Source organism: Callospermophilus lateralis, chromosome 7, assembly GCF_048772815.1.
Source record: "Callospermophilus lateralis isolate mCalLat2 chromosome 7, mCalLat2.hap1, whole genome shotgun sequence".
NCBI classification, from domain to species: Eukaryota; Metazoa; Chordata; class Mammalia; order Rodentia; family Sciuridae; genus Callospermophilus; species Callospermophilus lateralis.
The window spans coordinates 91,941,737-92,085,915 of NC_135311.1; the positions used below are offsets into that span (position 1 = coordinate 91,941,737).

A 144,179-nucleotide genomic window follows, 5' to 3' on the forward strand; every position below is an offset into this window, starting at 1 on the left:
TAATGCAACAGGATAAGGAACCCAGAAATACAGTCTGAGAAATATGTCCAACTAATTTTTGACAAAGGTTTCAAAACAATTCAATAGAAGAAAATTAGCTTTTTCAACAAATGATCCTAGTATATTGGACATCCAAAGGCAAAATAAATAAATAATCCCAACCTAAATCTCACACCTTATACAAAAATCAAGTCAAAATGGATTGTGGACTTAACTATAAAGGGTAAAACTACAAAAGTTTCAGAAAGAAATAGAAGAAATCTTCTAGAAGTATACAAAGAGTTCTTAGACTTCTTGCCAAAAGCACAGTCCACAAGGAGAAAAATAGATATGTTAGACCTTATCAAAATTGTATCTGTTCTGTGAAAGGCCCTGTCAAGAGGACAAAGAAACAAGTTACAAGTTACAGATTGTGCAAAAAACTTAGAAACCACATATCCAACAAAGAACTAGTATTTAGAATATATGTCTCTACATATGTATATGTATGTATATTTATATATATATACATATATATGTGTGTATATATATATACACACACACTATGTAATAAAAACTCCAATTAGAAAATGTGCAAAAGACATGAGCAGATATTTCACTGAAGAGGATACACAAATAGCACAAAAGCATATGAAAAAAATTCAGCATCATTAGCCATTAGGGAAATACAAATTAGAACCTCAATTAGATATACACCTATCAGAATGACTAAACTGAAAAACAGTAATAGCCCCCAAAAGCTGGCAAACTTTCAGAGACAGAAACTGGATCACTCATACATTACTGGTAGGAACTGAAATAGTGTAGCCAGTCTGAAAAAAGAGTCTCTAATAAAAGCTGAGCACACAACTACCACAGGATTCAGCAACTGCACCCTTGGGAACTTATCCCAGAAAAATGAAAACACATTCACATAAAAAACCTATACATGAATGTTTATAGCAGCTTTATTTGTGATAGTTAAAAACTAGAAACAATATAGAATTATTAAATGGGTGAACTATTGTATTACTACAATTTCTGTGGCTAAGAACACAAAACTCAGAGATAAGCTGAATTTTCTTCTACTACCTACCATTGTTCTCTATGGCATCCAGAGTAAAATAATAGGCCTTTAGAACAAATTATTTCCTTAACAAAGCTACTCAAGATTAGTGGTTATAGACAGGCATGGTGGTGCGATGTAATCCCATGTCTCAGGAGGCTGAGTCAAGAGGATTGAAAGTTCAAAGCCAGCCTCTGCAACTTAATAAGGTCCTAAGCAACTTATCTTTTTTTTTGGGGGGTGGGGTGGGGTGGGTGGGTAATGGGGATTAAACTCAGGGGAACTCAACCACTGAGCCATATCCCCAGCCCTATTTCTAGTTTATTTAGAGACAGGGTCTCATTGAGTTGCTTGCTTTTTGCTGAGCCTCAGCCTCCCGAGCAGTTGGGATTGCAGGTGTGTGCCACCATGCCTGGAAAGACCCTATCTTAAAAAAAAAAAAAAAAAAAGTTAAAAAGAAAAATGGGCTGGGGGTGTGGCTCACTAGTTAAATATCCCTTTGTTCAATTCCTGGTACCAAAAGAAAAAGAAGAAGAAGAATAGTAGTGATATACCACCAACTAATACCCTAGACAAGCATTTTCCTCTGATTTTGTGGTTAAGCTTCAAGGTAAGGGGTAAAAATACTTGGTATCTAGTGTTGATTATCCAAACTACATGTGAAATTGGTTATGTCCCTTCTCCTCTTGACTTACTATTTTAACCACCACCCCCACCTGCATTTCCAAAAACAAAGAGGACTTCACCAGATGGCTTAGAAATTCCCTTCCAGCTTCTCCTACCATATTTCCTTGCGTGTCCTCACTAACTTATTTTAAAATACAGCCGAGTGTTAATAGCTCCAGGAGGCCTGGCTTAGACTTACCTTGACTTCCATTTTCTTAGCACATCCAGAGGATTTGATCTGCTCCTACCGGGACCCAGCTGCTGGGTTAGGAAAAGATGAGAGGGACATTCTTTGGCTTGCCCTTTTTGTCCAAACATCATGTGACTTCATGGCATTCCTCCAACTCAGAGCTGAAACAAGGCCGGGAGCCTTTGGCTCCCACAGTTACAGTATGCTCCAGGCAGATCCAGTGGAGAGCCAATCCCTAGAGCCATGGGAAAAGAATGCAGCCGGAGAGAAGATCTTCCAATGAGTGGAAATGCTCAAGGACCCTGAGGCACATTCATGAGCATTAGCAGTGTGGAATTTCTTTTCAAATGTCAAAAATTCAAATCAAATAAACCTACTTATTTGTACATCTGACTCACTGGGCAAGGAGAAAAAAAGAAGGAAAAAATATTAATTCTGCTCATGTCATTATTTTTACAAACCTAAGTACAAAATGATGCAAAGGACATTCCTCAAAATCAATGAGACATAGTATTTGTGTGTGTGTATATGTACAGGGTGTATGTGGTGTGACAGGAGGGAAGCCTAGACTTCCCTGCAAGGCAGAGCCAGGAAAATCGTGGTTCTGCTGCTTAGTAACTGTGCAACCTCAACCAACTTGCTTACTTTCTCTGTCTTCAGTTTCTCCATCTGTAAAATGAAAATGGTAAACAGTACTACCTCATAATTGTGATAAGTTTTACTATCGCACATAAAGGATCAAATGGGCTCAATAAGTAGTAGCTTGTTATAATATTATGTCCATTTACAGAGAAAGTGACAGATTAAAAGCATATTTTTCTCAATGAATAAATAAAATTGGTGTATGCCTCTAAAAAGAGAAATGAAAAGGTTTGAATCTTTAACAAAGATCACATTCTTCAAACTTCATGATTTAAATGTGACTCTCCTAGTATACCTGAGTGGCCCTGTTACTTCCACACCCTTACAGAAAATTCCAGAATATAATCTAAACTGGATAATCTAAAGGCATCCCAAACTCCTCTGGAGTCACTGGAATAGTGTTGCTTCACGTTTCCGTTGTCCCATTGTGGGTGCCAACAGGACGATTAGCAATGCTGGGAATGATGAAGAGTAGTCTCCATGTTAAGTGGATTTTTCAAGCTGAAGTTCTCCAGGTTCGCTAAATTAAAGAGCAATACCTCCTAAAGCTCCCCAGTCATAACAAGTGGCAGTACTGGGTGTGAGAAGAGGGATAACTGCTCCAGTAAAATGTCTCAGGGCTTCCAAACAACTTGTTTCAATCGCCTACTGCTGCCCAATAAACCAAAGCTTAAGAGCTTAAAATAACCACAATCACAAATTTGTTGACAGTTTTGCAATTTGGGCATGGCTTAGAGGAGGCAGCTCATTTCCATGTAGTGTCAGATGAGGTTACTGGGGGCTGGGAGTTCTGCTTCTAGGAACTTCAAGGAACTTTGAGGAACGTCACCCATACACTTAACAAGATGGTCTGCCTGTCAAGTGGGAGCTGAGCCAAGAGTCTTGATTCTTCTCCACGCGGTGGCATGAACTTCCTGACAACATGGTGACAGGTTCCAGAAGGAGGAAGCCAAAGCCCCCAGGCTTTCTTAAAGCCTTAGCTCAAAGATCTCCTTAAACTACTTCCTGCACATTCCATAAGTCAAATCAGTCGTAGACTCAGCTCTTTAAGAAAGAGAAGTCCAAGACTGTACTTCTTGCTCTGAGGAGCAGTAGGCACACACAATGGGCACATGTTGGTAGGTCATCTCCAGATACTAGCTGGGACAAGACTGCACCTATCCAGATTCTTATAATTAGCTACAATATACAGTGTGCTAAACTCCACATCTTCAGAGAAAAAGGGGTTCTGGAAGGGACCCATTCAATAGGGAAACAGACAAGGAAGGGGACCATCCTTCCAACACAAAATAATATCTCAATCTAAACCATCAGAAGCTGAGCACAGTGGCTCACATCAATAATCCCAAGGACTCAGGAGGCTGAGGCAGGAGGATCGCAAGTTTGGGAATCCTTTTGGACAGAGTTGGGAGAAGCTGTGATGTGCATTAAGTCAATACACTCTCCTAGAATTCCACAGTCTTCATGCTTTCTATTTCCTTCACATAACCTTTTGAGCCCAGGGATCCATAACCACTGGGTGACTAGGGAGGTGGTCCTGCCCAGCTGGCAGTTCACTCAGCCCCTCAGCCACAAGTTTTCCCCTAAGGAGCTTTGCAGTTAGTTGCCTTCTGGTTGACCTGTTGTCCTACCAATGAGTTACAGTTCCTCACTCTCTGTGAATCTGCTGATGTTGCCTTACAATATGATGTTGCCTCATCCAGCCTGGTGCACCTCCCAGATGAGCCCTGACTATAGCTAACTCCAATGTCTCTAATATTACCCTTGTGTAATAAACTTTTCACACATTTTATAGGGCCTGGTCCCTTTCTGCAGTCATGTGCAAAATATGTGAGAGAAATCAAAACTTCTAGAGCTATATAGTTCAATACACTATACACTAGACACATGTGACCATTGCAAGGTAAAATTAATAAATAAAAATTAATTTGAATCATTAAATATCGAGTACCTCAGCTGAAATAGCCACATTTCAAGAGCTCGATAGCTACGTGGAAGCTACTTTTTGGACAAGACAGTTATAGAACATTGCAGAAAGTTCTATTGGACAAGTCTGTTCTAGAAACATGCTTTATACCCCATTTCAAGATCTATTGTCACAGCAGATCTATAGTCAAGGTTTATTTTATTCCAAAGTCCTTATTTTACTATGGTTTATTCTCATTCATAGAGTATTATTTTTTTGTTATACTAGTAGATACGGAACATCTACCATGTGTTAGAACTTATGATGGATATTCAAATAGGTTGAACTGTCATTTTACTAAAAAGTCTTAGATAGCTAGAGCAAAAGTGTTTGAAATAATATGCTGTGTAATGTAAAGTTCTACTTATTTTATAGATCTGAGTTACAAAATTATTATATACACACATACACACACAATATTTTTTACATAAATTGTACTATAATGTACACATTGCTTATATTTTTCACTATATTGTACATCTGGAAACAATTACAGTGTGTAGTATTACTTATATGGTTGGACTGTGGTTAATTATTAATTACTTAACCATATCCTTATCATCAGATACTTAGATTGCTTCCAGTTCTTGCTGTTTTACCAAGACTTCAAGTGATATCCTTATGTATACAAGGATAGGGTATGTAGGAAAAATTCCTTGAAGTGAAATTATAGGATCAAAGGACCTGGGATTTTTAAAATTTTTGCTACATACTGGTACTTGGCCCTCCAAAATGACTTTATCAAGTGACCTGTCCTGTCCCAGTAAATGACATTCTTCCTTTGCTTCATAATCTCACAATTATGGATATATTAGTCTTTAATTTTTGAGACTCTGATAGTTAAAATGATTTTTTAGTTCTTCATTTTATTTATACTTCCCTAAATAGAAGGTTTAGTAATTTCTCACTTACCATTTGTGTTTCTTTTGTGAATTATCTGTCTTGGATCGTATCTTTTACCTACTTTTTCCATTGAATTTCTCTTTTATTGATTCGTAGGAACTCTTTGCAAGTTATAGATATCAGTATTCTATTACATATACATTGATATTCTCTTCTAAGTCAATCACTGTTCTTTTAACTCCTTAGATATATAAAATACATAAAACTTAGGTCTATATAGTAAAAGATGTTGATGTTGTGTTTTATTAATATCTTAATTTTAATTCAAGGAAGATGGAATAAATGGGACATAAAAATTCAATAGCCAACTTTCAGTCAGCCACATGCGACTGGTCTTTAAGACGACAAGGAGATAGCACCAGCTTAGTCACCAGGCCACTAAGCACACTACTGAACTAGCAATTTTTGTTGTTGTTTTTCTAGGGATTGAACCCAGGGGTGCTTAACCACTGAGCAACCTCCCCAACCCTTTTAAATTTTTTTTTTTTTTTTTTTTGAGACAGGGTCTCACTAAGTTGCTTAGGGCCTCACTAAATTTCTGAGGCTTGCTTTGAACCGATGATCCTCCTGCCTCAGTTTTTTGAACTGTTGGGATTACAGGCTTGCACCACTGTGCCCAGTCACTAGCAATTTTTTTAAACAGGTAGACTCCCTGATTTCTTAAGAATGCAATGAATTGGTTCATATCCGGGATGGGGAGTAGCACCAGGATAAAGCAAATGACAAATATATTAATGTTAACGGGAAAGAAGATTTTAAGTCATGTGTCTATCTACAACTTAAAATTTCTTTTTTAAGAAAGTGATTTCATTTATAATAGCATGAAAAGGATAAAATACTTAGAAATGCATTTTTAAAAAGTATTTCGACTTTCACACTGAAAAATTCAAAATGAAAGTTAGTAAATGGGATGATAGCACATGTCATGGATTGGAAGGCTTAATATTGTTAAAATGTTCACACACCCCAAATGGGCCTATATGTTTAATATCATTCCTATCAAAATCTTAGGTGTCTATTTTGCAGAAATTTACAATTGTATCCTAAAATTCATATGGAAATGGAAGGGACCTGAAAGAGCCAAAACAGTCTTGCCTAAGTGCCTATAAGAACTCTTCAACAATTGAAAGACAATGCAATTTAAGAATGGACATAGAGTTGAAATAGACATTTGCTCAAAATTCGGTCAATAATGACACATGAAAAGATGTCCAATATCATTAGGGCAATGGAAATCAACATTATGAGACACCACTTCATATCTGCTGACATGGCTATAATAAAAAAGATGGACAATAACAAGTGTTGGCAAGTATTGAACCCCTCTTTCCTTGCCAGTGAGATTGTAAAATGGCATAGGTGCTTTGAAAAACAGTTTGGTAGTTCCTCAAAAAGTTAAATTTAGGGTTATCATGTGGACCCAGCATTTCTACTGTTAGAGATATTCCTGAGAGAAACTAGAACATATGTCCACACAAAAACTGTACACTAATTATTCATAGCAACAGAATGAAAAAGTGGAAACAACTCAAGTGTTTATTAATTAATGATTGGGTGGTCAAAATGTGGTAGGACCATACAATAAAATGTTATTCAACCATTAACATAAAAAAATACTGATTCATGCTACAACACGAATGAACCTGGAAAATATTGTATAAAGTTAAAAAGAGCCACTCACAAAAGGTCACTTATCCGGGGCTGTGATTGTGGCTCAGCGGTAGAGCACTCACCTGGCATGTGCAAGGCCCTGGGTTTGATTCTCAGCACCACATAAAAACAAATAAATAGAATAAAATTTGATATTAAAAAACAAAAACAAAAAAAACAAAAGGTCACTTATGACATGTATATGAAATGTCCACAACAGAAAAATCCATAGACAGAAAAAAGATTCATGGTTACCATTGGATGGGGACAGGAAAGAGAGGTTGAGAGTAACAGATAAATAGGTACAGAGTTTCTTTTTGGGTCATGAAAATGTTCTAAAATTAATTAGTAGTGATGATTGCATCCTCTTGTGAACATACTAAAGACCACGGAATGGTGCACTTTAATAAGCGGAATTTCAGGATAAATGAATTATATCTAAGCAAAAAAGAATAGTGATATAAATGGATTATGACACACTAAAAACTGAAAATCAATTATTCCATAGTGACACCAGTTCTCAGCCCTGCAAGTGGAGGAAGGGAAGCTCTTCTTTATAGAAGGATATCTAATCAATGTAGAAGAAATTGTATAGTTAGAAAAAGACCATTTCGCAACTCTCCACTTAATCATTCAGGCAATCATTAGCAGACACCAAAACCTTTGAATGAAGGCTATTGGGGGAATAGGATATTCATAACTTCTCAACATATCACCTGACAGCTCACTTGTTTTTCAATTATAAAAGGCAAAATGACTTCTAGGGCAGATGTGTTTTTATATGTACACATGTAGGAGTAGTCGGAATATATTTTGAGACAATTAGGAAAATGTAAATATGACCTGGTTGGATGATAATATGTAATTATTTTATGCTCATTTTTCTTGACTGAGAAAATGGCATTGTTATTATATAAAGAATTAATAAGAAATGCATATAAAATATTTAGAAGTGCAATCTTAATTTTGTCTGGGACTGCAGAATTCCTTGGACTCTGGATTTTCCTGGCTAAAATTATAATGTTGAGCAGAGACTTCGACACTCTATAGAAAGTGTCACGGTGTTTGTAACTTTTTGGGGGGAGAGTGAGTACCAGGGATTGAACTCAGGGTCACTCAATCACTGAACCACATCCCCCAGCCCAATTTTGTATTTTATTAGAGACAGGGTCTCACTTAGTTGCTTAGAGCCTCGCAGTTGCCAAAGCTGGCTTTGAACTCGCAATCCTCTTGTCTCAGCCTCCCCAGCTGCTGGGATTACAGGTAAGGGCCATGGCGCCCACCTTGGTGTTTGTAACTTTGGTTGAAAAGTTTTGCTCATAAAAGAGAAGGAAAGGATGTAGAGAGAACGAAAATGCAGGGGGAAAAAAATAGCAGTATCCTGGTTGAAAAGCCCTAGGTGTCGTACTCTTTCAAATGTTCTATCGATGAAAAGAATTCTAAATATTAAGTTGGGAAAAAAGATGTCTAAGTCTAAAACTAAAAAATATTGACCATTTGAGTCTTTATTAATCTCTTAAAAACATGATAATTTCTGTATCTAGATAAAATGAGGGCATGAATTCATAGAAAGAGGCCTACAGTTTTAAGTTTGACACTGGACAGATATTTGTGCTAGTGTATAGATATTTATATTTGTTATATTCTCATTTTGGATTGTGCAAAGCATGCTGCTTTATGTCAGCACTTTGGGGACCTGAAATATACTTTCATATCAGGTTGACAACCTTCGTTTTCTTACTGTTTACATTTTCTTTGTATACTTTGCTTATTTTTCAGAATTATTTGTAGATGTGACTGTAGATATTGATCTTGTTTTGAAAGACAATCTGAAAAAGTTTTCTTTTAATAGGTGATCCAAGCCCATTCACATTAATTGATAGAGCTGAGGTGCTTGGTCTTAACTCTGTTACACTGTTTTATTTTATATTTATTGTACACATTGCATTTGGTACATTTATGTATCACTTTTTAATTGATTTTGATATTAAGGAAGTTATATATTTTTATTAATATTATATACAATGCCCCTATATGCTTGTTTTTACTTAGGTTTCCAGTTGGTTTGTCAGCCCTGAATAACATCCCTCAATTTCTATTTATTCCCTATAAATAGAAATAAGAGCAGCTTATTCTGCTCTCCTTTGTCTCTCTCTCTTCTCCAATGTTTTAATTGTGTTATTTCTACTTTTGGACATACAACATTTGTGTACTGTTCTCACAATTCTTATTACTACCTGCATTTTAGTCTCTTCAATTAAGCAAAGTACATACTCACCACAGTTCCTTGCTGTGTTTTCTCCATTGTTCTGTTATTTGGATAAGACTGGTCATCAGTATTGACAGATTCCTAAGTAAGGACTATTAATTAAAAGATACTTGACCAGACATGATGGCATATATCTGTCATCCCAGCTACTGGGAGGCTGAGGCAGGAAGATCACAAGTTTCAGGCCAGCCAGGGCAACTTAGTGAGAGTGTCTCAAAATTTAAAAAAAAAAAAAAAATTAAAAAAGACTGCAGACAGAACTCAGTGGTATAGTGTGGATTAAATTTCCAATAACCCTCCCCACAAAAAGGAACACACCTCAAATCTTGCATTTTAAGATTATTTATCTGTATCTTTGAAAATTGAGGACCAACTTAGCTGGATATAAAATCCTTTGCCCACACTGCCTGTTCTTGAAAGTACTGCTCCATTGATGTTTTGATTTGTATATTCAATCACTTGGTCCTTTTGCCTGGAGGGCCAAGGAATTTTCCTGCACATACAAGAGTATCTTATAGTTGATCATTCTAAGTTAATTTTCAGAGTTCCATAATATACTCTTTCAATATTTAGGTTCAGGATTTTTAAATATATCTTTTGTAAGCCGTACTGAATCATAGATTTGAATGTTAGTCTTGATTTATTTATTTTGCCATATTGAAGATGGAACCCAAGGCCTTGTGCATGCTAGGCAAGTACTCTACCCATGAACTCGTCCTTTTCTCTTTACTTTGAGCACAGCCTAGCTAAGTTGCCCAGACTGGCCTTGAACTTACCATCCTCCTGCCTCAGCCCCTAAGCAGATGAGATTATAGGCATGCATCCCTATATTTTGCTTTTCTTATTTAGGGAATTTTATTGTAACTTTGTTAGATCAGAATAGTTGTCTTCTATAGTTATTGTTTTCTGAGATTTTCACTTTTTCTTCATTTTATCTTAACTCTCTGGGAAATTTTCATTCCATTTTCCATGTTTCCTTTGCACATTCTATTGAATCTGTACTGTTTATCTTACAATTGAATTTTCAGGATCATTGTCTTCCTTCACTTTCCTGTGCTCAGCGAACTCTCATTTCACATCTTGAGTGTTTTTTATCAGCTGAAGAATTTTGGTTCTCAATTTTTCTCCTTTTTAAAGTAATTTTTTTGTGGATTTAGGCCTGTTGTGTTCATTTTCAAAGGGTTGAATTATCCAGAACCAAGTATTTCTACAGAGGAGGTTGGAAGAAGGATCAAGTAGCTCACTAGATCTCTTAGGTCAAGAGCACCCTCTTCATTTGATCCACTGAAATGCATTTCTTAACAAATAGCATCTTTTTCTAGGCAGTGGAGGGAGGGGAATGAAGGAGAGTTTAATGTATGTCAGTTTTCATGAAACTTATTTCTATAGGACTCTTTAATTTATACTAAATTCTTCTTCCCTCTTAATCAACAAATCTCCAAGAGATTACTATTCCTTTCAAGTTACCTTGTTCTCTCCCCAAAGCAGTGACCTCTCAAGACTTACCTGTTAGTCAGGTGTGGTAATTCATACATGTAATCCCAGTGACTCAGGAGGCTGAGGCAGGAGGAAGTTCAAGCCCAGCCTCAGCAATTTAATGAGGCCCTCAGAAACTTGGCAAGAACCTGTCTCAAAAGGACTGGCAATGTAGCTTCGTGGTAAAGAACCCCTGAGTTCATCTCCAGTACCAAAAACAACAACAACAACAACAACAACAAAGAAAGAAAGAAAAAGAAAAAAGAAAAAACATCAACAATAAAAAAAACTATTTAAAATAGATGAATTCTAGATAGGGAAGAAGGGTGGGAGGGAAAGAGAGGAGGCAGGGGATTAGCATGGATGATGGAATGTGATGGACCTCATTATCCAAAGTATATGTATGAAGACACGAATTGGGTGTCAACCTACTTATATACAAACAGAGGTATGAAAATTGTGGTATATATGTGTAATACAAATTGTAAGGCAAAAAAGAGTACATGTATAAAGACATGAATTGGCATGAACATACTTTATATACAAAGATATGAAAAACTGTGCTCTATATATCAATAAGAATTGTAATGCATTCCAGTGTCATGTGTTTTAAAAAAAAATAAAATCAATTAAATTTAAAAAAAAAAAAAGAAAAACTATTTAAACAGATATTTGAAACTCCTTTGCTTCCACAGTAGCAAGTGACTCTAAGTCACCATGGCAGAAATACTGTTCTTAGTATTTTTCCATTTAGGGTATTACTCTCTGGGACCTACTATATTCTCTTTTTCCCAAATAATTCCTGTCTTACTCTCCACTTCTATATGGGTTCCACAGCTAGTACTACTGGTTTCAGGCATTTTTTCCCCCCACTCAAATGAAATGGGAGTTTGCAGTATTTTATTTCCTGGTACTGTGGTAGATATATTTTATTTGCTCTTTGTTGATCTGCTTGGTTTTTAGGAGAAGCATATTAAGATTCAAATTAAAGCATCCATCATTGTCTTCAGAATGCTCATTATCTACTCTGAATTTATAAATACCAACATTATAAACTTTTATATAAGACTTTCACAAGAACACTAGATAATTGGTCTTTTTTATTGGCATCATGGAAAAACAGAGTTTGTTATACAGATCAAATATGGTTCTTTTAGTCTCTAGGCAACTTCAGCCAACCTCCCTCTCTAATTCTGTTGAACTGATAAGCCTCCATATTGTGGTGGACGCATATAACAAATGAGTCCAAGGTGGTCAGTATGTTCTGAGATGGTCAGTGTGGCAGGATGGTTGATATACATGACAGTGGTCAGTGCATGTGGGCCATTACTGTTAAGGTAGTGGTGAGTCTGTCCTCACTAATCTGGATATGGACTATTCCTTTCTGCATCCCTGATTTTCTTTTGTTAAGGAAATCATATTCTTTCTCAAGGTACATGACTCTTAATGGAGAAATGCAGGGTATTAACTCCTGATGGAATAAGAGACTGAATATTTCCATGGGATTCTTCTCAGGCTTGTTAAAAGGACTGGCCCCAGATAATGGCTAGGAGAACAGCTAGCCACAATACTGCTCAATTCCTACTCACCTCCAAGTGGCAAGGCTCCCCACCCCACTCCTTACAGTCCTGACCAAGGGCTTCCAAACGTCAAAGCTGCTTCAATTATGATCCTTTTGGGTCTTAGAACAGCAGGCCAATCATGAGTGAGCAGAGGAGTTAAGTCTTCATTCTACCACTTATTGGGTAGGCAGTCTACAGAAAATAATTTCTCTGAGTCTTGGGTTTATCATAGATAGCTCCTACACAATGATTAGCCTATTGTCTGGCTTGAGTAAACCGTCAATAATTGTAACTATTATCTTTCATTATATATGCATATATGTGTATGTGTATGGTTTTCACTTCATCATTGGATGCGACTATTCAGTGACTGATGTTAATATGGGAATTACCACCGCCATTTGAACACAGGGTTGGGGGAAACTCAAGTGATTTAAATAGGCAGTGCTGATAAATTACATAGAATTATAAAATAGCTCTGCATTCCTTTGTTTTTGTCAGAGTTGGAAAATCTTCCCATCTGTTAACTCTAGATATCCTAACCCTGCATCTCATAGAGATCTAGTCACCAAAATCCTAGTTGCTACTTCCTGCTTATTGAATCTGGAAGTCACAAATGGATCTATAACAATCTACCAGCTTGCCAGGTGCACCAGCTTGGGAGACTGAAGCAGGAAAATTACAAGTTCAACACCAACTTCAGCAACTTAGTGAGGCCCTAAGCAATTTAGGGAGACCCTATCTTAAAAAATAAATAAACAGGCTGGGGATGTGGCTCTGGGTTCAATCCCTGGTACCTCCCTCCCCCACCCCCAAAAGAATTTGCAAGCTTAAAGTTTAAATTACAAAATAAGTTTTCTGCTTAGAAGTGACACAATTTCAGTGCATATTTCAATGGCCAAAGCAAATTACATGTCCAAGCATGAAGCCAACAGTGCAGGAGTGTAAAATCCTCCCAAAACAGGAGGGAATGAATGTGTGCATTTTAATACAACAGCCACGCTGCCATCATATCTAGCTCCCCTTTTCAGGGGTGTGGAAGTCTAGAACTTGTTTCTCAGACTCCCCTGTCAGCTGGCTTCTGGCTTCAGCTAATGGGAAGATGTGCCAGGGTGGGGAAAAGTTCAGTGCATTTCTCACCCCTACCCTCCCTAACTTAGCCTCCTTCAGCAGATCTTTGCTATTCTTCTGTTGACTCCAGCTCCCCCACTGAACAAACCTGCTCTGATATCCCTTCTACCGAGTAGCCCCAGAGGCTCTGACCTGAAGGCATAATCTGATCCAGTCTCCTAAAAGGGTTAGAATCTGCTCACATCGTGCAATTGCTTTAAGAATAAAACTGAATATAGACACTAAAATTTGTAATGAATAAAGTGCTGGACGAACAAGGAACTTATATATGGTGTAGTAAGAAAAACAAATGGGACTGGGGATTATAGCTCTTGGTTCAGGACCTTGCTTGCCACCAACTATGTTCCTTAATTTCCTCATCAGCAAATTGAAGATTACTGTTGATAATATGTAGTGGTTGCAGAGTGGCATAAAGAAAGCCATTTGTGAAAACCAATATTGTCAAGTGTGAACAGCTATACGAATATTAAAGGAACTGACCAGTTATAAGCAGAAAAAAAAAAACTTTATTTCTATCAAATTAAAAAGTATGAATCAATCTTCAAGCAAGATAACAACAACAACAAAAAATCAATAGTACAATCAACAGTTAGGAGAGCATATACGGAACAGAACACAGGGTTAGCTGCTCTGAACTGAGCACATACACCAACATCCAGGGGGAACAGCTGTCACACCAAGGAGAAGCACTCTCATCGTAAACACACAACTTCTGGGAAACTCCGAGCTGACATTTCACAGGACGGTAAACGGAAGAGACAGGTGGTTGTCGCCGGGTTAAAAACAGGCTTGAGCTTGAGAGGGATCACAGTGAAATGCCATTGTAACTCAACAGTCTCCCCAGAGATCTGTTCATCTCAAAAACAGGAATATATAAAAATCAGTAGTACAAATTCTCATAAAACTAGAAAATTCCTCTGAGCCCTAATATTCCTTGGAGCATAAATAAAGACAGAGTTCATTTTTCATTCCTCTACTCTTTTCTAAGTTAAATACAAAATAGTTCGTTCCCCAGGGAGAATCTTCAAGGTGGGCTGCTCCTTTGCAAAGTTTTAAACAGGAAACCTTTCATTTAAAGAATGACACTGAACTTCCTCGAAGAGCCTAATTGTTACCAGAGGAAGGAGTTCGTATGCAGGACGGTGCCTTTTTGGAAGTGTTTTCTCCTATCTCTCTCCCACACACCACACACATACACACAACGATCAAATTGAGGAATATCCTGAAGCATACTGATAATGGCATTTATTCTGGCAAGAATTGTGCAATTTGGTACAAGAAAGATAAGGTATGGCATTTATGAGCAATTTACTTTTAGTATGTCTCAAATACAGAAAGCAGATTTTCTTTCATAATTAAAATACAGCCTCATGGTTTCCCGACTCTCACGTTGCACGCTTCATCTGGAAACCAGGCTGGGTCTATTATATATGGAAAAGAATGACAACTTATGACCAGACCATATCGAAAGAATGTGTCCATATTGGGTTCTTCTCTGGAGACACCAAATAGACCAGGAGTTACTAAAACTGGAGGGAAAAAAGAAAGCAACTCCTAACTATGAACAGGACTTGACCTTATGAATTGCCTCTCTGGCATATACCTGCAGCAAGAAAAGACACGGTCAGTTAAATGAAAGGTAAACAAATGAAATTCATCTGGTGGATATGAATGCCTCCTGAGATCCTATAACCCAGCAGAGTACAGAGACATATGCCCTCTGCATATACAGTGTGCAACTACCGCCATAACCCACTGAGTACAATTTTCCTGTCTCAGCATGAGAGCACCAGAAGAGAACAAAGTTTCTAGGCGAGGGCATATGCATTGGTTTACCTACTCAAGAGAATGGGGAATTTAAATTACGGAGATGTACAGAAAAGATCCTTCGGAATTTCCCAATAAATCCCTGTAAGTACAGGTAAGCACAGGTCTCACTCTTTAAGTACAACAAGACAAAATAATCAAGATAACATCTGTCACATTGGGTAACTGTTGAGGATTTCCTTAGATATTGCATGTAATGCACTTAGCACGGAGGAACTACCAAGAGTGCCTATACCAACACACTTGGAAATACACAAGTCTTTTATGATTAGCAAAAGTCTCCAGGGGCTTAAACTCTTCAGACAAATAACTAAAGTCAAATATTGAACTTTGGTTCTGGTGAACTAAATTTTACAAAAAAAAAAAAAAACAAAACCCTATGTATGGGTTTGTGCAGGCATCTTTTCTACCTGAAATTACACTGTCTGAATACTACATAGCACCTCTAAGAAGTCACCCTCTCCCACCGCTATTTTTACCTTTTCCGCTCCCTACCAAACATAGGGGTAGGCCTTGCATGACACATGGGCTCATTTGAGCTACAGTGCTGAGGGAGTGATCTCCAGGAAAGGAGGACAGGACAGGATGTAAATCTCCCCTGGTTACTGCCACAGTCACTGCATGAGAAGTGGATGGCAGGCAAAGGTGAGAATTTGCATTTGGAGCAACACAGGGATGATGGTACAAAAAAGTCAAGAGTTGCCCTGTGTTGGGTGCTGGATCACTATTGTTTCCTTAAAGCACTTTCAGAATGATTATTTACTATCAAGGCCTTGTTTGAGGGCAGGAACGAAGAAAGGATTTGTTTTGATTAAGAAGAGCATGTCTGGAGCTGGGGATGTGGCTCAAGCGGTAGCACGCTCGCCTGGCATGCGTGCGGCCCGGGTTCGATCCTCAGCACCACATACAAAACAAAGATGCTGTGTCCGCTGATAACTAAAAAATAAATATTAAAATTCTCTCTCTCTCTCTCTCTCCCCCCCTCCACTTTCTCTCTTAAAAAAAAAAAAAAAAAAAAAAAAAAAAGAGCATGTCTGGAGAGCCCAAGGAGCTCAGGCCTGTGTGTAGGAACCGTGGCCAGGGAGATCTCAGGGGGTAAAGGCTCCTTAAGGTCACAACACATTGGACACCAAAAGCCAGGATGAGGACCATGAGGCTGCCTCCTCTGCCCATCGGCCTGCTTTAACCACCTTTTATTTGTAGAACAGAATTCAGAGGGGAGGCCCAAGGGCTCGGACACTCCTCCAGCATGCAGTTACTGTAATGAATTCTACAGCTTCTGATATAAGGCCACAAGCAGAACAAAGCAGGCTCAAGGCTCTGGGTTGCTTGCAGGCAAGACATAGGTAGCTAACATCCAGGGAAAACGTCAGACTTTGAAGTCAGGAAAACCTGGGTTTGAGTCCCGGTTACACAGTTCAATGGCAGGGGAACCTGGGCAAGATGCTTCAATTCCTTGATGCTTATGTTCTTTGTTTATAAAAGAGGGATCAGATCTAGCTCAAAGAATGCTAGAAAGATTCATGAGATGTTTGTAAACGTCCTATAAAATGCACATTTCACTCAGCAGAACTTCAACAAATGGTACCTACAATAAGTATGCCTTTGTGTTGGAAAATAAACACAACAGCAGTTTTAGTTTCCCAGTAAGTGGGAAGTCAATTGGGACGGTGGAAAGCAAACTGAACTTAGAGCTGGGTAGAACCACAGAATGTGGGGTCAGGTCAGAATCTGAAAGACCACCCAAACTTATCTCATCTCCAATGTGAAGGAACTACAGGTATGACATTGGAAGGAAAACCAAGAAAGATGCCCCTTTAATTTTACTGTTGTCAAAAGAGTAAATCATAAGAAAACTAGTGCATTTATTGAAGAAAACCAGAAATGAATTCGTTGTTTTATGTTTAAAAGGCCACTGAACACGAAACAAGCTTTGTCTTTTCCAAGTCTGTGGAAAATGTGTTAATGTCTTATAAATCTCATCTAGCAAAAGGACCCGCAGGTACTGGGCAAGCACTGTGGAGGCTTACTGGGAGACTGGATAACAGCTACAACTGCATATTTAGCTGGGAGGGAGGAAAGAGAGAAGGATAGAGGAGCAGAGTACACAATCAGGGATCTCACCATTTCCACTACCCTAAAATTCTAAAGGCAATGACGACATTAGGGAGGAAGTGAAAAAAGGAGTCAAAAATGCACACACTTTCCTCTTTTGAATTATCCATAACAACCTGAACTCTACTTTTCCTTTTCCTAGTTTGTAGAAACCATCTCCATGGAAACACCAGTTTAAATTGTGCAGTTTTCTCCATATTGGATGTGTTTTTCTCTATACCTGGTTCCCCAGGAAACCTGAGCTTTATCTACCATGTCTGATTTTCACCCCTTCCCCATCATCAGCCCCAAATGCAACTCTTATAAAGTGCTCAGAGTCAACATAATAACGCACTCAACATTTCACAGACCTGAACTAGGCAATTGCATTGGAGAGAAAGTAAACAATCTTGTTTTTTCTGTGATGGAGAGGATGAGGACACTGGCCTGTATTTCCACTAAGATAGCCAAGGAATATTCATATGAAGGGATGAAGGGAAATATGTAAGGAAGATGGGTTTATTAGCACATAGGTAGTGAGCTGACTGGGGATTCACGGGATACCTTTAGAAAGTAAATGATGTGTTTCAACACCAGTAAAGTGCTGGAATTGGCTTCTTTTTTCTCCTCACCAGTATGAAAGTTTAGCCAGAAGTCATTCCCAGGAATAGTAAAGGACACTCCCTGGGGACAGGCATGATGCATGAAGGAAGGATACATATTTTTAAGGCAGCAGGAATAAACTTCATTGTTCTTTCCAAAAAAGAGCAAGAATTATACAAGGTGGCCACCAAGTCTGGAAACCAGGAAAGTCTTTTAACAAAGGACTTATTGATACATGGAATAGCAAAACATTAAGATCTTTATTTCTAGGCTATATGGCCACCCCATAGACTGTATCTTTGGAATGGGGGGATGGGGGGGTTGTAAATCAAACTTAATCTAGATACAGCTAGTGCAATATTTTCCTCAACCCCACAAGGCTCTGTTCCCTTTAAAGACTATTTATAAATCGGCTTGGATCACTCACAGAAGAAAAAACACTGTCACCATCAATATTTAGCAGCATATTCAAAATTCATTTTGTTGTCTTGAATAAAAAGCTTAACTATTCTATTAGTCCAGTAATTCCATATGGTCTTATTTCCTCTATACACAAAATATGATCTTCCAACATTTCTATAGATTAATTTTTGAGGATTCCAAAAGATTCAGCAGGGGAGGTTCTAATTTTTTTTTTTTTTTTTTCAAAATAAAATGAGCAGAACAAGCCCATGAGAATCAGACCAGCATTTAAATAAGACCCTCTGCATGGCTCAGTTCATGATGCATGAAGAGATTCGATGTAACCCCTAGCTCTCAGTTCATAAAAAAACAAATTTGAGAGGGATAAATGCAGCAACTATCTGTATTATTTAATAGCCTCTATTTAATATCCTAAGATGAGAGAAAACAGATGTAAGAAAACAAATCCTTTCATTCCAGGATGTCTGCAAAGGAGGGACACCATGGAGCATGGATGAAAGGCGTTACTCTTAGCAGGAAAAAAAAAATGAATTGTGAACACAGTCACTCAAGATAAGCAACCACTGAGAGCAATTAGCTTCAATTCCACTGTTACAAGGGGGCACAAAGCAGAGAACTGTGGCAAAGCCAAGACTAGAGTCCTCTGCATTCTCGTGTTTACTGGTTCTGTGTTTCAATGCAGCCTTGAAAGGGTAGGGAGAACCAGAGACCACCGTCATCACATGCAAAAAGAGGCTATTAAAGCAACAACTTGGCTGTCCAAACCCAACTAGAGTGTAGGTTAGACACCTGAAATCCAGCCTGCACTGGCTTGCTTGTGAAGAGCTTGACAGGTCCAGAATTGCCTTCTCTTGAAAGACAGAGGAGGGCCTCTTCATGAGCCCTTTCTATTTCCTAGTTTTCCTATCAGTTCACCATTTACACAGAAAAGATACTGTAAGCTATCTCAGCTGACTTCTAATTTGGACATGGCATCAATGCTACACACAGGATTGATTGAATGAACGACCACATCTTCTTGGTTCTTCCATGGGACAGGCTCAGTAGGCTTCTTTGGACTGAATAGGTGTGATCTTGTTGGAGAACAGTGTGTAAACATAAGGCCAGATTTTGTTTGTCTCCGTCCCAGAGAATTGATGGAGCACTCCTCGACTCCTGAAAAACAAAGTCCAACAGACACAAAGGCATTTTTGGTTTCCTTTTAACACAGCATTAGCACAGATAAAGTCGGAGATACAAAAAAAAAACCATGATTTTGTGGTCTCTGTCACACGTCACACTGCCAAAACTTCCCAGCTTCAAATTTGGGAGGCCTCTCTTGGGCACAGCTAAACAAGGCCACTGGTTTTTGCAATTCTAGCCCGCTTGCATGATGCCACCTTGTGTTTTGCCCTAAAAAAAGAATAATGTGACAGGCACAATCCCAAATTTGCCTCAAATATACTTTTCAAAAGCAGATCACTGACAATCATTGATATTCTAAAACCCGTGATACTTATAAAAATCAGACATGGACCACAATATGAATCTTAAAATGATCAGAATATCAAATCTAAAGGTTTGCTAAATGGGGAACTGGGGGAATCTACAAGGTGAGAAGTTGGTTATAGCAGAAGCTGTAAACTGCTATCCCCCAAATGGCCAGCATATCTGTTTGTCTTGCATGTAGCTTAAAATTTTTTAATTTGTTGAAAGATTAAAGCTGAGATGTTTTTCTTCCACACAGAGTCATATTTCTGCTTCTCCTCAAAAATGTCACACTGTGCTTGTGTGTCCCCATGGTGATGATAATCAGCCTAGGTGCTGTACAGTTCAACTACATGATTTAGCACATCTCTCCAGTGCTCAGGATAGAACTGAGGCCCTCACCCACAAGGCAAGCAATCTATCAGTGAGCTACCTCCTCATCCTTAACACTCATACATAAAACCTGTCTGGACCTGGTGGCCATTTGAATTTGCAATCCCAAATTCCTGGTTTTGACTTTTCTTTGTTAAGTACCTTACAAACACATCTATGCTTAGTCTTCTGTCCAGATCACATACTTATGTGGAGGGATTCTTATTTTATAAACAGTTCCAAGATTTAAAAAAAAAAAAAAAAGTACTAGACTCCTGGACTCCCAGGTACAATTCCAGCATTTCATCCACTTTCAAGGGAGACAATGGACCTTTATCCAGCTCAGGAAACATTTCCCTGCCTCGGTCCAATGTCCTTCCCAGTAGTCTCCAAATAGTTTTTAGTTGATCCTTTGCCATGAAAATAAAGCACACTCACTTGTATAGTTCGATGACTGGTTTGGCTGCATCTTTATACCGTCTTAGCTTGGCAGCAACCGCTTCAGGCTTATCATCCTCCTGCTGGAAGAGTGGCTCACCAGTGATGTCATCAATTCCCTGAAACCACCAGAGAAACCAGTTCGTACGATGAACCACTGGACCAATCCACAGGTCAGAACTTTCCTGTGCAAACCCATGTACTCGCCTATGACTCTACAAGACAATAAGTACAGCTGGGAGACAGTGGGCACTGTGAAGGGAGTTGAATAAGAGCTAGTGGTTGCACGGTGTGTTGACATTATTTTCTGAGAGTTGGCATTGAATCTTTTTTAATTGTCATATCCTTCCAAATATGGTCCACTATTGTTGATAAATGAGACTTCCAATTCAATTTAAATTCCAAGCAACCTCCCCAACAAAAAAACCTTTGGACAATGTCACTCTGGCCTTTTAAATATTTAAATATTCCTAAAACTGCCTTATTTTCTGAAGCCTGAGTTCTTTTTTTTTTTTTTAAGTTGTCAATGGACCTTTATTTTATTTATTTATATGTGGTGCTGAGAATTGAACCCAGTGCCTCACACATGCTAAGTAAGTAAGTGCTCTTCCACTAAGCTGCATCTGCAGTCCCTAAAGCTTGAGTTCTTAATCTGGAAAATAAAACGTTTTAAATAACCAACTTGATTGTTTAGGAAAAATTCTAATCTCTAAGATGACATCTCCGCCAGCTTTCAAATTACTATGGAGCCTCTCTGAAATTTATCTTGGGTTATTTTACAAGATCAAATAATGACATATCTAAAAGTATATTAAAATAATCATGACCCAAATCAGGGACAACATTCTTAGAACTGAAAAATTGTAATTTAAACAAACACTGATTTTTCGTATCTTTTAATCTCCCTAGGAGGCACACCTATTTACACAAATATGGACACATTGGAATGTTGCCTCTCATGTCTGAAGCTACCATTCATCAGGGGAAAGTCACAGGAAATAAATCTGTCAAAGGCAGCTGGAGCAGAACCAAAAGGCTCAGGCAACTCAAATGAATAATCAGAAACTGGCCATAAATTTGAAACACACTAAAATTCCATTCCAGCTCAGGGTCTCGGGGACATGACATACACGTGTGATTTATTGGTGAACCACATAATTATCACACGTGTATTCCATGGTAGTTAACTGACATGACAGGAGAGCTGGGGATGGGACCAGTCTGTGCATCACTTAGATTTCTCTGTTCTTTATTTTACGTGTGACCACAATGTTCAAAATGCATAGAAGGGTTCCAGTAAGTACAGCACTACTCCCAGAAAGACCAGGATGACACTAGGGCAACAGCATCCCTCCTTCCTGGGAAGAGGGTTGGTAGAGGTGGCCAGGTTAGCACTTTGTTACCTTTGGGAATACCACTATAATAGTCTGGGAAAGTAACTCAGTAATAAAGCTTCTCATTTTTTATAGAATCTGCACTAGTAGATCTGGACAAAGTTAAGATGTCAGGTGTTGTGGTGGACTTCAGTGGACTTCCTATCTATGTCAGAACTCCTTTTTTCTCTTCCCACTGTTTATTTTCCTAATTGTAGCCTGTTAGAGTTAAAACGAAAAAAGGATCTAGCCTGGTGAGGCAGCACATGCCTGCAGTCCAGGTTACTTGGGAGACTGGGAATAGCCTGGGCTACATAGCTAGACAGTGTCTCTAAAATGAATGAATGAGTGAATAAATAAAAAGGGGCTCTAAGGAAGGTATTACAGAACTATTTACACTTTTTGAAGAAAACTTCAAAAGGAGTTTATTGCTTAACCTAAACGAACAGATTTCAGTTGGGATATTACTGTCACATTACCAGCCAGAAGTGGGGGCGGCATCATTAACCCTGGAAGTGATTTTCTGTAGTAATTACTGTTTCCATTTATATTCAAGTCAAGGCTTTTCCACAAAAATTAACCCAGTGAGACATAATGCTGTTTTTTCCACCTTTGGAGAATACTTTGGATAATGACAAGAAATACTACCTACCAACCAAGAACAGGAGTTCAGTGTTATTAGACTGGATTAATGCATTAGTTCAATCTGTATCAGGAAGTCAGTTTTAACATAAAGATAAGTTAGAAATAGTTTATATCAGGGGCTGGGGGTGTAGCTCAGTGGTAATCCTTTGTCTAGCATGCATATGGCCATTGGTTCAATTCCCAGTACAGGGCAGGAAAAAAAAAAGTCTACATCAAAAAAAAGAACCATTATGCCAGGTGTGCTGGTTCACACCTGTGATCCCATAGACTCAGGGGCCTGCGAAGGGAGGATTGCAATCTCCAAGTAAAAAATTAAAAAGGACCAAGTGGAGGTGTAGCTCAGTGGTAAAGTGTCCTTGGGTTCAATTCTCAGTACAAAAAAGGGGTGGGGGGGGAGAGGAATTACTCTAAACAAATGTGTTACAGTATCATTACATCTGCCTACTTTTATACCACATAATTATTATATTGAATTTTTATGGGCAATCTTTCCATTCCTTAAACGCTTCTCCCCTACCCTCACACATATCAGCTGTGACCCCACTCCCTTATCCTGTCCACCCCAGCCTCTTTGCCAATGTAGGTTATTTCCTTCATAACTTACTCCCTGGTCTTATAAACACAGACAGCATATCTACACACTCAGATACACATAAAGATGTGGACACTGTTTTGCAAAAAAGGAGACCATTCTGTGTGATTTTCTTGTTCAATGATACTTTCAGGAAATTTCTTCCTATCAAAAAGCATTGTGCTACTAAGAACTCTTCTGTCCTTTTTTTTTTTTTTTTGGGGGGGGGCAGTCCTAGGGATCTAATTCATTATTTTTATTGATTATTCTTTATATTCTTAGATGATATGGATGTTTTCCAATTTATTGGACCAGTTCCCTATAGATGAACATTCTTTGATTTTTTTGGTCATTACAAACATTGAAATAAATTTCACTCTATATATGACTTTACCTGTTTTTTTTTTTTTTGAGAGTGTTGTTTTTCTCTGATCCCCATCAGCATAGATGCTATATTTTTTAAAATTTGCTGAGTCCAGTGGATCTAAAATGACATCCCATTTGTTCCTTAAGTTTCCCTTCTCTGCTACTGAATTTGAGTACCCCCTACCCACCATCCTGTGGTACTAGGAATTTACCCAGGGTTGTTTTACCACTGACCTGTATTCTCAGCCCTTGTTATTTTTTTTATTTTGAGACATGGTCTTACTAAGCTGCCAAGCCTAGTCTCAAACTTGCAATCCTCCTGCCTCAGCCTCCCAAGCCACTGGGATTACAGGCAGGTACCACTACAACAGATTCATGTAGTGTTTTTTTAACAGTCTATTCATGTCGTCTATTCACTTTTTAACTGGAAAATTTTGCCTTTTTCTTGCCAGATTGTGAAAGCAGTTTGTATATTCTTACAGGAACATGAGGTGGGTTGAAGTCCAAATTATAGACTCTTCCACTAGGAGGGTGAATCCAACGTCGACTGAGACGGTCTTTAAGTGTTTCAAATGGAATGTTCAAACTGATCACTAGATCCAGGTCACAGATTTTGTCGAGGGCTTCAGCCTGTACTATTGTCCTTGGAAAACCTAAATGTTGAAAATACAACAAATGCAAGACATGACCCAGTTGGTCCTTGAAACATTTTCAATGACATAACAATCAAATCTACAAATAATCCAAAAAGGAGCTTCAACCAATCTTTAAAACAACAAAAAAGAGGGCTGGGGATATAGCTCAATTGGTAGTGCCTCACATTCACAAGGCCCTGGGTTCAATCCCCAACACAACCAAAAATAAATAAATAAATCATATCTACCCCCATAAGTTTAATATTAGAAGAAAACACATCAGTTAATAACCTCATGGCTATATAAGGAGTCACATGACTGACAAAAGTAGAAAGTGCACTAAACTAGAAATCATTAACAGTGATTTTACTTGATACTTTCAGGAAATTCGGTCTAGTTTGGTCAAGTCCCAGCATTGCTCTTAATTACCAGTGTGACCTCAGGCAAGTTATAGCACTCCATTCTCTCTTTGTTGAAGAAGAGAAAGGACAAGTAGTTATGTTGTGTCCTATCAGCTCTAACAGCCTACTTGTACATTATTCTTAAGTTACCACAAATAATTATATACTTATATTTTAAGGCATCAATCACTGTGCTGGCCAGGCTGGCCTCAGATTCTGGGACTCAAGTGATTCTTCTGCCATAGCCTCACAAGTATCTGGGACAACAGACATGCCACTGCACCCAGCTTATGAGAGTGAGGGTCATTTTAAATGTTCTCACCAAGCATGAAAATCATACCTACTCCAGGTTATTTATTAAGCTTCACAATGTATAAACATAGGAAAACATCCATTGTACACCTTAGATATTACTTACATTTTATTAGTCATGTATTCCTCAATAGAACTGAGAAATGTTTTTAAATAATAATACAAAATATAAGGTGTTATTTTGAAAAAAAAAAATAACCATTTGGAACTGGGAATGGAAATCAGTGGAAGAGCACTTGCCTAGCATGTGAAAGGCGCTAGGTTCAACCCCCAGTACACAGAAAAGAAAAGTTATTGGGGATACTCCCCCAAAGTTATAAATTCTTCCTAACTTTGTAAATGTTGGTAAATAAGCAACAAAACTAAAATTTGGGCTCACAGTCATGACTTCTTCAAATTCTGGGTGAGTTATGTCACATGATCCCAAATTACATTGTTGCTGCTGCCTCCTTGGGATTGAGCCGTTTCAAATGTAACTACAGATTTGCCTGGGGTAGGGCTGCTCATTAGTTATCTTTTTAAAATTATTATTATTATTATTATTTTTACTTTTTGGAGTGCCTTTACTTTATTTGTTAATTTTTATGTTGTGCCGAGGATCGAACGAACCCAGTGCCTCATGCACGCTAGGCAAGGGCTTTGCCCCAGTTCTGTAGTTATCTTTTATTACAGTTTGTCTGCCCTAGCAAAAACCTTTCTGTATCTAATGTCACTTCTTAAAAGTCTTTATATCCTAGTTAGGTAAAAGAACCAGATGGATAGAGAGCTGGAAGGAAATATAGTAAGAGGTCTGACATCTAGCCAGGCACAGTGATGCACATCTGTAATCCCAGCAATTTAGAGGCTGAGGCAGAAGCATTCCAAGTTCAAAGGCCAGCCTCAGCAACTTAGAGAGACCCCGGTCTCAAAATAAAAAAACAACTGAGGATGTAAATTCAATCCCCAGTTTTAAAAAAAAGAAAGAAAAAAAATCAACATCCAAAGAGGAAATTTCTTTTAATTTTATATAGAATTATTATATATTTGCATTTTTAAAAATTTGTTCTAATTAGTTATACATGACAGCAGAATGCATTTCAATTCATTGTACACAAATGGAGCACAACTTTTCATTTTTCTGGTTGTACATAATGTAGAGTTGCACTGTTTGGGCAACCCTACATGTGCCTAGAGTAATGATGTCCATCTCATTCCACCATCTTTCCTGCCCCCCACCCCTGCCCTGGGCCAATCACAGTTCCTCCATTCTCTCCATTGTAACCAAAAGCTCATCCTCTGTCCCCAATGCCAATCAATGCCAATTTAATAATAAGGACACGGTTTTGAGGGGGGAAAAAAAGGTTTGCTAGCAAAGGAGAAACACAAGGACTCCTGTCCCAAAGATTGTGACTCTCTCCATCAGGAGGGACAAGGGGTTTACACTTCAGGTATGCTCTGGTAGGGGGTCCCGGGGTGCCCAGATGGTGTTAGAATTCGCTTGTTAATTTGGGAGATCTCATTTCCCAGATCCTCAGCAGGCATCTCCTCCCTGTAATGGATGTGTTCAAGGGCAATTAATTAGGGGAAGAAAAGATATCACTGTCTCCCTAACCTTGTTAGGGAGGGGGACAGGAGAGAAGAAAGAGGAAAAAAAAAAACTTTAAAAAAAATAAGCCTTGGGCTGGGGATGTGGCTCAAGCGGTAGCGTGCTCGTCTGGCATGCGTGCGGCCTGGGTTCGATCCTCAGCACCACATACAAATAAAGATTGTGTCTGCCGAAAGCTTTAAAAAAAAAAAAAAAAAAAGCCTTAGTGGCTGGGGTTGTGGCTCAGTGGTAGAGCGCTCGCATGCTACCTAGCATGTGTGAGGCACTGGGTTTGATAATCAGCACCACATTGAAAAAAATAAAAATATAAAATAAAAAATAAAATAAAATAAAAATAAATAATATAAACTAAAACTAAAAATAAAAATAAAATAAAAATAAAGGTATGTGTCCATCTACAACTTAAAAAAAAAAAGCCTTAGAGCAATGAGGGCTACATTCAGAAGGTGAAGGGACCACTGTTAAACCTTGCCACTCCCCCATTATGGATCAGCATTCACATATCAAAGAGAACAACTGGCCTTTGGTTTGGGGAGGATTGGTTTACTTTGCTTAGCAGGATTTTCTCCAATTCCATCAATTTACCTGCAAATGCCATAATTTTATTCTCTTTTTATATTGAGTAATGCTAAATCATTTCAAATGAGGATACCATTTCCATGGATCTTTCTGTCATTGGAAAGTTATCAAGATGACTACTTAAGTCAGGCATTGTGGCGCATGCCTGTAATCCCAGCAGTTTGAGAGACTGAGACAGGAGAATGGGCTTGGGAGGCTGAGATAGGATAATTGCAAGCCAGCCTCAGCAACAAAGAGGTGTTAAGTAACTCAGTGAGACCCTGTCTAAAAACTTGGGAGCTGAGCAGGACAGCGACTCTCATCACACAAGAATAGGACAGGGGGTATGACTCAGTGGCTGAGTGCCCCTGAGTTCAATCTCTGGTAGTCAAAAAAAAAAAGGTGACAACTTAAAATGTGGTATGAATCCAAGCTGATTTCAGAGTGTTTGTTTATAGGGCTGCATGTGACAGACCCACACAAAGGCTGTCCCATGCCCCTGCTTTGGGAACCTGCTGTTTTGCCAGCTACTGCTGCAAACTCTTTCCACTGTCCCTCAGAGCCTTCCTCACTGCCTATGAGCTATCCACACTAGGTCATGCTTTCATGACGGCCAGGTCCTGTCTTTCTCCAGGTAACCCACTTACCGCTAAAACATCAAGACAACAACTGGAGCTTGAAAGATGTCCGTCAAAAACAAACAAGATCATCTCTACACTCTTCCCAAACCCTGGCCCAATCAAGGAAACACATTTCCTAAAATAAAGGTATCCAAAATTACCTCACGTATTGCAATATTTCATTCATTCATTCTATTTTGAGGGATATATTTGATAGGAAATACAACACATCTGGTGATACTGTATGTGTACATAATTTATACATAATTAGTCATGTAATAATCATTTAAGACAAACTCAACTTTTTACTGTTAAGTATATACAAAGAATTTTAAAGACGACCCTTCTCAACCTTAGTCCCAGCCCTATGTTCTGAACAAACTAGCTACTACCCTGACTTGAAAACAGTGTTCAGTCCGAGAGTGAAAATGAGGCATCAGGAAAGAATAGGGGAATTAAAAATACAGCATGAATCCCTTCAACAAATAAAAACTCAAATCGGACTGTCTTTCTTGCGTGATGAGTCGCTGTCCTGCTCAGCTCCCAATTGTCTCTGACCTCTGGGGCCCTCTGGAGGAGGAAAACACAATGAGGTACAAAATAAGCAGAACTCAACTGACCTAGAACTCAAAAATATGTTGAGTAGTGCCTACCTATTGAGCAATGACATTCAGATCTGCTACTGAACAATGGGAAATACAAAAACCTGGGCGTAGATAAAACAAGACATATCAGATCTTCAAGGGTTCTATCTGATGGGATATCAAAATCACCAAGAAGATTTAAAAGAAAAAAAAAAATGATTGTGAATGTTCAGATTCTGTCCCAGGCCTTCCTAGAGTAGAAAACTCAGACTGAGATAAAAACTTAGGTAGTTTTTTAAAAAGTTGTTTAGGCAATTTTAATAGCTACCCTGGATTAATTTAAGAACCACCAAACTTCTCAGCAAGCGTATGATATTAGTGATTGTCATCAAGCCCATTTCTGGTAGGTTTGACTCTATTTCTAAGCAGGTACAAATAACTTTGAAGAATAAGAACAGATGGTGGGAAGATGGGAACCAGAAAGGAAGGTCCCAAGCAGAGGGAGTCTCCAGATTTGCTAAGGCTCAGCTAGCTTAGTCCTGTTCAGGCCATTCCTGTCTGAAGAAACACAAGTGCTTATGAATGCATTACCTCAAAAGAAAGCAGCATGGCAGGGGAGGGGCCTTGGTAGTGAGAACAGTGGACCAGAAGTCAAAGATCAGCATGCCTGTGACTGTTTCCAAGGTAAGGGGAAGCAGCTTTACATCAGACTCCCATGGGACTTGGTATGGAATATGACTGACAGCTCTACCTAGTCCTAACAGAGAATTCAGCAAGTTTCATCCTCTCTCCGATCCTTTGTGTCCTCAGACATAAAACAAGGGTGTTTCAGTTTGCTAGAGCTACCATAATAAAGTATGCCACAGAAAGGATGGTTTGAATAGTAGAAATTTTGTTCCGCTACAATCTGGAAGCTAGAAGTCTGGGCCCAAAGTCTGGGCAGAGTTAGTTTCTTCTGAGGCCTCTCTCCTTGACTTGCAGAGAGGATGTCATTTCCTGTGTCTTTGCATGGTCCTCTTCCCTCTGTATGTATGTATCTGTGTCCAGATTTTCTCATAAGAGCACCAATCATATTGGAATGGGGTCCAACCTAATGATCTCATTTTGACTTAATTACCTCTTTAAAGATCTTATCTCTAAATACGGGTCAATGGAGGAGGAATGGGAGCAGGTGGTGGTCCACAAGGACCATAACCAATGGTAATGTTGGGGATTGACTGCGTCCTGTGAAAGGTTGACCAGCCCACAGTGAGTGCTCAGAAGTGGCTGCTCAGGACAGCAATTCTCCTAGAAGCTCCAAAAAGTGGCAGAGGGAAAGGCCCCCATCTACCAACTCACCTATTTGATTCCTTTTCTGAGATTTTCTAAGAGTTCTGGGAGTCATCAGTGCTCTGTACTCTCTGCCACAATTACAGTTCCACACCTGTAGTTACTGGTCACATGGACTCCATGTTCTGGTTCCCACCCACTTGCAAGGGAACCTGGGCATGGCATAGCTGCTACTTCCATTCGCTTCCCTCCCAGTGGTTTTCTATTAGTCCCTTTCATCCATAACTTACCAGGATTTTTAACAGGAAAGCTTCTAAATCTACTTTCTTGAGCTAGTTTCATACCTTATCACAAGGAACTTTTATTTATTTGAATCTCTAGACTGATAGATTAGTCCCACCAAGACTTAGTCCCACCCAGGAACCTTGAGGCAACAATGTGACCTAACTTCCAAGGAGCCCAGGCACATGCATGCTGTACTAACTATGATCAAACATCCAAATCAAGAAAGTTCCAGAGCTTTGCATTTTTTTTCCATTAGTAAACACTCCATGTTTAGGCACATTCACACAGACAAGTCTGCTTTGGGAGAAAGTAGACTAAATTGCCTTCAAGTCCATGATTCAATAATTTAGCAAACAGCCTTTAGTTATATTGTGACCTTCTGCTTATAAATTTATTTCTCTTACTTCATCAGTCCTGTGATTTGGGTAGAACAGAAACCACCACCTTCTATTTAACAGAAAGGTACGTTTGAAATTGTTTTAGTGTTCTTTCTATTCTAATATGCTGCTGTTGAAAATTCCTAAACTGTCTCTCTCTTCTACCAAAAGAATACAACATCCCTGTGGGATCCATATGGTCCCACTACCATTTATTGGGCATCCTTAATGTGGCATGTACCTTTTGTGAAGTGAAAGGCCTACCCATGAGGGCCCTGCCCAAGCGACTATGCTTTGTTGTCCATCTCCATATCAGCCACACTGATGTCCTACTGTTCTCAAACAGGCAAGCATGCTCCCACCTGAGATATTTATAGTTTATGCTTGCTCTGCTATCCACATGTCCTCAGCTGCTAAATCTTGGCTTAAATGGTACCTCCCCAGTGACAAGATTCTCCAACTGCCCTGTCAACTGTGCTTCTGACTCCATCTAACACCTCTACTTACCTTCTATTATTTTTCCTCTTTTCTTCATAGTATTCATTATCATTTGTCATATGATACAAAATTTACTTTGTGTTTCTACTCCCACCAGAATGTAACCTAAATGAGATCAGTTTTTATTTGCTAGTATATCCTTTGTGGCTAACAGTGCCTGACACATAGTAGGCGCTGAATGAAGAAATGAATAGATAGCTATTATCTCAAGTCATAATTCTGTAAGGTGGGCATTATCCTTATTTCAAAATTGTAAAAGTCAGGGTCAAATTTAGATTTGACAACTGCTATGGGTCTCCAGTATCATATACCATGTATTCTACCATGCTATCTTCCTCCTGAATAGAGAACCGCAGACTGTGAGAAGCAGATTCTCAGATAAGGAGAAATGGCCAATCCTGATGATTACAGTAGTTAGCTTACAAAATGGCTTGGGAAGCCCAGATCCTGCATGACTTCCAGGAACTGCCTAGTCCAGTGCTGTAGGCAACAATAGGCCAGACCTTCCCCTCGGCCCCTTCTCTCTCTTTCTCTTTCTCTCTTTCTCTCACACACACACACAAACGCACACACGCACACACATACACACACGCACGCACACGCATACACACTAGACGTTCTCACATCTAACTTGTTTCCAGTCATAATGCAATGGATGCTACAGTGCCTGACCTGGAACACATATTTAGGGAATGTAGCTGAACAGATAAGCTTAACTGCCCAGGACATGCAGCCATGCCACTTGCTCACTATGAGGACTCTAGCAACTTGACCTCTCAGTGCCTGCAAAATGAGGATGATGACACCCAAAGTTATTGTGAACAGAGGATTAATATCTAGAATATATGAAGAACTCAAAACACTTCGCATCAAAAAAATCAAATAAGTCAATTAGTAAATATGCGAACAGTCACTTCTCAAAAGAAGAAACCCCAATGTCCAACAAATGTATGAAAAAATGTTCAACATCAGCAATTAGGAAAATACAAATCAAAACAACACTGAAATTTCATTTCATACCAGTCAAAATGTCAGTCATGAAGAATACAAATAATAATAAATGCGGGAGATGATGTGAAGGAAAAGGAACATTTTTACACTGTTGGTGGGACTGGAAAATTGGTAAACCACTATGGAAATCAAGTCAGAATGAAGGTTCCCAAAAAGACTAGGCATGGAATCAACATATGACCCAGCTATCCCACTCCTCGGTACTTATCCTGAAAAATTAAAAACATCACACTATAGTGATACATGCATACCCATGTTTATAGCAGCACAATTCACAGTAGCCAAAGTATGGAAACCAGCTGGGGTATCCATCAATGATGAATGGATAAAGAAAATGTGGGATATACACACATGGAGTTTTATTCAACCATAAATAAAGACAAAAGAAATTATATCATTTGCAGGAAAATGGATGGAATTAGAGATCATCATATTAAGTGAAATAAGCCAAACTCACAAGGTTGGGGGTCGTATGTTTTCTCTTATGTGTGGAAGCTAGAAAGGAAAAAGGAAAGCTGGAGGGATCTCATGAAAATCAAAGAGAGATCAGTGGGGGAAGGAGACCGAAGGGTGGGAGGTCGGAAGGGAGGGAAGAAGCAGTGGGGAATGATATTGGCCAAAATATACTATATATTGTGCATTGTGTGCATGTACAAATAATGTAACAACAAATCCCATTCATATGCACAACTACAATGCACCAATAAAAAATGTAGCAAATAAATAAATAAATAAATGGAAAATGAAAAAAAAAGGTATTGAGAAATAAGTGCATTAGTAAGTGCCGACTGCAGAATGGTGGCTTGGGTTTGGGCAAACGACACGGGGAGGGAGAAGGCACATGGGGCAGTAAGACAATACTAGTGGAAAATGAAGGCAAAGTGGGATTAAAGGTTAAAAAAAAAAAGACAAATAAAAAATAGCAGGGCTGATAACCAAAAGAGACAGGGTGGATAGAGATAAATTTGAGCTTTTATACAAGGACAAAAAGAGGCACTGGGGAGACAAAACAGCATCATCACCACCATCAGGCAACAGGATATCTTAATGTAGCAGAATGAGCCTTCTTAGTAGCAGAAGAGACAAAAAAGAAAGAAGCTTCCTAAGGGGAGACCCAAGTCTTCTTTAGGCAGATGGTACAGAGTAGAGCACTGGAGAGCACGGGTCCCTGGAGAGGGGGTGGGGAAATATAAAGAGGATTCCAGAGGGCACAGGGAGGAGGGGAAATCAATCACTGAGGGATGCTCACCTTTTTGTTCATGACCGGGCATCAGCGTCAAAAGGCAGTTAGAAGTGACAGAATTTGAATAGCATCATTTCAGGGCAGGTGGAGTGTCCTGGACTCTGAATTGGTCACAGAGCCCTGGGAATAGGGTGCTGTTACAGGTCTGGGGTGTCACAGTTCTGGAAGTGGAGTTCCGTCACTTTGGTTGGGCATAAGGGCAAGGGCTCCAAAAATGGGCAGCAAAAATGATCTGTCTGTGAGATTCTTAAAACATAAAGAGTACTCAGCCTAGATTCTATCTTTAAAGCCTCAGGGTTTACAATATGAAAGAGTGTCCTAAATTATGGATTCTGTATGGCACGGTGGCTTTTGCATCCTTTATGTTGATATGTTGTGTTTTGAGTTGGACTCAACAAACCACCAAAGTAGTTCACAAGTGATAGTCACATCAATCAGCTGCCAAAAGCAGAAAGTCAGAAAAGATGCAGAGAAACCCACACTTTTTAAACCAGTTGAGCACAGTGTCATTATCCAGCTGCTACTCCAGCTGTGGGCATGTATTGCTCTAGACATGTTGGCTTGTAGCCCCTATGAGAAGGGGGAGCACTGGGGCAGTGCCCAGGACACAGTAAGATACCCTGTGGGCAGGGATGAATGGCCAAGTGAACCAGATGCACACTCGAATTTTGTCAACAGGTGGCAGCATTTATAATTTTTCCATTGAGAAAATTAGAAAGTCTGCCTTCCTTCCGCCCTTTAGCTGCACAGATGGGGCTGCTCCAGGGCATGCTTCATCAGGCCTCAGGCCCCCACATAAAGCTCTCCCTATCCTTCATCCCCTCATCCAGCCTAGAAACACGGTTCTGCCCCATTCATTCCAACAGCCAATTCAGGTTGAAAGCTGACATTTCACATAGTTGAAATTTCTTCTGAATCTGTCGCACAACTGCTAATTATAGGGCTTACAATTTCTGTTTTATAGATTCCCCAAAGATTTACTTGGTGCAGTAAGATGTTGCTAAATTCCCGACGGGTATTGTGTTCCCAGCAGTGCTGACCACTGGGCTTTGGCACTTGCTCCTTCCAGCAATTGCCAAAAATCTGAGGAAGGGTCACTAAAGCAGGAGGTGCCACAGCAACGAGCTCAGGCAGTGAGGGGAATGGAAGTAGGACGCATCTGTTTTTCTAATTTGAGACTGCATTCACTCCATGGGGAGGTGCAGAGCCAGAATCCATTGCCACATTCCCAGGCAGCAAAGCAGGCCATCCGCCTGGTGGAAACAAATGGAAAGTCCTGAAGGGCACCATGCAACATCCGCCTGGAGTTGGCAGCTTGTGAAAAGACCAGGCAACATCACCCCCCCCTTCCTGTCTCCATTAAGGTCTGCAGCCAAAGGGCTGTTTCCGACCACCCATCTCTTCCCAGCTGTTGTGAAAGCAAGAACCAAGTTACAAATGCAAGCCAGTGTTCATCACCATTAATCACCAAACAATGGATTAAAGTTGAAAAACAGGTGGTTATTCTTCTCCAGTCTTTTCTGGGCCAAGAGTTCAAACTATTCACACCAACCCAGAATCCTTAGTTGAAACTTGAAATTCATTGCCTCCAAAGCCTGTTCATAAGGACTTTTCTCTCTCCTATCTTACCATGACTTCATCTATTTACGTGATTATTTTCTCATCTCTGAATCTAAGACCTCCATATTCCATTTCATCCAGATTTTATGAACAAATGGTAAAAAGAATTAAGCTCCATGGTCCCCACTGTTTGGAACACTCCAGGTCTCACCTCTTGTTTGTTGAAAGCTTTATGGGACATATGAACCTACTCTAGGCTTTGAAACTTCAGGATATGTAAGAGATTTGTAATAAGTAGATCCTGCCCTCAAGGAGCTTAGAGGTTAATAGAAACCACTTTAAACCTGGCACAGTGGCATACAACTGTAATATCAGTGACTCTGCAGACTTGGGGCAAGGAGGATTGATTGTAGGTTCAAAGTCAGTCTGGGCAACTTAGTGAGACCTTATTTCAAAATATAAAATAAAAAGGGTTAGGAGCTGTAACACAGTGGTATAGTGCCCCCAGGTACAAATCCCCAATACTAGGGGTAAAAAAGAAAAAGTGACCTAAAAGCCTAGATATACAACCCTCCCCTCAAAAAAAAAAAAAAAAAAAAAAGCCACAATCACTTAGTGATTAGTTGATCAAAAACAGAAGGCAGATATCCAAGAAACTTTTGATTTTTCAAACCACAAGTTTGCCTCTTCAAAGTGGCTTTAAGAAATAAAGAATAGGGCTGGGGATGTGGCTCAAGTGGTAGCGCGCTTGCCTGGCATGTGTGCGGCCCGGGTTCGATCCTCAGCACCACATACAAAGATGTTGTGTCCACCAAATACTAAAAAAATAATAAATATTGAAATTCTCTCTCTCTCTCTCTCTCTCTCTCTCTCTCCCTCTTTCTCACTCTCTCTCACTTTCTTAAAAAAATAAAATTAAAAAAAATTGTGCTAAAAAAAAAAAAAAAAAGAAATAAAGGATAAAATCTTTTTTGGTAGGAACTCGGGATCCCCTGGCATTGCTATGAGGATTAGAGATGAAATGACCACCGTACAGTCTGTATTCTTAAGCCAGTTATACTAATGTCACTGCACTAGTTTTCCCATAAGGGAAGATGCGCAATTCACTGACGAAGGAGCTATCCTCTGCAAACACCTTGATTAAAGGCTCTGGCTTAAGAATTCTGCTTGCTTGTCCTTTGAACATAAGTCTCCACTAAAAACAAAAAACAAAAAAACCTAGGAGGCAGGGAATGGTCCCATTCTATCTCAATTAAGACAGAAGGAATTTGCAGATGATTGATACAGGCCCATATTTCTGCCCCAGTGAAAATAACAGGCCTAGTATTCCCTTCCTGGACTCTGCTATTGGCTGCAGGTGAGATCTTTCTACAAGTGGGCCTCATCCATAGGTCTTCCCATGTGCCAAGCACTGTTGCAGGTACTGGCAAGGCAGCCATGAACAAGACAGTCTCTGCCTTCCTGGGTCCACTTGAGGGGTGAGAGAATGGGGGAAGGGTGTTGATTAATGTGATGTCATAAGACTGAGACACCAGCACAAAGAGTTGCAGGGGAAGATGGAATAGTACAAGAAAGATGCTCTGAGGAAGATCTGGCTGGTGGTCTGAATTCAGCAGTCCACATGGAAATCTGAAAGCAGAGCAGATGGGAGAGGGAAGCCCACAGCAGTGTATGGCACATGTAGGCAGAGACCTTATGAAGTAATTTCAGAATATAAGCTTTGTTCTTTCCTGCTCTCAAGATAAAAGATCTCAGAGGCTCAGGAGGTCAAGGCAGGAGGATCATAAGTTCAAAGCCAGCTTCAGGAACTTCACAAGGCCCTAAGCAACTCAGTGAGACGCTGTCTCTAAGTAACATTCTTTTTTTTTAAAAGGGCTGGGGATGTGGCTCAAGTGGTTAAGTGCCCCTGGGTTCAATGCTCAGTACAAAAAAAAATTAAATTCTTGCAATATAAAAGATCTAAGCATGCCTAAAGACAAAGGAAAATGAAAAACTTGAAGTATATAAAAGACAAAGAATATTCAGTTTAGTATTGAAACTAATAATAATCAATATAACTGAGAAATAGAATAGAAAAATTGAGCAAATGGAAAACCTCCCTGAAAGCAAAGAACACACCATATACTGGAGAAAAAATAAATAAAAACAACCAACATTGTGATAGTCTATTTATATCAAGAATGAAGAAACTGGGTGTGGTGGCGTAACACCTGTAATCGCAGCAGTCTGGGAAGCTGAAGCAAGAGAATCATGAATTCAAAACCAGAATGAGCAACTTAGTGAGACCCTAAGCAGCTTAGTGAGATCCCATCTCAAAATAAAATATAAAAAGAGTTGAGAATGTGGCTCAGCAGTTAAGCATCCCTAGGTTCAACCCCCAGTATGCCCTGTCCACTCACCCCCCGCAACCAAAAAAAAAAAAAAGAACAAAGAAATAATTCTTCAGAAAGTCTATATTGGGAAGGGGACAGGGTTGAGGGGCAGAGTTCACCTTCAACATAGAGGAGTCAGACTGGCCTTGGGCCTCACACCAAGAACCCAGTCAGGAAAGCAAGCACCGGTGAGTGGCCATAAAGTTCCTACAGACTCAGGGCCACAGTCAGCTAGCTAGGCTGTTGAACAGTAAGAGACATTCCCAAACTAGAAAACTCATGAAATACAGCACCTCATGGTGCGTGGAGGGAAAGAGGAAGGGAAACAGGGAAAGTATCCAAAAAAATCCAACTAACCAAATAATGAATGGAAAAGTCATGTTAAACACAGGAAGAGGAGGTGATAGAAAGTGTAATAATCCCCTGCTATTTATTATAGATGATACCTCCTGCCTGGGTTTGAAATTATTAAACAAATATGTCACTCTTTTATGGAGATCCTAATCTTAAAGTACTCCCAGAAGAACCTCTGTGGTGATAAAGATTTATCTGAAGTTTAGTAATAATTTCTTCAGGTTCACTTAGTTTTGTCATTGTTGTTAAGTTTGAGTCAAATTAAATGCCTTTGAGTGTGTATAGTCTGATACCAATGTTTCGATGGACGGTTTTCCATTACTAACCCAGGTTATTTCTGGCTGGTGGGGTTTCAAGTGATAAATTGTCATTCTTTGCATTTTTCCATGTGGATTAAGGATTTCATTGTGATCACATATTATTTTTTATAAAAGTAACGCGGAAAATGAAGTTAAACTACCTACATGTTCCCCTATCTAATTGTCCTTTCAGCCTGAATCAAGCTGTTCATCTCTCCAATGTCTCCATATCAACTGTTAAATATTGTTTTGTATAATTTATTTTTATAGAGAAGACTTAATGGAAGATGAGTGGTTCTATTTGTAATGCATTGGTACAGAGTACTTAGTGATGGGTGAATATAATAACCCTTCATATTAGAAAAATGTTTTCAAGGGCTGGGGTTGTGGATCAGTGGTAGAGCGCATGAGGCACGGGGGTTTGATTCTCAGCACCGCATGAAAACAAATAAAGGTCCATCGACAACTAAAAACTATTAAAAAACTAATGTTTTACACTTCTGTTTATAATTGGAATTTTACCTTCTAATATCTATCAGTATCAAGCTTAAGTCAATTACAGTAAATAATAATAACACAGATCTTCCCTTTGATGATCTATGTTCCAGAACATCAAAAATAGGCCTATTTTATGGATATGGGGAAAGAACCCAAGAAAGGTAACTTGGCTTGCTCAGGACAACATAGTTAGTCCATTACAACTGACCATTTGGGCGTTCCACTAATCCATGATTCTTCTACCACATTCATGTTTTCTCAGCATTGTACTTGTGCAAAATGATTAAACTAGCAAGGTTTGCCTCTGATGCAGCTTTGCAGCTCATTAATTAATCAAATTCCCAAGATACTTGTTCCATAAATTAGGGGAGCAGGCTCTCCTAACATCTAAACTTAGGTGTGGAAGACAATTGTCATCCTGTGCCTTACTTTGTAGGCTCCTAATTAAGTAATAGGGGTTGCGAACTTCTGAAAGTGTTGGATAAGACATGGCCAGTACAGAGGAACCATGACCTAATGTCTAAAGTATATCTAAACTTAATTTTTTTTCTGAAAAAAACAGTTAATTTTTAAAATATTAATTGGAAAGAAAGTTAAAAAATAAGTTATTTATGCTGTCAAACCCATAAGTTTAAAAATTTTTAACTTCCTTCCAACTTAGTTTTTAATATTAACTTTGACACTATTCAACTGCCTGTTTTTGAATTTCGAGAAGTGTTTAACTTTGCCCTCACCAACTTTTCTAGCCTCATGCGTTCATATTTTTGGCTCCAGTATTAGCCAGTGGTTAACCTGGGGTTTCCAGAATAAGCAACGCTGTTTTAAGCCTCTGTAGTTTGTTGTGCACATTGCCTGTCTAAAATGTGCTTTATTTCCATCTTCGAAACATGGCTTAGTGTCACTTTCTCCAGGAAGCCTTCTTAATTAATAGCTGTGTTTAAAAGAGAGTTCGCTGCATACTCCCATGTCACCTTTTTTTTTTTTTTAATATTTATATGGACACAATGCCTTTCTTTCTTTCTTTTTTTTTAATGTGGTGCTGAGGATCGAACCCAGGGCCTCTCACATGCTAGGCAAGTGCTCTACCACTGAGCCACAACCCCAGCCCCCCATGTCACCTTTTAATACTTTCACTCATGTCCCCAGATTTGACACAGCACAGCCCTCCTGAACTGTGAGGACAGGAAATATGCTATTCCTACCTGGGACCAACCAATGCCTAGCTCATCAGGATGCACAAAAATGCATACTCTATTTGTTTTTTGATCCCTGAAACAAGTTCTTCTACATTCTGCATGAATGTTTTCCATATGGTCCTTAATGCCTTTTTCTTGCTTTGTTTTGCTTTCTGTGTTGTTGTCGGTGGTGTGGGGGGGGTGGTTTATTGGGAATTGCCAGGATGCTTTACCACTGAGCTATATCCCCAACTCTTTATATTTTTTTACTTTGAGACAGGGTCTCCCTAAATTGCTTAGAACCTCACTACATTGCTCAGATGACAGGCACTTACCACTGAGACTGGTCTCTTAATGCCTTTTAAGATTAAAATCTGGTTAATTCTCTGAAAAGACACAAAGTAAACCAAGTCACCACTGTCCAATACTATAGTAAGAGTGTATATAGACAGCTCAATCAGAGGAAAGCCACCAGAAATAGACATGGAGGGCAGGATCTCAGGAAAAAAATCCATACCAAACGAGAAAGAAGAGATCCAAGACTTTACTATGTTTTTCAGTCAGCTACTCTGAGCTCACCCTGCCATCAAGGGTCACAGGATAAAATATGAGTTTCTATGGTTTGGATTTAAATTTTTTAAAAAATTAAAGATTTCCTTACTGCCTAAGGCAGGACAAAGGCTGAATCACCACTAGATACTGAACTCCAGGGAACCAGGTCCTGTTCACTATCTTTATTGCTCCACTGTGGTGTCCAGACACTTCATTGCACTGAGTTGGTGCCTAGTGAATATTTTGTTGTGCAAAGAATTATGAGTACTTAGCACCAAGAGAAATTCACCCATGCTGGGAATGGTGGTATATGCCTGTAATCCCAGTGACTTGGGAGGCTAAAGCAGGAGGATTACAAATTCAAGGACAGCCTCGGAAACGGAGCAAGTCCCTGTCTCAAAATACAAAATAAAAAGGACTGGAGAGATAGCTCAGTACTAGAGAACCACTGGATTTCATTCTCAGTACCACACACAAAATGGAAATTCACATGAACACTTGCAATCATGAATAAGGGAATTACAATAGCTTCGATGGAATCAGTAGCTAGATATAAACCTTTTTAACAGTGAATACTCTTGTACATACTAGGTAAGCACTCTGCTCAACTCACAATTTTGGATGCAGAAAAAAATCATCAGATATATATTTACATTGTCTTGGAGCATGGGTGAGGTTCTTGGAAATGTGGCACTAAGACTAATCGAAACACACCGATCGTTTTTCATGTGGTCATTTTGACCAAAAATGCCACTCCTTGCTTGTAAAATCATTCCATTTACCTCCCAGAACACAGATGTCACTTCACCTAACCATGGTTGGCTGAATACACATCTTCCACCCTTCCTGTGTGTCTGGAGGAACTTAGTCAGCTTCTACTCCTTTCCAACAGATCTCTCCTTTTTCCTTCACTGTCAGTCAGTGCAAAGCCAGTCAGACCCATGCTTTATTCACTTTAAAAATATATCTGGGACAACTGGGCATGGTGTCGCCCACCTGTCCTCCCAGCAACTTGGGAGACTGAGGCAGAAGGATCACAAGTTCAAAGCCATTGTCAGCAACTTAGCAAGATCTTGTCTCAAAATTAAAATAAAAAAGGGATGGAGATGTGGCTCAGTGGTTAGACACCCATTACCCAAAGACAAATAAGACCCTGTCTAAAAATAAAAAGCATAAAAGGTCTAGAAATGCAGTTCAGTGGTAGCAATTCTTAGTACTGAAGAGAGAGAGAGAGAGAGAGAGAGAGAGAGAAAGAGAGAGAGAGAGAGAGAGAGAGAGAAATATCTAGGACCCTCATACACATACAGCAGGATGATTATTTTCTATTTATGTATGTATGTATTTGTGGTGCTGGGGATGGAAGTTAGGGCCTTGAGCATACTAAGCATACCACTGAGCTACAAAGTCCCTCTCCTTTTCTTTTCTCATTTTTTAACTTTGCAACAGGGTCTCCCAAAGGTGCTAAAGCTGACCTCAAACTTGCCATCCTCCCGTTTCAGCCTCCTGAATAGTTTGGGATTATAAACGTGCCACCATGCACAGTTCTATTTCTTTTTTTGATTGTTGCTGCTGTTTGTTTTATGCAAGGGATTGAATCCAAGGGTATTCAATCACTGAGCCACATTCCCAGCTCTTTTTAAGTTTTATTTTGAGACAGGGTCTCGCTCAGTTGCTTAGGACCTCACTAAATAGCTGAGGGTGGCCTTGAATTTGCAATCCTCCTGCCACAGTTGCCACTGGGATTACAGGCATGCACTACCACACGTGGCTCACTTTTCACTCCAAGAGAACCTTTCAGTGACCTTCCAAACACTTCTGTTATACATTTTATTCTTGAAACATAACCTGCATCCACAAGGACAACAGAAAAATATTGCCGTTGGCATTCCTAAGAGATGCAATTCAGATATATTGTTGGTTGTTTGTTTGTTTTTTTTTCCAGTAGACATATGCTGCCCAGTGGGATATGACACTCTCCAGAGGTGGGCTTCACAAAGAAAAATAGGAGGAGATAAGGTCAGAGCAGTTATGCATCAGTCTAGTATGGTAAAACACATTTGCCAGATCAGGGCAAAACTCCTAGCTCCTCATCTGTAGTTTACATTCTGGACAGACACCTCCTTCCAGGAGACAAAGAGCTCTAAGTGAGCACAAACCCTGGAATATCTGATAAGATCTTTAACTCTCAGAGGGGGAAAAAAAAACACTGCTTAAATATGCGCCACAAACATCGCACATATTTAAGCAGTGTTAACTTCTGCATTAAAATAAATAAAAAGAAAATTTAACTTCCTTCAGAAGGCATCAGCTAGTGTTCAATACTGGTCAGACAGAAGAAAAAAAAATAGACCATAGTCCAAATGATGACTCTCATTCTGAAGTTATCTTTATCTCCAATTAAAGACTTATATTCCACTTTAATTTCCCAATTTTAAAGCTGCTTTCCATGAAACCAAATGCTATGATCTGGATATGGTTATTCGTGTCCCCCAGAGGTTCACACGGATTTAAGCTTGCTTCCCCAATGTGGCAATGCGGGAGGGGATGGCGCCTTCTAAAGGTGAAACTTAGTGGGAAGTGGTTGGGAATGCTGCCCTTAGAAGAGATTAATGTGTTCTCTTCAGACTCCAGTTGATTCTCATGAGAGTGACTTGTGAAGGATCAAAGAACAAGACTGTCCCCACTCTCTGGCTCTTGGACCTTCAGAACTTCAAGCTAACTAAACCTTTTCTTTTTATAAGTTACACAGCTTAGGTATTTTGTCAGAGCAATGAAAATGTACTAATATAACAAATTTAAAATATTTTGATACCTTCACCTAAAAAATTAGGGCTAAGTGGGAGAACCTGAAAGTTCCTCTTTAAATGGAGGGGTTGACAGTCAAGTTAAGAAATGAAGACCTTTAAAATATATTTCCCCACTGACCTGACCTCAATGTCCCCACTTTTTTTTTCCCCCACAGCAATTGAACCCAGGTGTTTTACCACTGTGCTACACCTCCAGCCTTTTTTATTCTTTATTTTTGAAAGGGTCTTATCAAATTGCCTGGGGTCTTGTTACATTGCTGAGGCTATCCTTGAGCTTAAAATCCTCCTGCTCCTGCCTCCTAAGTCGCTAGTATTACAGACATGAGCCACTGAGCTCACCGATGGCACTATATAAAATAAGTGAAAACCTTTCCACACTCACATGTGTTTTACTTCATGTTACTTTTGTGTGGTGCTGACGGATGAACCCAGGGCCTCACACATGCTGGGTAAGGGTTCTACTACTGAGCTATAACTCCTGCCCAGGATTTGTTTTAAATATGGGATGGTTCCCTAGTTATCATTTTGCCTTGGGAGCCCCTAGTCAGAAGTAAACACCTTATCCATAGAAGAGGTTAAAAAAAAAAAAAAAAAAAGGCTCTTATAACAAAATTGCAAGGGTCATTTGTATATTACCATCCTCAAGAGGAAAAATCTTCTTCCTCCTTCTCCTGCTCCTTCACCTCTCCCCCATACACTCAAACAATAGAGTCTTTCTTCTCCAACTACTGTGAAGACATGGCAGTGCTGAGCTTTTTAGCAAGGCCAGAGCTGTCCAAACCCCCAGCACCCCCCACCTCCCAGGCGCGGTGTTCCCTTGGCCTGCTTCCACTCTCCTCCTCCCACCCACTGTTAGCACAATGCTTCTCCAGCCATATGGACCAGATGATGAGTCACCCACCACCCAGAATTCCTTCCTTGACCTTTCCACATTCAATCACCTTTAGCACACTCAACAGGCACGTCCTCTGCGGCACACGAGCACATGCCCTGTAACAGAAGGAGTTTCAAGCCGAATACAGGAACCAGTCATTCTTCACACTCCTCCCTTGGCCAAATGGATGGCTTCCAGAGCTTTAAAGAAAAATCACAACTGAAAGTGACCAGATGGGTTTTCAAGGAGAAAGATGCAAACTAAATCAGTTGGGAGACTGACGCACTCTACTAAAAACAGGCCTGCGACGTAAAAGAACTTCAGTTATTCACCCCGAGAGGCACGATGATGGCAAAAGCAAGCACTGAAAGGAGATGCAGAACATTCCATGGCTGTAACTTGACTTTGACTCTGACTCTGAACAGCTAAATATTTTTAGAACTGTTTGAGATTAATACTTCAAGTAGTCAACCCCCCCCCCCAAATCCCCCACCAAAATCCTGGACATGCACACCAGCCAGCACAAAAGATAAAAATGAAGAAAATTTCAAGGCACGAACTGCATGGCAAGTACTCTTCTAAGCACTGAACATATATCCACTCACTTGATCCTTATGAAAAGTCTTTCCTCATCCATTTTTCATGAGGAATCTGATGCATAGAGATGAAGTGACCTGCCCAAGGTCAAACACAACCAGGAAGAGGCAGAGCTGGGATTCAAATTGCGCAGACTGATACCAGGGCCCACCATGCTATGAAAGGGGATCATAGGTGATCCTCTCTTAACTTAGATCTTTAAATTCACTAAAACCACACAAGTTCAGTTACAAGACGAGAAGCCAAACAAAGAATTGAAACTATGGAAATGACCAGTGAGGTGATGGCAAAGATAGAATTCATCAGCTGTGCCAAATGCTCACCCAGACAGTACTGGGGAGCTTGCCTTAGTGAGTTAAAGGCACAGAATCTGCATAAATGACTTTTATGATGATAGCCAAAAGCCTCAAAAAGCCGCAGATGACAATGGAGAACGTCCCAGAGACATAGCACACTATACCACCTATGACTCCTGTCCATCCTCCTTCCTCAGTCTGTTCACCCATGTGGTGCTTCCTTTCCATCCCACTGCCATTGCTTAAATTCAGGCCTAGAACATCCATTAGTCCAGTGATTATAAGGATGTCTTCTCTGGCTTCTAGTTGTCACTCTCCCTCCTGCCCCAGCACTCCATCTCTCCTGCACTGCATGACAGGAGAGAGATCTGATAATGTTCTACTCCCTATTTAATAACTCTTCAGTAATCACTATGACGAGAAATTCCCAGTCTCACCCTTTTTGTATAGAATCAAAGGTTAGCCTCCTGACTTATTCTGCTGGTAGGTTTAGGAGAATACTAAGCATAGTCATGCCCCTCTTAAATTGTACACATTGACTCTCTGCAAAAAAAAAAAAAAAAATTAAATCTGCTTTCCCAACTCATTCAGCTACCTGAGGACATCTAGTAACTCATCCCTCTTTTCATAAAGTTATTCCATATGATTTGCTTAGGAACTAATTCTTTGTACTTCTTTATACAACTGACTCCCTTCCTGGGATATAAGCCCCGTAAGAGCAGGAACAGTTTGTTACTATTTACCAATCATGCTGAAATTAACAAGCTTGAAGATTCCTCTTTAGGAAAAAATACAGAATAGAAGTGCCAGATGGAAAAGTATACACATTGCTAAACTGCTCCCCAAAGGCTGTCCATGTACTTGTTTCCTATATACTCAGTAAAAGGTTTGCAGATGTTCTGTTAATCCACCAGGTGAAAAGTAGTGACTCATGGTTGTGATTTGTGTAGTCCCTGGTAAATGAAAGAACCTCGAATTTAAGATGAGGTATACTTAAGGTGACTGAGTCATGGAAACAGGGCACCATGGAAACTGGAACAATACCAACAATCCCATGAAAGGTTACTTCAAGTCAGGGCTCTCATGACGGTGGTCTGGAAAGGGAGAATTAAGATGATTCACCACGGTGAGTTTCTATGCTGCCAAATCCTAACACTGAATACATGACAAGAGAGTTTAGAGGGAAGAATAGCACTTTTCAATGTATTCAAAATTATACGAGTGTGCAAGGAAACCATAACCAGGAAATCCAGCTCACCCACAGCCCACTCACCATCCAGTAGCCAGTGTTGGCCGCTCCTGAGCTCCAGCTCTGACACCATTAGGCGTGTGATCACGTGATCTGGAACCAAAAGACCTTTCTCCAGGTACTGCCTTGCCATTTCGCCAACTTCTGTTAAAAGATAGTTAAAAAGACACTAAGAAGGCTTCTAGAGGAAGAAAGAACTTTTGAATTCTGACAATTTCACCTTCTCTCTCACCCGCCCTGATATGGAGGGAAAGTTGAAGGTAATTGCTATAGTTTTTTTTTTTTAAATCTTGGCTTCAATAATGGCAGTACTGTTGCTTAATTTAACCCATTTGTCTAACAAATTAGAAAAAGCAACTCTTAGAAATAGGCACAGCCAGAAAAAAGGAGAAGAAGGAAAAAATATGAATTGGCCAAGATTAAAAAAAAAAAAGAGTAGAAAACAAGGTTGGAGTAAAGAGGATGGTACAAGAAGGTTTAAAAGATGTCCGAGACTTCCCAGAGGTGAGCCACACACTGGACCTCAGGCCTCCCAACAGTTTATGATAACAAAGACAGATGATCAACCACATGGTGTACGAAGACTGAAAAAGCTGAGAAGCATAACCATTCTTAGAAAGACCAAAGGGAAAAATTTCCACCAGCCCTCAAAAAGATGCTGCACGACGTGTAACACAAACAGGTTTATTTCCTTCCATGAGCCTCAATAAGCAGATGGCACGTTGATGACGCAGTTGTAAAAGCAACTCGGCATTAGTGGGATGCCAAGCTCATAAATGGATGTGAACCTTCAAAAAACCACTTTCAGAGGAGAAATTACTTCTATCTTAATTTAAAATAACAATTCTGTATATGTAGAAACTGGCTTGACTTTGGCAGGGCAAATTATCAGTTGAAATCTGTGTATATTTCTCAGAACTGAATGTTTTTTTTAACAAAAATTAAGTCCTCCAGGGAACTGATAATGAACTTTTAAGAATCACATTCTCATAGGCTAATTAGGTTCTCATAACAACACAAAGCAGAATTATATCACTGGAAAAACAGTGATATAATAAACAGTGATATAATATATAATCACCTTGACCCTACTTTTACCTTGAATTTTGGTAGAGCCTTTACTTCCTCCAGACTGAAACTATATTCCTTACCCCAAGTTAAGCTCTGAAATATGTTCAGTAAAGGACTCCAGATCACTCAACTGCTACCACTGGACAGGCAGCTCAAAACAAAGCCATTCAGTTATGCACATTCAGTAACACGCTGCGAGAAGCGGGACCCCAAGACTGCTGCATAGGAGAAAGTAGCTGAACTGGAATGTTAAGGAGCCACCTTCATTCAAAAGTATTGTTGATTACATTCTGTGTAACAGGTAATATTCTCAAGATGTTGCTGCGAACAAAAATTCCAGCTTACTGAAATTGAGACAGTATTACTTGACTAAAAGCAACAATAACCACCATTAACTGAGCACACACTATGTCCCAGGCTCTATACTTTAGGTACTTTATAGGTGTTATTTCCTTGAATCATGATAAGATATTCACCTTCAGATAGGATGCAATATATTTGTATTTTTGACAGCTTTTTTTCACAAACCCTAACATTTCCATTTTAAAATGTACAGCTTAGTGACTTTTAATATATTCTCAATGCTGTATAACATCATTGTTCCCTAATTTCAGAACATTTTTATGCACTGGGGGAAAAAAAACCCACTACCCATTAGCAGTCACTCCCCTTTGCCCTTTCTCCAGCATGCACCTCCCTTTAAAACTACTAATCTACTTTCTACCTTTATTTGTGGATTCCTTCACTTGGCATAATATCTTCAAAGTTCATACATACCAGCCCATGTTGGGGTAGTATTAGTAGCTCATTCCTTTTTATTGCTGAATAATAGTCCAAAAGTATGGCTATGCCACACTTTTTGTTTATAGATAACATTAGTTAATGCACGTTTGGGTTGTTTTTACTCTTTTTTTCTTAATGGTACTTGGGATCAAATGAAGGGCCTCATGATGTGGGGTAAAGACGCTACCACTAAGCTACACTCTGAGCCCTTCTACTTTTTGGCTATAATGAATAATGCTCCAGTGATTGTCCATGTACAGGCTTTAATGTGAAAACAATACCTGCTAAACAATCACTAGCACAGAGGACACAGAGAATAACTGACAAATTTTGTGCTGTCCTACACTGCAACTGTCAGACCAGTCCTGTTCTTAGTCCCATCCACTCGAGTTCAAGGTGAACACACATCTGAGGTGAGCAACTAAGGTGCACTTTACACTGTTTTCTGGAACTCCAGATCTTACATTGACTATATTGGTTTATTTGTTATTGTTACTTCATTTTCTGCCTTGACCAACTAGAACAGCTCAATGAGGAAAGAATGAAGTATTTTGTTCAATGCCATGTCCTCTGTGCTTAGATTCCACCCTGGCAAGTTTGGGATGTCCATAAAAATTTGATGCATGAATGAATAAATGAACAACCCTGAAGATTATTATTATTTCTTTTTTATCCTGACAAAAATCAATCTGATCTTCCTGGACAGTTATTAAAGAGCCATTATCCAAAGATCAAATATGGTCCAACTTTGCCAGATAGCAACCTTTTCAGAGGAGATATGAACCAAAAGCAAAGTGTGATGAGGGGACTAGCTGACAGGCAGATGGTTAGGTGTTTTTTTGGGCCTCTTAGTTGTTTTTTTTTTCCCTCCTCAATCCCAATGCTGGGGATCAAACCCAGAGCCTCACGCATACTAGGCAAGTGCTGTATCACTGAGTTACACACAACTCCTGCCAGCAGCTCTGTCTTAATTCTTCAGCATTTCAAAACACAAAGAGAGATTCAGCAAGTCAAGTAAAGCAAAGGAGGAAAAGGGAATGCCATGAGTCCCTGGAACTTCAAGCAGTGACAATTGAAAAGCACACCAGTAAGAGATGGGGCTAGACAAGGTGGGATTCGGAATGTGGACTTTGAAGGACTTTAAGGCAGTTAGTTCAGTTGTAAAGTTCCCCTGGATTCAATACCAGCACCACTACTCGCCCCCCCCCCCAAAAAAAAACTCAGAAAACTAATGATTAAAGATACATCTAGAAACACTTTTTTCAGAAAGGGAAAGACTATCAGATTTAAGCCAGCAATATATTTGTGTGTGTGTGTGTGTAGGTGTGTGTACATATTCATGCATATAGTTTCATCCATTATTAAATATATTAGAAAAATCAATGTTCCATCTATTTTACAATATAAATTTTGTAACAATGCACCTTAATAACCTCTTCTATATAACCACTACCAAATATACAAATAGATATAATCTCCTTGAAAAATAAATTTTCAATTTTTAACTGGATTTTCAATTTTTAACTGGACCAGATAATATACAAATTTTCAACATTTGAGACTACCTATAAAACTGTACATTTAATAAGAATAAGACTAAAATCTTAACATAGAATGTAAGATAGTCCATCAAGTGGGTCATCTCTCCAGAATTCAAACCTCCAAGATAAGATTATTTTATTAGCTTCAATTTCTTCATGTTAAAGTTATACACTTTCACTTTAATAGGCTATAATAAATCGATATATCTGTAACAGGGTATAATAAAACACTGTCTTGTCGCCAGGCATGGTGGCACATGCCTGTAATCCCGGTAGCTTGGGAGGCTGAGGCAGGAGGATCACGAATTCAAAGCCAACCTCAGCAACTTAGCCAGGCTGTGGGCAACCTAGTAGACCCTGTCTCAAAAAATAAAAAATGGCTGGGGGGCTGGGGATGTGGCTCAGATGGTAGCGTGTTTGCCTAGCATGTGCGCGGCACTGGGTTCGATCCTCAGCACCACATAAAAATAAAGATGTTGTGTCTGCCGAAAATTAAAGAAAAATGAATATTAAAAAATTATCTCTCTCTCTCTCTCTAAAAAAAAAAAAAGGCTGGGGATGTGACTCGTGGTTAAGTGCCCTTGGGTTCAATCTCCTGTGGCAAAAAAAATAAAAATAATAATTAATTAAAAATAAAATACTGTGTCACCTGTTGAAGGGTAGGATCCTGGACACACACTTATTAAAATTATTCTCTTTCTAAATAACTGAAAGAGCCAATAAGTAGGTGGCATTTCTTTAGGAAAAGCATAAGAATTATCATGTACCCACACGCACACACTTAGGTGTCATGAAATTAATGGCTGTAGGCCATTCCTTCCAATTCCATTGAACTCCCCAGAGGACCAAATAGACACCAAATAACTTCCAAACAGAAATACAGAAGGATCCAAAATTCAAGGCTGGTTACTGTCATGAAATGGGAGTTCACTGTTCATATATGGTAAACTACATAACTAGAGAATATGGGGTATGGTTAGTTTTATGGTTTAAATACTCTCTGAATCTGCCTAAATATTCATTCAGGTGCTACCTGTTAAGTTATCAGGCCCTATACCAATGTAGTATAAGGTCTGTCCCAAAGCTTCGAGCCTAAACAATGGAACTGCCAACTAACCAAAATCTCAATAGCAAAATTTGATGGAATTTTACTGTGTTAGGTAGAAAAATAACCAGTACTTATCACAATTAAGTTGCAGAGAGGCTCTATATTGCCAGTCAAGTAATTGCAAGTCATGTAAATACCTTATGATACAGAAATATTATTAGTCACAAACTAAATGAAGACATGACCACTGAAGCATTACGTCCCTACAATATTAGTCCACAGTTACAGAAGGCCACCCAGGCTGCCTCAGTCTCTTGACCCTGATCACTCAAAGATTTGTTTTAATAAAGGTAGGGATCAAAACGTCAAGTCCATAGTAAACATTTAATCGAGGTTTTTAAATTTTGTTTGAATATTTATCTGACTTATCTCTCCCTTTATATTTTTTCAATAACTAACCCAGAAATTACTAGCACAAAGACAACAGTGATGAGTGTTTTGTGGCATAAAAAGCGAGGAATATCACAAGACAGAATCAGCTTGCAATCATCTTGCCAGCACCCGCTGGGAGTTCCCATGTCACTCCAGACCACTGTCTGTCTCCCAAGTTGCTGCCAGTCAAAACCACAGGCAAAACTCCTCCGAACGCATCACATGTCCAAATAGTTCTGTACAACCACTGTGTGCCAGGCACCATGCAAGGCACTGCAGGTGCAAATGAGAGCATCCTCAAGAAATTCACCAAGGAGTCAAATAGACCTGAGGATTAGGCACACACAAGTTCAATTTAGAAAATAAGCAGTTTCAAAAACAGGGCTCCTAATCAGGCTGTTGGAATCCTAAATGTCATTCTGCCCCTCTTATAAGTTGCAAGCAGTTTTCCCCTTTCAGGCTAAGTTCAAAAGATAAGATTTAGTATTCAGTGGCTTCCTTTTAACATAACCTTCCTTTCCCCTTCCCCCTCCCCCACATCTCAAGACCTGTTTCTACCCTGCAGTCAGAGTGGTCTCACTTGTACATCTGATTGCATCACACTCCTGCTTTAAAAGCATTCCACAGTTCATGCAGTGGCTTCCAAGTCCCTCCAAGACCTGTCCCTGAGTACATCGCAGGGCTGTTTCCTCTTGCCACAGGCCTCCACCCTCCACTCTCCAGGGCCAGAGCCATTCCTTCCTCTTCAGGTTCCCTTGAGCAAACCCTAAAGCATCTTGTCCTCCATCTGCAGCACTGCATTTTATTTTTCATGTCAGTCTCCCATCATACAGTAGGGATCGTGTCTGCTCTGTGCATTGCTGTCTCTGATGCAGGGTGAAGAGGGTCTGATACAAAGCAGATATACAATATGCATATAAAGACCAGCCATTCCTTCCAATTCTATTCAACTCCCCAGAGGACCAGGTTACTTGGGGAGTTACCACTAAGGTCGCTACTCATAACAGAAAAACTAGATCCATTTACAAACACTACAACTATTAACGTCTGAGCTAAATTAAAACGTTACATTGGAACATATCTTCCCCAGCTAGTACTTCATTTTCAGTACCACTGCAAAGAGGTATCGAAAACAATTACAAGGATGCCATCATGACAAATGAAATTCATTGGCCTTACTATTACAATTGAGTCATTGATTTTAAAAAAAATCTGCTGAGCTGGGGGTGTTGTGGCACAATCCCAGCAACTCAGGAGGATGAGGTAGGAGGATAGCAAGTTTAAAGCCAGTCTCAGCAACTTAGCAAGACCCTAAGCAACTCAGAGACACCCTGACTCACAATTTTAAAAAATGTTTTAAAAAGGGCTGGGAAGGTGGCTCAGTGGTTCAATCCTAGGTTTAAAACACACACACACATACACACACACACACATAAGCAACTACTGTATGCCCTGCTATGGCACATTTTGTTAAGGTCAGGGAACCACAAAGGGAGTATCAGAAGTTGTTATCAGTTTTTGATGGCTCTAGCAGATGCCGAAAATTGACAATCTGACCTACTTTCAGAACAAAGTCAAAATATAGTAACATTCCCCTATCCTTCACTGACCCAACCAGTTTTTTAAAAAATGAAGATTCAATTCTATTTTTTTTTTTTTTTGCCTAAAAAATATGCCCATTTGCCAGGTGAAATGGCACATGTCTATAATTCCAGCAGCTTAGGAGGCTGAGGCAGAAGGATCATGAGTTTGAGGCCAGCCTCAGCAACTTAATGAGGCCCAAAGCAACTTAGTGAGACCCTTTCTCTAAATAATATGTTAAAAAAGGGTTGGGGATGTTTCTCAGTGATTAAGCACCCCAATATACCAAAAACAAACAAAAATATAGACCCACTCATATAAAATTCTAGAATAGACAAAATTAATGTTGAGGGATACCCACATGTGACAATGTATATGGTAAAGCAAGATAACAATTACCACAAGATGCAAGATGGTTGGCCTGGGTGGGGAGATGGAGAAAGGACATGGGGCTTCAAAGGTACTGGTGATGTTCTATTTCTTGGCTGGGTGGTAGATACACAGCTGCTATCCTTTAAACCACGCACATACATACCCATATTCTCTTTTTGTTCTGATCAAGTGAGGGCAAATTGGATACAGACAACAGAGCTGGACCACTGTTCACAAAACAGCAAATTCCCAAGATGCCTAAGTCACCAGAAACAGATAATTACTCCATGTTCTTTGCATTGTTGAAGCTAGAACATGCTGAGAGTGAAAGACCCCTGTAAAAAAGCCCAATTCCCTCACAAGGCGGCCTTACTCTCAGATTTTGTGGAAGGAATAGAATTAAGAAAAACTGTTTCCTCAGTACCACCCTCCTCCAAAAATGAGTGATCATGTCAACACACACACACACACAACAAAAGGCCTGATCAACAATGAACTGCAGCTTTATGATTGTAAACTACAAGTTCTTTATTCCCCAGTATGCAAGAATAAAATTGTGCCACTGAAGAAACTGCTTGTAAAAATTTTTTTTCCAAACAAAAATTTCATCCTATAAACTGTTTACCCTTGATATCACTTTGATGAATCTCTCCTAGTAAGAAAAAAAGCTTTTAAAAATCTTGGTTAAAAAATAGATGTCAGGCTGGGCATGGTAGCGCATGTCTGTAATCCCAGCAGCTCTGGAGGCTGAGGCAGGAAGACTGCAGGTTCAAAGCCAGCCTCAGCAACAGCAACAGTGAGGCACTAAGCAACTCAATTTTGAGACTCTGTCTGTAATCAAAATACAAAATAAGGCTGGGGATGTGGCTCAGTGGTCGAGTACTCCTGAGTTCAATCCCCAGCACACATGTAAAAAAAGATGTCAGCTATGCATGTGGGTGCATGCCTATAATGACAGCAACTCAGGAGACTGAGGTAAGAGGTTCACAAGTTCAAGGTCAGTCGAAGCAACTTGGTGATTCTCTCAGCAACTTTGGGGACCCAGTCTCAAAAACGAAATAGAAAGAACTGGGGATATAGTTCAGTGGTAAAGTTCCCTTGTGTTCAATTCTCAGTACAACCACACATACACACACACACACGTCAAAGTCCTTTAGAAGTAGAAATTACATAAGAAACTTTTGAATTTACGGCATTTTGACACTTATCCAAATGAGTCATTTCAGTTGTTCAAGAGCCACACTCTAATTGGCCTTGCTCAAAGCCAGTCTCTTTTCTTCACACCAAAAAAGGCAGTTTTAAAACACTCCCTGACACTTACTACTGGTAATTATGAAGAAAATTCTAAATCTAGAGTAGTGGCCAAGAACATACATTTTGGCTGCTGTAGTGGCATACACCTGTAAACCCGGTGACCATGGAGGCTGAGGCAGGATTGCAAGTTTGAGGCCAGTCTCACCAACTTAGCAAAGCCTTCAGCAATTTTGTGAGACCCTGTCTCAAAATAAAAAATTTTAAAAGGCTAGGGGTATAGCTCTGTGGTAAAGAGTCCCTGAATTCAGTCCCTGGTATCAAACAAACAAAACCCATATATTTCAGAGCCAGACATAGATCTCAGTACTGCCACATAAAAGTTAAAGATTTGGGTCATATTGTATATTTTTTGCCTCCATGAAGACTGTACCTCAGTTTCCTTGTCTATATGGAATAATACCACCTAGGGTTGTCTCGATAGTTGTACATTATTCATATGTATCCAGGACTTGGAACGATGCTGCTTTGCAAATTCCATTCAAAGACATAGAGATAATAAGAATTTCTCCTATGTGCCAACAGTTGTTTTAGGCAGTTTATATACATGAAGTCATTTAATCCTCACAAGTATGGGTCAGGTCAATGTTACTCATTCCCCACCTCATAGAGGAAGAAATTGAAGCACACAGAGGTTAAGTAGCTTGCCCAAAGTTACTCTGTAACTGTAGAGCTGAACTTAAAGTCAAGCAGGTTGGCAGAGCATTTTTTTAATTTACTCTGCATCCCCAAGGGTATGAGTGCATCCCTGGACAGAAGCACTCCGAAGGTGCAAGTGCCTTCTAGGAGGCTGTAAAGCAAACACCTGTATGGAATGGACAGGGTGCAGTGACCAGTGAGCTTCTGTGTGAACTGATATTACTGGTGGTAATGTGCCCTGTGGGGAAATCTCCATCCTCCTCTGGGTAACCACCTCACTTCCACTCGGTGCTGATTTCTGGCTTCATAAATAAGAAACTTACAGCACATGCTCCTGGCAGCTGTGTCCTGGCAAACTAAGCACCCTGCAATCCTGCACCTCCTAGTCAGCCTCCTCTACTCCCTTCAAGAGCTTTTCCTTCCCCTAGTCCCTGTCCACATATCTCCAACCAGGGACCTTCCCAAAACACAAGTTGGCACAAAAATCACTTCTTTCCCCCAACACCAATGGGTTCCATGGCCTACAGAAGGACATACTCCTAGGCATGGCATTCAGACTCTCTTGGGATCAGCCTAGAACTATTCTCAAACCTCATCTCCCATCGGTTCCTTTATGGACAATCTTTGACCCAGTCTGTACCAAACACACAGTCAAGCCTGCTACAGACTCAGGAAAGAAAGAGAAGAAGAGAGGCAGGGCTAGATGCAAGTGTGCTCCGAGCAGGAACATGATCTGACCTCAGGCCTCAGGAAAGCTTCCAGGCCTGGAGTTGGGCTTTTAAAGAGCTGGCAAAAAAAAAAGGTGACCGAAGAACCACCCTTCAAGTAGCACATGCACCAGCCCCTCACGGGCATGCAACCTCCCACCCACCCACATCCACTCAGTCTCCTATTTCCCATTGCACAGTGTCACTTGTTCTCTAAGCCAAGGCTGAAAAACATCCAAGAAGCTTTCCCTGATGATTACCCTAGGGCAGAGAAGGCCTAGGGCATCCTGCTGGACAGGTCTGCTATGCCCTCGCACGTGTCCAGAAGATGCTGACTTCGCTCTGTGCCAAGCAACACGGCTCAGGGGCCAGGACAGAACTGGCTGCAATCCCCTATCAGTCAAGTGCTCCCCAACAGGTCACATCTGTACAACCACCTGGGAGGACTTGTACCTACACCTGACATGTCACTCTTGTTGTATAGGGTTGATCACAAACCCCTGAGGCCAGAGACGACCTTATTTTAACAATCAATAAGAGCCACTCTACTTGAAGTCTCTAAACTCTCCACCCATTCATAGGGCCCTCAAATTACTAAGTGAAATTTCTTCTCAACACACCTCTTGCCATATCCACTGTATGGTTCCATAGACCTGTGGGCTAGTCATGACTTAAGACAAATTAAGACTCCAAATAGCCTTCTAAGAATCACACATTACCTGCAATGATATTTTCTTTAAACGTTACATTGCAGTCTAATTCTTGAACAAGTCTGGAGTAACTGAGGAAAACAGGTTACTGAATGAAGCAAAGCATCCGGTTACCTAGGTAGACTACACAAATGGACAGTTAGCACATACTGGGCAGTGATTCTCACAAGGACTGCTTCGGTCGACTCAAACTGATTTGGAAAGATCATTACCACTCATTGCATTTGGGTATCAAGCCTGACCTCTAAACAAGAGAGGATCCGTCCCTACAAGTAGGTGCTTGCTCATCCTAAAGCTATCTGACATTCTTAAACACCCACAAAATGCACAGAAGTCAACGTAAAAAAGATTGGTGATTAAGACTCCAAAGTATTCTCTAAAAGAACAGGAAGTTTAGTGTTAAGGAAGCAACTTGCCGGTTTTCAAACTAACATGGAGTTGCCCCAAGTGAGAGTTATACTAGGCAAGAACACCCAAAACACAGCTGCCTTTCTTCAAGCTGTCTCTTCCAGCTGCCTGTGACAGAAAAGATCTATCCTAAGAGTTTCCTAATAAATCACAAATCAACAGAGACATGTAAGCTTTTTCTAAAGAAAGTGACAAAGGTATATGTACATCTTACAAAACAATTTAGGATATTTGAAACCATCAAATATCTTGATTATTCACTTTTGTTCATCATGAGACTAAGATCCCCATGAGATCAAGATACTAACCACGGGTCCCATACATCCCCATTACCATTTTGCTCCACTGTAACTCATGGTGGGAAAAATTATTCTTGGTGTTTAGTTTTTAATAATTTATTTAAACCTGCTGTGTAATTGATTATCCCCCTAGGACATTCAAACATTGTCCAGATCTTTGATGCGTGTGATCCCCCATTTCAAAATCGGTTAAAAATAAGGGGAAAAAAATATTTTTTAACCTCTGAGCCCAAATTTATGTAAAGATTTAATGTGCAACTCTTTTATAACTAATCTTAAGAATTTGTGTTGTGAGTCATCTTTCAACATCGGCACCTTTTCAAAGGAAAATGATTTTTAACATCGAAATGGCATTATAATGAGGCAAAGAGCAGATATGAAGTGAGGAATGGTCACCAGACTAGGATGGGAGAAGCCTTGGAGCATAACTCTGCTTCCAACTCACTGCTCACACCCCGGGTTTTACTAAATCACAGCCTCAAGTTTAGACATCTTCATGAGAGAGCTGGGCCCTTCTACCTACTACCTTAGTGTGAATTTCAATTCCCTAGACCTGGCCTGGAGGTCTCATGTGAAGGCAGAAGACTGGCCCCTGTATGCATCAAACTATAGCAGCTGTTTTTTATCCACTGGGGTTCCACCTGCGGCGAATAGAGGGACATTAAAGGCTAAGCAGAGTCCTGGCTTTCATGGGTGGTCAAAGCACTGATCATTATACCCATCTGGGTGTCCTGAGTAGTCAGGACCAGAACTCAGGCCTGAACCACCTGCCTAGAGGAGTTAAGGGCCACTGCTTCATTAGGTCTCTTTTCTCTTTAGTCAAACAGGATATTTACATTCACTTACTTTAATTTTGTATTCTGGGTCCAAAAATGTGCTGGCAGTGGGTATATTCCTATAAGTGCCAAGGTGCAAAGATGAGTGGACAACAGCCATGATTGTGAGCAGGGGAGGGGCTGGCTTGACTGAGAAGGAAGGTGATCCCATAACCAAACACCAAGGATACTGAGCAGATTCTTCATCCCACTAGCAGGTCAATTATTTGACCCCTTGTATTCATTCAAATAATAAAATAGTGCAGTAATCTCATTTTGAGACCAAATCATGAAAAGATATTGGCGTTTCCTAAATGAACAAATTGTAGATGTCCTATGTCAGAAGTATTTTCTTGGCCCAGAATCAGAACACAAGCACTTATAAACACACCATGAACATCTGGCTTAGCACCACACACTGCCTTGCATAATCAACAGAGGAAAGAAAGGCAGATTGGGATAGAGGCAGCAGAAGTTGGGCAAAGAAACAAATAGGGAAAAGGCAAGTAATCTGAATGGTTTGCCAAAACTTAGAAGTTTTGAATTTCAGACCCAGAGTATTTAACCATCTTTTTCAGGAACACAGTCTACAAATTGGCCGCAGTATCCACTATACCAGGCCCTGGCAGCCCTAAGGAATAGGATTACACTTCAAATCTCCTGGGCTCCCTAGATTTTCCCTGCAAAAACCACAGAATAGCCTCCCTGTAATCTGATCACAGCCCAATGACCAGCCCCACTCAGAGAACAGGGAGAAATTTCACTTTTAAAACACAAAAAGCCATTCCTGTCTGTCGCAGAAGGCCCAGCGTGTGGAACAGATCCGCCCTGCACCTTGGGGCTGCCTCCCTGGGCAGGATCTTGGCTGCCGATCAGCACAAGAGGAGCCAGCGCTGTTCTCCTCCAGTGCCATCTGCTCAGACAGGATGGATGGCTGCTGCTGCCCATGACACAGCCTTTCTCTCTCTCCTCTTCTCCCTCCCTTCCCTGAACTTTCTGGCAATGTTCTGGTGGAGAACTGTAGCAAGAGGACCAAAAATGTGTCCTGCACCAGCCTCCCAAAGAGGGGTAGGATGGGGAGAGCTGAGACTACCTCACTTCCCACAGGGCTCCTCAGCGGCCAGCAGCCAAATGGCACAGTGAAGGGGTCAACATGCCACCATTTTCCGAGCCCTCAGCAAGAACAGTGACAATATTAATATTAAGGGCAACTGTCACCAATCACTTAAGTAATGGACAAGTACTTGTCAGACTGTGGTGAAGCCCATTTTTCTTAAGTGTTTTGTACACAAAAAGAGAAAAAATAATATATTTTAAGATATATCTATTTTATATATTGTGTTTTATTTATGTATATATAAAAGTTATGTATGTATATAAGTATGTATATACTTAAGTACAAGGTTAAGCTAATTCCTCCTGTGGGGCACATTTAGAAATAAACTGTGGTGCCAAGCCTTTCTCTAATCCCTAATATGCACTGTTTCAATTAATTCTTACAACAACCCAATAAGGAAGTGCCATTGTTATTCTTAGTTTGTAGTTGCAGAAATGGAGATAGAAAATGTTTGAGTAACTTAGCTGGATGGCTTCCCAAGCGATGGCATTAAGAGTTTTAATTTGTCCATCTCTCCCCACCCAACAACCATGGCACTGGGGATTGAACCTCAGGGTACCCCACCACTGAACCACACCCCCAGCCCTTTTTATTTTTTGAGACAGGTCTCACTTGTGGAATCTGAAATTCTTCTGTCCCAGTCCCAGCCGTCTGTCTCTGTGGTAGCTGGGATGACCCAGAGTCTGTATTCTTTCAACATATGCCCTAGAGCAACTGGCTTCTCTGGCCCCGCCTCCAAGGCCTTCCCTAACTTCCTCAAGCCATTTGTCTCTTCCACTTCTGCCTAGGCTGAAATGCTGGAATTCATCCATTCTTCAACTGTATAGTTATCTTTTCTAAACTGAAAACACCTGAAGGGCAGGATTTGTTCAGCTGAGTGACTTAAAGCATCATGGATGAAATATCCCATCAACAGTTTTGAAATGGAATAAATGAATAAAGAAGGGAAAAGAACAAAAGAGAAAAGAGTAACATATATGAAGCAGGAAAAAATAATAAACCCTAACATATGAAGACCTGGTCTAGCCAAAAGAAAATTAAATTCTATAATGATCTTTTCTTTCTTAGACTCAGGGAAAAATAAACTATCTACAATTTTAATCAGATTTAAAAAAAACCAAACTTTTGCTTTTGCTTTGTTCTGGGCAGGGAAAGCAATTCAATGAGTTTTCTGATTGGCAAAGATAGGACTGAGCCTGGTGGCACTAGCCTATAATCCCAGTGACTGGTAGCTGAGGCAGGAAGAGCACAAGTTCAAGGTCAGCTTCAGCAATATAGTGAGACCCTAAGCAATTTAGCCAGATCCTGTCTTAAAATAAAAAATAAAAAGGGTTGGGAGTGGGTAGAGTGCTTGTCTCGCATGCACAAGGCCCTGGGTTCAATCTCCAGCACCACAAAAACAAAATAAAGGGCTGGGAATGTGACTCAGTGGTTAAGTGTTCCTGGGTTCAGTCTTAGGTACCAAAAAAAAAAAAAAAAAATAGAATTAGGGTTTATTGGCAGGGGAGGGGGGTTCATAATGAAAAGAGAAACTGGGTAAGAAAATAGCAGATACTGGAAGATTTAAAGATGGAGACAGTCCCCAGAAGGGCAAGCAGAAAGGCAACAGGCTGAGGTGGAAGCTGGGGGAAGACAGGCAGTGGCTGCAGAGTGCATAGGGAAGCACTGGTCCTAAGACAGTGCAGTCTGCTAGGCCATGCCAAGATGTGGCTCATGTCCCACTCTGACCCTCAGCACCCCAAATCTTCAGTACAACTTCATTATCATAAATTCTTTGGGAGAGGAAGAATAAGGGTAGTGTCTGACACAGGAGGAAGCTATGCAGAAAAGGGAAACCTTGCATTACAAGCAATGATTAAAAAGCAGAAGGGAATTCCAGACCACCATGTGAGAGTCACACTGCAGGTGGTGGCATGGACAGCTTTGCATCCCCAGCTTCAGGGTTCAGAGAGTACTGGTGGACTTGGGGAGAGCTAATGCCCCGTTTATGTCCCATTGTCCTACATAATGGATACCAACAGAATTGCCCAATTTAAGTTTTTATAGGTGTCTTATATGTATAAGATGATGGGAAACAATGGATTACATAAGAAAGATATTTGTGATAAGGAAGCATAGAAGATTTCACAGGGTCACCAACCACCCCCACTGTGAAGACACATCTATTCCCACACGGCACTGTGACTATATAATGCAACACAACATGACGTGTATTATGATGACTCGACACACTTGACCAGGATTGTGGTTTGAAAGGCTCTCGAAAACTCTGTCCAAGCTGGCTCAGAAGCAGAACTAGAGAGGAAGGAAAAAGACAGCACTGGATTTCATCCTGCAACTCTGGAAGTCTTGCATCACTAACTAATGTAAAGATGAGCTGGAACACTGACCAACAAGAAACATTAAACTCTGCCAGACAGTTCATTGGGTAGGAAAATCTATTCCCAGTTATTTCAATTCTGATGGATTTATATATCTGAGGGTGCTTCCCTAATAAAACAAACTGCCTACAAGCCTCTTGATTGCAAATATTAATCGTATTCCATAGCCAGGTCTCCTCTGCTGCTTCTTCTGATCCATGTTGTTATCCCACACAACACAGATGAAACTGAATGCTCCACCAGCTACAGCAATTTTAGAGTAACTTCAAAATGTTCACACTTTCTTCACCTGCCAAATGGAAGGAGGAAAGCAAAGCAGGTGTGTAGTTCGCAGTGGCCACAGCTGCTCTCTGTGGAGTGGATTAGGAAGGTGACATTGTCTCTCTCCTCTCTCTCTCTCTCTCTCTCTTTTTTTTTTTTTTTTTTTTGGTACCAGGGATTGAACCTAGGGATGCTTAAACAACTGAGTCACACCCCCGGCCCTTTTTTAAAAAATTTTATTTTGAGACAGGGTCTTGCTAAGTTATGTAGAGCCTAGCTAAGTTGCTGAGGCTGGCTTTGAATTCATAATCCTCCTACCTCAGCCTCCAGAGCCACTAGCATTATAGGCATGTGCCACCCCACCCAGAGAGGTGACATTCTCTTGATATCCCTCCCATGTTTATTACAAACCAAAAGACACCTGGAGTCTCTAAAGATCATGCGTCCACTACAGTAGGACCACCGCACCATAACAAGACAGCAATGACTGACTGAAGCCAAAAAAGCAGTTATGTTTTAAATTCATTCCACTTCAAGTATATAATTAGATTCCACTACTTTGCAACTTAAAAACAAAATGTCATAATCTTCAAGTAAATTTAAACACAATCAAATCAGATGATTACTTCTATGGGGATCATTAGTCTATTCAGCCCTATGTATTTTAAAAGCAGAGCAATATTCAATTTATATATTTTTTCCCCACTGCTAGGGATTGAACCCAGGGCACTCCAGCACTGAGCCATATTCACAGCCCTTTTTATTTCTTTGATACAGAAGCTTACTAAGTTGCCTTGGCTAGCCTCGAACTTGTGGTCCTCTGCTGAAAGCCATAGCCAAGTAGGAATGACACATGGCATTTGGGGTTGAAAGGTGACCCTGCTCAGGGATTAGGGTGGCTCCGGGTTTAGGGTGGATCCTGCTGGGAATAGGGCGGCTCCAGGATTAGGGCAGATCCTGCTGGGATTAGGGTGTATCCTGCTGCCTCAGGAGCCGGCTCCTTTGGAGTTCCCCTTGAGTTCTCACAGGGTTCTGAGAGAAATGGTACGCAGAGCCTGGTGGAGGGTAGTGTGTGTAGAGTGTCAGTAAGAGTTCGGGAACAGAGTTGCTGTTTGAATCTACAAGGCTTTGTGGTGGCTCGGTTATTTTGTGCCCAGACTGCGGCATTTGGTGGCCCTTACGGCATTTAGGGGCCAGTACGGGGAACGCCTGAAGCTTGAGTGTCCGTGAGAGTTCGGGAATAAAGAGTTCCTGTTGGAATCTACAAGGCTTTGTGGTGGCTCGGTTATTTTGTGCCCAGCCAGACTGCAGCAGTCCTCCTACCTCAGCCTCCCCAGTAAATGTGATTACAGGTGTGCACCACTGTGCCCAGCTATATGACATTTTTGTTGCACTCTACCACTGAGCTACAACTCCAGCCCTATCTGACTTTTGAAGAGCAACTATATCAATGATTTTGTGCAGACAGCAACATTATGTAAATTTGTAGGCCAAAGAAAAACAAGAGAGAGAGAGAGAGAGAGAGAGAGAAAGACAAGATGGGACCACTACAATATGGATGACTCCTTACAGGGAGCTGCCATGGTGGATGCGTAAACAGAACAGTTTTACCTCTTTGATGTGACACTTTGACCATCTAGGGCACGGCTTTAAGTTTTTTTTTTTTTCTTTTCTTTTTTGTTTTTGTCTTGTTTTATTTTGTTCTGGATACTAGGGATGTTTTACCACTGAGCTACATCCCCTTTTATTTCTTATTTTGTGACAAAGGCTTACAGCCTTACTGAGATGCTAAGACTGGCCTCAAATTTATAATACTCCTGTCTCAGTCTCCCAAACTGCTGGGATTACAGGGGTGTACCACCACACCCGGCTCTGCATCTTTTAACCTTTCAATGGCTACTAAAGATGAAAGAGATTTAAGATGTAACTAAAAGCAAACAGAGGAACCAGAATTACAGAAAGATTCTATCATCATAATTTAACTTCTAGAAACACCACTGCCAGCCCCAGTGAGTTCCTGGCTCCTGTCACTTAGAACATTTCGTGCCACCAGCAGCAGTTCCAGCTGGGGCTCGCCACCATCTCTGGCTTGTCTTTCACAATCCCAGCTACCCAAGAAGAGTGGTGTTTGGTGCTGCTGGGTTTGGCTCTGCTGCTCTACCCAGCTAGTACACATATTTTTTTTTTATTTTCTGGGGTTTGTGCTCCTGCAGTGTTTGAAATATGACATTGAAAACACCTCTAGTAGAATACACCCTCCAATATCCTAAAACTGATCCTGGATAATGAAATATGAATCTGTTTTCTGAGACAATCTAACAGAAATATGTATCTGGGTTGGTGGGCAGGAGATCTTAGGAGGCTATCAAAATTCATTTCCTCCAAAAAAACAAATATAAAATTGATTACTCACAACAAACACCACACAGTAACCTGGGACTAGCAGGACTAGCATGAGGTACAGGGCAGAAGGACTTAAAAAAAAAAAAAGCCCTTGAAACAAAACACTAATCAAAATATATTGTATTGGGCTGGAGATGTGGCTCAAGCGGTAGCACACTTGCCTGGCATGCGTGCAGCCCGGGTTCGATCCTCAGCACCACATACAAAGATGTTATGTCTGCAGAGAACTAAAAACTAAATATTAAAAAATAATATATATATATACAATAATATATATGTATTGCCTTTTTTTTCTATGTTGCCCAGGCTAGCCTTGAGCTCCTGGGCTCAAAAGATCCTCCTACCTCAGTCTCCAGAGTACCTGGGACCATAGGTGTGCCCACCACACCTGTCTATAGAGCAGTATTTTAAATTAAAAAAAAAAAGAAAAAAAGGGCTGGGGCTATAGCTCAGTGGCAGAGTGCTTGTCTAGCATGTGTGAGGCACTGGGTTCAATCTTTAGCACTGCATACAAAAATAAGCATATAAAATAAAGGCATGCTATAACCACCAAAAAAAAAAAAAAAAAGAAGAAAGAAAAAAATTCTATGCCCAACTCACTCTCTCACCTCACTCTAATCCCAATTCTGTTGGATCTGGTCTTTATCTTTACAGTACTGGGAATTGAACTCAGGAGTGCTTTACCACTGACCTGTATCTCCAGTCCTTTTTGAGACAGGGTCTCACTAAATTGCAGAGGCTGGCCTGGAACTTCAAGTAGCTGGAATCACAGGTGTGCCCAGGATACCTGGCTGGATCTGATCTTAAAAAGTTTGGCATTCTGAGCCTGGTGCAGTGACACACACCCATAGTCCCAGCAACTGCAGTCTGAGGAGGCAGGACTGCTTAAGTCTGGAAGTTTCAGGCTGCCTAGTGTGCTAATGCCAATGTGGTGTCTGTGTTCTGTTGTGGGATCACACTCCAGTCTGGGAAAGATAGCAGACCCGGGGACAGGAGTACAGCTCAGTAGAGTGCTTGCCTCACATGCATAAGGCCCTGGGTTCAATTCCCAGCACCACCAAAAAGAGAATGGAAAGATATCAGACCCATCTCTTAAAATAAAAAGTCAGGCATGATGGCACACACCTGTAATTCCAGTACTTGAGAGGGCTTACGCAGGAGGAGAGCAAATTCCAGGCGAATCAGGGCAACTTAGTGAGACCCAGTCTCAAAGGCTGGGAATGTAGCTCCCCTGGGTTCAATCTCCAGTATGAAAATAAACAAAATTTATTAATTTCTGGCATTTTGTTCATTTTATTGCATTAAACTACTATTTATCTTGATTGCTGAGATTTTTTGTGTCCCCTTAGATCTGTCACTAGGGGACAGTTGCCTCACTTGCCTCACTCTAGTCTCAAACATGCCAAAAAAACTACCTTGTTTAACACTCACTAGGAAAACCTGAGGTATCTCTGCCATGACCATCATTTAAGTGAGGAAACACAAAAAGGTTGGCTGCCTTGCCCAAGGTCATGGAGACAAGGGCGGACACTTTCAGATTCCAAATTGAGCCACCTGGCTCCAGAGTCTACATTCTGAAAACCACACTAAGCTAGGAGCTTTGCATCATCTGCATCACGGAGAAGCTGAGCATAAATCAATACAGTTTGGGATTTAGAAAACAACTATGTGGGAAACAACCCGAATAAACTATAATCGAAGACAATTTGGACAAATGTAGTGATGAATTGTTTATTGCTGATCAACCTCCTACAATATTTAGGCTAAGTGATAATTCCTCCATGCTGCCAGCAGTTCCCGCCATCAATTCCACACGCCATCCTAAGCCTCAGCATGGCCAAGGGAAAGGGTTTCTGGCTCCTGATTCAAAAGATAGAACTACAGGTTCTAGTAGCCCAGAGTTGACACTATCTATACTTAGGTTTTGAGGTGACCCCAGCATGTTCTCTTAAGTATCATAGGCTTTTATAAGACTGAGTTAATGTGCACTACAGGACAACATTCAGAAATACCACTCAAATAATGTAGTGATTTAGAAGAAGTAGAAAATGGAGAGCAAATTTACAACATGTACAGCGAGCCAGTTTTGGGGGGCCATCCTGGCGGGGTCATGGAGACTAGTTCCGAAAAAGAAAAGTAGAAATGTGACCATGGGACCAAGAGTGCATGGAACTAAGGCTGCTTTTCGTGGCGGGGGGGAAAAAGGCACCTTAAATTGGCAAAGTGCTGCCCTGAAACTATTTTCAATTACCTAAAGACCTAATGGATTTAATTTATGTGATCTAGCGACTGAAGTTGGACAAATGGATGGCAGTTTATTGATGACAGTTTCAAGGAATTGGCTTTCGTCTCAGTAAAAGGGGGGGGGGGAGCCTTCTAACAATTAGACCTGTCCACCAATGAAAGAGCCTGCTTACACAGGCAGTGAGTTTGTTAACTGTCAGCTGCCATAGAAGAGATCCAGCACACTTGTACAGAATGACTTGAAATCCCTTTCAATTCTGAGACTTTAAAAAATGGAAGAATTAAAAAACACATTGTTATGCATACTGTTTAATCCCTAAGAACTTTAAAAAACCAAAACAAATTCTTGAGTTCAGTGGAAACTGAGATCTTGCACCTGATCCAAGCTAGAGAGTTTATGTGTGTTGGGGGGTGGGTAGGATTGGGGAGATTGTTGGTAGGTGGGTAGATTGGGGATTAAACCCACAAATGCTCTACTATGGGGCTACAGGCATCCCCAGCCTTTTGGGGGCCTGAACTTGTGATCCTCCTGTCTCAGCTTCCTGAGTAACTGGGATTACAGGCATATGCCAACCATTGACAGCTAAGACTTGATATTTTTAAAACTAAGTCACTGCCATTAGTGTTAAATCAAAAATTAATTCATCTTTTGCAATGGAACTTATAGTTGTCATTTTTAAAAATTGAGAAATTATACTTATATATACAATCAATATTTTATAGCTGTCATGCAAAGAACATTGGCTATTCCCATGAAGATCTCTCACCTAAACTGGGCACGGTGGCACACACCTGTAATCCCGGCAGCCCCACAAGCTGAGGCAGGTGGATCGTAAGTTCAAAACCAGCCTCAGCAAAAGTGAGGCACTAAGCAATTCAATGAGACCCTGTCTCTAAATAAAATATAAAATAGGGCTGGCAGGGCTGGGGTTGTGGCTCAGAGGTAGAGCACTCGCCTAGCATGTGTGAGGCACTGGATTTGATCCTCAGCAACACATAAAAATAATAAAGATGTTGTGTCTACCAATGACTAAATAATAACTATTTTTTAAAGAAAGAATAGGGCTGGGGATGTGGCTTAGTGGCCAAGTGCCCCTGAGAGTTTTATCCCTGGTACCTACTCCCCCCCAAAAAAAAGAAAGAGAGAGAGATCTTTCACCTAAAAACCATTCAGCCAGGCACTGTGGCACATGCCTATAATCCCAGCGACTCAGGAGGCTGAGGCAAGAGGATCATAAATTGGAGGCCAATCTCAGCAATTTAGCAAGGCCCTAAGCAACTTGGGCCCTATCTCAAAATAAAAAATAAAAAAAGGCTGATAAAATAAAAAAGGAATTGTAACTCAATGGTAAAGTGCCCCTGCATTCAATCCCCAGTGTCCCCCCACTCCCTCAGAAGGAGGGAAAAAAAGTATTACATTAGTGACAAAAAAAAGAAAGCAAGAGGGACTAGGGTTGTGGCTCAGTGGCAGAGCACTTGCCTTAAATAAAATAAAGGTCCATCAACAACTAAAAAAATATTATAAAAAAAGAAGAAAGAAATAAAGAAGCTGTTTAAGTAATTCCTCTTACTGTTTTCACAAATTTTTTTTCAATTTCTAGCAACCATCACATCTGGCTTATATAAAGGAGTGAATGTATATTTTGCCTTATAAATTTCTTTTTTTTTTTTTAAAGAGAGAGAATATTTTAATATTTATTTTTTTAGTTTTCAGTGGACACAACATCTTTGTATGTAGTGCTGAGGATCGAACCCATGCCAGGCATGGGCGCGCTACCATTGAGCCGCATTCCCAGCCCCCTTATAAATTTCTTAAAGGTGGAGACCATTTCTTATTCCTGTGAACAAAATGCTGTTAGAATACACTGATCTTACAAATGCTCAATGAAGTTTAAAGTCTATCCCTGACTGCTGATACTATGATAGCCTCTTAATTGTTGTTCCTAGTTTCATTCTGGAAACTTCCAATTCAATTTCCAATAATCTGAATGATATTCAAAATGTGAATCAGATGTTAATCCAGTATTTTAAACAATGGCTTCATCTGAGATCAGGAAACAGTTCTCAGTACAACACCAAAAGCATACACAGCAAAAGAAAAACACTAGCTTACCTGATTTCATCAACATCAAAAAACTTATGCTTCCCAGGGTACCACCAAGAAAATGAAAAAACAATCCACAGAATGAAAAAAAAAAAAACAGTTTTTAAAGGATATACCTTCCAAGGGACCTATATCCAAAATATATAGGTTCAACACCATTAGTCCTTAAGGAAATGTAAATCAGGGCTGGGGATGTGGCTCAAGCGGTAGCACACTCGCCTGGCATGCGAGCAGCCCGGGTTTGATCCTCAGCACCACATACAAACAAAGATGTTGTGTCCGCCGAAAACTAAAAAAATAAATTTTAAAAAATCCTCTCCCTGTCTCTCTCTCTCTTTAAAAAAAAAAAAAAAAAAGGAAATGTAAATCAAAACCAGTGAGATATCACTTTATACTGACTAGGAGCCCAAACCAAAATGACAGACAAAAACAAATGGGTTGGGCACTCTGGTACATGCCTATAATCTTAGACTCAGGAAGCTGAGGCAGGAGGATCACAAATTCAAGGACAGCCTCAGCAGCTTAGCAAGACTGTTTAAAAATAAAAATTATTAACAAAAAAAAATTCTTTTGAAAGGGCTGAGTATCATTCAGTTGTAGAGCACTTGCCTAGTAAATACAAAGCCCTAGATTCAGTCCACAGTACCATTAAAAAAAAAAAAAATGTTTGCTATGATCTGAAGCAGAACCAGCAATTTACTGCTGGTGAGATGTAAAATGGCACAGCTGCTTTGGTAAAGTTCGTTAGTTCTTCCAAGTGTTAAACACAGAGCTAACAAGTGATCCTGTAGTTCAACTCACAGGTGTATACCCAGGAGAAATAAACATATATCCATACAAAAACTAGTATATGAGTGTCCCTAGCAGGGAACAATCCAACTGTCCAACATCCAATGATCAGATAAACAAACATGGTATATCCAGGTAACTGAATGTTATTTGACAATGAGAAGGATTAAGGTATGTGCCTATAATCCCAGCAATTTAGGAAACTGAGGTGGGAGGATTAAAAATTCATAGCCAGCCTGGACAATAAGACACAAAAAGTTACATATTGCATAATTCCATTTATATATGAAATATCTAGAATAGAGAAATCCATACAAACAGAACTTAGCAATCACCGGTCAGAGGCTGGAAAGGCAAACGGAGAGTGACTGTTAAGAGGCACAGGGTTCCTTTCAGGGTTAATGAAAATGTTCTGAAATTAGATAATGGTGAAGGGTTTACAGTAGTAAAATACTAAATACCATTGATCTGAGCATTTTTTTTTCTTTTCTTTTTCTTTGCTTTTTTTTTTTTTTTTAATGGCGCTAAAATCAAACCCAGGGCCTTGTGCATGCAAGGCAAGCATTCTATCAGCTGAGCTATATCCCTGGTCCACTGATCTGTGTATTTTTAAAGAATAAAATTTTATTGTGTACAAATTATATCTCAGTAAAGCTGCTATATATTTCTTAAAAATAGTCCCCCACTAAAAGAAAAAGGACTCAGTGGATTTCCATCCAATTTTAATAAAGCCCAAACTCCTGGCCATGCCTCAAAAGGCTCCTTTTTTTTTTTTTTAAGTACCAAGGATTGAACTCAGGGGCAGGGGCACTTAACCACTAAGCCACATCCTAAGCCCCTTTTTATATTTTATTTTATTTTATTTAGAGACAGGGTCTCACTGAGTTGCTTAGGGCCTCACTAAATTGCTGAGGCTGGCTTATGAACTTGTGATCCTCCGTCTCCCGAGCCACTGGGACTATAGGCGAGCCACTGGGATTACAGGTGTATGCCACCACTGTGCCTGGCTCTTCCCATCTGTTCCTCATGCACAGCGCTCCAAAGGGGTTTATGGACCTCCTCTCCTCATTTCTGCACTTAAAGTTCACAGTGACTCATGCCTGTAATCCCAGCCACTCAGGAGGCTGAGACAGGAGGATCACAAATTTGAGGCCAAACTCATTAACTAAGCCAGACCTAGTCTCAAAACATAAAGGGCTGGAAGTATAGCTCAGCAGCAGAGCACTTGCCTAGCATGTGCAAGGTCTGGGTTCAATCCCCAGGACAGGAGGGAAAGGTTAGTTCAGCACTACATGAGGTCTTTCTACATGTTATTCCTTCTGCCCCCAAATGTTCACACATCTGGTTCCTACCCTCATTAAGAAATCAGCTTAAACATCACCTCCTCAGAGAGATCTACCTTCATAATCTAACTCGTCTTCCCTTGGGCTGGGAATATGGTTCAGTGGGTAAGAACCTCTGGGTTCATTCCAGGAACAACAACAAAAAAAAAGAAAACAACTTTTAACTGCAACAGTTTTGGAAAAGCTTCGTGGAAAGTGAGGAGACTGAAAACAGACTCTAAGATTCCCAGAAGTATGAGAAGCATTCCAAGCCAAAGGTACCTCAAAACAGCGTCTGCCCATGTAAACATGCATCCCCATGGGGACATAATGAAACCTAGAATTTGTACCCTGGGTTGTAAGTGCCTCAAGGGCAGAGAGCAAGTTTTACTTTTGCATGCCTCTCTGAACCTAATGCAGGCACAGAAACATTTGTCAAATGACTAATGAAGTAACACTAAGCTCAGGCACTATTCCAGAACTCATGCCATCATCATGAGAAGCAACTTCTTCTACCTCCTTACAACCACAGATGGTTTCTATTTTAGAACAGTTTAGGTCCTTTTTTGGGGGGGAGGGGGTTGGGGGGGGTGTCAGTGCTTCCTTTTTAATAGATTTGTTTTTAAAAATGTTTTTGGGACAAAAAAAAAAAAAAAAAACTCACACTCCATAGCTTACCCTTAAAAAGCCTTCTGAACCTCAGATTGCAGTACTGAGTTGCAATGATCCTCTTCCTGCCATGTTGCAATCTGAATTTTGTACCCTACAATGCAAAGGTTGGAACTTTACTGCCAAGGTGGGTGAAGAGGGGAGGGGTCATAGGTCTCCTCTCCCATGAATTAGATTAAGACCCTTATTAAAAAAAAAAAGTTTTAGCCAGGCATCGTGGCACACACCTGTAATCCCAGCACTCTGGAGGCAAATTCAAAAGCAGCAACTTAGTAAGGCCCTAAGCAATTTAGGGAGGCCCTGTCTCAAAAAATAAATAAATAAATAAATGAAAATAAAGGATAATGGCTTAGTAGTTAAGCATCCCACATGAAGGCTTATGCCTGTAATCCCAGCTACTTGGTGACTGAGGCACACAGAACACAAGTTCAAGGGAAGCTTGGACACTTAGAGCTATCCTGTCTCAAAAAAAAAAAAAATAGAAGTGCTGGGGATATGGCTCAGTGGTAAAATACCCCTGGATCTAATCTCTGGTACTGAAAAATAAATAAAATAAAATAAGTAACTAGTTGACAAATGGCAAGTTATCCACCTTCTGAGTTCATTTATTTTAATATTATATAACAACTTCTGGGTAGATTTGCATGTAGGTTAGAGACAGCAGGCACACATTAGCTAGTCCAGAGCCTGCCAAATGCTTTATCCACGACAAGTTGTTAATTATGACCAAGCTGCAAGAATTACTAAGTTCCTGGGTCACAGGTTAATGTTACCAAAAAGAAAATGCTGAGGACTACAAAATAGTTGATTTCTAGCTTCTTCAGAATGATGAGCAAGAGCAACTTCGCATCATTTCAATATCCCTCTGGCTAAGTAAGGAATGCCTGCTGCCAAACATGTTTATTACAAGAACTATCAGGGCTTGGAGGTCGAAGTGTTAAAATAAAACATCAACCATCTACACTGGACTCGGTGAAGGTGTACAAATGGGACATTTTGTACTGTCTTAAAAGGCCAACCTGAGAATTATACGTCAAGAGCAGCGAGTGGAAAGCACAAGGTAATCCTTAAAAACCTCTAATTACTTAACCCTTTAAAAAATGTTTAATTTGGCCAGACATTGTGGTGCATGCCTGTAGTCCCACCAGCTCAGGAGGCTGAGGCAGGAGGATCACAAATTTGAAGCCAGAGACTTAGTGAGGCCTGTCTCAAAATAAAAAATAAAAAGGGCTAGGAATGTGGTTCAGTGGAAGAGTGCCCCTGGATTAAATCTCCAGTGCCAAAAATATATATATTTTTAGTTGGGCTGGGGATGCAGCTCAGTAATAGAGCACTTACCTAAGCATGTCCAATTTCAAACCACAGTACCTGGATTCAATCCACAGTACCACAAAAAAAAAAAAAAAAAAAAAAGTTTGCCAAGGGAAATTCATGGTTAAGACTCAATGTGAAAGCACACTGTCTAAAACTTTACAAGAAAAACAATTTCCAGTTCATAAACCCTCTCATAGCAAAGACAAATATACAGATACACTAATATACAGATAAACACAATGCCATTTATTTGCCAGATTTTGAAAAGAATAGATCATTCAATATGCCCTTCATGATGGATGGATTTATAACTAATAATCTGAAGCAAAATGTAAGTTTCATGAATGACTATTTGCCATATTGAGTTCCAGGAAGTTTGAAGCAGAAATTAAAAAACCTTCAAAGACTACAATAATATTATACTTATATGAACCTTAAAAGAAAGCACAAACAATGGGAGCTGACAAGGTGACAGGTTGTTACAGGTGTAACAACTCTTTCCTTGGGCTAGGGGAGGGCTAGGGTGTGTAGCTTAATGTACGCAGAACTTTACAAGGCCCTGGATTCAAACATCCACACCATACAGAAAAAAAACATAATAATAATACTCAAATGAGGTAATTCTTTCCTTTGAGAGTATAATTAGGATAAATGAAGACTAAAATGATGATATGTAAGGTGTACCCATGAATTCTAGTGCACCACAAATAGCTCTAGAGTACAAGTCGCAGGAGTCAGGAAAGCCCCTAACCCTATCTCTTCATTTGATAGCTGGGCTCATTGGTCTTACTCAGTTCAAGGATTAGCTCCTCTAAAAAGCCATCCCCAATTATACCTCCACCTCAATGCTAGGTAAACTCCCTCTTCCCTGCATCCCACCAAACCCAAGCATGCACATCTTTCTGTCACCATTGCTTTATTTCCTACTTGTATGTTGGTCTGTCTCTGCCAATAAACTCAGCAGCTACTGTAGAGAACTGACTTTGTATCACGACTTTGCATCTCACAAGCCCCTATTCCCAGGCACTCAAACATGTAATGAGGGCTGATAGCTCAGTTGATAGAGTGCTTGACTTGCATGCATAAGGCCCTGGGTTTAATCCCCAGCAACACCCCTCCCCCCAAAAAAAAGTAATGGAAGATGTATTTAGTGTAGAATGCTTTGTACATCAATTCCCATCAAAGGTTCCAGGTAAATCGGTAGACCTCAGAATATAGCCTGAAGACCTCTGTGGGACCGGGGTTCCATGAGCCCCCTCTTTCTCTAACTACATATCTGTCTACGCCAGGATAGTCTTCAAAACTTCAACCAGGCCAGGAGCTATGGTACACACCTATAATCCCAGCAGCTCCGGTGGCTGAGACAGGAGACTTATGAGTTCAAAGCCAGCGTCAGCAAAAGTGAGGCACTAAGCAACTCAGTGAGACCCTTTCTCAAAATAAAAATAATATAAGGAGCTGAGGTGGTTGGGCACTCCTGGGTTCAAACACTAGTACCACAAACACACACACACACAAAGCACAAAACAAAGAATAATTTTGTACGTACGTGTGTGCGTTGCATGTGTGTGTGTGTTGCTGAGAATCAAACCCAGGACCTCCAACATACTAGGCAAGTGCTCCATCACTAAGCTACATCCCCAGCCTCAGTATTTCCTTCAAATGGAAAAATTGCTACCTTACCCTGAGGAAAGAATATTGCTTCTATGAATTTTTTTGTATTTTTCCCCATATTGGGGATTGAACCCAGGAGTGCTACTACTGACCTACATTCCCAGTCTTTTTCACTTTTTACTTTGAGACCGGGTCCCACTAAATTATCCAGGCTGGACTCAAACTTACAATCCTCTTCCCTCAGCCTCCCAATAACTGGGATTACAGGCATGTGCCATTGTGCCCAGCACTTCCATGGTATTCTTACCAAAAAACACAATCTCAATGTAATCATGAGAAAACACCCAATAACCCAAATTATGGTTATTCTACAAAGAAGAAAGTAAAAATGAAAACATAAAATAAGAAACTTTTTTAAAAGGTCAAAGTCACACAAGATGAAAATAAGTTGGGTTTTTTTTTTTTTTTTAGAAATTCTCACAGATTAAAGATGAGAAGGACATGGCACTAAATGCAATGTACAATACTAAATTGGATCCTGGACCAGAAACATTCATGAAAAAACTGGTGACATCCAAATAATGCCTGTAGATTAGTTAATAATATTCTACCAGTGTTTATTTTATAAAAATAATCTATGGAAACATTTTAAAAATAGAAAGTGTAACATAGAAGCACTCTTCCCAAAGACGCACCTCCCCTAGGTATCCACAATCAACAGTTTGGTGGTTTTTTTTTTTTTTTTACATTTGTATAAATAATAATTGTAAAGCAAAAAATACATGTTAATTTATATAAAAGTCATTGATTATATATATATATATATATATATATATGCAGTAAATGTATGCAAATTCTTTGGATGAATATCCATGAAAAGTAAAAAAAAAAAAAAAAAAAAAAAGGTTCTCAAGAGAAACAGAAGAGTCAAAGGCCAGGGATGGGAGGGAAACTTTCTATTCTAATCCTAGTGTACTTGAAAGTTTTTATCATTTGCATGCATTACCTTTTTGTAAATGAAATAAATCATATTAGAATTCAGTACATGGGAATTGAGTTCATATTAAAGAACAATACTTAACAGCTTTGGAAAATGTTAAACACTATAGTGTTAAATAAAGCAAGCAATTTTCAAAATTTACATACTGTATATGGGGGATGTGTTTGTATGTATTCCTTAAAAACATTCTGCAACAATATACTGTATACAAAAGTATTAATAGTTAATTGTTTCCAGAAAGTTACAGAAAAGTAACTGTATCTTTCCCAGAAAGTGGAATACAAACAACTGTCTTCATCTTTCCAAGTCTTCTAAATCTTTAATAACTGCCAGGCACAGTAATCCCCAAGGCCTGTAATCCCAAAGACTTGGGAAGCTGAGGCAGGAGGATCCCAAGTTCAACGCCAGTCTTGGCAACTTAGTGAGAACCTGTCTCAAAATAAAGAGGGCTGGAGATATGGCTCAGTGAGTAAGCACACCTGAATTCAATCCCAGGTTACCCCCACCCACCCACTCCAGCAAAAAAAAAAAAAAAAAAAAAAAGCATATATTTCTTTTTCTTTCTTTCTTTTTTTTTTAAAGCCCCAGAGTACATGAATAAAGTAGCACCAATAAGCTGCCAAGAAGTCGTCTGAAGGGCTGAGAATAGATGTCTAGGGTAGAGGTGCAAGGCCCTGGGGTTCAATGCTCAGCAGAAAGAAAGAATGAACTTGACTGGATTATCTTAAGTTAAACTTAAAACTCTGTTACTCCCCTGTGGTTCAAAAACTTTCAGAACAGTAAGAAATATTCCAAAGAAAGTATATGTATCTAGTGATTTATATAAAATAACATTCATAAGAGCATTCTTAAAAGCAAATAATGCAAACACTGCACACAAAATTGATTAGACACCCATCTAAGGTACATTTATCCAGGCAGATATTCAGGCCAATATCCTGGGAACTCCTCTAGACTTCTTTCTCCCCATTACCTCTCACAGCCAACTTACTGGGACCAGTGGGCTCTGCCTTTAAAAGGATCTCTCTCTGTTTCTCTGACTTTGCCACTCTTCCCATTTACACTGGGCTCCCTGGTACCACTCTTGCTCACCTGGAGTCACTTCTCTACACAGCATGAAAAAAAAAAGTCAGCTTTGAGAAGGTAAATTTACTTGTATCACTGTCTGACTTTAAACCTTTCAATGGCTTTTCACTGCCCTTAGAATAAAATTCAGCCCACCAGAATCCTCAAGGCTCTCCCTGATCTCACACTTGGTCAAGTCTCTGATCTGACTCACTTCTGTATCCCTTCTGCTCATAAGACTTCTTTCTCTCTTTCTCAAACACTCTGCATGTTCTCACCTAAGGGCTTTTGTACTTGTTGTTCTTCTTCTCTGGAACACTCTGCTCCTAGATCGTCCCATGGTATGGTATGAAGGGAGATATTCATCCCCTGGAGAGGCCTTCCCCAATCACACAACCCAAGACAGCCACCCTAACCCTAGTCACTAATTATTACCATTCCATTTCCTTCGTAACACACACCTCACCTCTCATACTACTCTATTTATTCAACAGGTACCTATCTTCTACTTGCTCAATCCCCTTATGGATTCTCACCTCTTAGGAACAATGGGATATGTAAATAGGTAATATCTGCTGAATGAAAGAAATATTACATAGATATAAAAATGTCTTTGGACTTGGGAGGACGAGGCAAGAAAATTGCCAATTTCAAAGCCAGCCTATACAATTTAGCCAGACCCTGTCTCCAAAAATAAAAAGGGCTGAGGTGTGTTGGCGGGGTGGGTGGTTCAGAGGTAAAATAATCCTGGGCCTCAATCCCCAATACTATACCACAAAAAAAAGAAAACTAAAGCCTAACTGAGTGGAGCAAGCCTGTAATCCCAGTGACTTGGGAGGCTGAGGCAGGAGGATCACAAATTCAAAGCCAGCCTCAGCAACTGAGCAACCAAAGCAACATAGTGAGACCCTGTCTCAAAATTTAAAAAAAGGGCTAAGATATGGCTCAGTGGTTAAGTGCACTTGGGTTCAACCCCCGTTACAAAAAAAAAAAAAAAGAAAGAAAGAAAACAAAACTAAAAAGAGCAAGAAAGAAAAGGCTGCTTTAAACAAAATGATAATTCTGGAAGAACACAAAGATTCAGATGTGCAAGAGGCTAAGGCAGAATTACTATTGAAGTCAGAAATAGTGCTCTCCAAATTCTTGTGAAAATCCTCAAAGAAACTAAAAATAAAAAGCTGAAGTAGAGTGAGCCTGTGGACTAGAGAGATGCTTTAAAACTGGTCAGATGCTTGCTGGACCTAGGCTTTGTTCAGATCTTCCCAAACTCTAGAAGGAAAAATGGAATATAGATAGTGTGCTCCAGAGATCCTGTAATGAGCCAAGACCCTGTAGGATCTGCAAAAAGGTTAATCATTTCAAGTTAATTTAGATGCACTGTTAAGTCTAATACAACCTTTCTATTCTCCAATCCTCAGAAATTTTCACTCTTACATAACACACATTTACACTTAATGAGTACCCAAAAACCCTAAGCCCTTTGAACGAGGTCATCTTTTCAGAGAGACTCAGCCCATAGTCTAATTGGACATGCTAGTCCCATCTGCAAAACTCCAGTAAAAGCTGCAGTTAATATTAATTAAGAGCAGAAACAGGTTTGAATATCCTTTCTCTCAATCAAGTCCAACATGCTCCCAAATGGAAACCTGCCAGCTTCCCTGCACTTGAGATAGCAGATCGAGTATAGAACAATGGGACTTTTTTTTAATACCACTATTTGTCCAATACTTGAAAAAGGATTTTCATATCCTTCAGATATGACCCAACAAAAGAAGTTATCATTAAATGTTAGAATTTTTAATGGTAGTCATTTTATAGAGTTCCAGCCCTGTGTGTCCATGTACTCATTACACCTACCTGTATGCACACACAAACACACAAGGAAAGAAAAAAGTAACATTCTTTGTGATAGAGTAAGATCCAGTTCCTGGCAATCTAAGGTAACTCTCCTTTCTATTTACTCACAGTGTGCTAAAGAAAATTCAAGCAAGCCAAAGATTGGGGGTGGGCCTCCAAAAAAGGTATTTGATAAGCCTCAGCCTGCACTGCTCCAGGCAGCCTTGGAAGGGACAGTTATCAGGAAGCTAATCTCAGATCCATCCAAATACAAACTTTTCCCATAGATCAGAGATAATTAAACAGAATAGACTCTTGCTATTTGACTTCTGGGGAAGATGTAGACAGTTAGTGTCCCATGCCTTCAACACAGACTTACTGAACCCTTTGTAGTACATTGGGTAATCTGGTAGACTCCAGTTTCAGAGTGGGAACTGGAATCTGGTATAGGTAGAAAGGGCTACAAGGAGCACAACAAGATTATCTTGATGCTTGGACTGGAAGTATGCTCAGTAGTAGAGAGCTTGCCTAGTATGCAAAAGGTCTTGGGTTAGACTGCCAGCATTGCAAAAGAAAACAATGATATCTATTGCCCCCAGCACCTTGAACACTGACACATTCCAGGCACTAAGTAAATATCTACTGGATGAATTAGGCATTTATTATGTTGCTATAACTATATGCAACAGCAGCAAAAAATCAACAGGTTATGCATGTACAAGAGGAAAAGCGGATTCTGCCAGGGCAGGTAAGGGAAGGCTTACTTCCCAGAAGCAATGTCAGAGTGGCCCTTTCCTGAAGAGCAGCCTTTCATCAGGGAGTGGCTGAAGGAGAAAGCCATGCAGCCTGAAGTGTGCCTGAATCCAGGCTACAGCAGATGGCCTGAGCTACTTTCCAATTCAAATTTCAACAAAGGTTCTATTTCCTGGAGTTTTGTTGTGTTTCATCATCTCCTTCAAACCTTTAACTACAAAAGCATCCGTATACACTGTTGTTGTGCTTTTCTATCAGGAAATTAGCTAAAAAGCAAACAGCAGGTAACAGATATAAAAATAAATACCCACAGAATGCTTTTTTATTTACCAGGTAGTGGGTCTCTAGGGTTCTTGGCCATCCACCCACCTCAGCCTCAAGCTCTGCAACTATAGGTATATGCCACTATACCCAGCCTCACTTAAACCTTCTGAGTGAGAAAAAATAATCTCAGGTCACAGGCCCCAAGTCCATAACAAAATTGCTGGCCTCTTCTTTCCTGATAGTTTTTAAATTGTTTCATGCAAAAAAAAAAAAAAAAAAAACTTGATACCCAGGAAAAGAAAATTTCAACTTTTCAAAGTCACTTCTTACTCCAAGGGAAAACAGGATTGGGGTGGAAGAATGAAGACACCTGAAAGAATAAAATTCAGGAGAGGAAAGTTAAAATGGTATAAAACAAAGGGAGGGAAGGGTGAATAGCAAGTGGGAAGTTTTCAAAACCCTGCAGAAAGAAGCCATTTCCCATCAAATGATCTTTTAAAAAGAAAGGCTAGGAGCCCAGCCCCGGGAGGTACAGTGAGAAGACCTTCACGCCAGAAAGAAATAAGTCACCAACTCAGGTACAGAGGGTGTTGCGGATGGGTTCCGGGTCACCTTGTGGTCCCTCACTCTCCTCCCCACCAAGGAGAAGCCTCACAAAAAACCCTCTGACTACCCTCCCCCCAAACCACATTCCAAATACAGAAAGTATAAGAAACATTTGAATGTGGTATAAAAATTAAAATAGGCCCGCTTGAGGTAACAATATCCACAGGAGAAAATTCAAAGTGTAATCTGGTAAACATAACGTTTCCATCTGAAACGTGGGGGCGAGGGGAAGAGTGCTCTTGGGAATAAAAGCTTGCTTTTACAACCTGCTTAAGAGGTAATGAATAAACTGCTTTGCAGATGTTCTCAATTCCTTGCTTTTAGGCGTTGCTCCTGTTTCCCAGCACTGTCCTCCACCCTCCTCTTCACACTAATCTCTGCTTCTGAAATGCAGATCCCTGGATAATTAGCCCGTAATGGACAATAACCACCTAGGACAAGATGAGAATTGCGGACTAGAGTCAAGGACCCCGTCTGCAATAACACGTTTCCAGGAGAGTTGCTAATTATGAGCACCATGCATCCCAGAAGGGTTGTGTACCTGGCAGCACCTCCAGCACTACCTCTCGCCTTTTAATGCCAATTTGTTTGGAACTGGTATGAACGTGGAGTGGGAGAAGGCAAAAGGGATGAGCTGACCACTGTCAGACTACCGTAGGAGATAGGTGACCTATATCCCCAGCTTCACCACGTCAGCCGAGGGAGGCAATCAAGAAGCCATTTCCAAGAAGGTTGGATTCAAAATGCAACTTAATAAAACCAGTCTCCCTAGTCTCCCGGCGGCCAGGCCTCGGCTTGGCGGGTGTGGGGTAGGGAGTTGGTGGGGGAGAGTTTAGCTTAAGGGGAGCGAACAGATAGGCCTTTCAAAGCCACCAAGCGCTCTGCCCGGAGGCCCAAGACGACGCCGAGGGGCTGAAGCGGCGCTCGGTAGAAAGCCCAGCGGTGCCTTGGGCTCCCCAGCGCGCAGCGGGGCAGGACTCCCACAGGTGGGCGGCGCTGGGCCCCGGGAGCTCAGGCTGGGGAAGGAGACGCGCGCCTCACTAGGGACCTGGGGGATGGGCCGGAGGAGACCCAGGGGCTGAGGGACCGCTTGGCCCAAGTAGGCAGCGTGAAAGCGAAGCTCAGCGTTTTCTGCTGCCTGGCTCTGGCTCCCTGAGCCCGGTAGTCATGGGCTTTTCCACCCAGGCAGGAGGAGCTGCGGGTCCCTCCTACTATCCTCCCCAGAGCCGGTGCCTCCTCCCCGGGCGCGGTTAAGCCGCGCGGCAGCGGGCAGCCGCTGCATGCTCTCCTGCACGTAGGAGCCTGCACCGCCACACGCGGGCGGGGGAAGGGCGCCGGGGACCGAGAAGACCCGGCCCCTCTTGGGCTGTGTCTCTCCCCCGCCTAATCCGATCCCGCTCGGCTCACCCCCGCCCCTCCCCCCACAGCCCCTCACCCGTGTTGGCTTTGAGGTTCTCCCGCAAGAAGTGGCCACTGGAGAGATGCTGGAGGCCAAAGTTCTGGGCGATCCTCTGGCACACGGTGCCCTTGCCCGAGCCAGGCGGCCCTAGGATGACCGCGCGCAGGAGTTTGGAAGCCATGGCCTTCGCGAGGCGGCGAGCGGCCCAACAGGCAGCCCAGACAGCGGCCCCGGAGGCAGCCCCGGGAACTTTGTTTCTTGGCCCCTGCCTCAGGCACCCTCTGCTCACGCGGGGACTCTCCTGCCGCCCCTACTGGGGAAAGGAGAGACTTTTAAGACAACCCCTCCCCTCAGCCCCGCCCTCCGCCACCTCCTCGCCCCCAGGCAGCAGTTATGGAGAACTCCGGTGCCCCCGCCCAGCCTAGTCAGCCCTCGGGGGCGCGGAGGTCGGCCCCGCCAGTTCCAATCTCGATCCCTTCCGCTGTCTCACTCCCACGCCTGGTCCAAGGAGGTAGTCGTGTGGCCGGGCATCCCCAAACCAGTCTCGGACTAGCTAGCGAAACCGAGATAAGGGGATGACTCAAAGCGCGCCCCCGCCGCCCCGACGCTCCGGGCATCCTGGGACTGAGCCCCTGAGCGATTCCCGCACGTGGGCAGCCTGTATCCGCACCTCTGCCCCTCCCGGGCGGCTGTCACATTCTCTGTAGTCACTGTGGCCGCCGCCGCTGCCCGCCGCCCGCGCGCAATTGGAGGGGCCCACCTCCGCCCGGGGTTGGCAGATGCGCTCCCCAGCCAAGGGCCAGGCGCAGAGCCGGAGCCCCGCGCCTCTCAGCCAAAAGCAAATAAAACACACCTCTGCTGAAAGTAGCGCCACCAGAGACACCCAGCCCGGATCCCGATGGGCGGCGCCGCCTCCGCCTGCACAGTCTCCGAGCCCAGGCCGGCCGCGCGGGATCGCTTCTTACGTAAGCCGGGGAGACCGGCTCAGTTCTAGCCACCGGCCGGCGCCCCCTCTATTCCCCACCGCGCCTCCCCAGGCCCACGTGCTCCCCAAGACCCAGTGGGGGCTGCGGGGGCGAAGGGAGGTGGAAACGACGCAAGAGAAAGAAACCCCCTTTTTTTGTATTGCCTAGGATCTATTGTGAAGGAAAAGGAAAAATAACAACTTGTTGAGCGTACACTGCTTGTCAAGTTTGAAGCTATGTGATTTCATTATTCAACGACCTTTCAGGTATAGATGAGGAGAGGAGTCTTGGCGTGGTGCCGTTCATTCTTTTATTCATAATTCAACAGTGTTTTGGTGAGCGCCTATTATGTGTCAGACACTTTTCTGGGCTCTTGGGGCATAGCCATGAACAAGTGATCCAATCACTGCGCATAGCAGTGATGTTCCAGAAGTAGTTTGGAACCCTGTCATATTCCAAAGCCCGAGCGCCTTGGGAAAGAAGAAGGAGGGGATGTCATTTACTTGTGCTCAGGAACTTAGAGCAATTCCTTCTGATTCCAAGGATTTCCATGTCGAAGATATTGGCCCCACACCCACAACTCAAATGGAAGCTGTCTCTGTGCGCAGCTCTCGGCACATCCCCATCCATATTTTCTTCATTCTGTTCTTAGCTTACCACAGCCCTCCAATTTCCCACCCTAACTAGTACCATAATCCCTTAACTCTCCATCTTTCGCACCATTCTATTTTCCATGCAGTTGTTGAAAATATTGCTTAAGTAAAAAATCAATACTTTATTTCTCCACTACAGAATAAAGTTAAAAAAAAAATCTACAGCAAGGGCGCAGAGATGGCTTCCATATGTCTTTGCATTCCGCCTAGACCCTTCCTTGCTCTTCCTTCCGCAGGCCTCCTGCCCTTTGGGAATCCACTGCAGAGTTCTGAGAGCCAGTACCTGTAACTCAAGAGAGTGTGAGGGACACAGTAGTGACAGTGTGAAGAAGAACTTTCTCTAAATTCCTGGCGACTCTGTTTCTGTGATAGGACAAGGGGTAGAGCTTTCCTTGTATCCTACCACACAGTCCTTCTCCTCTTCCAACACACAGAATTGGCCAAACCTCATACCCAGGACACCAACCTTTACACCAGCATTTGTACCATTGACTAAATTCCTAATATATCTCAGAGTGTGTTCTAGACCATATACTGAGCGCCTTCAGCACTTCACTGCATCAAAGAGGAAGAAGGGCTTCTGGGGGAGAAAGTGTTGCTTAAATTTTCCCTTTTCTTTCTGCTATACGTTGTATAACATGTGGCAGGTAATTCTGTGCAGCGTTGTCAGATGAGAGCATGCATCAGAATCACCTGGAGGCCTTGCTAACACATTTTTGCTGCTAGAGGTGGTGACAAAAGTCGCTGTAGTTGTAGCGACTCTGGAGCCTGAGGCAGAAGGATCCCAAGTTTGAAGCCAACCTGAGCTATTTAGCAAAGGCCATAAGCAACTTAGCAACAACCTGTCTCAAAATAAATAATTAAAAGGCCTGGGTATGCAGTCAGTGGTAAAGCAGGTGCAGTGGCTGAGGCCTTATAATCCAGTGATTTAGGAGATTAAGAAAGGAAGTTTGAGACTAGCCTCAGCAATTTAGGGAGGCCCTCAGCGATTTAGCAAGACCCTCAAAATCAAAATAAATTTTAAAAGGACTGGAGTGAAGATATAGTTCAGTGGTAAAGTGCTCCTGGGTTAAATTCTCAGTACCAAAGATAATAATAATAATAATTGATTCTGGTGGAGCCTGGAACTGGCTTGGAATTTCAGTAATTTGGGAGCATGAAATAGGAGATCCTAAATTTAAGACTAGTATGGGCAATTTGGTAAGATCCTGTCTCAAAATAAAAATATATGGGGCAAGCCTCTTGATATCTGTGAGTCTTAGTTGGCTTATCTGTAAAAGGGAAAAAAAATATCCACCTCAAAGACTTGTGGTGAGGCTGAAATGAAAACCACAATATGAAGGACTAAGCAAAGTGCTGAGCATATAATTAGCATTCAATTATAAACATCATCCTGCCATTAACCATGGGCCAATTATTTGGCCTCTCTGAGTTTAAGTTCATGAAATTCAAAGAATAAATAAGATAATATTATCACAAAGCACCAAATAGGTTCCCTGGTGCTTGGAAGGTACTCAGTAAATTACTGAGAGGTTTTGTTTTTGTTTTTTATATTGGGGACTGAACCCAGCCATGCTGTACCATTAAGCTATATACCAGCCCTTTTTATTTTTTATATTGAGACAGGATCTCCTTAAATTGCTAAGGCTGGTCTTAACCTTGGAGTCCTCCTGCTTCAACCTTTGAAGTAGCTGGGATTACAGCTCTGCACCACTACTATGCCCAGATATCTCAATTGTTTATTATAGATATCTCAATTGTTTATTATAGTAACGGAAAGCTGAAAACACACCTCTGTTCATGCTGACTTCATCTCATTGTGCCTCCACCAGCACAAGATAGAATGCAGGGTGTGGAGAGCTTTGAGCAAGAGTTGAAGGGCTGGCTGACAGTTGAACAAATAAGGGAAGATCTTTCTCTCTTTGTTTTCTGTGAAGCTCCTCTGGACAGATAAGAGAAAGGCTAGAGACTTAAGATGCCAAGATTCAGAAAAGAAAATAATGGAATGAAGGCTAGCTGAGCACCTTGACACACATCTTTAATTGCAGAGTCTTGTGAGGTGGAAGCAGGAGAATGGCAAGTTCAAGGCCAGTGGGGGCAATTTAACAAGACCCTGACTCAAAGTAAAAATAAAAAAGGCTGGAGATGTAACTAAATGGTAGAGTATTTTTCTAGTGTGTGTGAAGTCCTAGTTCAATTACCAGTACCTTTAAAAAAAAAAAAAAAGGAAAGGAAAAAATGAAAAGAAAGGAGATCTGGCCAGGCGTGGTGGTGCATCCCTGTAATCTCAGTGGCTAGGGAGGCTGAGCCAGGAAGATCTCTAGTTCAAAGATAGCCTCAGCAATGGCGAGATGCTAAGCAAAAAAAAAAAAAAAAAAAAAAAAAAAAAAATCTGTCCTAGTGTGCTCATGCTCCTTTCTCCCTATAAGCACTTAAAAAATATTTTAAAAACCAAAAGGTGTAATGAGAAGAATAAATGGTAGATAAAGAACTGATGATGCCTGATGTGGTGATATTTGTGATCATAGTACCACAGTATGTTATTGTTCTTTTTTTTTTTTTTTGTACTGAGGATTGAACCCTAGGACACTTAGCCACTGAGCCACATTCCCAGCCTTATTTTGTATTTTATTTAGAGACAGGGTCTCACTGAGTTGCTTAGCACCTCGCCATTGCTGAGGCTAACTTTGAACTCAAGAGTCTCCTGTCTCAGCTTCCCGAGCCACTGGGATTACAGGTGTATGCCACCAGGCCGCTAGTAGAATGTACATATTATACATATCCTAGTGCATTCTTAAAGGTGAATCATCTTAAACCCAAATTTTATTAACCTACACAGTTATTAACCTATAATATCTTAGCAGTATTGAAAAGAAGCAGCAGCATTTATAAGTCTGTTTTCTCAGGCCAAAAACAATAAAAAGTTTAAAAGAAAAGAAAAAACTGGGAGGAAAGAAATAAGCACTCCTCGTATTTATTTGGTATGGTGCTGGGAGCCATCAGCCAAGTAGGTATGACAATCTCCTTGCCAGCTTACTCCCATGCTGTCTAGTGGAAGGACTTCTGAAAGGTGACCTTGCTCAAGGACCAGGGCGGTTTAGCATAATAGGAGATTAGGGTGTTCCCCCTTTAGAATAGGGCAGTTTAGCATAATAGGAGATTAGAGTGTTCCCCCTTTAGAATAGGGCGTATCCTGCTGCTGAGTTCCTCTTGAGTTCTTAGGGTCAGACAGTATATTTTGGGAGACAGAAGCCCATGCGGTGTGGATTTGGGCAGAGTAGTGGATTTGGGCAGAAGTGGATTTGGGCAGAGAACGTGGATTCCCCCAGAACGTGTTTGTAGATGGCCGGTGTGAGTTCGGGAATAAAGAATTGCTGTTTGAATCTACAAGCTGTGTGGAGACTCGTGATTTGTGCCCAGCCAGAGACTGCAGCAGTATGGTCCATTATTCTGCATGAGTAACAGACTATTTGCGTATCTTTTCAAGAAGCCAGGCGCCAGTGGCACATGTCTATCATCCCAGCATCTAGGAAGTTTAGGAGAAGGATAATAAGTTTGAAGCTGACCTCAGAAACCTAGCTAGAACCTGTCTCAAAATAAAAAACTTTTTTTAAAAAAAGTGGGACTGGGATGCAAGTCAGTAGTAGAATACCCTGGGTTCAATCCCCATTATTGAAAAAGAAAAGACAAGGGGGAAGGGGGGACCCCTTCCTACAATAACTACTTCAAAGGTGCACTAAGGAGCTGAGGATGTTAAATGCCCACATTTGCTCTTTTCAATGTGAAATACTAAAAAACAACACACACACTCTTCTTTCATCTTCCCAATGGCAGTCAATAGCAGAACTCTCTAGAAGTCACCTTGGGTTAGTAGACTTGCCTGGAAATCAGAGGTGTTTGGACATATCTTTCCACTGTACAAAGTTAACTGCCAGGAGAAATGCAGCTTTCTTACTACCCAAGCTGGATGAAGGAACTGGAACTGAATACTGAGTTTATTCTGCCCAAGTTTAGCTCATTAGGGTTGGATTAATAAAAGGAATCCCACCCTTGGGAAACTTTTAAGTTTGGTCTTCAAATAAAGGCAATGAAAATTATAATTAGCCTTATATATCAACCCATCTATGAGGGCTCTGCCTCAACACAATGGTAATTTCTTTCTTTCCTTTTTTTGCTGGGGAGTACTGGGAATTGAACCTAGGGTGGCTCTACCACCAAGCTACCTCCCCAGGGTTTCAATCAGTTGCTTGAAGCTTTGCTAATTGTTGAGGCTGGCCTCTCACTTTGGATCCTCCTGCCTCAGCCTCCCAAATTTCTGGAATTATAAATGTTTGGCAGGTTAGTATTTCCCCATTTTTCACCCTGTGATTCTCCTCCCTCTTCATGAAGCAGCTAAGAAATTTTATGATTGTAACAAGGACTTAGACTCTTTATTTTTGCCTGTAAATGTCTGAGGGGTGGCTAAAAGCAGGATTAAGAACTTGGTGGTACATGCCTGTAATCCTAGCAGCTCATGAGTTTGAGGTAGGAGGATCATGAGTACAAAGCCAGCGTCAGCAACTTAGCAAGACCTGAAACAACTTAGCAAGACCCTGTCTCTAAATAAGATTTTTTTTTTTTTTTTTTTTAAAGAGGGGCTGGGAAATGTGGCTCAGTGGTTAAGCACCCCTGGGTTCAATCCCTGTTATCAAAAAAAAAAAAGGACTTAGCTTTTTACCTCCATTTTGCATCAATCTTTGCTTCCAGAAGAATCCCAGAACCTTGGTTTCTAGGAACAAGGTCTGATTGATAAACATCTGTGTTCAGTGCAAGTTACCCCTCAGGCAAACGGAAACTTTCTTTTTAGGGACAGAGCCTGCCTGACCAATCTGGAGATAAAGAGGACAGATCATAAGCAGTCCAGATCACCTGCTGTGGCAGCTAAGCAATCCCTCCAGCTATGCAGACTACTCCCCCCCACACACACCTTTGCCCCCATTTCTCTTTCTACAAAATCTCAAAATCATTGTCAGCTCCACAAGGATGACAAGACTAAAGATGTGAGTCCCCTGTCTTCCAGGTGGAGCTTGCTGCTTAAAGTTCCTTTCATGTTTCTTGCTATTACCTTCTCTGTTTGGTTTTGGGGTGACTGGTTAGACCTGATTTGTGGGATCCTCTCTGGCCTCTGGCCTAGAACTCTGGTAACAGGACCATTTCCTTAAGGACAAGATAACACAGCAGAAAAAAAAAAAAAAAAGAAACCAAAAGTCTATTCTTTTTATTTATTTATTTATTTTTAAATTTTTCAATATTTATTCAATATGGTCCTAGAGACAAGAAGAGCAAAGCACGCAAAAGTGAATGTGTCAGTCTGTTTGACAGGAGGCGCCAAGAGTGGGTGCTGCAGTCTTGAATGCAGCATTTGCAAACAGTTCTTCTTTAGCCCAAGACACAGGTTCTTTTTTTTTTTTTTTAATTAACTTATTTACTCTAATTTGTTATATATGACCACAGAATGCACTTCAATTCATATTACACATATAGAGCACAATTTTTCATGTCTCTGGTTGTACACAAAGAAGAGTCACAGCATTCACGCTTACATTGGCTCAGACATATTTGGGATAATGATGGACATCTCACTCCACTGTCTTTCCTACCCCTCTACCCTCTCCCAAAAGTCTAATCTTGGCTTTTACTTTTAGACGAGGCCTATAGGATACGGGAAAACATGTGGTACTTAGGTAATACAGCTGACCTGGCAGCGTGTGAATGGTTTAGGGCTTTCTGCTTCTCACATCCTTGACTTGGAAAAATCCCTCAACTAGGGAGAAGGGACTGTGAAGAGAATGTAAGTGGAAGTGACTCCCTGGGGGGAGAAAAAAAAGTGGGTGGGGAGATCTGCATGCATGTTTATAAGATAAAAATTTGAGGATATAAAAAAATAAAGGCATATTGAGTCAAAGAGAAGGGTCAGATGAGCTGTTGAAGTGCTGGAAACAGCCCACGAACCTTTGAAATGCAAAACAAGAATTCCTGAGCCACCCAGCTCACATCCACAGCCTTGGCCCTTGCCTTTGACCCATACCCTTGTCTGCAAAGAAGTATAACAGGATGGCAGTGCCTAAGTGATAGAAAAACTGGGGCAAAATGACATTACTTTACCCTAACGGCACCTCTAGTCCAGCCCCTAACTACTGTCCCTCTGTAAACACTCCATGCCAAGGGGTTGCTGTCTCTCCCTCTAGAGATGGCCTGCATTCTCCCTGGAATGTGCATCTATGTTTTACTCTAAAAGTTTTTCACCCTCAAGAAGGCAAGCATTTATTTCTCTCTCTCTCTCCCTCTCTCTCTCTCTCTCTCTCTCTCTCTCTCTCTCTCTCTCTCTCTCTCTCTCCCTGGTACAAAGGATTGAATTCAGGGGCCCTTGATCACTGAGCCACATCCCCAGCCTTATTTTGCATTTTATTTAGAGACAGGGTCTCACCGAGTTGCTTAGTGCCTCACTTTTGCAGAGACTGGCTTTGAACCCATGATCCTACTGCCTCAGCCTTCCAAACTGCTGGGATTACAGACATGCGACATTGGCATTTTCTTTTGAATGTGCATTTCTTACTTTACTTCAAAGATGTCTTTTCCTCGAGATAGTCCATATTCTCCTTTAAGTGTGTATTTTCTTTCCTAAATAAATCTGTGTCACTACATGGAACATGCTGAAATTCTTTTCTGTCACATATGCCAAGGACCCGTCTTGTCCTACGATATTTATGCTCCAGGATTGAGACTCAGCAGGAAGACAGAAACAGTACATAAATTGGGAAGTTCTAAATCCAGAGAAGGCTTATATCCCTTTCCAGGTAGGATCTAGAGAAATGGCAAGACCCCTGAATGGAGCATATCACAAGAATGGATCTGGTCCACCAACAAGTCTTTCTTGGCACGCAAACAATTTTATTTATTTTTTCTTTTTGGCGTGGTGTTGAAAAACCATCCTCTATCTCAGAGCAAAGCCTGTCCAAGGAAGGGACATGACCGTTGTTCTTGGAAAGACCCACCAGAGCACTCCTAGGCACATTCCCACCCTGCTAAGTTGTTTATCTACAAATAACAGGAGAGATCTGCTGCCCCAGGTGTCCTTGACTCAGTCAGGCTAGGTGGGGATCCATAGCAACCCCCTAGCAGCCACCAATCAGCATGAGACAGGGAAATACCTGGATGCCAGATGACCCTCCCAGTAGTTTATGGTGTTGAGAAACCATGTAGTTCAACACAAACACTCCTCTTGGCTTAAGCCAATCAGTTCAAATGAATCCCCCTTTTGTACTGACCAATCACCCTTACCCAACTTGTTCCCGCCTGTGAATGTGCTAATCATGTTTTAAAGTTGTTATTTGATTTTCCCGCGGTGTGTGATGATTTGCTAAGAGATGCTATGATGTATGTGGGGGTCCCTGCCTTCTCCAAAGAATGTATAAAACTGCTGAAAACGCTGGGCTCGGGGCCTCTCAGCGTCACCAGTTGCTGTGTGTTCGCGCGCGGAGGACCGAGCTAGCTCGCAATAAACACCTCTTTACTGCTTACATCGATCTTGGGTCTCTGGTGGTCTTTTGGGGGTCCCGAATTCGAGCATAACAGGGTCTCACTATGCTGCCCAGGCTGATTTCCACCTCCAGGGCTCAAGAGATTCTCCAGCCTTAGCCTACCAAGTAGCTAGTATTATAGGCATACCATCTTCTAAGTAGGCTTTTTAGACAGAAAAAGATGGAAGAAATCAGAAGTAAAAACAAAAATGTATTGGTTATTTTAAAGCTATTTTAAAGGTGGGGACAGAAAAATAGGAAATAAATGGTTACTATGGGGTCATTTCAGGCCACTCCTTTTGTGTAAGGATGAAAGAGGGCACTTGGTTATCATGTGCATACAAACTGTCCCATCTGGAAAAGTTGGCTGTATCTAATTCTGATTTCTCAGAAGGTCAGATAAACTGTTTTGTTCCAGTGTGTGACATGGAAGTTTAGTTGAGTGACTCCATTGGATTTTTTGCCTAGTCTGTAGGGACCTAGTACAGCAGATGTAACAGTGGTTCCCTTATTACACTTCATGCTTTGAATATAACCCTTGCTGCGCTACCACAACAATTTATTTTTAAAATGGACATGTTTCCTTCTCTTCCTCTCTCCCTGCTCCTCCTTAATCTCTCCATCCCTAATATCAGAGAACAAGATTACTTTTCTTCCCCACCCTAGACAGAGTTAATCTGTCCTTGAGTACACACCCACCATAGGAATAAGTGATTCAGACTTGTGGGGGGATGTCACCAGAAAATCTCAGAAATGACAGTCTCCCAAATTAATAAGTGAATGACAACACCAACAAAGAACCTGCTGATGGGCAGAATCACAGCCTTGGGGACAGTAGTCCCCTCTGTTTCTCCTTTGCTAGCAAAGCAATAAACCATCTTTTTTCTTTTTCTCTAAACCGTGTCCTTGTTATTGGATTGGCCCGGGGACAAAGATTGAACTTTCAGCAATAGGGATCAACCCAAGATAATAATCTCCTGTAATTTTTACTCAACATTAGTACAAATTACTAATTACTGAATTTGCCATAAAAAACAATTATAGCAACAACAACTTTCATTTTAGATTATATGAAAGGCAAGCAAAAAGAATCTTAGTCTTTCTACTTACAGTGATGCATGCTTATTAACCCAGCTACTCAGGAGGATTGCAAGTTCAAAGCCAGCCAGGGAAATTTAATGAAACTCTGTCTCAAAAATAAAAAAGGGTTGGGTTGTAGTTCACTGGAAGAGCATCCCTGGGTTCAATCCCCAGTACCTCCCCCTCCCACACACACACACAAGAAAAAAGAAAAAAAAAAGAAAAAATAACTCTTCAACTATGATGTATAAAAAATTGTAACTAGGGGGCTGGGGCTGTAGCTCAGTGGCAGAGCACTTGCCTGGCATGTGTGAGGCACTGGGTTTAATCCTTTTTTTAAAAAAAAATTTTTTAAATATTTATTTATTTATTTTAGTTTTCAGTGGACACATCTTTGTATGTGGTCCTGAGGATCGAACCTGGGCCGCACGCATGCCAGGTGAGTGCGCTACCGCTTGAGCCACATCCCCAGCCCCTGGGTTTGATCCTTAGCACCACATAAAAATAAAACAAAGGCATGCTGTCCATCTACAACTACAAAAAAAATTTTTTTTTTTTTAATTGTACCTAGGATTGGGGTTGTGTCTCAGTGGTAGAGAGCTTACCTGGCAGGTGTGAGGCACTGGGTTCCATTCAGCACAATCAATCAATCAATCAATCAATAAAATAAAGGTCCATTGACAACTAAAAAATATTTTTAAAAAATTGTAACTGAAATTTTTCTACATCTAAGTTTAATTTTTATTGTGAGCCTACGTCAGGACACTTTAACCGCAAACAAAAGAAAATCCAACTGAACTGACTCAAGCAAGAAAGAATTTATTGTCTAAAGTAAAAGGAAATCCACAAGTAAGAAAGCATTTAGGATTGGTGTAGAGGGTGAGCCACCTCAAAACTAATCACTGGAAACTAGACTAATCCCACTTTCTGGTTTTGCCTCATGTATTCATTTGACAGCATTCATTGAGCACCGAGTCAGCCCTGAAGACAGAAGGGTTGTCAAGAGCCTTGGATTTCATTGACTCAGGTATATGTTATCATATATGAAGAATTCAGGTTCAGAAGTAGTTTCAGTGGCTCTGCCAGGGCAGGTGTGCTAGTACTTGGGTGGTTGAGGCAGAAGGATTACAAGTTCAAGGAAGGATTACAAGTTCAAGGCCCACCTCAACAATCTAAGGAGGTTCTAAACAATTTAGCAAGATCCTGTCTTAAAATAAAACTAATAATAATAAAGGGCTGGGGATTTAGCTCAGTGGCAAAGCACCCCTGGGTTCAATCCCCAGTAACTAAACACACACACACACACACACACACACACACACACACATACAAACTCTGCCAGGAAACTGTTCAAAAAAACATAAGAGGGAGTTCCACATTAGCTAGACTTTGAGAATAAAATGTATGCTTCAAATTCCATGGGAATTTTGTACTAAATTTGTTTCTTCCACATTAAAAAAAAAAAAAAAAAATTGGGCTGGGTATATAGCTCAGTTAGTGCTTGCCTTGCATGCACAAGGGCCTGGGTTCTAATCCCCACCATCACACGCCTTAAAAAAAAAAAAAAAAAGAAAGCCCGGAGTGGTGGCTCATTCCTGTTAACACCAATGACTTAGGGGCCTAAGGCAGGGGATCACAAGTTCAAAGCCAATCTCAACAATTTAGCAAGGCCCTGAGTAACTTAGTGAGACTCCCATCTCAAAACAAAAAAAAGGAAGGACTGGGGATGTAGCTCAGTGGAAAAGCACCTCTGCTTTCAATCCCCAGTAACAAAGACAGAGAGAGAAGGGAAGTAAAGATAGATAGATAGATAGATAGATAGATAGATAGATAGATAGATATTTTTTTTTTTTTTTTTTTTTTTTTTTTTGCTACGAGGATTGAACTTGGGAGTGCTTTACCACTGAGTTACATTCCCAGTCCTTCCTTTTTATTTTTTGTTTTGAGACAGGGTCTCACTAAGTTTCTGAGACTGGCCTCGAATATGGGATCCTCCTGCTTTAGCCCCCCAAATTATTGGTATGAGCACGCATGGTGGGACACACTTGTAATCTCAGCAGCTGCGGGGAGGCTGAGACAGGAGGATCCCAATCTCAAGGCCAGCCTCAGTAATTTAGCAAGAATCTGTCCCAAAATAAAAAGTAAAAAGAGGGTCTGGGGATGTAGCTCAGTGGTAAAGTGCTTGCCTAGCATATGCAAGGCCCTGGGTTTGATCTCAGCCTGCAATAAATAAATAAATAAATAAATAGCTCAGTGGTAAAGCCCCTTTGTGTTCAATTCCCAATCCCCCCCCCCCATACACACACACACAAAAGAACCTACCTAAATTGCTGGTAGTACAGATGTGCACCACCATGCCAGGTCACAAAGTTCTGAACATAGAACACAGTAGCAGGGGAGATAAAAGAGAAAATATGAATATAAGCTTTACCTAAGAAATAGCATAAATTGGTATTAGGCGAAAGAGAAGATGATACATCAGTTTCCAGGATCTATGACTAAGGCAGGAGGAGGAAGAGGAATTCTTTTCACATATAACTTTGAAGTTTCGTGCCTCCATGCCTCTTAAAATAATTTAAAATCAAATAACCATGACCTGTTTTGACATTGCTAAAATTGTACATTATAAACAAAAAATGGTACAAGAGGTATAATTTCTAGACACACTATAAACATTGGCATTCTAAATCAAAACTTAAATCACTCCTGTAAATGTCATCTACGTAGTCATCCCTTAATATTCGAAGATTCTCAAGTCCCTTCCATAAAATGGTAGAAAGGCTAGAGGTGTACTCAGTAGTAGAGCACCTGCCTAGCATATGTAAGGCCCTGGAGTCACTTCCTAGTGGAAAAAAAAAGAAACAAGAAAAAAAAAATATTCTTCCTTCCACTCCTGTGCTACTTGTCTCTTGCATCTCAAGTGGTAGCTGAGCTGGTAATCATGGATCAGGAAATGCAGTTTGTTGAGCCAAGTTCTCAGTTTGTGAACTCAATTTGGCTGGTTAAGAGATGTAGCAAACATATGAATACAAGACCAGTGCAATTCCACATCATGTACAACCACAGGAATGGGAAGTTGTATTCCATGTATGTATGATATGTCCAAATACATTATACTGTCATGTATAACTAAAAAGAACAACAACAATAAAAGGTGTAGCAAACTTGATAGAAAATGGGTGGCTGAATATTTTTGACAAAGTCTTTTATTCTGTGGATTGATGAACAAGTGAGGATTTGAGGTCTTAAAGTAAAAATTTGCCTATATATATTTTTGTTATTTTTTTAGTTATTTTCAGTTATATATGACAGAAGAAACTATTTTTTTTGTAGTTGTAGATGGATACAATACCTTTATTTTATTTATTTATCTTTATGTGGCACTGAGGATCTAACCCAGGGCCCTACGTATGCTAGGCAAGCACTCTACCACTGAGCCACAACCCCAAACCCAGAAGAATCTATTTTGATATATTTATACAGCATGAAATATACCTTATTCTAATTAGGATCCCAGTCTTGAGGCTATAAATGATGGTGAGATTCACTGTGGTATTTTCATATATGTATATAGAAACCCATATACTTTTTTTTCTTCCAAAATATTTTCTATTTATTTTTTCTTTTCTTTTTTTTTTTTTTTTTACTTTTTTTTTTTTTGGTACCTGGTATTGAATCCAGGAGCTTAAGTCTGAAGTACTGAGCTACATTCCCAATCCTTTTTATTTTTAAAAATTTTAGACAGAATCTTGCTAAGTTCCTTAGAGCCTCCTAAGTTTCTGTGGCTGGCCTCAAACTTAAGATCTTCCTATTTCAACCTCCCAAGTTGCTGGGACTATAGATATGCACCAGGATGCCTAGCAATACTTTCTATTTCTTTTTTTTAATATTTATTTTATAGTTGGACACAATACTATTTATTTCACTCATTTATTTTGTACGTGGTGCTGAGACTCAAACCCAGGGACCCGCGCGTGCAAGACGAGTGCTCTACCGCTGAGCCACAACCCCAGCCCCAATACTTTCTATTTCTTTTTTTTTTTTTTTTAATTTTTATTGTTGGTTGTTCAAAACATTACATAGTTCTTGATATATCATATTTCACACTTTGATTCAAGTGGGTTATGAACTCCCATTTTTACCCCGTATACAGATTGCAGAATCACATCAGTTACACATTCATTGATTTACCTATTGCCATACTAGTGTCTGTTGTATTCTGCTGCCTTTCCTATCCTCTACTATCCCCCATCCCCTCCCCTCCCCTCCCCTCTTCTCTCTCTACCCCATCTACTGTAATTCATTTCTCCCCCTTGTTTTTTTTCCCTTTGCCCTCACTTCCTCTTGTATGTAATTTTGTAAAACCCTGAGAGTCTCCTTCCATTTCCATGCAATTTCCCTTCTCTCTCCCTTTCCCTCCCACCTCTCATCCCTGTTTAATGTTAATCTTCTTCTCATGCTCTTCGTCCCTACTCTGTTCTTAGTTACTCTCCTTATATCAAAGAAGACATTTGGCATTTGTTTTTTAGGGATTGGCTAGCTTCACTTAGCATAATCTGCTCTAATGCCATCCATTTCCCTGCAAATTCCATGATTTTGTCATTTTTTAATGCAGAGTAATACTCCATTGTGTATAAATGCCACATTTTTTTTTATCCATTCATCTATTGAAGGGCATCTAGGTTGGTTCCACAGTCTAGCTATTGTGAATTGTGCTGCTATAAACATCGATGTAGCAGTGTCCCTGTAGTATGCTCTTTTTAGGTCTTTAGGGAATAGACCGAGAAGGGGAATAGCTGGGTCAAATGGTGGTTCCATTCCCAGCTTTCCAAGAAATCTCCATACTGCTTTCCAAATTGGCCGCACCAATTTGCAGTCCCACCAGCAATGTACAAGTGTACCCTTTTCCCCACATCCTCGCCAGCACTTGTTGTTGTTTGACTTCCTAATGGCTGCCAATCTTACTGGAGTGAGATGGTATCTTAGGGTGGTTTTGATTTGCATTTCTCTGACTGCTAGAGATGGTGAGCATTTTTTCATGTACTTGTTGATTGATTGTATGTCCTCTTCTGAGAAGTGTCTGTTCAGGTCCTTGGCCCATTTGTTGATTGGGTTATTTGTTATCTTATTGTTTAATTTTTTGAGTTCTTTGTATATTCTGGATATTAGGGGTCTATCTGAAGTGTGAGGAGTAAAGATTTGTTCCCAGGATGTAGGCTCCCTATTTACCTCTCTTATTGTTTCTTTTGCTGAGAAAAAACTTTTTAGTCTGAGTAAGTCCCATTTGTTGATTCTAGTTATTAACTCTTGTGTTATGAGTGTCCTATTGAGTAATTTGGAGCCCGACCCCACAGTATGTAGATCAGAGCCAACTTTTTCTTCTATCAGATGCAGAGTCTCTGATTTGATATCAAGCTCCTTGATCCATTTTGAGTTAACTTTTGTGCATGGCGAGAGAAAGGGATTCAGTTTCATTTTGTTGCATATGGATTTCCAGTTTTCCCAGCACCATTTGTTGAAGATGCTATCCTTCCTCCATTGCATGCTTTTAGCCCCTTTATCAAATATAAGATAGTTGTAATATTATGGATTGGTTTCTGGGTCCTCTATTCTGTACCATTGGTCCACCCACCTGTTTTGGTACCAGTACCATGCTGTTTTTGTTACTATTGCTCTGTAGTATAGTTTGAAGTCTGGTATCGCTATACCACCTGATTCACACTTCCTGCTTAGAGTTGTTTTTGCTATTCTGGGTCTTTTATTTTTCCATATGAATTTCATGATTACTTTATCTATTTCTACAAGAAATGCTGATGGGATTTTGATTGGCATTGCATTAAACCTATAGAGAACTTTTGGTAATATCGCCATTTTGATGATGTTAGTTCTGCCTATCCATGAACAGGGTATATTTTTCCATCTTCTAAGATCTTCTTCTATTTCTCTCTTTAGGGTTCTGTAGTTTTCATTGTATAAGTCTTTCACCTCTTTCATTAGGTTGATTCCCAAGTATTTTATTTTTGGGGGGGATATTGTGAATGGACTGGTTGTCCTCATTTGCATTTCAGAGGATTTGTCGCTGATATACAGGAATGCCTTTGATTTATGCGTGTTGATTTTATATCCTGCCTCTTTGTTGAATCCTAGAAAAAGAAGAGCAAAACAACAGCAAAAGAGGTAGAAGGCAAGAAATAATTAAAATCAGAGCTGAGGGCTGGGGATGTGGCTCAAGTGGTAGCGCACTCGCCTGGCGTGCGGGCAGCCCGGGTTTGATCCTCAGCACCACATACAAAAAAACAAAAGATGTTGTGCCTGCCGATAACTAAAAAATAAATATTAAAATTCTCTCTCTCTCTCTCTCTCTCTCTCTACCTCTCTCTCGCTTTAAAAAAAAAATCAGAGCTGAAATTAATGAAATTGAAACAAAAGAAACAATTGAAAAAATTGACAAAACTAAAAGTTGATTCTTTGAAAAAATAAATAAGATCGACAGACCCTTAGCCATGCTAATGAAGAGAAGAAGAGAGAGAACTCAAATTACTAGCATACGGGATGAAAAAGGCAATATCACAACAGACACTTCAGAAATACAGAAGATAATTAGAAATTATTTTGAATCCTTATACTCCAATAAAATAGAAGATAGTGAAGGCATCAATAAATTTCTTAAGTCATATGATCTACCCAGATTGAGTCAGAAGGATATAGACAACCTAAACAGACCAATATCAATTGACGAAATAGAAGAAACCATCAAAAGACTACCAACTAAGAAAAGCCTAGGACCGGATGGGTATACAGCAGAGTTTTACAAAACCTTTAAAGAAGAACTAATACCAATACTTTTCAAGCTATTCCAGGAAATAGAAAAAGAGGGAGAACTTCCAAATTCATTCTACGAGGCCAACATCACCCTGATTCCTAAACCAGACAAAGACAATTCAAAGAAAGAAAATTACAGACCAATATCTCTAATGAATCTAGATGTAAAAATCCTCAATAAAATTCTGGCGAATCGGATATAAAAACATATCAAAAAATTGTGCACCACGATCAAGTAGGATTCATCCCTGGGATGCAAGGCTGGTTCAATATACGGAAATCAATAAATGTTATTCACCACATCAATAGACTTAAAGATAAGAACCATATGATCATCTCGATAGATGCAGAAAAAGCATTCGACAAAGTACAGCATCCCTTTATGTTCAAAACTCTAGAAAAACTAGGGATAACAGGAACTTACCTCAATATTGTAAAAGCTATCTATGCTAAGCCTCAGGCTAGCATCATTCTAAATGGAGAAAAATTGAAGGCATTCCCTCTAAAATCTGGAACAAGACAGGGATGCCCTCTCTCACCACTTCTGTTCAACATAGTTCTCGAAACACTGGCCAGAGCAATTAGACAGACGAAAGAATTAAAGGCATAAAAATAGGAAAAGAAGAACTTAAATTATCACTATTTGCAGATGACATGATTCTATACCTAGCAGACCCAAAAGGGTCTACAAAGAAACTATTAGAGCTAATAATACTTTCTATTTCTAAAGTTAAATACTTTCAAAGTAAAAATTAACCATAAAATGCTATAGTATTTGCATTAAACCTATGCACATCCTCCATTATACTTTAAATTCTCTAGATTACTTATACCAACTAATACAATGTATATACTGTGTAAATATTTTTTTTAAATAGAGAGAGAGAGAGAGAGAGAGAGAGAGGTAGAATTTTTAATATTTATTTTTTTTTAGTTTTCGGCGGACACAACATCTTTGTTTGTACGTGGTGCTGAGGATCGAACCCCGGCCACACGCATGCCAGGCGAGCTCGCTACACTTGAGCCACATCCCCAGCCCATGTGTAAATATTTATTGTACTAGATTATTTAGAGAAAAATAACCAAAAAAAAAGTCTGTATGTGTTCAGTGCAGATGAAACTTTAAAAAAAAAAATTTCCATCTGAGGTTGCTTAAATCCATGAATGCAAAATTCCACAGATATGGAGCTGGGGCTGGGGCTGGGGCTGGGGCTGGGGCTCAGTGGTAGCACACCTGCCTGGCATGTGTGACGTATTGGGTTCGATTCTCAGCACCACATATAAATACATAAATAAAATAAAGGTCCATGAACAACTAAAAAAAAATTTTAAAACCCCACAGATATGGAAGGTTGCAAACTGATACCACCATCATCCCATGAGCAGGGGCTGAGGATGCAGCACAGTGGTAGAACGCTGACCTAGTGCTAGGTTTGGTACCCAGCACCCAAAAATAAATTAGATAAATAAATAAATAAGAAAATTATATTAGCAAGTTCTTCTATGACAGCCAAATTTTTACATCAATGCTTTTTCACCTTGAACCAACATTTCTGCTTCACTTTCTCTAAATTTTATCATGGTATAATTTTGTTCACAAAAGACTTTTCTTTCTTTTCTTTTCTTTTTTTTTTTTTTGGTACTGGGGATTGAACTCAGGGATGCTCTACCACTGAGCCACATCCTCAGCCCTATTTTGCATTTTATTTAGAGACAGGGTCTCACTGAGTTGCTTAGCAACTTGTTGCTGAGGCTGGCTTCAAACTCGAGATCCTCCAGCCTCAGCCTCCCGTGCCCCTGGAATTACAGGCTTACATTACCACACCCAACTCACAGAAGACTTTTCTTGATCATCTTAATATACTCAGCAATCCTCCTGCTTTAACCTCTCTGTTTCTGGGATTATAGATATGTGCCAAAATACACAGCTTAATTCTACTCTATTTTCTATTTCCATAGTTATAAGTGTTGAGAAACCTTGCTTGTGTAAATCAGAGGATAAAAATACAAGTTTTATTATAGCAATGTCATTCACTTCTTTGAACATCATCCAAGCTACATTCCAAAAACTTCAGAATGATCTATCACTGAAATTCATTTGTCACTGAGTGTGGTGGTACACGCCTCAAATCCCAGTAACTCAGGAGGCTAAGACAGGAGGATCACATGTTTGAGGCCAGCCTCAACGACTTAAATGAGGCCCTAAGGAACTTAGTGAGACCTTGCCTCAAAAAAAGGGATGGGATTATGGCTCAGTGGTGAAGCACCCCAGTGTTCAATCTGCAGTACCAAAAATTAATTAATTAAATTTAATTCATTTATCAATTGTCTTTTGGCTTTAATATTTCAAGAATACTGAATATTCTGTTGCAACCAAAGAACTAGAAAGCATTTTAGAAAAAGTTTCATTGTCCAATTGTGAAAGTCATTCACTTTCTGAATTTCATTTTAATCAAAATAAAGCTTTCTCTACATCAGGTATAGTGACCCATGCCTATAATCTCTGTGGCTAAGGCAGGAAGATCATAAGTTTGAGGCCAACCTGAGCAATTAAGTGACACTCTGTCTCAAAATTAAAAATAAAAAGGGCTGGGGATGTGGCACAGTGGTAGAGCACTCCTGGGTTCATCCCCAGTACTATGCATGTGCGCGGGCACACAGACATTTCTTAAGATTATCAGGCAATTATTAAATTGCACCTGTTACCTTTTCACCTAGGTGCAGTCTGGTTAACTGCTCTATTCAGAAACAGTAAGAATATTAAAATATTATCAATTGCAAAATGTCTTAGGTAATAAAATTCTTGACTAAGCGTTTTCCTTCCACTGTGATTTGAATATATTGTATTTAAAATGTTGGTGCTGTATTTTTAGCTCATTGGATTTACAGAAGACGTTCACCTAACACCTAAGTGGCAAAGTCAGCCCTCAGTGTCAAACCAATGGACCAAGTTAAACTTTTTTTTTTCTGTCAAAAAGGATCTGACTACATTTTTCTATTCAAATAAACATGTTAAAACACATCTCCATGACAACCATCTCCACTTCTGAATTCAAATGGGGTGAGGGAAACTTAATGAGAATTTTGTTCCTAAATGGAATAAAGGAAATTAATATTTCCAACCAATTTCTGCCCCTCTTTGTGTGTGTGTGATCACAAGACTCAGAAGTGACAGTTCAGTTTCTCTGACAATAATCAGAGGATAGAAAGACTGAGAGTGTTAAATAAAAATTGTCATCGTGGGCTGGGGTTGTGGCTTAGCGGTAGAACGCTCACCTAGCATGTGGGAGGCCCTGGGTTTCAATCCCCAGCACCACATAAAAATAAATAAATAAAGATATTGTGTCCAACTAAAAAATAGATATTAAAAAAAAATTGTCATCATGTCCCTACCCTACTCTACTATGGAACTGAATTCAAAGGATCTCAGCAAGGACCAACATGTTCTGGATGGGGGAAATGAAAAGCTATATTCTGAGTGTGCATGGGCTAGACTAGAAGAGGTTTCATCTACCCTAAGTATTTTTGAAGAATCTCTTTTGAGCCAGGAAGGTGTTTGCACTTGATGCAAGGTACAAGAATAAGATTGCAGCAAATATGTCTTCTTATTGTATCAATGGGAAAAGAGTGTTTATTAAAGAGGAGCTGAGAAAGGAAAATTGCTTGATACCTCCACACCCAGTCTTTCCTGCATTCTAGTAGGATTGCATTTGAAAACTGACATCTAAAACTGGTCTCAAACTTGTGATCTTCCTGCCTCAGCTAACCAAGTTTCAAGGAGAGCCACCCCATCTCCAACCTCCACTCCACAGCTATATATGTCTTTGAAAAACTTTGTGATGGTATCTTGGGATATGACTCCATAACAGAAAATTTGCCTAACAGGTTCCAGGCTCTGGGTTCAATTCCTAGCACTGCAAAACAAAACAAACAAAACAAAACAAACAAACAAACAAAACAAAAAAACAGAACAAAACCAAACCACTACCATCACATCAAAAACATTTGACTTATACCATTTGATCTTCACAGTGGCTTTGAGTTTGATACTTCAAATAGCTACTAATGTGGGCTGGGGATGTGGCTCAAGGAGTAGTACGCTCACCTGGCATGCACGCGGCGCTGGGTTCGATCCTCAGTACCACATATAAAATAAAGATGTTGTGTCTGCCAAAAACTAAACAATAAATATTAAAATTCTCTCTCTCTCTCTCTCTCTCTCTACCTCTCTCTACTTCTCTCTCTTTTAAAAAAATATTAAAAATTCTCTCTCTCTCTCTTTAAAAAAAAAATAGCTACGAATGAGTACTGTTCAGTGATACATGCCTTTAATTCCAGCTACTCTGGAGGCTGAGGCAGGAGGATTGTAAGCTTAAGGCAACCTCAGCAAATCAGCAAGACCCTAAGCAAAATTAAAAAAGGCTGAGGATATAACTCAATGGTAAAGTGCCCAGGGTTCAATTCCTATTACCAAAAAAAAAAAAAAAAAAGCCATTAATGACTAATAACTTTAACTTAACAGATGTGGAAACCAATGTGCAGAGACAGTATACCAATTTTCTAAGTCAATTAAACCCAGCTGAATCCACATCCTGGGCTCTGCCAGTGAAGTCCCCTGCTTCTTTTTCAGAACCATTGGCCTACCTGGAATTCCTCTCCTGCCTCCCTCTGCTTCCTCTTAGAAGGTTGAACTAAATGACAGTCAGATTTATATCCATTTCTCTTTAAGATTCAATTAGTAGGTTTTATCCCTGGCTCAAGCTCATGTTCCCTTACCATTTTATTAAGAAAATATTCAAAGGTATATCTAAATTGAAAAAATCCTATACATCCATCTCTATACCCCATCAATAGATTTTGTAAATATTTTTTCTACCTGCCAGGGTTATTTTAAAATAAAATTTTGGTAGTTCACATTATATCCTCCTCCTCACAATAAAATAGGAAAATGCCACTTCATTTGAGGTTTTCAAAGAGTATGGTCATTAGACTCAACAGAAAACCATAAATCTAAATTTTCTCATCTCCACAGGTCCAGGTCATTCATTTAGCCCAGCAGTCTCCAAACTGGAATACATGAGCATCACTTGGGGAACTCTTAAAACATATGAATGCGCACCCCCGATTCCAAATGGCTGTGTTTATATGAATGTTCCCCAACGGGTCCTTATGTGAGGTTCCCAGGATAGCAGTATTGGGAGGTTCAGTGGATTCATAGGAAGTGGGCTTTATGGGAGTTCCTTAGGTCACTAGGGACATGCACTCAAAAGGAGTGTGGGACTCAGCCCATCCTCTCTCCTCTCTGCTTCCTGGCTCCAGGTGTGAGCCCTTGCTCTCACACGCCCAACTGTGCTGACATGGCAACTCCTGCTTCCACCAAGAAGTGCTGCCCTCACCTAAGGCCTAATCCAATGGGGCTGTCTGATCTTGGACTTGAACCTCCAGAACAGTCAGCCACAATAAACCTCTCTTTACTTCATAAGAGCCCTTTCGTTATAGTGACACAATGCTAATACACACAGACCTACTGAATCAGTCTCATGGGGAAGATGCAGGATTTTACCATTCAATTAGCCAGCAAGTAGTCCCTGGGGATTAGCTGAGCACAGGTGCAGGCATCCAGTGAAGAACATTTCCTGCCTTCTGGAGCTCCAGGTTCTTGCAGGCAACAGAGGTCCTTCCTGCACAGTGTATCCCATCCCTTTGTCTAGCTCTCTTTCCCTCTCAGACCTCCAGAGCTTTATTCAGGCCCTGGGTAATTTGCTTCCCCTTCTCTGGCTACAGAGGGCCTGATTAGTCTTAGAGAGAAACCTCTGGCTGGTTTTTCTTTTTCATGCATGTGACTCTATTAACTAAGGAGATAGAGATCATAATATTTGCCCTGATATCCTCATCCCAGGAAAGTGCCCAGAACATAAAAACTTAAAACCAATCAACAAAAGACCAATTTGTATTGTGTTGACTCTAAGGCAACATGGCCTGCCTACATCATGTTTCCTAGGACTCATTTTTAATTCTTTCCAGATGGCTCATTTTACTTTTGTCTTTCTTTGAGATAGGAGTCCATCATGTTGCGCAGACTGGTCTTGAACTCCTGGGCTCTGACTTTGAGTGCTGGGATGACAGGCATGCCACCACACCCAGCTCAGATGCCCTGTTTGATGATGTGAGAGATCGACTGTTTTATCCAAAGGAACAGAAACTAAACTTCTCCGTGTACAGATTGGAGATAAAGAGGGACTCTGGAGACTTATAAAATGCATTCTTCCAATTTTTTCTAAGACCTCCAATAAAAACCTTTTAAAAACTCTGTCCCACACCAACAGGATTTTTGTCACGGAAAATGCACTTGAGAAGAAATGGAATGAAACAGTCAGTTCAGTTTGGCAGATATAGTGGCCTTGAAGTCAATTGAGACAGAGAACAAAGTCTCACCTCTGTCCTACTATCTATTTGACTTAGGAAGTTTACTTAACCTTTCTGAACCTTGGTTTCTTTACCCATAAAATGCAGACAAATCTTCTCATCCATTTCTCCCCACGTTGAACCCAGGGGTACTTACCACTAAGTTACATCTCCAGATCTTTTTATTTTTTACTTTGAGACAGGGACGTACTAAGTTGCTTAGGGTCTCACTAAATTGCTAGGGCTGGCCTAGAACTTGCAATCCTCTGGCTTGGATCTCCTGAGTCATTGGCATCAGAGGTGTGTGCCACCATGCCATGCAAGAATCGCATTAAAACCTTACATTCACTGAGCACTGCCCCTTCACAAATCAGCACTCAAACTCTTCAGTATACTATTATTATCTCTGCTTTACAGGTGACAAAATGGAGACACATTGAATTGTCAATAATTATACACCTAATAAAGAGAGGATTTGAGACACGCAGTCTGGCTCTAATTGCCTGCTCTTATCCATCTCCTAGGGACTGTGTTTGCCTTATTCACCCTGTATCCCTAGGTCCTAGAATAGTGACTGCCAAAGTTAATTATTGGATGAATGAATCCATAGCTTCTTGCAGCATTATTGTACGGAGGAAAAAAGTATTATTTATTGACTGTGCTCTACTTTCAGATTATTTTATGTGTAGAGTCTAGCTTAAGATATTCAATTCTGTGAATGTTTCAATGAAATCGACACAGTTGCATTAAAATATGTTGGAAATCATAATATAGAACATACATATTCTATATATTATGTATATAACATGTATATATATTCCTTACGGAAATGTGTATGTTTCCAAATACTCTATCATTTGCCAATGACTTTTCAAAAGAATAGAACTTTAAAAGCATAATATTTATTTAAAAATGACCATAAATTATACATTTGTAACTCAGTTTATAGTTATGGGTCTTTCATTATGTTTTCTTTTGAGTTTTTCTTTTTTTTTTTTTTTTGCACTGGGAATTGAACTTAGGGATGCTTTATCACTGAGCTACGAGCCCAACCCTTTTTATATTTTATTTTGAGATAGAGTCTTGCTAAATTGCTTTGGACCTTACCAAGTTGCTGAAGCTGGCCTCAATTTGTAATTCTCCTGCTTTAGCCTCCTGAGTCACTGAAATTACAGGCATGCACTACCACACCTAGCTCAACTTCAAGTTTTTTAAAGATAACTTATATAGGGGCTGGGGATGTGGCTTAAGTAGTAGCGCGCTTGCCTGGCATGTGTGCGGCCTGGGTTCGATGCTCAGCACCACCTACAAACAAAGATGTTGTGTCCGCCGAAAACTAAAAAATAAATATTAAAATTCTAAAAAAAAAAAAGATAACCTATATATAGGAAGATGGAACATAATGGGTCAACCCTTCCTGTGAAGTATGTGCTGTGTCATTAATTTTTTTTAGTTTTTGCCTTTTGTGTGTGTGTGTGTGTGTATGTAGGATTGGGGACTGAACTAAGAGGCACTTTACCACTATAATTTCCAGTCTTTCTTTTATGTGTGTAGTGCTGGGGATTGAATCCAGGGCCTTGTGCATGTGAGACAATCACTCTACCAACTGAGCTATATCCCCAGCCCTTCATTTTCATTTTATATTTTGAAATAGGGTCTCTCTAAATTGCCCAGCCTGGCCTTAAGTTTGCAATCCTTGTGCCTCAGGAGTTGCTGGAATTACAGGCATGAGCCAAGGGGCCAGGACCCCCCACTTTGTGTGTGTGTGTGTGTGTGTGTGTGTGTGTATGTGTGTGTGAGAGAGAGAGAGAGAGAGAGAGAGAGAGAGAGAGAGAGAGAATGTACATAATTTTCCTTTTTGGCATCATCTTTTATTTGAAAAGTTAAAACTCCTTAATTGTTTAGCCCTGATATCACCACCACAATTTACAGGGCAATATGCCTAAATGCCTAATGCAACAAACAAAAAAGGAAAAAGTTATGGCAGATAAAAGACCTCAGAAACCAGGAGCAGTGGCACACACCTGTAATCCCAACTATTTGGGAGGTTGAGACAGGAGGATTCCAAGTTCAAGGCCAGTCTGAGCAATTTAGTGAGACCCTGTCTCAACATTAGGAATAAATAAAGACTGGGGATATTGCTCAGTGGTGTATCACTTGCCTAGTATGCTATACTGGGTTCAATACCGAGGCCCTGGGTTCAATCCCAAGTACCACAAAAAGACAAAGAGAAAGAAAAACAAACTCAGGACTGTATATCTATTTGACACTAGATTCCATTCCAAGTACAACTAGTTCATTAGTTGTACTTTTGCAAACTATGGCTGTGAGGCCTGAATAAGAAGGGTGTATTGTTTAAACTGCAGTCATTTTTCTGGCTATAGATTGTTGAGAGCCACAGTTTAGTCAGAATGACGTCTGGCATTTTTGCCAGAGGGAATGGTTGAAAGGTGACCCTGCTCCGGGATTAGGGCGGATCCTGCTTGGAATAGGGCAGCTCCAGGATTAGGGCGGATCCTGCTGCCTCGGGTGCCTGCTACTTTGGAGTTCCTGTTGAGTTCCCGCTGGGTTCCTGGAGAATTGGCACGCAGAGCCCCGTGGAGGGAGTGTGTTCCCGGGAAGTGTGTGTAGAGTGCCAGTGAGAGTCGGGGAATAAAGGTTGCTGTTTGAACCTACAAGGCTGTGTGGCGGCTCGGTTATTTTGTGCCCAGCCAGACTGTGGCAATAGATAATCCTCATTCTTTTACGGCAGATTTTTATAGTGCCTCTAATGCATTTGGGATGACTATTTCAAAGTAATCTGCAACTTTCCTGACTATTCATTATTTTCTCTCCTGAAAAGACCTCTAGCCCCTTTCTGCTGAGTTTCATTTGGTTTGGTTTGGTTTGGTTTGGTTTGGTTTAGTACCAGGGATTGAGCTCAGGGGTACTTTACCACTGAGCTACATCCTCAGCTTATTTTATTTTTTATTTTTGAGACAGGGCCTCACTAAGTTGCTCATGGTCCTTTAAGATCTGACCCTGCCTAATATCTTTCCAACCTCACATTATCATATTTCTGCTACTCCAAATCCATTTCAACCACAACTTGTCATGTTCTTAATGATCTCCTTTCTCTACCTCTGTACATTCAGTGCTGGCAAAATTCTATTCAATCACTTTTTTTTTTTTTTTTGGTCCTGAGGATTGAACTCAGGGGCACTTGATCACTGAGCCACATCCCTAGCCCTTTTATGTATTTTATTTAGAGATAGGATCTCACTGAGTTGCTTAAAGCCTCACTTTTGCTCAGGCTGGCTTTGAACTTTTGATCCTCCTGCCTCAGCCTCTGGAGCCACTGGGATTACAGGCGTGAGCCACCATGCCCAGCAATTCTAGTCAATCTTAAGGTCACCGCTTCATCTTTCTGTCCTCTTCTCACTGCCCATTCGCCCTGGCTGTTGCTATGTAAGGTTACACACCTCTATGTTCTGTTTCCCTAGGACCTGCACCCATTTCTTCTCATTCCCTTATAAATTTTAAGTCTACTTACTTTTCTTCCCCCTTATTTGTAAGCTCTTTGAAGCCAGGATGTGTGTCTTTTATCCTTGTCCCCAGAGCCTAGCTTGGTGTCTAGCACACAGGAAACCTTATATTAATGGACTGCAAGGAAAGGAGGAAAGAAGAAAGAGACAAATATATTTCCTGTCTTCAGGAGAGATGTGCAGAAGCTAGGAACCAGACAAGACCAGACACAAAGGGCAGCACAGATCAATGACCCTAGGACACTTCACCCTTAAGTTTTAATGAACCCCTGGCCCAGGAAAACTCAACTTTATAATGAAAAAGACATTAATGGGATCTCACCTCATTCCTCTGGCTCCCTCTCTCTGGTCTGCAAAGAGAAGAAAGATATATTCAAAATCTAAATGAGGCATAAACCAAAGGTTTTCAGGGCGCTATCATTAAATTTTTGCCTATTAAAGCCCAACAATGTATAATCCTTTTTTTTTCTTATCATCTGCCTTTTCATGAAGAAGAAGGGGAAAAAAAGCAACAAAGACTCACTGGAGGAATATGTGGTTGTTTAATTTGGGCTTCTCTGGTGTCCTCTAGTAACCCAGCACACTGGTAATTCTTCTTGCTTGCTGAATTACAAAGGATATATTATCCCTCCCTATTCTACTGCAGGAGAATAATGGTGTGGGGAAGGAAGAGAAGGGACATTATAGAAAGGGACATTATTTTTCCAGGCCTGTTTCCCAACAAAGAGGAAAAAGCTGTCGCCAGAGGGCTATGGGTTTTGCTAAGGCACTGAACTTTCCTTCTGGTGGTATCTAAAGTCCTCAGACAAACCCAGAAGCCTTAGTTCTAGAAATCTCTTCTACTACAATAACAGTACGAATAAATAAGAGCATAGATACATGAATCTTTGATGCAATATTGTTTGAAGCGGCAGCAGATAAAACACTAGGCACCACTTGGATATTTATTATAGGAGAATATATTTTTAAAATATGATGTATCTAAATTATAGATATTATGGAATTATTAAAAATAATAACTTAGGGGCTGAGGATGTAGTTCAGTGGTAGAGTGCTTGCCGAGCATGTACAAGTTTCTGGGTTCTAACCCCAGCACCATCACCAATAGTAATATGTTAAGACCATATTTGGGCTGGGGATATGGCTCAAGCAGTAGCACGCTTGCCTGGCATGCGTGAGGCCCAGGTTCCATCCTCAGCACCACATACAAACAAAGATGTTGTTTCCGCCAATAACTAAAACAAATAAATATTAAAATCGTTCCCTCTCTCTCTCTCTCTCTCTCTCTCTCTCTCTCTCTCCCCTTCTCTCTTTAAAAAAAATAATTTAAAAAAAAAGACCATATTTATTTACCTGGGGCTGGAGGCATAGCTCAGGGGCAGAGCACTTGCCTAGCATGTACAAGGCACTCCATCCTCTGTACTGCAAAAACAAAATAAATAAGTAAATAAATAAACAACAATGATAAATATATTATATACAAGTGTTTGTGTATTCATCTGGAGGAGTTTGAATGAAATATAGGTGGAAAAAGCAAGCTACTTTTAATGGATGCAAACAGTCCCATTTTCCAGTATCAGAGACTGAAAAGAACATTGTTGACTGTTTTATACAATGGTATGGTTTGGTTTGTTGTACCTAGTTGGCTTTGCTTTTAAGCTCCAGAAGGAAAACCCAGGGGATGGGGATGTAGCTCAGTGGCATAGTACTTTTCTGGCATGCGTTGGGCCCTCGATTCAATACCCAATACTGCAAAACAGAGAAAAAAAAAGGAAAATCTCAATTTAAGAAATATACTATATTCACATACTTTTTCTCTTTCGTGTGTGTGTGTGTGTGTGTGTATGTGTGTGTGTGTGTGTGTGTGTGTGTGTGTATATATATATATATATATATATATATTAGTTGTAGGTGAATATAATACCCTTATTTTATTTTTATGTGGTACTGAGGATCGAACCCAGTGCCTCACACATGCTAGGAGAATGCGCTACCAATAAGCCACAATCCCAGCCCTCTTTCTTTCTTCTTATTTTTTTAAATATTTATTTTTCAGTTTTAGGTGGACACAATATCTTTATTTTATTTTTATGTAGTGCTCAGGACTAAACCCAGTGCCTTGAACGAAGTGTCTCATACGTACTAGGTGAGCGCTCTACCACTTGAGCCACAACCCCATTTCTTCTTTTTTTGGACTGGGAATTGAACCCCGAGTGCTTTAAGTGCTTTGAGCTATATACTGCCAGCACTTTTTACAGGTTTTTAGGGTTGTTTTTTTTTTGTTTTTTTTTTTGTTTTTTTTTGTACCAGGGATGCACTTAACCACCGAGTCATACACACAGATCTTTTTAATGTATACATATATTTTTATTTAGAGACAGGGTCTCAATGGGTTACTTAGGGCCTCACCACTGAGGCTGGCTTTGAGCTCGTGATCCTCCTGCCTCAGCCTTCTGAGCCATTCGGATTATAGGTGTGCACCATTGGGCCTAGCTCATACATATTTTGAAGACAAAAGCCCTCAACTGGTGTTTTAAGTCTAAAAATAATTTTAACAAGCAGGATCCCTTTGAAGCTTCCTAAAGGCTCCCCTGGTTAGTTTGTTGAAATGGTATACCTGTAGGAAAAAGCGGAGGCAGGAGGAGGCTGAAAATCTCTGGCTGGGCTATATTATATCATCTTTCCTTAAATTGATGGGTCTGCTGAGTGACAGCAGTGAGGGGCCCGAGAAGCCTGAGCTCTGGAATAGCCGATCCAGCCTCTGTGTTCTAGGGAAGGAGCAAAATAGAAAAAGAGCTACTTTTTTCTACTGCCTCCTGGCCCTTAGCCAAAAGAGTTGCTAGTGGTGGGAGTGGAATTTTTCCATGGCAAAGGAAGAGGAAAAATCAGATCACATTTCCCACTGGCAGAGCCCTATTTATTCAGGAAGGTCTCAGGGCCTTCGCTATTCATAACAGGAGCATTCACTGGGCAGGCTTTGATTTTGACTGTTAGAAATCTTTTCTTTCTTCTTTTTCGTTTAAAGGTGTTTCTCACTAAAATGCAAACACCCTGGAGAAATGCCACACATGTCCATTATTAGATGAAGGGCCAAGGGACATCAGAACAGAACAAATGTGAAAAGTCATTCGCTGAGCAAGGAGAGGCACAGCCTCCAGGAGAGCCTGATATTTCTCCTTCACCTCACCAGCTCACTACCCTGGCAGCTTTGGGGGGCCCCAGGAGCCCACAGGAGGACACTCCTCTCCTTTACCTCTTCAATGGACTTGCCCTGGCATAAAGTAGGCACTTGATATATTTGCTGGATGAATGAATAGTTCTAGATGTAGAAGACTCAGTAGAGTATAGAGCAGACTCTCACTTCTTCTTTCTAGGTGCTTTCAAAGTTGGCTAATGCAGCCTGACTCACTGAGAGATTTATTGGCAGCCTCGGCCCCACTCAACCCAACACCCAGGACTCACCCAGAGTTTGCTATCACTCAGATGGATAAGACTTTGTAAAAAAACAATCAAGCAATCAAACAAAAAACAAAAACCAATAAACAAACAAAAAAAAAAACACTAGCTGAACTGGGAGCAATGACACACACCTATACGAGACAGAAGACTGAGGCAGGGAGATCTCAAGTTCAAGGTCAGCCTTGGCAAGTTAGTGAGACTGCTTCTTAAAATTAAAAAAAAAAAAAAGTCTTAGGGGTAACTCAGTGGTAGAGCACCCCTTGGTTCAATCCCCAGTACTGGGGCTGGGGGGCAGGGGAATACTGGCGCAAAGGCAAATCCTCTCCATTTTGTTTTTATAAAATGTTCTTTAAAACAAAACAAACATTTTGCCCCCAGAGGCAGTATGTATAATAGAAAGAGCATAACCTTTGGCCAGTACATGCCTCGGTAAGAATCTTGGCTCTACCATTTACTGGCTGCATAACTTTGCACCACTTAGCCTCACCCACCTTCCATTTTCAGCAGCCATGAAAGGGGAGATAATAACTCCTGTCTCACAGGGGTATTTTGAAACTTAAAAGAGATAAGGGGAGTAAGGTACCTAACACATAAAAACTGTGTAATAAATTGTTGGTTTATAATTCCAGCTGCTTGGGAGGCTGAGGCAGGAGAATCACAAGATCAAAGTCAGCCTCAGCAAATTAGCAAGACTGTCTCAAAATATAAAGGACCTGGAGGCTGGGATATAGCTCAGTTGGTAGAGTGCTTGCTTCACATGCACAAGTCCCTGGGTTCAATCCCTAGTGCCACAGTAAAAGAAAAATAATTAAAAATTAAAAAGGACTGGGGCTGTGACTCAGTGGTTTAGCACTCTTGGGTTCAATTCTCTGTGTCAACAAACAAGAAAAGAATAGTGGAGTAGAGGAAGAGAATTGAGGGGTGGGAAAAGGGGAGAACTGTAGAATGAAATTGACCAAATTATGCTATGTGAGTGTAAGAATACATCATAATGAATTCACTTTTTTAAAAAAGTATATAAACTATTTATTAACAAAGAGGTCCTACAACTGGGCGAGTGGTGCACCAGTAACTCAGCAGGCTGTAATCCCAATGATTCAGTAGGCTGAGGTAAGAAACTCACAAGTTTCAGACCAGCCTTAGCAATTTAGAGAGGTTCTAAACAGCTTATTGAGACCCTGCCTCAAAAAAAAGGGGGGGGGGGCTGGGGATGTGGCTCAAGCGGTAGCGCGCTCGCCTGGCATGCGTGTGGCCCAGGTTCGATCCTCAGCACCACATACAAAGATGTTGTGTCTGCCGAAAAACTAAAACATAAATATTAAAATTCGCTCTCTCTCTTTAAAAAAAAAAAAAAAGGAACTAGGAATGTGTCTCAGTGGTTAAGCCCTTCTGGGTTCAATCCCTGCTACAAAAAAAAAAAAAAAAAAAAAAGAAGAAGAAGAAAGAAAATTTTAAAAGATGGGAAAATTGCTAGGGATATAGCTCAGTTGGTAGAGTGCTTGCTTCGCATGCACAAGGCCCCAGGTTGAATCCCCAGTACCAAAAAAAAAAAAAAAAAAAAAAAAGGCTGGGAAGGAATCTAATGGTAGAGTGTTTGCCTAGCAAGTGTGAGGCCCTCCAGAACTATCATCTTATGATTTCAACCCATATAAATTATTATTCCTATATCCAAACCCCTTTATTGTTTTCTATCTTATGTGCATGAATCATACTTTAAATGCTGTCATTTTAACTTTTAACAGAATACAGTTTATTTTCACTTATTTAGGGAGTTCCCACTAATTCTTAGCTTGTACAGAGCTATTTGTAAAATATAGATTTTTTAAATATACCTTCAGTTTTCCTTATTAAAAAGTCAATGAGTCATAAAGCAGTAAGGCAGAAAGACAGGGGTAATTATATATTAAGTGAATCAATTCCATTCCTAAAGCAAGTATATTTTATTTTTTGTTTCTTAGTTGAAGTCATAATCCCCAGAGATTAAACAGGTATATTGTTTATTATTAATGAATGGGTGGGATGGAGAGAACCTTTATATTGATTAGCTCAAAAGAATCTATATATGTTTCAAGAAAGTTGTGAGTTTTTAATTTTTTTGGTACTGGGGATTGAACCCAGGGGCACTTAACCACTGAGCCACATCCCCAACCCTTTTTATTTTTTATTTTGAGACAAGGTCTTACTAAGTTGCTTAGGAATTGGCTAAGTTGCTGAGGCTCGTCTTGGACTGGCAATCCTATCTCAGCCTCTGGAGCTGCTGGGATCCCAGCCATGTACCACCGTGCACTGCTGAAGATTAACACATTTTAACAAGATCCACAGATGATTTGTAAGTGCACTGTAGTTTGAAAAGCACTGCACTAGATTATTCTGTAGGGCTCAACACAAAGTCATCACCTCCATGAAAATTTTACTAAACCTCTTATTCAACTTGTCTACTCACCTACTTTTGAACATTGCTATTTATTCTCTCCTCTATCCATCTACCCACCCACCCATCCTTCCAGCTATTTATCCATCCATCCATCCTCAAATCTGCAAACACTTAGCCAGAAGGACACTACTCATTGATGGAGATAAAAAGATACCCAGACAACTCACAGTTTTGTGGAGGAAGAAACTTGTTTACAGAAAATTGCAACATGTTTGTGAGTACTATTTATTCAGTTTCTATAAATATTTATATTTGCCAGGATAAAGGTTTGTATAGGGGGCTAGGGAGCACAAAAGAAGTACAATCCCACTCAGTCAATGAAAATTAGTCAGGAAAATTAGCCAGAGGCGAGACATCGAAGCTGGTTGTGTGTCCTTTGAGGCTCAGTTTACACATTCCTCTTTCAAGAAGCCTTCCCTGAACTCCCTGTGTTAAGTTAGGATCTCAGACATTACAATTGATTCCACAGGAATCAGGGTGCCACAGAGCCAAGGAAACACATTCCTGTCCCTGGGGGTAGCATGTACCAGTCTCTGGGCTAAAAATATCATGGAGCATGTGGCATATGTAGTCTTCCCTGTGCATTGTAATGAGTTATGTTCATAGTTGTCTGTCCTACTAATCTGTGAGTTCCTTAAGGATAGGAACCTTGTCTTGTTAATCTTTTTGTTTCTAGCACCTGCCACAGTGCTTGGAATATAATAGGTATAGGTATTCAATACAAATATACACAGGGGCTGAGGATATAGCTCAGTAGGTAGAGTGCTTGCCTCACATGCACAAGGCCCAGGATTCAATCCCCAGCAACCCCTCCAAAAAAAAAAAAAAAAAAAGCACACAGAGGACAGTAACAAAATAGGTATAGAGAGGGATTTTTTTTTTGGGTGGGGGTTGCTGAAGATAGAATCCAGAGGTGTTTTATCACTGAATAACATTTCCAGTCTTGCCCCTCTTCTTCTTCTTCTTCTTCTTTTTTTTTTTTTTTAAAGACAGGTTTTCTCTAAGTTGCTTAGGGCCTTGCTAAATTGCTGAGGCTGGCCTTTAATTAGTGATCCTCCTGCTTAAGAGAGGGATTGATTGATTTATTTCTTCTTCTTCTTCTTCTTCTTTGTACTGGGGATTGAACTCAGGGGTACTCAACCACTGAGCCACATCCCCAGCCCTATTTTGTATTTTATTTAGAAACAGGGTCTCACTGAGTTGCTGAGGGTGGCTTTAAACTCGATATCCTCCTGTCTCAGCCTCCAGGGCCACTGGGATTACAGGCATGTACCACTGTGCCCAGCTGAGAGGGATTTCTTTTGTGTTTAATTCATTGTTCAGCAAGCTGGTATCTTGGACTCCTTACTAGAGCAGTTGGTTCAGACACTAAGATAAAACAGTTTTGCTTTAAATTATAGGAAAAAATGACAGATGATGGTCAGTTTATGAGTTCTGTGTAAACTAAAATTATCCCTTAAAAAAAAAATCTATCTCAGGGCTGAGATTGTGGCTCAGCGGTAGAGCGCTCGCCTAGCACGTGTGAGGCCCTGGGTTGGATCCTCAGCACCACATAAAAAGAAAGAAAGAAAGATATTGTGTCCAACAACAACTAAAAAATAAATAATAAAAAAATCTATCTCAGGCCAGGTGCAGGGACACACATCTGTAATCCCAGCAGCTTGGGAGACTGAGGCAGGAGGATCATAGGTTTGAGGTCAACCTGGGCAATTTAGTGAGACCATGTTTCAAAATAAAAAAAGGGTTGGGGTATAGCTCAGTGGTAGAGCAAACATGGATCCAATCCCAGGACTGAAATACAAAACAAAACAAAATCTATCTCCTTCATTGGTAACAGTCAGAACAGGGGAAGCAAAGCATTCAGAGGTGGCTGAAGAATAACATGTGAGCATGTATGTTTGGTCTCACCACTACCCAGTTGTAACTCCCAAGGCACCGGGTCTTTCTCCAGAGACTCAAGTGATAGTTGCAGTCCCTGTGCTGCTTTTTTTTTTTCAACATATTGAGCGTAGGGGCAGGTGCCTCTTCTGCTCAGTCCTGAGAAGCAAGCCAAGAGTAACTGATGGTTTAGACCACCTGATGTTAAGAGAGATCTAATTCCCTCTCCCTTTGGGAGTGGATAAAGCAACAACAACAATAAAATTCTATTGAGATTTTGAACTTTAGAGTAAAAAAAAAAAAAAGATATTTAAATATTCTTCTAGTCTAGTATAGTAAGGCACATTTGTAATCCCAGCTAAGACAGGAGGCTGAGACAAGAGAATTGTAAGTTAAAAGCCAGCCTCTGCAACATAGACCCTGTCTCAAAAAAATATAAAGGGAAAATATACAGGGCTTGGGAACTTGAACTCAGTGATAGAATACTCCTGAGTTCAATCCCCAGTACTGAGGGTGGGGAAGAGAGAGAGAGAGAGAGACAAAAAGAAGAAAGAGAAAAAGAATCCTCTAGTCCACCAGTTTCCAACTTGCAGCCCTTGGCTCTGTTAGAGTTATTGCAAGAGGTCCATGGATCTATATTGGTTCTCTGAGTATAGACTGAATAAAGGTTATGCCTTGCACAATAGGTTCTATCCTTCAAGTCTTAGCCCAGTAATTCAGAGCACAGTAATTCTGGAGTCAGACTGCCTGTGTTTGAATCTCAGCTTCATGGATACCAGCTGGGTGCCTTTAGGCAAAACACTTTCTGTGCCTCTGTTCCCCATCTGTAAAATGAGAATAAAGCCAGAATGGTGGCAAAGCTTGTAATGCCAGCAACTCAGGAGGCTGAGGCAGGAGGATTGCAAGTTCAAAGCCAGCCTCAGCAACTAAGCGAGACCCTGTCTTAACATTAAAAAGAAAAAAAAGGAAAAAGATATGGGGATATCACCCAGTTGTAGAGCACCCCTGTGTTCAATCCCTGTACCAAAAATTAATTAATTATTAAGGATAATGATTATACCATTTTATAGAAATAGGAAGCTAATATTCATATAGGTCTTAACAGCATCTGGAACATAACAAGCACTATATAATTGTTGATTAAACAAAACAAATAAAAATAAAATTAATTGTAGCATTATATTACAACTTTAATAATTATAACATCTATTTAACATTATCTCTGGCCTGGAAGGGCATAGGAGGACCATGTCTGCCTTGTGGTTATTGATATCTACAGTGCTGGTAAAATTTCTGGCATAGTGTTTAGTGGGTACTACTATGTAGAAGAGACTGTTCACCTCTTTTTTTTTTTTTTTTCAACCTCCCTCTGCTTAAGAACCTACTATGGCTCCCTATTGCTTACTCCACCAAATCAAGTTTCTCTGTCAGAATTGTAAGGTCTTGGTAATCTGACCACATTGTATTCTCAACATGGGCAATATTGCCCCCAAGGGGGAAAATATTGGCTCTTGGAGGTCAGAAAAAATCTTCTTTTTTTATAAATACAGAACATAAATAGATGGATCATGCATGAGATAAAAATACATCTGTAGAATTAAGATTTCATTGAAGGGGTCATGAGGAATAATGTCTAAAAAGATTCCTGAGCCCAAGAGAAATCTTGAAAAAAAGTTTAACACTGACCTAGCCTTAGTTCCTTCAAGAGAAACAGCATTCATAGCACAAGGGGTAGTGGGGGAAATCATTTCACCTTTTTTTTTTTTTTTTTTTTTTGGTTCTCAGATTCCTCAGAGAGAAAAGGAAGGGGATCTGCCTGTGGCCTCTGAGGCCCTTACCAGTTGTGACAGTTGATCCCCCAATACTCAGGGACGCTCCCTAAGAGAACTGACACCAAGCCTTTGCTCCTTGCCTCTGTAAATTCCACCCCCTTGACTGGGATGCCTTTGCCCATGTCCTCCCTCTCTAAACACTCCTGGAAGTGCTGTCTTTTCTCTTTTGGAGGCCTCACCTCCTTCCCCCAAAGCCTCCTCTAATAACATTCCCATCTCCAATTCAGGTTGTGCCCACTGAGGGATGCCAGCTATGATTGGAATGATGGGTGGTTCCTCTGAGCCCAGGGAGATGGGATTTCTGGGTAGCACCTCACACAGTGTTTGTCATGAAGCAGATTCTTAATAAGCCTTGGCTGGGTGAAGAATGTAGGAATGAATGAATATATCTTATTTTTGAATCTTATTCAGTGAGTTTGGGTCTCCCCAGAAGCAAACCATGAGACAAGGATTGGAGTGCCAGTCATCTATTTGGGAAAGGAGCCTAGCAAATCCTGGGGGAGTGCAGAAGTAAGAGAGGAAAGAAAATATACCAGTAAAAATTGTCTCACCCAGCATATCACATTATGGGCAAGCAGAGTTTAACTCTTTTTTTTTTTCTTTTTCTTTTTTTTGGATTGAACTCAGGGGTGCTTAGCCACTGAGCCACATCCACAGTCCTTTTTCTGTATTTTATCTTGAGACAGGTTCTTGCTAAGTTGCCCAGGGCCTCGATAAGTTGCTGAGGCTGCCTTTGAACTCAAACATGCATGATCCTCCTGCCTCCGCCTCCTGAGCCACTAGGATTACAGGTGTGCACCACTGTGCCAGGCAAGCAGAGCTTAATTCTGCTGGAGAACTCAGGTGCCAAAGTAGTTACTCACAAAGGAGAAGGAGCCAGGAGGGTACTTACCTGCTCAATCTTATTAGATGATGATCGAGAGTCACCCCCCTAGGGAATGAACTACAGCCTGCAGCAGGTGAGGGCATAGTGGTCTCTGGCATTCAGAGAATGTCCTTAGGCAAAGACACCACGTGGAAGGAAAAGGATCCATATATCCAATATTGCCACAGGGATGAAGTGTGGTGAAAAGAACTGTAGCAAACTTTTCCCTGTTCTCCTTCCCCAGGTCCTAAACATTGTCAGTCCCAAACAGATAAAAGTGTGATCTTGCAGCTGAGCACAGTGTGACATGTCTGTAACCCCAGGGACTCAGGAGGCCGAGGCAGAAGGATTGCAAGTTTAACACCAGTTTCAGCAACACTTTTTAAAAAAGTGTTATGTGCATGTGCAAAGCCCCTTTTCCCCCACATCCTCTCCAACATTTATTGTTACTTGTTACCCCTTGTATTTTTATTTATTTGTTTGTTTTGGTGCTGGAGATTGAACCCAGAGCTTTGCACACTTTTTTAAAACACTTTTTTACTTTTTTAAAAGCAATACCTTTTCTAAAAAAAAAAAAAAAAAAAGGGGGTGGCTGTGGATGTGGTTTAGTGGGTAGAGCACTCCTGAGTTCAATCTCTGGTACCAAGAGCACACAGAAAGTACTATCTTGCATTTGCAAAACAGTTTGTATTTTTTTTTTTTTGAATTTTTTATTTGTTCTTTTTAGTTATACATGACAGTAGAATGTATTTTGACATATTATACATACATGGAGCATAACTTCCCATTCTTGTAGTTGTACATGATGTGGAGTTATACTGGTCATGCATTCATATATGAACATAGCAATGTTATGTTGGATTCATTGTCTTTCCCATTCCCCTCCCACCTCCGCCCGCCATGTCCTCCTTTCCAATCTGGTGAATCTATACTCCTCACCTCTACCCCAGCCTACTGTGAGTCAGCATCTGCATATCAGAGAGAATATTCAGCCTTTGTTTTTTTGGGATTGGCTTATTTCACTTAGCATTATAGAGTCCAGTTCCATCCAAATGCCATAATTTTATTTTTCTTTATGGTTGAGTAATATTCCAATGTGTATATGTACCATATTTTCTTCATCCAAAATTCATCTGTTGAAGGGCACCTAGGTTGATTCCATAGCTTAAATATTATGAATTGAGCTGCTATAAACATTGAGGTGGCTGCATGACTATAGTACACTGATTTTAAGTCTTTTGAGTATATGCTAAGGAGTGGGATAACAGTCCAATGGTGGTTCCACTCCAAGTTTTCTGAGGAATCTCCACACTGTTTTTCATAATGGTTGTACCAGTTTGCAGTCCATCAGCAATGTATGAGTGGACCTTTTTCCCCACATCTTCTCCAATGTTTATTGTTACTTGTAACACCTTGTCTTTTTATTTATTTGTTTATTTTGGTGCTGGAGATTAAACTCAGAGCTTCACACATGCTAAGCACAGTTGTCCCACTGTGACCTACACTGCCAACCTGTCAAAATTAACCTTTCTTTCCTCACATTGTAATTTGTGGTTTGGGGTTTTTTTTGTAGATCTGGGTATTGAACTCAGACAAGTGCTCTACCACGGAGCTACACGTCCTGCTCTTTTTAAAATTTTATTTTGAGACAGCATTTCAGTAAGTTGCCCAGGCTGGCCTCAAACTTGCGATCCACCTGCTTCAGCCTCCAAGTAGCTGGAATTACAGACATGTGCCACCATGCCCAGTTCCACCTGCTAATTTTAATTTATATCACATTTACCCTGCAGTGATACCCCTGCAATCAACATGGGTACCCATCCCTAGATGGGGCTCCCTCAATTTAGGAGGCAGGGAGACCAGGAATGTTGTTGGCAGTGGTGTTATTGCTGACTCCATTGGACTGACGAAACCCAGCTTATGATGACTTTAAATGTCCTCTAATTAGGGACACAATGGATCCGAAGATAAGCACTTGGCAGAGGCCAGAACTCTTTTCACAGAGATATTCTTTTGAGGACACTGGTCTTATGAAGGGTATCTACTTCTCCAGCTCCTTCCTGTCTGATGTAAATCCACTGAATCACTCTTGTCCCATGCCAGCCCTGGGCAGCCATCTGAGCTCAGTTAGAGGCAAGGAAAAACAGCTGATGTTGACAAAGGGCGCTCAACTCTCCATCCACTCTGAAATGGGAAGACAAGGCCCTGAGCTTTAGACTCAACTCGGCCACTACCTTCCTGTTAGGCTGTGGCCAAGCCAGTTAGCCTCTTGACCCTCATTTGCCTTATCTAAGAAAGACGTGGTTAAACCCTGAGATAAGAAATGAGGATGTGTTTTGTCAGACTGTAAAGTGCTGTAAAAAAAATAAAATACTATGATTAATAACATCTCTTTCTCTGAACTAACTGGTGCTTTTTTCCTCATTCTTGAGCTTGAAAGACCTGCCCTTCCCTGCAAGTGCTGCTAGCCTCCATACCTGCACAGGTGTGCTTCCCTCTGCCTCCGCTTGGGTTTCCTCCCAGTGGCCTCCTGCTCATTCTTCAGGACAGCTCCAGGGACTTCTCCTAGGAATTCTCTGCTGACTCCACCCTCTGCAGTGGGAGTAGGATCCACCTCTCTGGATCCCTAATTCCCTGGGCTCCCTGTATTACCTTTTGCCTCATGTCCCTCTTCAAAACCATGAACTCCTGCAGAGCAGGGGACCTTGTTTTTATGTCCCTACACACATTTCTGTGCTGACACATAATACTCTCTACATACCTGTTGAGTGACCAAAATAGAGAGCAGGTGTAAGTTATGTTTTCTCCAACCCAAATGCAAGCTGTTCAAAGACAATGAAAGGACATGAGATTTGGAATCCGGGGGCCTGGATTATTCTTCTATGTTTCGGGCTAGTATTGGAGAATAACCTAAATTTTCCATTTATTTATTTACCTATTTACTAGAGATTGGACCCGGGGCATTTTGTCACTGAGCCACATCCCCAGCCTTTTATTTTTCTATTTCCTATTTCAACAATTTTCTGACAGGATTTCACTAAGTTGGTTAGGACCTTGCTAAGTTCCTCAAGCTGGCCTTGAACTTGAAGTCCTCCTGCCTCAGCCTCCTGAGTCACTGGTATTATAGGCAAGTGTCACCACACCTGACTTTGGAGAAACTTTTAGCATCACATTGGCATCAAAAGATGACTAGAGCACTTGTCCCAAAGTTTAAGTCAAGTTCCAGACTAGAGACTCTTACAAATTCAACCTAAGAAAATGCCATTTGCAACTCAAAATTTTTTGGAGTTTACCGGCCTGCTTTTGGCTGCTGCTTCTTTTCCAGCGTGAAACCATGTCTCTGTCCTTATCGGATGATTCTTCCACAGACACTTGGTAATCTCTTGGGGGGTCTATTGTTTTAACTATGGTGGCTTGATTAGATGTTAGTGTTTGTTCAGCCTAAATGTTCTGGGCACTGCACATGAATTACAGAATTTGGAATTAGAAGGAGCATTAGAAATCATGAACTTTGGAGCTCTCGACTTGAGTTTGAATTCTGGTTCCTTGAATAAACCTTAATATCTTCATCTGTCAAATGAGCATAGATTCACAGAGTTATTCTGAGTATTAACTAGTATGAACAGCCTTCATTAGGGACATTGTCAGTATATAGTGCCTGACATAAGAAGAATGAATACAAGAAGAACATAAGAATCCATTCATTTTATATATTTATATATATATATATATATATATATATATATATATATATATATATAGAGAGAGAGAGAGAGAGAGAGAGAAATATATATATAGAGAGAAGAGTATAATATATATATATTATATAATTATATAAAATTATATAATTTCTTCTCTCTGTTTTACAAACCAGCAAATTACAAAGAAAATGGATGAAACTTGAGAACAATATGTTAAGTGAAATAAACCAAACTCAGAAAGTCATGGTTATATGTTTTCTCTCATATGTAGAAGAGGAAAAAGGAAAAGAAACGTGGGGCTGGGAGAATCTCCTGGACATGGAAGGGAGGTAGGTAGAGGAGAGGAAGGGGACCTGGGAGAGAAAAAGGAAGGTACTAAAACCCTGTGCAAAATGCATTTCCTGTGGTAAACCTACTTAGGGATCACTGCTCTCAGCAATGCCTTCTAGCTGCTTCTGGGCTTTGCACAGGGCTTTGGTGCCTCCACTTGAGGGCAGCAGCCTCCTCATTCGATTTCCTGCCCTTGATCTCTCTACACTTCCAATTCATTTTCTTGGTTGACATCAGAATTCTCTTTCTAGAATATAGATCTGTCCTATCATTCTTCTCTCAAAGACTTGCAGGGGTCCTGGGATTATGACTTTTCCTCCTCCTCCTCCTCTTCCTCCTCTCACTCCTTCTCACCCATTCTCCTCCCTCTCCTCCTCCTCCTCCTTCTTTTCTTCTTGTTTTTTTTTTTTTTTTTTTTTTTGGTTTAACCCAGGAGTGCTTAACCACTGAATTACATCCCCAGCCCTTTTTATGTTGTGATTTTATTTATTTGTTTTTTGGAGACAGAATCTCACTAAGTTGCTTAGGACCTCGCTCAGTTGCCAAAGCTGGCCTCAAACTTGTGATCCTACTGCTTCAGCCTCTTGAGCCTCTGAGATTACAGGCATGCAAACTCAGAGACCACCGCACATGGTAAGACTTTTTGACATAAGAAAGATGTGAGTGCTTCTAAAAATGCATGTACACTTCTGGCCAGAGCATATGTGTATTAGTTGGCAAGGACTGGTAAAACAGAGTACTACCAAATAGTTTTCTTAAACCACAAAAATTTATTTTTTCACAGATCTGAGGGCTGTAAGCCCAAGAGTGAGATGTGGACAGGGTTGGTTTCTTCTGAAGGCTCCTCTCTGGCTCGTGGATGGCCACTTTCTTACTGTGTCCTCACATGGCCCTTCCTCTATACACACACTCTTGGTTGTCTCTTTGTAAATCAAAATTTCCACCTTAAAAAGACAGCAGTCATATTAAATTAAGGCTGGCCCTAATGTCTTCATTTAAACTAGATCACCTATTTATTTATACCAGGAGCACTTAACCACTGAGCCACACTCCCAACCCTTTATTCTTTTTTTCTTTTTTTTTTTTTGAGGTAGGGACTTGCTAAGTTGCTGAGGCTGGCCTAGAATTTATAATCCTCCTGCCTCAGACCCCCCAGGCAGGTACCACCATGCCCGGTTTAAATCACCCTTTTAAAGACTCCTTTCCAGAGTGGGGATGGGAATAGGAAAGAGAGTAGGATGAGTCAGATATAACTTTCCTTTGCTCATATATGAGTGCACAACCAGTGTAACTCCACATTATATACAATCACAAGAATGGGATCTTAATTGGAATGGGTTGTATGCCATGTATGCATAATATGTCAAAGTGCTGTCATGTATATCTTAAAAAAAAAAAAAAGGTTCCTCTCCAAATTCAGTCACATCCTGAGATCCTGAGGGGTTGGGGCTTCAAGCAACCAATTGGGGAGGCAATTCAGACCATCACAATTTGCATCAGTTAAATATACATTTTTGTCTGTATTGAGTGCTAGGGATTGACTCCAGGGTCTCACAAATGCTAGGCAAATACTCTACCACCGAGCTACATCCTCAGCCCTTCTATAATTTTGAGACTGGATCTTGTTATGTCTCCCAGGCTGGCATCAAACTTTCTTCAGCCTCCTAAATCGCTGGGATTACAGGCATGTGCCAAAAGCCGGGCTCCCATTAAATGTTTTAAAACCATAAATTCTAGCAGGACACAATAGTGCACACTTGGAATCCCAGTGACTCCAGAGACTGAGATAGGAGGATCGCAAGTTTGAGGCCAATTTTAGTAACTTAGTGGAGACTCTGCTTCAAAAGAAAAAATAAAAAGAGCTGGGGATGTGGCTCAGTAAAGCATCCCTGGGTTCAATCCCAGTATCCAAAAACAAACAGACAAAAAGCAAAACAAAATGAAAACTAGAAGTTCTAGAAAGAGGCATTTAAGAGATTTTATAAATAAACTTGTTTGATTAACTTTTATATTTCAGATATAACTTCTCTGAAGGGAAGAGTGAGAGAGTGTGTGTGTGTGTGTGTGTGTGTGTGTGTGTGTGTATTTGTTGCTGGGGATTAAACCCAGGACCTTGTGCATGTGAGGCAAGCACTCTACCAACTGAGCTATATCCCTGGCCCTGAGAATTTTTTATTACTGATTGTTTATCTGGCTTGAGATGAGTATTGATAGCTGCCATAGTGGACCTCCCAAGAATCACTGATGTTGCTAGGATTCAGCACTGCCAGGGTCAACAAGACCATAACCTAGGAGAAGTATGTTCCATCTTACTCAACTTTATACCACTAGTCTGAAACTTAACAGGCACTTGATCACTGAAGGGTTTTTTTTTGTTTTTTTTTTTAATTTCAAGCATAGTTTTTTATTGGTCTATACTATACCTTCATAATGGATATAAAATTTTACATAATGAGTTTCTGATTTTTTATTAGTTTTAATTAGCTATAGTGACAGTAGAATGCATATATATATATATAATATATATTATATGTATTATATATAATGGAGTATAATTTCTCATTCTTCTGGTTATACATGATGTAGAATCCTACCAGTCATATAGTTATATGCTGAGAGCCATAGCCAAGTAGGAATGACGAATGGCATTTTTGGTTGAAAGGTGACGCCAGCAAGCCATTGAGATGATAATGATTATGTTAAGATGTGCATTCAATTGGAGATTAGACCCCTGCTGTCCGCCTGGGCCTGCTACTTTGGAGTTCCCATTGGTTGGGGAAGTGCAGTAGGAGGGAATTCCGGAGGAGGGATTTCCTGTTGTGGTAGTGTGTCCCGGGAGAAGGCCTTGTGCTTGGCATTCACAGGAGTTTTGGAAATAAAGTTTGTTCCTGCTTGAGTGGCTCGTGATTTTGTGCCCAGCCAGACTGCAGCAGTTATATATGAATATAGGGTAATAATGTCTGATTCATTCTACTATCCTTCCTACCCCCATACTCTCCTCCCTTCAATCCCCTCTACCTAATCTAAATTAACTCTACTTTTCCCTAGCTCCCACCTTCCCATTGTAAATTAGCATCCACATATCAGAGAAAAATTCAGCTTTTGTTTTTTTGGGACTGGTTTATTTCACTTAGCATAATATTCTCCAACTTCATCCATTTACTGGTAAATGCCATAATTTCATTCTTCTTTAAGGCTGAGTAATATTCCACTCTGTGTGTGTGTGTGTGTGTGTGTGTGTGTGTGTGTGTCACATTTTTTTTAATCCATTAATCTGTTGAAGGGTACCTAGGTTGGTTCCATAGTTTAGCTATTGTGAATTGAGCTGCTATAAACATTGTTGTGGCTGCACCACTGTAGTAGGCTGATTTAAAGTCCCTTGGGTATAAACCATGGCGTGGGATAGATGGGCCAAATAGTGGTTCCATTTCAAGTTTTCTGGGGAATCTCCACACCACTTTCCATAATGGTTGCACCAATTTGCATTCCCGCCAACAATGCATGAGTGTACTCCTGCTAAGAGGGCCCCCAAAAATTTAATCATAAAATGTGTATCCACTTTAAGTATTTATGAAGATGATTCTTGGACCTGTAGCTGGCAAAATTTCTGACAATTCACAGAATTACAGAATTATCTCCTTTCCCTCTTCCTCCTCTTTCTCTTCTCCCCCAACACTTTTTTTTTCCCTAGTGCTGAGGACAAAGCCCAGGGCCTTACACATGCTAGGTAAGTACTGCATCACTAAGCCACATCCCTAACCCCTGTGGAATCTCCTTTATATATATATATAGTTGTAGTTGGGCACAACACCTTTATTTTATTTATTTATTTATTTTATGTGGTGCTGAGGATAGAACCCAGTGCCTCACATGTGCTAGGAGGGCGCTCTACTGCTGAGCCACAACCCCCAGCACTCCCCACACCCCCACTCCCTACTCCTGCCAGGGGAATCTTCTAATCCGCTGATCCTCACATTTCAAACTGGTTCACAGACATTAAGCCAGGAACACACTGGGAACACTGGAGACTGCGAAAATGGAACTCTTTGCTTCTTGTCCACCCAGACTTCCTACACAAGCTTCTTCAGTGGAGATGTGGGAAGATCCTTTTAGAAGTGATAGTCGGGGCCATTTACCTCATTTGAATTTGTGTCACGGGCAGTGCCATGATCTTGGGAGTTGTAGCAACCATGCTTGTGTCTTCCGGTAAGTGGTGCAGTTAGCCAACAGCAAACTGGCCTTTGGGGCTGCCTCAGCTTTCTGCAGAGTTGGTACTCACCCATGCTAGGCAAACTCTTTACCATTGAGCAACATCGCCGCCCCCATCTCACATTCTGAGCTGAGGTAGTCCTCTTCTTGGGCATCTTCCAGTCAATGACTAAGCATGGTGTGGAGAGCAGGGCCTGTCTCATTTTACCCAACATGGGACTCTTCTAATGAGAGATCTTTGTTGCAGATCTTCCCAGTGGATCATCTAGGACTTTCTCAGATCTACTGCAAAGTCTGGGGCACTGGGATTGAACTTCTTTCCTCCTTTTGTTTTTCATGGGCTTTACCCATAATGCATGTATACATGCATGCTTTAAGTAAATGAAAATCTCTAATGAGTTCTCCATGTTCCCATCCTACATTTTCTTTAGTAGGTGGGACATTTCTCTGGCAATCTTGTTTATTATTTTACTTTGCAAAGTATTTTTGATACTGACACAACAAAGTGAAACTTGAATAATCCAATTGAGAAATTCTAATATATTCTAAATTTGGGATTTGAATTAATGAGTCTGAATAATAGAGTTGATTATACTGTCCTTAGTATTCAAGTTACTGGTGCTTTGTTGGTTTTGGCCCTAAAATGACTGATGATCAGCAGATTTAATAATGACAGTAATGACTGAGTCCAAAAATAATAAGACTGAAACCACAGTCACACTAAAGCCCATAACAATAGTGAGCCTCCACCACACAGCAAAGCCCTTGCTGCACTCATTGTACCTGTAATCTACAAAACCACAGCATGCAACCGCAGGGAGGAGAACCAGGAATAGAGGAGACAGAATGCTGTAGCATTACACTTAGATATTCTCGCTTCTAAGAAACTCTAAAAGGATTTATTGTCACCTTTGGGCAGTGCACAGTAAGTTAGAAGGTGGGACTCGTGTTAATTTTCTGAATCACTTCTCTTTTTTGGTTGGGGGGCAGTACCAGGGATTGAACACAGGGGCACTCAGCCACTGAGCCACATCCCCAGCCCATTTTTGTATTTTATTTAGACAGGGTCTTACTGAGTTGCTTAGGGCCTCACATTGCTGAGGCTGGCTTTGAACTTGCAGTCCTTCTGCCTCACTCAGCCTCCCTAGCCTCTGGGATTACAGGCGGGCACCACCACACCCAGCATCTGAATCACCTCTAAGAGGGCCTGGATGGTATCTTTGACATGGACATACTCATCTTACACACACACACACACACACACACACACACACGTGCATGCAGCACATTCGTCTGGTATACTGGAGATCAAACCTGGGGTCTTCACATGGAAAGCAAGCACACTACCACAGAGCTACATCCCTAGGCCCATTTTTTTTTTTTTTAATTTTTTTAATGTGTGTGGTGTTGGGCATTGAACCCAAGGCCCTGTGCATGAAAGGCAAGCACTCTACCAACTGAGCTATATCCCCAGCCTCCCTAGGTTCTTTTTAAAATTTTTATTTTGAGACAGGGTCTCGCTTAGTTGTCTAGGCTGGCCTTGAACTTGCAATCTTCGTGTTTCAGTTTTCTGAGTTCCTGGAATTTCAGGCCTGTATAACCACACCTGGCTTTGAATATTTTCTTCCTTTTAACAGTGCAACAAGAACAGAGAATAAAAACCAAGTGTGTTTGACTTACAAGATTTTATATTATTTGCACACAGATGCTTTCTAGAAAATCTAACACACAGTACTTTGAGAAAATTACTCAAAAAAAGGAGCCATTGATTTTTAGTTGTTATAAGGTATTAGCCTTCAAATTGTTTGTTTTGTGGAAGTCAGATCTTTAAAATTTGGGGTTTCTTTTCCAACACATGAGTGTTGTGACTTGGCACACAGTATCAGGCTTATGCCGCTGTGAGTCCCAAATTCCACATCACCACTGATCACAGAGAGGCAGACTTTCTCCCACAGAAACAGCTTTATCACTGAATGCTACAGTCCTGAGCTTTATTCTCAGCATCCACTAAATCAAAGGAAAAGGCAGTGGTACCTATCTATCTATTTATCTATCTAGATAGATAAATAGATAGCTTCATAATGACTTTGAAAAATCAAAATCTGTTTCATACCCTGTAAAATGACCATATTGTTCCCAGGTCTGTCTCCAGGGTACTTTTATAAAGGCTATCTATACAGCATACATAACATAAAAAACTAGGGTATCATAACATATATACAAAATTAATATTATGGACATACATAGATTAATTCAAATAATTTAAATAATTATGTTTCTTGTATTTTGAAGATTCAGAAGGATTTTAAAAGAAGATTTATGTGAATCATAACTCTGCAAAGTAGCTATTAAGTTATCAAGCAGGCTGATCAGGGAAACGCAATAGAGGAATGTATTTGAATATCTGCAAGCTTTTGGAAATATTTTGGCAGGAGGATTGGGGAAGGGAAGATGAAAATGTATACAAGATGAATGGTGATAATTACTATTGCAGTAAAACTGATTGCCATGCACTACATTAAACACTGTTCCTGCTGTATTTCATTTAATTCTCACAATAAACTTGTAAAGAAGGCAGTATTCTTAGTAATTATAAGATGAAGAAACTAAGGTTCAGAGAAATTAAATGTCTCATCCAAGGATGCATGGATATGAATTAAAAAGGCAATGATAGCCTGGTGCAGCAGCGTATGCCTGTAATCTAAGCGGCTTGGGAAACTAAGGCAGGAGTTCCATGAGTTCAAAGCCAGCCTCAGCAAAAGCAAGGCGCTAAGCAACTCAGTGAGACCCTGTCTTTAAATAAAATACAAAATAAGGCTGGGGATGGCTCAGTGATCTAGTGCCCCTGAGTTCAATCCCTGGTACAAAAAAAAAAAAAAAAGACAATGATAAAAGTCAACCTATTAATTGCAAAGCCCTATTTCCCCAAATAATACTGACTACTATAGTTCAGATTTTTTTTTTTTTTTTGTACAGGATTGAACCCAGGGGTGCTTAACCACTGAACAACATCCCTAGCCACCTGTGCCTTTTTTTTTTTTTTTTTTTTTTAATTTTGAGACAGGGTCTTGCTAAGTTGCTTGAAGCCTTGCTAAATTGCTGAGGCTTATCTCAAAATTGTGATCCTCTTGCCTGAGCCTCCCAAACTGCTGGGATTACAGGTGTGCATCACCATACTCAGCTACTTTGAATCTTAAATATCTCTCAAAGGCCCATGTGTTTAAAGGTTAGAACCCAGTTTGGCACTACTAGGAGTTAGTAGAAACCATGTGGGGTCTAGCAGAAGCTATTCAGGTCTGTGGGAGCATGATTTTGTAGGAGATAGTGGGACCCCAACACTTTCCTCTTTCTCTCCTTTCTGTCCCAGCCACGAGCTGACAGGTTTTCCTCTGCCAGGCACTCCCACCAAGATGCGCTGCCATAGGCCCAGAGCAAACAGGACCGACTGGTCATAAACTGAAACTTTCAAAATTGTGAGCCAAAATAAAAATCTTTCCTCTTTCTAAGCTGATTTATCTCAGGTGTGTTCCACTGTGACCACCACAATAGTCCCCCTCTTGAGCACTACTCTTTGGTAGGCACCACTCTAAGCATTTCATGTGCTTAGTCATTTAATCCTTGAACAGTCCTCTGAGGTGCTACTGTTAGCACACTCACTTTACAATTGACAAAAAGGCAGCACAAGTTAATCAATGTGTAACTAACTGAGCTCCCATTCCTAATGAGTACTAATTGCTGACCAAAAGCAGAGGGAAGGTCTCCAGTGACATGCCACAGATATCTACTCCTACCAAGAGCTTTTTGATCAAAATGTGCTTGGAGAGAGACTGATCTACTGCCTGAGTATAGGAAAGCACGAATTTGGCTGGGATAACTAAAACACTGGATGGCAACATCAGGATCCAAAAATATCTCAGTGATGTGGAATAATGAGCTGAATTTAACAAAAGGTAACTATGAGAGAAGTAAACAAATGTCCCAAAGAGGTCCAAAAAGCCAATTGCATAGGTACATCAATTGGAAGCTAATGAATTAACAATGACACATGTAAAAGAGTTGCCAAGTATTTGACTATACTGTGACTTGAGTAATGGATGATGACTGAGTGAGATCACTAAATATCTATCCCTCATAACTTGCTCGTGCACTTGCATGCATGTAACAGCAAGCGCGTGTGTGCACACACATACACATACAAGTCACTTGGAAATTAAAAATAGCCTCTGAAAGTAAAGCTCTAAAATAAGCAATGGATTAAAGCAAAGACAAACATCCTTATAGATAGAAAACTTACCTAACATGATGAGTATAGCCATCAATAGGATAGTTAGTCCATAGTTGAAGCAAAGATATAGGCAAATCAAACCCCACATCTTGGGAGGCTGAGGCAGGAGGATCGTGAGTTCAAAGCCAGCCTCAGCAAAAGCCAGGTGCTAAGCAACTCAGTGAGACCCTGTCTCTAAATAAAATACAAAATAGTGCTGGCGATGTGGCTCAGTGGCTGAGTGCCCCTGAGTTTAATTCCTGGTACCCCCAACACACACCAAAAAAAAAAAAAAAAAAAAAATATATATATATATATATATATATATATATATTGGCAAGTCCGAGAGAAAAGGGAAAGAATTCTGGGTCCGTGAACATGCACTTCTTGTGTCATCTTTATCTTTATACTAGATATGGATGTAGCAGAACATCATAGCTGCAGATCAACATCACTGTCAGTGGAACATTCCAGTCTAGGAGAAATTTAAGGACATCCAACCCTACCCTTAGAAGTGATTGGAAATTTGGGGGCTATGGTGTTGGGTTCTAGAGGAAATGAGAGGGTTGACTGAAAAGAAGTGAACAAATAATTTAAAAGCTATTGTGATTCCCAGACTATATGATTTGGGGTTCAGGTTACTGTTATTGAACTCAGGGGCACTCTACCACTAAGCTATATCTCCAGATATTTTTAATTTTATTTTGAGACAGGATCTCACTGAATTTCCCAGGCTCTGGGGAGCTGGGAATATGGCTCAGTTGGTAGAGTGCTTGCCTTGTATGCACAAGGCCCTGGGTTCAACCCCCCAGCACCAAAAAAAAAAAAAAAAAAAAAAAATTAAATAAATAATAAATTTCCCAGGCTGGCCTCACACTTATGATCCTTTTGCCCCAGCCTCTCAGGTTGCTGGGAGTACAGGCATGTGCATCATGACCAGCTTAATATGATATTGTATGTAGAAAATTGCAAAGAATCTATCAAAAGTGAGGGCTATAAGTGTGGCTCAGTAGCAGAACACTTGCCTAAAATGTTCAAGGTCCTGGGTTTGATCCCCAGCAGTGAAAAAAAAAATATGTACTAGCACTAATAAGTGTGTTCAATAGCACTTATTAATATAACAAATTAGTATACAAAACCCATTACCTTTTAGAAATTTTAATAAAAATTTGAAAATTAATTTAAGTAATCCCATTTATAAAAACAACAAAAGAATAAATATTTAGGAATAAATTTAATTTAAAAATATTTAGGAATAAATTTAATTAATAAATTTAATTTTAAAAATCACAAACAATTACGTTGAAAGCACAAAACATTGTTAAGACAAATTAAAGATTATTTATATAAAAAAAGAAACAATATCCATGGGTTGGAAGAGTCAATATTGTTAAAATGGCAATTTCCTAAAACTGATGTATAGATTCAATATAATACCTGTCAGGGTTTTGTTGTTGTTGTTGTTTGTTTGTTTAATTGACAAACTGTTCCTAAAATGTGTATGGAAGTACAAAGACTCTAGAATACCAAAACAATTCTGAAAAAGAAATACAAAGTTGGAGGACTTTACTTGATTCTAAAATGTACTACAAAGCTACATTAATCAAGAAAGTATTATGATGACCTAACAATAGACATTTAGATGAATGGAAGAGAATAGAAAGTCCAGGAACAGATTTTCACATATGGGGTCAATTGATTTTCAAGAGTGATGCCAAGTAATTCAATGGCGAAAGGATAATCCTTTCAACAGAAGGTGCTGGAACCAGTGAATAACCACATGCCATAAGGAAGAAACCTGACACTTAACCTCACATGATACATAACAACTTGAACAAAACAGAATAAGATCTTTGCAACCTTATATTAGGCAGATTTCTTACACAAGACACAAAAAACATGAATGATCATTGGTAAAAGTGACATATTGGGTTTTATGGGGGTTTTTTGTTTGTTTGTTTGGTGCTAGGGATTGAACCCAGGGCCTTGTGCATGTGAGGTGAGCACTCTACCAACTGAGCTGTATTCCCCAGCCCCAACATATTGGGTTTTATAAAAATCTAAACTTTTGCTCTTCAAAAGACCTCAGTAAGAAAATGAAAATATTTGCAAAACATATATATGATAAAGGACTTGTATCCAGAATATACAAAGAACTTTTCAAATTAAGCTGCAATAAGAATACAACCCCTGGGCTGGAGTTGTGGCTCAGTGGTGGAGCACTTGCCTAGCATGTGTGAGGTACTGGGTTCAATCCTCAGCGCCACATAAAAAATAAGTGGATGAAATAAAGGTCTTAAAAAAAAAAAAAGAATACAACCCAGTAAAAAGTTTGCAAAATATCTAAAAAAAAAAAAAAAAATCCCTTCACCAAAGATAATATATAAATGGCAAATAAGCACATGAAAAGATACGTAATATCATTAGTCATCAGAAAAATTAACACCTACTAGATGGCTAAAACAAAACAAGTTGAATTGGTATTAGCCAGAATATGGAGAAAGTCACATATTGTTGGTTAGAATATAAAATGGTAGAACCACTTGGAAAACTGTTTGATTTATTTTCTTCTTTTCTTTTCATTATTTCTCCCTCCCTCCTTCTCCCTTCCACTCTCTCTTTAAGATGTGTTCTTTCTCTGTTGCCCAGGCTGGTAATAAACACCTGGGTTCAAGTGATCCTCCTGCCTCAGTTTCCTGAGGAACTGGGACTACAGGCACTTGCCACCATGCTCAACTCCTAGGAATCAACTTACCTAAGATAGATAAAATTGGATGTCCACATAAAGACTACTGTAAAAACAGTCAAGGGCTGGGGTTCTGGCTCAGCGGTAGATCACTCGCCTAGCACATGCGAGGTGCTGGGTTTGATCCTAAGCACCACATAAAAATAGATAGATAGATAGATAGATAGATAGATAAAGGTATTGTGTCAATCTACAACTAAAAAAAATATAATAAAAAATTTAAAAACATTCATAGCCCCCAAATAAGAAAAAAATATCTCTCTCTCTTTCTCTCTCTCTCTCTCTCTCTCTCTCTCTCTGGTACTGGGGATTGAACCCAGAGGCACTTTACCATGGAGCTACATCTGAGTCCTTTATTTTTTATTTTGAGACAGGGTATCACTAAGTTGCTTAGAGCCTCGGTTAATTGCTAAGGCTGACTTTGAACTTGCAGTCCTCCTGCCTCAGCCTCTCAAGTCGCTGGGATTACAGGCATTCATGACCATGTCTGGCAAGAAACAACCTTTATCAACTGTGGAATCAATAAACCATTGTTTATTTATTGAGTGCAATAATATTCACGATAAAAGCATTATAATAAGTAAAAAGAATCAGACACAAAAGGTTATATATCGAATGAATTCATTCATGTAAAAATTCTAGGAACGGCAAAACTTAGAAAAATCAACAATTGCCTAGAGCTGGAAGTGAGCTGAGATATGCTACCAACAGGCAGGTGAGGGCACTTTGTGGTGATAGCAGTGTTCTAAAACTGGACTGTGGTACAATTGCATAAATTTACAAAAATTTGGACTGGGATGTAGCTCAGCAGTGAGGTGTTTGTCCATGTACAAGCTCTGAGTGCAATCCCCAGTACTGAAAAAAATTACTACAATTCAACATGTTTGTACTTAACATAGGTAAACTTCATGCATATAACTTTATGGTCTCTAAATTACATCTCAGGCTGAGTGGTAGAGCTCAGTGGTAGAGTGTGTGTTTAGCAGCTTCCAGGCCAGGGTTCAATCCTCAGCACCAAATCAACTAATTAATTAAATTAAACCTCAAGAAAGATGTTTAAAACACAACATAGCAGAAAGCTATTGTGTCTTTTTGGTACCTTCTCTTCAGTTCATCTCTGAAATACCTGGTGCCTGTATTTCTGAGGTATGGTTCTCCTTGAGCTCTCCTTCTACATACTTGGAAAAACTTGTAGGAGACTTGGAGTGGGTGGATTAGCAAGCAGGTCTAATCTGCCTTCTCTTGGTAGAGATTGGAGCCTATTTAGAAGAGAAGGAACAAGATGGTGAAGGCCTTAAAAGTCATTCATCACCATCCTATCAAATACTCTGTGGTCTTCACTATGCCAAGGAGTTGCTGGGTCCTTGCTGTCATGAAGCTTCCTCTATTCTGGTAGTATGAAGCAGACTGTGGATAGATGGATGGATGGATGGATGGATGGATGGATGGACAGAAGAAAGTAATAAGGAAACAAGTTAAAAGGGTGATGTCACAGAATGACTGAGCCACAAGAGGGAGCCAGTCATGCAAAGACCAGAGGGTGGAGCATTTTTAGACACTTATTTTTATTTATTTTACTGCTCTTAACCCCTTGATGCCCTCTTCATACAGTCTAAATTTCAGGAATAATTAATATAATTACTGCCTAAACTGCCTTGACTACTTCAATTCTGTCAGGTTTGTTGGCAAAATCACAACCCCAGTTATATCCAATTTTCTACCTATATATTATTCCAGCACCGATTACAACTGGGATATCTTGAAAACTGAAAAAGACACACACACACAAAACAAACAAACAAACAAAAAACAGGCCCTCTGGGCTCACTTTAAACTTGTCACCAGAAACTTAAGTAGATCCTTACTGTTTTGCAGCTAACATCTGTATTTCCCTGTACCCTTTACTCTCCTACTCAGCAAAGGACTATTTTACCCTTATTCCACTCTTCTGCCTCATTCTGACTTTGAGCTGATGACTACTTTTTTCTTCACTGAGAAAACTGAATAATCAGAAGAGAACTTCCATTCAGTATTACATATTCGAGTATCCATGCAGGCGTACCCCTTAAGCTCTGCCTTACCTCTGTATGCAAAAGTGGGCATTAGATTGTGCCCTCCTTGCAGATTCAAGAACACCAAACCAGCAAATCCTCCCTCTATCCTACACCTTCAATTTTTCCCCTACCAGATCATCTCTAGAGTGTATACCATTAGGCATTGTGGTGCGTACCTCTAATTCTAGCTGCTCAGAAGGCTGAGGCAGGAGGAGGGCAAGTTTGAGGCTAGCCATGAAAATTTAGGGAGACCCTGTCTCAAAACAAAGTAAAAGGAGCTAGGAGTGTAGCTCAGTGGTAGAGCACTTGCCTAGCATGTACAAGGACCTGGGTTGAATCCCTACTACTACAGTTTTTAAAAAGTCTCCTCTAGACTCTGGTTACCATTCTGTTTCCCTATAACCCCTACAGCCAAACAGTTGTCTGAATTAGCTGCTTCTAATTCCTCTTCAGTTCTCTCTTAAGTTCTATCACTTGGGCCTGGGCAACACAAGGAGATCCTGTCTCAGGAAAAGAAAAGAAAGAAAAAATTTTTTTTCCAGTCTAGCTTTTGTAACACCACTGAGCTGTTACTGATCTTTTAGCCATCTTTCCAACCAAACTAACAAAAGTAAAGCCCTATCATAAAGAAAAAAAGAATGAAACCGTTCTAAGTAAGGGAAGAGACATGGTGGAATCCTGAACTATAGCAACTGCATTACCTACCTGTATGATAAAGCTTCCAAGATAATTTATTTTCTTTCCACTCCATACTTCCTTTTCATGTATTTTTCTTAATTTCTCTGGACTGTATGGTTGCCTAACCTCTTCAAGCAGACTGTTGAAGAAATGAAACCTGAATATCAGACTAATCTGCTCATCATTTAGGGAAAAGGAGAGTAAAACAAAATCACAGCAGAGAGTGAAGATGCTTTTAGTTCATGTTTTATTATCTCTGCAATCAATGTGAAACCTCAGACATAACAGTCCTGTTTCCCTACATTTTTAATTGGCACATTATAGTTGTACATAATGATGGTATTTGTTGTTACATACTCATACATGCACACAATACAATAATATTATTAATATAACAATATGATTTGGCCAATATCACTCCCCAGCACTTTCCACCTCCCTAACCCCCTCCAACAGTCTCTTTAACCTAATCACTTAAATAGTCTGAAGAAGAATGTCCCCCCCAAAGATATACCTCCATTACTAAGATGAAAGTAGTTGCTATTTGTGATAATTTTGCTGCTATATATCTTTTTATAAATGGTCTTGCCAGGAATTATGTGTATCCACCTCAGGTAGCTTAGAAAATATAGCTATAGTACTCTGCCTGTTGATCTTTTTTTTTTTTTTTAATTTTTTTTTCAGTTGTTGATGGATCTTTATTTGTTTATTTATTCATATGTGGTGCTGAGAATTGAACCCAGTGCCTCATACATGCTAGGCAAGCGCTCTGCCACTGAGCCACAACCTCAGCCCCTGCCTGTTGATCTTAGTGGAACTTAGTGACTTACCTCAGTGAGGTTGCCTCAGTACCTGGGATGGGCAAAATAATACCTACAAGAGACAGTATCTGTTCAGTTAGTCAGTATAAGAAATCTCATTGGATAATGCAGATCAGTGTTTTGCAAAAAACAAGTTACAGGGCTGGATTTGTGGCTCCAGGATAGAGCACTTGCCTAGCACATATGAGGCACTGGGTTCGATCCTCAGCATCACATAAAACAAACAAATAAACAAAATAAAGGTATTGTGTTTATTTTAAAAAAAAACAAGTTACAGTCCAATATTGGGTTATAAAATTAATTTGCAGTTTTGATCAATTTTCAAAAATGAAATAGAATTTTTAAAAAATTTTTAGATGTTGATGGAAACTTTATTTTATTTATTTATTTATATGTGGTGCTGAGAATCAAACCCAGTGCCTCCACACAGGCTAGACAAGCACTCTACCACTGAGTCACAACCCCAGCTCCTGAAATAGAATTAAAAAAAAAAAAAAAAAACTAAAATAACAAATATCAGAGTGTATTACATGTACTCAGGATAAGACTTTAGCCTCAGTTGTAAAGAGGAATTTCCTGGATCATTAAATTAAAATTTTAGGACTGGATATGTAGCTTACTTACTAAAATGTATGAGGCTCCGGGTTCAATTCCCAGCACCACGAGAAATAAAAAATAAAAAAATTTAGTTGAAGCCACTGGTCAAGATATCTTTTTATTGCAATCACTACTATGGAAAAATGTATTAATCAAAATTAGAGGACCAGTTGGGGACCTAGCTTAGTGGTAGAGGCTTATCTAGCGTTCTCAAAGCCCTGGGTTTGATCACCAGCACTGTTTGAAAAAATTTCACACCAATTTTAGAATCATATGTGACTAGGTGTGAACAGAAACAAGGGAAATCCCAGGCACTTTAGAGAGGGACTTTCAGGTACAATATCAGGAAGAGTTGGAAATTTGCCTCTTCCATTACCATCATAGAGGCTTCACACTTTCCAAGCCACTTTTTCACCAACTTGATTTATTTATTTATTTTTTATATTTATGTTTTAGTTACAGGTGGACACAATATCTTTATTTTATATTTATGTGGAGCTGAGGATCGAACCCAGTGCCTCACGCATGCTAGGCGAGCACTCCACCTCTGAGCCACAACCCCAGCCCCACCAACTTCATTTAAAACAGGAAAGGGACAACATCAATGATCCATCCAGTTTAGATCCGGAGCACAGCCAGCAGGTGAAAGAGAGTAACTTGTCCACAACCCCAAGGTGGGGGCGGGGGAGGGAAGGAGGGAGGGGGAGGTAAAGAGAGAGAGAAAGTGTGGGGCAAGGGTGAAAATCAAATGTCCAAACGTGGGTCCCAGCCAAGTAAACTGGGAGTAAAGGCAGAACTCCAGTTCTAGGAGGGAGAATGGAAAGGATGAACAGGAAATGGGGCAAAAGTCCAGATATTAAAAAGACACACAGGTGGCCAGGGCTATCCTTAGGCACATTAAATTCCAAGCTCACACCAACAGAGTTCAAGAATTCCATGGCCAGCTATTGAAGAAGTAGCAAAGAACAGCGCATAGATGAAGGACAGGGTAAAGACATTATCAAACACCAACCAAGACACAGACTGGTGGCCAAGTACAAGTTAGTCCATCATGCTGGCAAGGGTAACGTTGCCAAATAAAACACAGGGTGCCTAATTGAATTTGGATTTCAAATAAGCAATGACTATGTTTTAGTACAAGTATGTCTCAGTCAATATGCAGGACCCCTTAATGCCAAAAAAAGTATGTATCTGAAATTTAAATTTGACTGGGCATCTTATATTTTCTTACTAAATCTAGCAACTGGTATGTGGGTCTCTGGGAGAATGAGGCTGAAAGACTTGGCAGAGCAAGATCACAAAGGGTGTTTTTTTTTTTTCCCCACGGTGCTGGGGATTAAACTGAGACCTCCTATATCCTATAGCACATACTCTATCACTGAGCTAGTTACATTCCCACCTCCACAAGGGTTCTTATGTACTTAGCAGATAATGGGGAGCCATGAAAGTTTTTGAGCAGGAAAATAATATAATCAGGATTGCATTTTAGAATCATCATTGTAGTAGCCCTTTGGAGAATAAAATAGAGTACCGAGGTCAGAAATTTGAGTGGTATGAATGCTATGTAAAGGGTCCAGACTTAGGAAAATTGAAATGACTTCACTCACTTCACAATTCTGACATTGGTGAGACTCCCAGAGTCAATTTGGCTATGGTGATCAAACTACTCTTTCAAGGGCAACCTTTGTTTCAAGGGACAAAAGCTTTTCTCCCTTGTTCAACCCATGTTAATCCCATGCCTCTTAAGGAAGCTGGACACGTGTGTGTATATCAATCTCCCCAAAGACTAAGTTTAATGTCCTTTTTCACCATCGCATTCCCAGTAGGTAATCAATAAACATTTGTTGAATAAGGTACTATTAGATTATGAGTTCCTTAAGGGCTAAGTATGTATCTTCATCATGTTTGTCTCTTTAGTATCTGACCTAGGGCTGGGAATAAGTTCTTCAGAAAATGGTTCTTGATTAAATTGGTCTAATTAATTAACAACCAGAAGTGCTTCCTATTAACAACATTTCTCCAACATTACTTCAAAGATACAAACTGGCATATTTTTCATACAAATGCAAAAGCAGCCTGCTTTTTATAGTGAACCAGAAAACTGCTTTTAAAAGCTACAGAATTATACTGATTAGATGGAGTTTCAAACATAATATTCTTCATTTATGTGAAAATGTGAGGGTTTGGGAGGGAGGCATTTTTCAAACTGCTTACATAAGCTTTGTTATAGTGTTATTGTGTGGATATGAATAAATCTTAATGAAATATGTCTCAAGTGGATCATCAGAAAACAGTACACAGCACTCTCATTCAGTCCACCTGTTTTGGTCTAGTTACTTGTATTTGTTTCTTTTCCCTGGGCTAAAGTATGAACTTCATCAGGGCAGGACCTGTTGTGATTTATATTTTTGTTGGGGGGAGGGGTACCAAGGATTGAACTCAGGGGCATTCACCACTGAGCCACATCCCCAGCCCTATTTTTAATTTTATTTAGAGACACGGTCTCACTGAGTTGCTTAATGCCTCATCTTGCTGAGGCTGGCTTTGAACTCTCGATCCTCCTTTCTCAGCCTGCTGAGCCACTGGGATTACAGATGTGTGCCATCATGCCCACCATGCCCAGCTTTGTGATTTTATCTTTATAGTCATTAAACTTTTAATAATAGGCTTGTTGACTTTAAAAAAAAATATATATATATATATATATATATATATATATATATATATATATATATTTATTTATTTTTTATTTTTTTAGTTGTAGTTGGACACAATATCTTCATTTACTTATTTTTATGTGGTGCTGTGAATCGAACCCAGGGCCTCACCTGTGCTAGGGGAGCGCTCTACCACTGAGCCACAACCTCAGCCTCTCCAGCTGTTGACTTTTTAAGAGTAAGGAGTAAAAGGGAAAGAATACTTTTGGGAAATGCATGGGTAAATAAAAATCTGATTCTAAATTTTTTCAGTACCTCTTTATTGAAGATAACATTCCAAGTATCACACCAAGTGCTTTATATATAGCTTCTTTAATTTCAATACTAAAAATTCTTCTTTAAACTAGTGTTGTTATGTTTATCTTATAAGTAAAGAAACTGAAAAGTCACAACTGATAAGTAACCTGCCTAAGTTGACACAGTTAAGACATGTCAGAGCTGAGCTTAATATCTGACTCTAAAGACCATGTCCTCACCATGACATTGGGAACGGTCATTTTTTAAGTGTGTATTGGAAAGATGGAAGAATATTATTGGGGTTTCTATAAGATTTCTATTTAAGCAGCAGATACATGGTAACCTGATGACTAATTTGATCTTCAAAATGATGTGTGCATCCACAAATGTAGATGACGAAAGATGGGCCAGGCATGGTGGTGTGCTGTGGTGCGTGCCTATAATCTCAGTGGCTCAGGATGCTGAGACAGGAGGATCTTGAATTCAAAGCCAGCCTCAGCAACTTATTGAGACCCTAAGTAACCCAGCAAGACCCTGTATCTAAATAAAATAAGGGTTGGGGTTAAATGTCCCTGGATTCAGTCCCAACTACCAAAAAAAAAAAAAAAAAAAAAAGAAAGAAAGAAAGAAAGAAAGAAAAAGAAAATTTTAAAAATGAAAGATGGAAGTATTTCCTATAATTATATCTTTTGAACTATGTTTCCTTTTCCCCATCTTGCTTGTATTTAAGAGAAAAACTTATTTTACATATATAACTAGACTTGATCTCCAACTTGCTGGAAGTTGATAATATGATACTTAAATTATTATCCCACTGTTATTCTCTGGGATGGAACATTCAGGCTTTGGATGTCATGAACTGTCACACCAACTTCATATGCTCCATCAATAAGTATACATGCAGTTTATGCTCAGATATGCAATGGAACTTTTCAGGTCTATCTCTATATATGATCTTATATGTGACAATTCAGACTTTCCTCTGAGCTGTGTGTGTGTGTGTGTGTGTGTGTTTGTATTATTCTTCAATCTTTAAAAGTTGTAAATATGAATTTAATGCTAGCATCTTTTCAGCAGTCCTATTTAGCCTGCTTAACTGCCAGTCTGGACTGCTAGTTTATCTGATCCCAGGAAGAATCAGAGTCTCTCTTGCTTTAGGGGTACAGCTCAGTGGTAGAGCTCTTTTTTTTTTTTTTTTTTTTTTTGGTACCAGAGATTAAACCCAGGGGCACTCAACCACTTAGCCACATCCCCAGTCCTTCTTTATTTGAAGACAGGGTCTCAATAAGTTGGTTAGGGGCTTGCTAAACTCTTGAATCTGGCTTTGAACTCCCAATTCTTTTGCCTCAGTCTTCCAAGCCACTGGGGTTAAAGGTGTGCACCACAAAGCCCAGGTAGTGGTATAGCATTTACCTATTATGCAGGAGGCTGGGTTCAATCACCAGCCCCCACCCCTCCTGCCCAATAGAGAAAGATGTTGCCTGTGATTATTTGCTTCCAGGCTAAAAAGGGTTAAATCACAGTTTAAACTTAACCAAACTTGCAGTCTATGAAAACAAAATCAATCCCCAAAGGGCAAAAATTGGCAAAACTAATTTATTTATATGAATTAGAATTAGAAAGAATTTAAAAAGAAAAACCAAATATAGTAAAAAGAAGAGAAAGAAAAACGAAGTTGGTTTAAAAAAAAAATGAGAGAGCAAAATATGTTTTGCCTGGCTCTGTCATTAAATAAGCCTGCCAAAAATGATCTGCAAAGGTGGAAGAATCAAGAAACATCAAGTGTTCTACCTTCACCAGAAATGTGAGGTAATTTCCTAGAACTGGTCAGGATGGAATTGTGGAAAGGTTCTCTCCAGACCTTTTTTTGCTCATTCATTGCCAGGCATCATGCTAAATATGGGAGTTACAAGATGAACAGGGCATGGCCCTGGCTGGTCCTCAAAGATTCCCCAGGAGTAGTAGGGAGACACATCAACTGTTCTGTGTGCTAGAGTGTGAAAGGCACCCGTGAAATAAATATAAAAAGGACATAGTGGCACAAAAGGGAAAGAGGTCAACTCTATGAGTCTAATAAAAATCATTCACAACAATCATGTAGCAATGTTGCCTGAGAAACCACACACTCTCCCAGGGACAGGTGAAGCTAAATCTGAATTATCACACACATTTCAACCAAACACAAGAAAAGGGGTTGTGAAGAAGGATCAGTTTCATAGCAGCCCTGACTTCTCCATCTTTTAACTTCCAGCATATGAAAGCTACAAAGCAGAATCATTGTCTTACATTGCTAAGAAACTCCCAGCCCCATCCCTGTCTTCTGCTCCCCCAAGGAAAGAAACGACAGGTGAGTAGAGCTCAAAGCAAACCTGGCTTTTAATTAAATGTGTGACCTACAGCAACTCAAGTCTTTACTAAGGGTCCTCCTTTCTTTACCAGTAAAGTGAGGAACCCTATGCAACTCTAACGTACATTTCTGTTCTAAATTATAAAATAGAGGACCCCCCTCCCCCCAAAAAAGCCAGAAACTCAAAAGAGAAACAAAAGTGAAAGTGCCCGAAGGAAATACTGTAGTATAAAAACGCACCAAATTCTATTTCTCACTGGAAAACGGTGGCAGCATTCTTGAATATTTAAAAAAAAATTTTTTTTTTCTGCAACCAGGCATTTGGTTGGGAAAGAAATGTCTATCATGCCCTCTGAATGTAAGATCATTGTAACACGAATCCACCTTGCTCTATGCAACTGTCTTCTGTAACAATCCACCCTGACCCAGAACAATTATTTATTTAAATTTTCTTTCTAAATAAATCCATCCACAATGAGTGGTCCGACCCCACAAAACAAAACCCGATAGAACACCACACTAGGGTGTGTCCCGCTTTGGGGAAGAAAGAGAAAAGGGAATAGAAAGGAAACGATTTGAACTAGATTCTGCCTGGTATTGCCACGCGGCTGTCATAAACAAGAGTCGAGACAAACTGTTTTAAAACTTAAGAAATACGGTGACCTTTAAACTATCATTTTTCCCTCGCAAGGTAACGGCGAGACTTCTCTTGAGTATAACCAGCCAGACGCCGGGAGCTAGAGCGCGAGGCTGGGGCGGACAGCTAAGTGAAGGCAGCCGGAGAAGGAGCCAAACTGACAGCTTCCCCGAGCTTTTGAGGCGGTGGTGGAGCCAGGGTAGGCAACCGCCACAACTAGAGGCTACGATCTGAGCCCACCGGGATCGCCGGGCTCTCTGGGGTGGAAGGATGCTCCGGGTCCGCTGGCGGAGCCTCCCTTCTCACAGCAGAGGAGGGAAAGGCGGGCGCGCACGCGCGCCAACACACACACGCGCACACACACACACACGTACACACACATCCTTCCCTTAGAGTTGTGTCTCGTCTCCCTTTTGTTTTTCTCCCTTCCCGGTCATGAGACCCGGAAGTTTTTTTTTTTTTAATCCTGTCTCTCTCCCATTTCCAACCCCCCCCCCCCATCTATCACATGGCAGAGATAGAATAAAAACAGAAAAATGGCGACGGTCACGTTGTGGCGAGCCTTGCTGCGTCATTAGATAATCCTCATGCAAATAGCGGGAAGAACAAAGGAAGGGGGGGCCCGGGACCCCCCGGGGGCGCAGGTGGGTGTGGGGCCGACCGGCCGGGCTCGGGGGTGGCGGGGCTCGCGTGGGGCCCGGTGGCCGCGGGAGGCGGGCGACCGCGCGGGACTCCGAGCAACCGTGTTGTCGTCCGTGTGCGCGCCGTGCGCCGCGGTGGAACGCGGGCCGCTGCGCTCTGGGCCCGAGCTCGCGGC

General features: G+C 40.4%; 1 protein-coding gene and 1 non-coding gene across 5 annotated transcripts; both read right to left on the minus strand.

Moving 5' to 3' along the window:
- Positions 1-14,033: 14,033 nt before the first annotated feature.
- Positions 14,034-81,435, minus strand: Ak4 (adenylate kinase 4). Of its 4 annotated transcripts, none has more exons than XM_076860238.2 (6): positions 81,219-81,271; positions 80,585-80,858; positions 45,715-45,834; positions 24,160-24,332; positions 20,725-20,843; positions 14,034-19,602 (listed from the first exon to the last, which is right to left on the minus strand). In XM_076860238.2, the coding sequence occupies exons 2-6, from the start codon at positions 80,727-80,729 to the stop codon at positions 19,488-19,490; spliced, it is 672 nt and encodes a 223-aa protein (XP_076716353.1). In that variant the 5' UTR covers positions 80,730-80,858; positions 81,219-81,271; the 3' UTR covers positions 14,034-19,487. The 4 variants fall into 4 exon arrangements, with proteins under 4 accessions (XP_076716353.1, XP_076716354.1, XP_076716356.1 ...); XM_076860239.2 differs by having other exon boundaries at positions 80,585-80,861; XM_076860241.2 differs by lacking the exons at positions 80,585-80,858; positions 81,219-81,271 and adding an exon at positions 81,402-81,435.
- Trnaa-agc (transfer RNA alanine (anticodon AGC)) lies at positions 39,172-39,244 on the minus strand. Its single transcript has one exon. It is a non-coding gene; the product is annotated as a tRNA-Ala (tRNA).
- Positions 81,436-144,179: the final 62,744 nt, after the last annotated feature.

What these genes read in the sequence shown, in the direction of transcription:
- Ak4 (XM_076860238.2), bottom strand. Translation starts at nt 80,729, where the DNA reads ATGGCTTCCAAACTCCTGCGCGCGGTCATCCTAGGGCCGCCTGGCTCG. An exon ending in CCAACACTGGCTACTGGATG is followed by an intron (nt 24,333 to 45,714) that starts GTGAGTGGGCTG and finishes TTCAACATTTAG; the next exon opens with GTTTTCCAAGGACAATAGTA. An exon ending in TCAACCCACCTCATGTTCCT is followed by an intron (nt 20,844 to 24,159) that starts GTAAGAATATAC and finishes TGGTGGTTTCAG; the next exon opens with GGAATTGATGACATCACTGG.